A 129,822-nucleotide genomic window follows, 5' to 3' on the forward strand; every position below is an offset into this window, starting at 1 on the left:
AGCACTACCTTCCACTAAAGTCTTTTTAAAACCATCCTATTTTGGTTTTGTGCTAAACACTAAGTTCATGCATTAAATAATTGAGTGGCATTCTTTTAGGTCATACTCAAGAGTAGATCCACTGAAATCCATGGACATATCAATGGGTGTGTGGTTTAGGGTTATTCTAGAGGCAATGAGATTAAGCTTAAACCCTTAAAACCCATTTGGTTGCATATAGATGGCAGATTCCCAACCCTGCAACGCAAGCTGTTTGGATTGAGCAACTTGTGCCAAACTTTCTCATGACAGTCCACTTACAAATTAAGGTCTTTTCAGCTATATATAGTTACTGCCTTTTTTACTTATTTCACACACCCCCCACCCAAGAAGGAATGGTTCCCCACCACTGACTTTTTATTTTCACAACAACCCTGTGAGGTAGATTATACTGAATGGCTCAAGGTCACTCTGACAGCCTCATGGCAAAGTGGGGATTTGAATCTGGGTCGCCCCAATCATAACACTTCACTTAAAACTACACCACCACTGTTGCTTTCTTTCTTTCCTTCCCTTACTCTCATTTTTGGCATTGTGTGATTTCTTGCATATAGGGCAAATAATTTTCCTATTTATGTATTTTCTTAAATGTATACCTCACTTTTCTTCCATTATGGAGTGCAAAGTATCACACTATGAAAATAGACACAGTCCTTATTGTGGAAAAAGTGGGTTGATAGTGGGATATATTAATGAGGATCAGATGGAGATTTTTTGTCATTTTTCATTTTGTGGTCCAGATACCACTTACCAGCTAGTGCTGAATGCCAGTCAACTGCAGTATCTTTAGCATCTTTTTTGGACCATCAGCCTTGTGTGCCTCAACATAGCCTACATTGCTTGAGGAAACAATTAAATCTTTGCAGAAAGCTAAAGTCATATTAGTTGTTTATAAATGTTTATTGGAATGTTGTAAATTGGATGCTCAGGAACTTAATGAATGCTTCATTCAGCTCAGTCCATGGGAAGTTGCTTTACCATCTTTAGATTTAAAATCAAGATTAAGTCAACAAAAAATGATGCTCTGGGTATTTTGGACTCCACAGTGCCTTTATAGGAGGGAACTGGCTATGTAGATGCTGGCAGTGTAATGCTAAAACACCTCTTTGAGGCACATGATGTGGGCATGTCCTGTGGTGTCGGCTTTCTAGTCAGAAATTGTTCATGTGAGCTATGTTTTTGAGAAATCATTTAAATTTTTGCAGTTGTTCACACATTCTTGAATTATCTTCCTGTGATGTGGGGACTAACAGATGGACAATAAATGTAAATCTTGTAAGGAAGGGCAAGAACTCACCATCTACTACTCAGTAGTCTGAAGATCTCACACTGCCCTTTCCTAAGTGTTAATCTTTGTTGCAATATCTATTGGGACATACCTACTGCACATATTATTCTATATGCTGATGTTAGGATTGATGGAGTACGCTTATTGTTAATGTCAGTTAGTGATGTTTTTACATCTTTCTTCCAGCTATATCTGCAAAATAAAAAGATGTGTGTGTGCTTAGCTTCAGCAAGGTGGTGGCCATATATGTGTGCCTTCAAAGGAAACTCTGGGCCGGGGTTAATTTTTAATTAAAAACCTGAAAAAGCGGGGCTCAGGTGAGAACTAGTCACACAAGCAGCTGTTGGGTTGATCTGAAACCATGTGGCAATTGTTTCATTCAATTTCATGACATCACAAACCCCTCCTTCCCTCAAAGGGGTTGCAGTCGTGGTATGGTGTGTGCATAGTGCAAGACATTACAAAGTGCTCAGTACCCAACCCTAGTGCAAGCATCCCAAAACACTGCCGTTTCTGCAGATGTCTGTCTTCAAAATAAGTTGATGGGGCTGGCTTGCTTGCTTGGGATTTCGCTGGAAATCTTGCTGGCATTCTCCCAGACTTTAGCTGTGCCTGGCACGCATTTCGCCTTCTTCAAGAGTATCTAATTGGGGATCTCCCCTCACCCCTTTATTTCTCCCACTGCTTTTTTTCCCCAAGTGCAGCTTTCCACAAGGGATGACACTGTAGCTTTAACAATGGCACCGAGGTCTAAAGGCTTCCTTCCAAACTTGGCGTTTGGACTTTTGCAGAAGTGACGGGACCGGTGGTTGTAATTTGAGAGGGAGGGGGGGGGGGGAGAGAGAGAGATCCTACGGCCAAAAGCCAAGATCCCGCGTTACCACCATCAATCCAGATGTAGCAGCAAAAGGGTAGCAAACCAAGCGGCTTCAGGCAGGTCTAGCTACAATCTCTCTCTCTGCTTTTGCTCGCACGTTTCTTTACTTGGAAGGCAGAGTGGAGGGAGGAGGAAAAACGTGCTGGAGGTGCATGGGGAACTTGGAGGGAAAGAAATAAGAAACAACTCCTCCCTAGGGCTCGCTCTCTCCCCGCGCACACAACTTCCCACCTCCAGGACTAGAGACGATCTCGTGGGTGACTCGAGAGATCTTTTTCAGGAGAAGCCAAACTGCAAGCCCCAATGAAGCCCCGCGCGGAGGGCGAGAGGACTTGATTTTCCGCGCTCCGCCGCCGTCTGCCTTCGCCCGCCGTCGGAGAGCCGCTGCTCTGTCTCTCCCCGTGCCGGGATGGGGCTACCCCTGGGGCTTCGCCTGGTGGGGCTGCTGGGCTGCTTGGGCAGCGTATGCCGCGGCTACTTCGATGGGCCGCTGTACCCGGAGATGTCCAACGGGACGCTGCACCACTACTTCGTGCCCGACGGCGACTACGAGGAGAACGATGACCCGGAGAAGTGCCAGCTGCTCTTCAGGGTGAGCGAGCGGCGGCGCTGCTGGGCGGCCGAGGAGGAGCAGCGGGCGGCGGCGGCCCCCGGCCTGACTCTGCGCGAGGAGTTCACCGTCCTGGGCCGGCAGGTGGAGGACGCGGCGCGGGTGCTCGAGGGCATCCGCAAGAGCATCTCGTACGACCTGGACGGCGAGGAGAGCTACGGCAAGTACCTGCGCCGCGAGGCCACGCAGATCGGCGACGCCTACGCCAACTCGGACAAGTCCCTGGGCGAGCTGGAAAACAAGTTCCGGCAGGGCCAGGAGCACGAGAGTCGCGAGGGGAGCCGCCTCAGCGAGGACTTCGCCGGCATGCTCGTGCACGCGCGCGCCCTCCTCAAGGACACGCTGGCCGTCTCGGCGGGCCTCCGGGACAAGTACGAGCTGCTCGCGCTCACCGTGCGCAGCCATGGCACGCGCCTCAGCCGCCTGCAGACCGAGTACCTCAAAGGCTGAGGAGCACGAGGGCGCCGACGACGCCTCCACTTGGGACCTTTCGCCTCCCCACAACAGCTCGCCAAGGCACGGAAACCCTCCGCGCGCGCAATTTGCGCCCCTTCCCTCCTACTATTCGAAACAGCGGCTGTGATTTGTCAGTCATATAATCCTTCCCGCGTAGCACTTTGAAGCAAATGAACCCGGGAGGCGGTGGTTCTCCTCAGGGGACAGGTTGTTGTGGGGATATATTAAAGGACAGCAAGCTGGAAATTAATTGGGCTGTCTTATTTTATTTTCCACCACGAAGGGTGCCATTTCCGCCTTAGGCACCCAAATGGCCTGGAACACTTGTTTTGCTTTTTTATTAATAATAATAATAATGCTTACAGGCTCCTGTGCCTTTCCCAACTTTCTGACTTGCAGAAACTCAAGAGGTGACTGTTAATTCTCTGTGTTAAAAGACCTGCACCTGTTGGGTTTCTGCCTGTCATGTAGCTGTTGAATGCACATAGATCCTGCGGGTGGGCGAGAGGTGGCTTACAAGCTGGTTGTGTTGTGTTCATCCTCTGCTTTGAGGGTTATGTGTAAAAGGGAGGTGCAAGTAACAGGGCAGTCTATACCTGCCTGCTTCGAAATAAGATCTGTTGAGTTCAACCAGCCATGCTCCCCTGAAGGCGTATATCAGACTGCAAACCTTGCTGACTAAAAAAAAACCTATTGGTGGATTACTTATGCATGCATTTTACAGATGTGGATATGGAGGCTGGAGTGTGACTTGTCAGCAGCTTTTGAAGCGTGCACTACTGCACAACCAAGAGTAGCTCAGTTGTGGATAACTGGGTTGTACAGCTGTCCCAAGAGTCTTACTAGTATTTATATTATTAGATAGTCCTGGTCATGTGGAAAAACTTTGCAATCAGTCCCAATTCAGCAGAGTTAGACACTCTGAAACCAATTGTGGTCAGTAACCCAGGGAAATAAGTCACTGAGGCCAAACATAATGACTTGCTAACAGCTTTTGGACCTTGCTCCCAGCTTCCTCCCAACTGCAGCCAGTTTTTCATGGGTTGTGTTTTCACACCAAACCTGTGAGGTAGACCACTGGTTGCCCCTTTTATATTGGAAGAGATGAAGCTGAGTAACTTGTCCAATATTATTGCAAGGATCACCCCAGGTCATAAGTCTTAATTGTCTGTCAACTTATAGTTGTTAAATAATGTTGCAATCCTCATATTCTCTGGCAGACTGGGGAATTTGTTGCTCCTTACCCCCTTTTGTAAGGGACACGGGTGGCACTGTGGGTTAAACCACAGAGCCTAGGGCTTGCCGATCGGAAGGTTGGTGGTTTGAATCCCTGAAACGTGGTGAGCTCCCGTTGCTCGGTCCCTGCTCCTGCCAACCTAGCAGTTCGAAAGCACAACAGCGTTTCTGTGTGATGCTCTGGTTCACCAGAAGCAGCTTAGTCATGCTAGCCACATGACCCAGAAGCTGTACGCCGGCTCCCTCGGCCAGTAAAGTGAGTTGAACGCCGCAACCCCAGAGTCGTCCACAACTGGACCTAACAGTCAGGGGTCCCTTTACCTTTACCCCCTTTTGTAAGCCTGTCAGACTTAATTTAGGATAGCTAAAGAGAAGTTTCATTCAACTCTTTCACAGCTGATAGCTGACATGGAGGTGTTTTTTTTTTAAATCTTGATTAGTGATTCTGAGAATGAAATCAAGTTGTTGTTTTAGGTTACATAATCAGGAGCAGAAGGGTGTGATCTTTTGTAAATATTTCCAGAGAGGTAGCTGCAAACTTTTGTATGAAGCCTCAAGAGAAGTAAGAGAATAAGTTTCCCATCCTTTCAATGTGTGTTGGGGAAAACAGGAATTCAAATACTCATTAGAGGTTGTATGGAGCCAGAATGTGGAAACTGTTTATTTGGCAAAGTACAAGGGTGTGGTGTTCATCCATATCACACAAGACTGCAATAATATAGCCTTCTCTCTCTTAAAAAAATTATGGGGATATCTTCTCCAGATGAAGGAAAAATTCCCACCTCTTTATCATATTTAACACTTATCCCAGTCATGGAGTATGGAGAATACCTTCATCATCTCATCTCTCCCATGCCATCATCATTTCTCCTATTCCACCTTTACTCAGTGCAGAATACACAACTGTGTGCTTAGTGTACTTCTGATTACATTCCTCTAAACTTGCAAAATAAGGTGAGCTGGAGCTGTGAACATTCTGATATCAAGGGTTTTGTTCTGTCATATGTGGATTTGTGTCTTAGGCACTTTTAAAAACGAGTGACAGTCTTTAAGATGTGAAACCTTAGGGCCTGCCTGAAAAACACTGCCAAACTTGAAGCAGTGACTCCCATCCTTTTCCTCCTCTTTCCTTTTGTGCAAGAATTGTTTTAAATTCTGTAAAAGGATTTAGCATAGTTGGAAGCTACTGTTGAGTCTAGCTTGGCTCCCTCCAGGATGTAAATTTCCTGCCCACTGGGAGACAGCCCAGCTGGAATGCCAGCAACAGTGAGAGATTGGAATCTGAGCCATCATTCCCTTCAATTGAGAGTTTGAACTTGCCAGATCTAAATATAAAAAGTAATTGCTATGGTGTCCACAGAGTGGTGTTCTAGTGGAGCTGTAACATTTCAAAAAAGCATTTGTTCTCTTATGATGGCAGTGTTCCATACGAAGGGGCAGTCCTTAAAACCAAAATAGGGCTTTCTGGCAATATTACTCCAAGCTCAGAACAGGTAATTTTGTACCCTTTGAAAAAGACAGGGGAACGCTTCCAAGTAACCTTTAAGAATAAAATGGAGTGGAGGTAGTCAGATTTCCACTCTAAAAGAAGGTGACAAATCCTGTTGACTCTTCTTTTGCACTAGGAATTTTAGGTACTGTACAGGTAAACAATGAGAATCTAATTCCTAAGGCTTTCAGTGGATCAGAGTAAGGCTCCTGGAGCCAGCAGGGCAGAATAAGACTTTCTTTCTATTTCAAGCCACCTGGGATATATGAATTCCCAGCAGTAATTTGACTCCAAGTAGCAATAGTCTTTTCCATTGCTGCAAAACCTTTCCCCTTGCTGCTACATCATCACTGTCACCACACTTCTTTCCTCTAGCTGTTCTGTTTCCTAATTGCTCACACTGTAGGGATTTCACTTGCCATGTTAAACAGTAAGAGGTGCTCTGCAATTGCAGTGCCTGTGACACAGTTCTGCAGAGCTGAGGTATTTGGAAATAACTGCATGTATTGTGTACAAGGGGGCTGTTTTGTCTGGAATAAAAGAAATTCCTAAGACATCAGTTCAGATACTAAAATGCTACTCTCCATCTTCTGTACTTTCATAGTACTGAATATAACGCGTGCTTGATGGAAATTATTGCTGAATTTGCAGACACTCTTACCCTTCCAAAAATATTCCAGTCTTCCAGCCATTTCATTACCTACATCTCTCTACAAGAAAACTAAGGCTGTGGGTTCTGTGCATACTTACTTGGAAGTAAGCCCCATTGGACTCAGTGGGCCTTGCTTCTGAATAAATATGCGTAGGCTTGGTGCTGTAAAAACCACAGGGTTCTTTACCAAACACATCTCAGTGCGCTCTCTCAGTGCATGGTTCATTCCTTCACCTATTCCTTTTCCTAGTACCTTGCATAATACTAGCCTTTTCCTGATTCTGCTCTTTTAAGATCGCTACATTAAATATCAAGTATTGGAAGTACCTTTTCAAGTTTGCCATTAACTCTCTATATATTTATTTACATGTCAGCTTAGAAGTAAAGGGCTTTTCCCTAGGAGAGTTGAGTTTAGGATTGCACTGCTACCCACTTAACCTGGAAGTTAAGTCCCATTGAACTCAATGGGGCTGGCTTCTGAACAGAAAAATATAGGGTTGCACTGTAAGATGACCCTTATATCAGAAGCTAGCTGGCTTTCCTTCTGTCATTGTCAAGTCAACTAATTAACCTGTGCAGTGCTTGGTCATCTAGTTCTGAAACATGTTGTGATTTCACTAGTGACTCTTGAAGGATTGCTTGTGAATTTGCTGGCACGAGTGGTTCAGCAATGGCTTGCCCCACACCATGTTCATTACGTGAACCATATAGTCACATTGTGCTCCCGCTTGATTGAACAACAATCTATAAGGGCCAACCCCAGGCATTTGTCTATTCTTACCTATGCTTGCATTAGTGAGAAACTGGCTATGTGTCAAACCAGCAAGTGAGAAAAATACTATAATACTGGGTTATCCAGAAGCAGGCCTACTTTAGCTTCATTTCCACTGATACCCTAAGGAGGTATGAGACACCCTCTAATAAGAGTTTGCTTTTCAGGGTGGTATTTATTAAATTACTATTTCTTGAAAGTATACATTGTAAGTGGTATGCAACAAATATACATGAAATCTTGACATATTAAGTTAAGCATTCTAATATTTAACAACTATTTTGTATTCCATTGTGTATCTTTAATAATGTATTCTTATTTGGACTTTCTATTGCTGTTTTTAACCAGAAACTTCCCCCCTAAAAACACACACCCCTAAATACAAACTCAACAGCCATATGTGGATAAAACAAGGAGTCTTAAATCCACAGTGTTGTGTCTGTGGCCACACATTTTGCACTGGTTTACCTTTTGTTTTCTCATACACTCGGATATGGGCATGGCCCACAGCTCACTTCAACCAGCATGTGAAATTGGCATGGGCTGCAGTCCTGTTGCACACTTACGCAAGACATAAGATCCATGGTGTGGGTGCTTATAATTTATACATCTTGCCATATCATGAAGTAGGCTGCAGTTAAATTGGACTGTGTTCTTCCATATAGTTGGCCTCTTGGGCTTAATCAGCTTAAGCGTGCAAATTTGCAACTTTAGTTGTATGCCTGGAACACAAACAGCATTTTGCTGAGATTATTCCCGAACAAGCAGTTTGTAGCTCAAATTAGAAGCTGTGCTTTTTCTTTCTTTTGTAATAATAAAAAGGACATTTTGTATGGTCACCCGCAAACCAGGTGGCCCTCAAGGACTTTCTATGGAACTCTCCCCAGACCCCACCCCTTTCTGACCCCCAGTGTTTTCCCTTGGCTGGGGGGCGGGTTGCCCTTGAGCTCCAATAATGCCTCTTGCTTGTCTGGGTGGAGAAGGGCATATGTAGGCACCATCCACTTCCATTTTTGCCGCCACCCACCACTGGCACATGGTCCTTGGAAGGTTGCCCAGAAGGCAGTGTGTCCCCCTGACTGAAAAAAAATTCCCCACCCTGCTGTAAACCATCAGTACCAACAAAGGCTGTGTGAAACGCATGCAGAAGCTGGAGCCAGTAATTATCTATGAGTGTGACCACCTAAATAAGGATTATTTCTCCCATTCTGTTCACAGTGTAAGGACACATTTCTTTTTATTCCATAATCTTATTTCTTCTTTTATAACATCAGCTCCTGAATATATTTCTCCTCCTCCTTCTAAACATATTTCCTTGTGAGACTGCCATGTAAGCATGCTTAGTATTGCAGCCTAAACCTGGTTAAGTTGTTTTTGTTCTAATAGACCAGTACCTTTCATGTTGCCATACTTTTGCTAGCTTTTTCTCTCTCAAAAGAATCATTTGTGCCCCTAGACAATAGCAAAAGAGCATGGTAGGGAATTGGTTTTGATTTAATTTTAATTTCAACTATTCTATTTAATTCAGAATCAAAGTTAATATGAGATACATTTAAGAAGGAATACTGTCTTTGTATGGTTCTAATAAATATTTAAAGAAACATGTTGAAGTCCTGTTTTGGAGGGCATTTTAATCATGTCATTCTAGAAGTTTCCTTTACGCCTTTGACAGCACTGCAAAAATCTGAGCAGCAAGAAACCAAGGGGTTTCTTTCATTTAACATAAGATTTAATTTAATTTCAATGTAAAAGTTTCCAAGCCAATAAATTTTTTTTTAATAAAGTAGTGCTTTAAAAATACAGGCCACTTCCAGGCTCAGCATTTTGCAGCTTGGATTCAACTATGTACCAGCAAATTCAGATTGCAAAATTAAAGTGGATTTGGTGCTCTAATGCAACAAACCCACTGTTCCCAACCCATCATTTGTGGTAATGAAAATGATGGTAAAATGAATTGGAAAGTGTACACTAGCTCCCGTTGCTCTATCCCAGCTTCTGCCAACCTAGCAGTTCGAAAGCATACCAACACAAGTAGATAAATAGGTACCGCTGCTGTGGGAAGGTAAACTTCCTCAGCTGGAAAATTGAGAGACCCTATGTTAATTATCATGTTGAAGTATTGTAATATATTTACAGTATAAATTTATAAATGTATATATGAAATTTACACACACATATATAGGAAATAGAGTTTCAAGGTCGAAGTGTACCAACCTCTCAAACTTAGATTTGTCACAACCGTTTCTTTGTTTCAGTGGGACATGATGGTATTGCCATCATGTCCCACTGTCCCACCTACATTTGTGTCCACTGATGAGCACCTTGTCTCAAAAGTCAACATTTTGTTTTGGAAGATGAGTTATCAAGGATCTAGCAGACCAGGACAAAGTGCACTTGAAAGTTTTCTGCTGACACTTATAGAGTACAGCATTCCATTTACACTTTGCCTCCTTTGGCTAATCCTTCTGCAATGATAGTATACTGTAATAAAATGGTATAAGAATAATATACGGCCTCGGTCCTGTATACCTGAAGGAGCATCTCCACCCCCACCATTCAGCCCGGACACTGAGATTCAGCACTGAGGGCCTTCTGGCAGTTCCCTCATTGCGGGAAGTGAGGTTACAGGGAACCAGACAGAGGGCCTTTTCGGTAGTGGCACCCGCCCTGTGGAACGCCCTCCCAGCAGATGTCAAGGCAATAAGTAACTATTTTACTTTTAGAAGAAAACTGAAGGCGGCCCTGTTTAGGGAAGTTTTTAATGTTTGATGCTGTACTGTTTTTAATATTTGGTTGGAAGCCGCCCAGAGTGGTTGGGGAAACCCAGCCAGATGGGCGGGGTATTAATTATTAATTATTAATTATTAATATTCACCAGGATTGATTTCAAACATTTACAGTTCTGTTACAATGATAATGAATTTCACCATTCCTTTGGTTATAAAATACCAGACTTCTTTTTTTAAAGTTCAGAGCTCAGAGCATGAACTTTTTTCTTTCAGCTTCCTGAAAAACAATGGTAAAATGTGAGTGTCAATTTACTTTAGTGTCAGGAATCTGGCCAAAACATAACTTGTAAATTCTATTTAAAGAAAATAATGTTGAACTCTTGGCTTGAATCCATCCAATAGTTTCTTAAAAAAAACAAAGTTTACTCAAATCCTACAGATCCCCCTGATATGATTCAGACAAAGTCAAGCACACTTCAAACCTATGTATGTTTTGGAGAATTTTAAGTGCATGTTTAACCCTTCAATTCCAATAGTGACCACCATTTTTGGTTTAACTATGCTGGAAGCTGGGCTAACTTTGATACAGCAAGAATATGGTCCTCTATGTGGATCTTCTCTAGCAAATTGCTGCTTGATAGGAGTTAAACCCAATATTGTGTAGCCTACTTAACCCTTTCCTCCTATGCCAAAGGCACACATTCAGCATCTCCCATATTAAATGGCACTCCAAGATGCTTCCAGGCAAACCTGATCATAGTGCCATTCCATTGTTAGGTCATATTGATATCAGGACCATGATCTATAATTTTTCAAGTTTATACAGAACAGAAAAGGGAGATGTAGAGATATCATACTTATGGACAAATTTAGGCTTCCTCAATGAAAGTGGATGAAAGTGCTCATGTACTCTTGTGCAAGGAACACACTTTAAAAATATGGAAATTTTTGCAGTAAGGAAATTGATGGGAACATGCACTAGAAAGCTTAAGATAGTCAATCGCCAGGAAGTTGTATAACCTCTGTACAAACAAATCATAATGCATGCTCAGTAAACAGACATCATTTATCCTCCATGCAAGCTTTGTGCAAACAAATCAGAATGAATGTTCAACAAAATCAGAATGAATGTTCAACAGGAAGCTCATACTGTAAAAGAACAGGTGCATGAAATGAAAAATAAATTAGCTCTTTGCCCTCTTAAATAAGCATCATGAAAAAGTCACAAACATCAACATTTGATAAAACTCAAAGTGGATTTGTTTCTCAACAAAGGTTGTGAACTCACCAGAAAAAAAAAAGGCCCTAGCAACTTGATCTATGGAAAGTAAAGCAGAGAGACCTTCTCAGCAGCCAATGTCTGCAGATCAAGCTTCAATGGATGGTTGAAAGTTGCCAACCTTTAATTCCCAATGCCTTTCCTCAAGAACATTTCTCTCTAATGCCTTCTTCATTTTATGTTACATACACAACAAGGAAGTGGGCAAAAACCCCAAGTTCATATTTTAGAAGTTTTTACAACAACTGATGTCCATTTAAAACCATGTCAGTGCCAGCATAAGACCTAGGCACTTGCTCTGGGGTAATCTCATTCTTTCCAGTGGAACATACTCTGGAACAAATGCCGTGAGCACTGCAGCTGTGTTTATTTTCACTGTTCAGGAGTGAACAGGCACTTTCCAGCCTTTCAAAGGAGCAAAGCACTTTGAAGATTCTAAACAAAGAGCTGGGGATCTTTACAGCGCTTGACTTCATGCTATCAAGCAGACACGTATGGGACATATGTCTTTAAAGGACAAATCGGTTGGACGTTTTTAAATTTCACATATGAAAATGTCCATTGGCAAACAGAATAAAGTTGCCTTTTAACATTTGGGCATCAAGGATGGCAACACCTTTAATATTGGTGCTATTTTAAATAAATAAAAACATTTAAAAGCAGATGGGTTCAAATGCTAGTCGAGAAAAGGGGGGTGGAGAAACATCACCTTTAACATCTTTTGACAGTAAGTGTAACGTCCTGTTTAAAGATTGTGATATAGTGAAAACTAGTTTTCATCATTTCATACTATAGTTGAGTCCTCGTCTGTCTGCTTGATTTAAATGTGAGCCCCGATCCATCTACCACTCTTTACATTTTGCTATGCTCAAGGTGGCAGCCAAGGCAGGCTTGGGGACTTCCCTTTGCCATCAGTGGGGACACGGTGAATCCTTTGTTTGTTGAGAAATCTAGGTGTTTCATTTTTCTCCCTGCTGATTACCCTATGTAATGGGATGACCAAGTCAGCCACAGCTCTACAGATGGTAGGTTGTGGGGCGGGGCAGAGTGTCCTCAGAAGCTTAGCAATCATATCTATCAAGGCACAGTCAGGACAGAGGTGGAAGTTTCAAATGATTCAGTGCTCCGCATTATTGTCACTTAAATCCATATATCACACAAAACACGTTGGATTCCTCCAGTTTTCCTCCACATAAGGGTGCATTTCCACATTACTCTATCTGCATATTTAAAAGCAAAACATGCATTGGATTGTCACTGAAGTCATTCTGGGATCTGAAAAGACTCTTCTCCAGTAAATAGTTCAACTTCAACTTTTTCGTGGCTTAGCCATTTTTATATTAAAAGGCATGTGAAGAGAATGCTCAAAAGCAAGCAGGAATGTTTTATTAGCTGCTGCAAGAAATCATACTGAAGACCGACTCAACCATATAATGTTCTAATGAATTAAAGACCCATCAAAATTGTTAAAGGTAAAGGTAGGTACCTCTGACTGTTAGGTCCAGTCGCAGACGACTCTGGGGTTGCGCGCTCATCTCGCTCTATAGGCCTCAAATTAGTTATTTAAAATGCAAAAAAATCTTGTCGCTGTCGCTTAAAAAAAAGCTTGGGTGTCTGGAAATGACTCCTATTCCTGGAACGGTTGTCTGGAAAGGAATATGTGGCTAGTCATACCTCGGTTTAAGTACGCTTCGGTTTGAGTACTTTCAGTTTAAGCACTCTGCAGACCCGTCTGGAACATATTAATTCACACTTTCCATTACTTTCAATGGGAAAGTTTGCTTCAGGTTAAATACGCTTCAGGTTAAGTATGGACTTCCAGAACCAATTACACTCATACTTCAGGTTAAGTACATTTCAGGTTGAGTACTCCGCGGACCTGTCTGGAATGGATTAATCCACTTTCCATTACTTTCAATGGGAAAGTTCACTTCAGGTTAAGTACGCTTCAGTTTAAGTACTCCGTGGACCTTCTGGAACGGATTAATCCACTTTCCATTACTTTCAATGGGAAAGTTCGCTTCAGGTTAAGTACACTTCAGGTTAAGTACAGACTTCCGGAACCAATTGTGTACTGAAACCAAGGTACCACTGTACTTAGAAAGCTAAACTGCAAATATATGTGTGTGTATCTATACATATACATATGTATATGTGTCTATCTATCTACCTTCCCCCTCCCTCTCCCCACATAGATATAGTAAAATATGTTGTAAACCACTGGTCTTTAACTGGTAGATCAGTGGGCTGTGGCCCGATCCAAGTAGGGTCACAAGTGGAGCACTACTACCATGCAAGTATATGATACAAAATTAAGAAATGGATCCCAAAATGCATGTCTGGGTTAAAAGTGGCTCATGGGTCTGAAAAAGTTGTAGATACTTGTTCTAAACCATGTGCTACAGATTATATATCCTTTACTGGGCAGTAAAAAGAGGACTAAAATTCTGAATCTTATTAACTCTGTAAAGTATTTTCATGCTGGGTTTTATGTTGGGACCTTATCTTTATTTTAACATCCCCTAAATGTCACTCCTGATTTTTTTTAAATAACTCTTCCCATGACATCTAATTTTGAACTTTCTTTTAAAACAAACATACTAAATACATACATACATACATACATACATACATACATACATACATACATTTTAATGTGGCGCTGAAGGATTATTAGTCTGTACAAATAGAAGCTATGATCATGAAGTAAGAGTGCTGTTCTTAAAGTCTGACAGAAATGTCTGGTGTTTTTCAAATGGGAAAAATGTGCCTGGGCCTGAAGACAGTTCAAGAAAACTATTTCTTCAGTCTCTTTCCCTACTTTGATCTTTATTCAACCAAAGAAGAAAACTGGGGCTGAATTTATTTCTTGAAACATGGAGATACCTCGTTTCCAAGAACTGTGGACCAGACAGTGTTTTTCAAGACTGCTTCATATAAGGAAACCATTAATTCTGGGCAAGTTAAGCACCGTTGTTCCATTGATTTCAGGTAGAGAGAAATCAGTGGAGCTGATTGATATGTGCTTAACTTTGCTAGATTGTGGATACTGTAAACCTTCCCTGCAAATCTTGTCTTATTCATCGGATTCTTATGCCACAGAAGTGTCTGAATAACTAATCTCCTATTATTCTATTCCATGTTACTGTGGCAACATATGAATGTAGAAACTGCTTGGAAAAGGGAAGATCACAAAGCAGGAACCACACCAGCACCCTAGCATTGCTGAGGGGAATGCCTTTGGCATGATTCCTCCCATATGAGTCCTACATAAGCCAGGGAAAGTGTGGAATAGCGCTATACAGAAACAGCACCTACGTATATCTCATAATTTAGCAAGTTCTTTATCTCTATTAGCCAAGTTACAGGTAGGTAGCCGTGTTGGTCTGAGTCGAAGCAAAATAAAAAAATTCCTTCAGTAGCACCTTAAAGACCAACTAAGTTTATATTTTGGTATGAGCTTTTGTGTGCATGCACACTTCTTCAGATACATATTTCATATTTCAGATACATTGTGTATCTGAAGAAGTGTGCATGCACACAAAAGCTCATACCAAAATATAAACTCTATTAGCCAAATCACTGCACAATTCAGAGATCACATAAACTTATGATGGTACTTTCCTAATACTTAACCAATTGTTGTTTGTTTTTATAAACCTGTCCTATTTGCAAAGTTTCAAGATCCATCATGCACAGAATAGTTCTAAAATGTCAACTGTAAGAATAATCATGCTCCAAAATGAATCCTTTGCTCATCCATAGCAACTCACTGCTTTACCAAAGCTGTTGCGTCACTAGTGGACGATACTCAGGTGTGATTACAAAGCCAAGTTATCATAAGATGGTTTTTCCATGCAAGTCTTCATATGAAACATTTTTCTTCTAAATGTGTCCCAGCAGGGTGGCACTTGTCCCTTTAGAAGCAGAACTTTCTTTCTACCACAGTAAATTCCATCCAGTTGTGACCATGCAGGAGCGCATTCTTAATAAATATCCTGTGTAGCAGATGATAACATTAATTGCCTACTTATTTCTCCCATGGGACAGGTCACATGGTCTAAGGCTCCTCTGTGACACATAACTCCAGATACAGCTGCAGCTTCTAGGTGGCAATTTTCATAATTTCCAGAGCTTGAAAATGTGTGAGAGGGAAACTGAGGCAAGTAATGCCAGGTAAGTTGTAATGACAGCCAGTGTGATGTGGAGCAGGCATCCCCAAACTGCGGCCCTCCAGATGTTTTGGCCTACAATTCCCATGATCCCTAGCTAACAGGACCAGTGGTCAGGGATGATGGGAATTGTAGTCCAAAACATCTGGAGGGCCGAAGTTTGGGGATGCCTAATGTAGAGTGTCTGATATGGACCAGAGCAGTACTCGCCAACCTAGTGCCCTCCAGATGCCTTGGACTACATCTCCCATCAGTCCCACTCAACATATGCTGGCTGGGGCTAATGGTAGTTGCAGTCCAAAACATCTGGAGGACACAAGGTTGGGGAATGCTGGACTAGGGGGAACTGTTTTCAGATCCCTGTTCAGTCATGGCAGGGCCATGTCCCTGCTTAATCTACTACTACGTGGCATGCAACGGGTGGTGCTGGGGAGAAGCCATGAGACCCCTGAAGAAACAGCAGTATAAAAACATAATAAATAATTTCTGCACGCAACTGTAACAGGCACATGGGACAAAACCTTATGTTGAAGCACTCCCGCTTAATTGGGTTGTTATGATGGTCGACGTGGGGCTGGATGGAATAAGTAAATTAACCTTTCTGTAAAATGATATTGTGACAGTAACAAAAACACGTAGTGCACTGTAAAGGAAACGAGTTCCAGATTTTCATTACACATTACTTTGGATATTTCTATTTTAAAGTTCCATTTTACAAGCATTCAGAAAATAGAAGGATAATGGTAATGAGTCATAGTTTTGCTGAGTTATTATGTAATCTAGAAAGGAGTGTGCTTTATTTCAGTTGGATAAGATTCTTTTCCACTTGGATCACATGCAACACCCATTATACATTCCATAGGATGGATCAATCAAGCAAACACTGTTGACTTAAATTAGTTTCAGAATTGCAGCTGCAAAAATGTTTAACTCCTAGATTTCTATCCTCACTCCATTCGTTTTGAAATATTTTCTTTCATATTTTTTTCAGAATTAATTACTACAATTTGAGAGTGTATTTCATGAGAATTTAAAATGAAATGCTGGCAATACTTCATTAGACCAGAATGGGTTAAAGTCCCTCCTTGCTGTTTCATTATCACTGTCTCCACCCCTACAAGTAGACAATTTGTGTAGTCTACGTGCTATAGGAAGCATGGTATATAGAAAGGCTGGGCACTTCCATATGACCTGATTACTGAGCACTCATTCCAGTTTATTTGCTAGATTAGATGACACCGGCTATTTAGTGAGCATTCATTCAGATTTGGTTGTGGGGAGGTTAGATGATGTTGCAGCAAAGCAAGCGTTATCCCACATTTTCCAATGCATTTCCCCATCTATATATTTGATTTTGAGGGATATGGGTGGTGCTGTTGTCTAAACCACTGAGCCTCTTGGGCTTGCCAATCAAAAGATCAGTTTGAATTCACGTGATGGGGTGAGCTCCCATTGCTCTATCCCAGCTTCTACCAACCTAGCAGTTCGAAAGCATACCAATGCAAATAGAAAAATAGGTACCACTGTGGCAGGTCATGTGCTCTAGCTTCTGCCATGTTCCATTGCACCAGAAACAGTTTAGTCATGCTGGCCACGTGACCCAGAAAGCTGTCTGTGGACAAACGCCGGCTTCCTCAGCCTGAAGTGAGATGAGTGTCATACCCCACAGTCGCCTTTGACAGTACTTAACCATCCAGGGGTCTTTTACCTTTTATACCTATATGTGACTTAGGTAAAGTCAACTTTTTTATAAAGTTACCTTTTTTATATGTGATTTACAGAACAGAATTAAGACATATTATGAATGGATTACAGCACTGAGTCTTATAGAATAGAGCTACCAACCCAAATATTTAATTTCCTATACGTAACAAAACTGAGTATGAATTAATTTTCCAGTCTTGTTGCCAAAATGGCTGTTAAAATCTAATTCACAAAACAGTCTTTTAAGTTCTCTACTACATCTGCTCCTGTTTCCATCTATCAGGCTACCCATTCTTAAATCCATGAAAATGTTGCAGTCTTTGATAAAGGCATTGGCTTGACAGTATTAAAACATTGGACATATTCCATACGTTATTTCTGGTGTAACACTGATTAATAGGCTTTGCACTTGGTGGTGTTGATACTTGAAGCTTGATTTCACTACTTGAAACTCCACAGTGTGCTGTTCCTTAATTCTGCACTTATGCAAAGCCATAATAGTTTGTCTTATTGGCTGTGAAATCACCTAGTGTACATCTGAGGAGCAATGAATTATGAATTTGCAAGAGCTGAACATTGAATTGCAAAGTCGTGCAATTACCAGTTTCTTTATCTTGGCTGTATTGTGTTAAAAAGAGAAGAGTTTTTGCACTTTCCAATTTTGTGACACCTACTGGAGATTTACTCTGCACATCTATAGCTCTGCTAATTGAATTTAGGCTAGATTATGGCTGAATGCTAGGAGAAACTTCTTTATGGAAAACAACTGCACAATAGAACCCAGGGATCTTATGGGTTATCGTCATTACATATCTTCAAGCTGAATAGATGGTCATCTGTGGGGGTTGTTCTAGTTCTGGATTACCTTCCTCTAGCAGGGGGCTAGAGTGAGTAGCCTAGAAGGCTCTGCAATTCTACATAGAAATTACATTGGAAATTTAGATCCTATCTAGTTAAACACATGGTGCAATCTGAATACAGGCATAAAGACATAACAAGAAAAAGTTGTAGAGGACGCCTCTACTACTGGGAAGTATGGCAGTGGGGGGATACAGTATAAGCCTTCTATGTTGGGCTGCTGAAAGTGAGAGCACAGGCAAGCTTCAGGAGAGCAGGAAGCGGGGTAGCTGGTGCCACAATATGAACACCAGCAACAAGGTTAGGCAGCTACGCCTTCCCCAAGCAACTAATTTTGCCCACTTCCACACTTGCAGCCTACTTCTGGGGATCCCCACGACAGCCTCCTCTTGCTTACTTGTGAACTGCACTTTCCCTCTGAGCACTACAGCAGACCCAATTCTTCCTTCCCAGAAGAGAGGGCAGCTGTTCCCTGCAATCATTTTATGCTCCCCACGTTCACAGGCCTGTTCTGTGCCACCCAAAGTGAGATGAGGCGCTGTTGCGGTACAAGGGGGGGACACCTTCCCAAGGCCAAAATGCAGCCCCCAGGCCTCTCTATCTGGATCTCCACACACCGCACACCCCTCTCCCTGTGTGCTTGAAGGGGGAGGATTCTTGCTTGTCCAGAAACAGAGGGGTGTGGGTGTAAAACCAGTCTATTGTACAGAGATAAAAATGCCCCTTTGACTTTATTTATTTATTAAATTTACGTGCTACCTCTTTCTCCAATGAGCTCAAGGTGGTGCTCATGGTTTCCCCCTCCCCCATTTTATCCTCGCAAACCAACCCTGCGACGCAGCTTAAGCAGAGAGGCAGCGACTGGCCCAAGGTCATCCCACGGCCTAGTGGGGATCCCAGATACTAGTCCGATGCTCTAACCACTACACCAACCTGCCTCTCCTTTTTGCCTCTGGCGCCACCCACCACTGGTATATGGCCCGAGGAAGGTTGCTTAGAAGGCAATGCGGCCCCGGGGCTGAAAATCCCTCTCCCTTCCTGTTCCTCCAGCCGGTCGCCCGCGGGCTTTCCTGGCTCGCGGGAGTCTCTGAAACTGCGACCTCGAAGGATGTCTATCTTTAACTCTATCGTTGCTGACGGCACCTCCTTCCAAGCAACAGGTTTGGGGGCAGCACTTAAAAAATATCCCGGCATGCTCTGCGCTTTGAGCTTCTCTCCCCGACGCGCATACCTTCCCAAAGGAGAAGGGGTGCGCGCGCGCGCGCGCGCGCAACTGAATAACCGCCTACCGCCTTTGCAGCTGCTCTTTGAGGGCGAGCCGGCGAACTGACCTTCGCCTCCTCTGCCGCGGCTTGCTTGTTTGGCCGCCTGCGCGCCGTTCCTTCCTAACCTGCCTCAGCCGAAGCCGGCGGCGGTGGGAGGACCCAGTTGGCCGGCTTTGCCCAGCTGTAGCGCCCGGCAGGTAAGGAGCCCTCCCACCCGCCACGCCGTTTGGAAAGCTCAGTCTGTGGCTCGGGAGGCCGAAGGTGGCTGCGTCGCCACTGGCAGGCGCTTTCGGTCAGAGTTCATGGGTGGCTCCTCCTTTTTGGCCTCGTCGACGGTGGGGGGAGGAAGGGGGGGAGGAGGAGGGTCCTATTCCTCCTACTGCTTGCCAGCTTGGTCCTCTCCGAGAAAGTTAAATCGGCAGCAAGTCCTGCAGAATTCAACGGGGACCTGTTGCCAAAGTGCAGCTTGGCTTTCAGTCTTAACTCCTGAGAAAGGGGTGGGGAAACCAGTGGAACCCCCCCCCCACTATTGGGTTCTTTCGGGGGCATTGGGATCTGGATGTAGAGGAAAACCTTGTACAACAGACCTTGTACAAGGTCTTCTGAGGAGATGGGAACCTCCCATGGGTGAGCCTGGGCTGAGGCAGCCATGGGCATTTCCCTGGTACAAATCCACTCCATATACAGAGGGAGCCATAGAAGAGGCATGGGGTGCCGCAAAATGTTGCAAATGGAGTGTGCATGCTCAGGGGCCTGGCCAGCCTACCAACCTTGCCTTCTCCTATGACACACCATTGTGCCCCCCCCCTTTTCCATTCCCCCTGTCCTAGTCAGCCAGCCCATACAAAACTTTTTCAGTACTATGTGTTCTGCTTTTGGGTGTCCCCCCTTCCACACTTAGGTACCTCACCACCACCTTTTTTGCACTTCTGCAAACTTTTGGGCTGTCCCAGACTTGATGCTACTTGTGTGCAGGTGCATAAGGAACCACACTATGTGAACATATTTGCATTCAGTAAGCAAGATGATAGGAAGCAAGTGAGTCATTTTCAGAATAAAGCAACGAGTCCCATATTCAGGCTTATGCTTGATGTATGTGTCTCTCCATTTTGCACAATGATGCAGGTAGCCAAATGACCCTTGAGCTATATTCACAGCTACATTCAAATGATAGCTGTGGGAAATGGCGGGGCCTTGTTTTCGTGTGTGTTTGTTTTGAATCATTGTCAACATGCAATGCAGTTATAAATAACAGTGCAATCCAAACCCAAGACCTGTCAGGCTGAGCAAGTTTGGAAAAGGTGCATCTTCAGCTGTCCTGGCTCAGCTATGCCAGCATAAGTCACCCATCCCATCTCAGCTAGGGATACATCTGTGTATCTCCCTCAGTCTGGCTGACCTGGGGCTCAGCCAGCGGAACTTAAGCCACCAGAGCACATGCCAGTGTAAGTTCCCCAATACGAGTGTTTCAGAGTTGTGGTCAGGACAAGGAGAGACATGCAAAACCTTTCCACTAGTGCACATTTCACCTGGTTTACCAGGTCATGTAACTGATCTGTGAAAGGTTTTTGAGAAATGTGTAGATCAAAATTATTTCACAGCAGGTTATAATAGGGATGTTGACTTAACTTGAACTGGTGTCTGTCCCACCAGCTTCCTATACTTAAGATTGCATCTTAAAAAGCAGAGGCATCACCTTGCTGACAAAGGTCCGTATAGTTCAAGCTATGGTTTTCCCAGTAGTGATGTATGGAAGTGAGAGCTGGACCATAAAGAAGGCTGATCGCCGAATAATTGATGCTTTTGAATTATGGTGCTGGAGGAGACTCTTGAGAGTCCCATGGACTGCAAGAAGATCAAACCTATGCATTCTGAAGGAAATCAGCCCTGAGTGCTCCCTGGAAGGACAGATCCTGAAGCTGAGGCTCCAATACTTTGGCCACCTCATGAGAAGAGAAGAATCCTTGGAAAAGACCCTGATGTTGGGAAAGATTGAGGGCACAAGGAGAAGGGGATGAGAGAGGACGAGATGGTTGGACAGTGTTCTTGAAGCTACCAACATGAGTTTGACCAAACAGTGGGAGGCAGTGGAAGACAGGAGTGCTTGGCGTGCTCTGGTCCATGGGGTCTCGAAGAGTCTGACACAACTAAATGACTAAACAACATAAATGAACATCTTCAAGTAGCTTTTCTTCACCTCTCAGTAATCTCATCATTTCAGTTACTGAGAATGAGAGATCAAGGTTTCCAGGTCAGAAGGTGTGACTTCTAATCAAATTTGAGCAAGCCCTCTGCACCTCTCAAATTATAAATTAAATTTAGGATTCTGAAATGCTTCTTTGAGGACGGTTGAAGGGGCATCACTACCGCTAGCCCACCACAACATCTCAACACTGGATGTTTGTGGCAGTTCAGAATTTCCTCCTGTGCCTGAAACAGCATTAGCATCTTACAGAGCTGTTCCTTAGCACTTAATTGGGTAGATATATGGCAGGGCAGGGCAGGACTGGGAACAAGCTGTCTGTGTCAGGTCTTAAAAACTTTCCAGCCACCATGAATTCATCTATTCCTTGGTAAACATGGTTATCAGAATAAAATGCATAGAATGTGTTTACTGCCGGTTATGTTTTAATGTGAAGGGATTTCTTGTAGACTCTGGGTATGGTGTCTTCTTAGGACAAGAGGTTGCTTAAGGTGAGCTCTTTACAAAGTGAGGTTGTGATGCACAACCCTTTTACTCAACAGGAAAACTGCCAATGTCTATGTTAGTGTTCCAGAATAAGTGAGCTGGAGCTTGCATTATAGCCATACAGGATATTACTAGGACCACAGGGTATTTAGCACATTTCCCCCCAATGTACATTACCTAATTTGTTTCCATATCCTTGCAACAAGACACAGGATACATATGGATTGTGGCTATAATGTTATATTTACTTAGCTTCAAACACCAGGGGGGGGGTGGTAGCACACTTGATCCGAATTAAATGGTAATATGTACATAGCCTAAATTTCTGTTCCAAAAACTTTTAATGAAAGAGAATTGTAACACGCTTTGTAATACGGAGATTTTTTCTTTTTCCTGACCTCATCAGCAATTGGCTAATCCCCTAGAATGCAATAATTCGGTTTATTTGTATTTGACTACAGAGTTACTGGTAATAAAATTACCCATCCTTTTAACAAAACTGACCCTTCTCTGATCTCTTATATAAAAGAATATTTGACAGGGTTGCTTCTACATATCCCAGGCATAGGTGGTCTTCCAGGTCAGTATGGTTCTAATCTAGTAAAATATGAAATACTGTAATAGCGCAAGTGTGCCAAATATTGCCTTGTAAAGAAGGAATAGTTAAAGCATATTTCAGCTAGACATTTTAAATCTCACCTCATATATTTTGAACTCCCACTTCCTTTAATGCTCAGATCTTGGCATCCTTGCTTTCTCTCCCCCCCCCCCCGGTCCTCTTTCTTCTAATTTTACTTTGGGATGAATTTAATGTAGTGCTATGGCAGTTGTTCCATCAGCACAAGCTTTTCAGCTTGCCAGGCAGAACACACACACACACACCCCAAATGCTGTGCTGGGGGTTCTCCCACCTTGTTGCATTAATGCACGCCCTTGTGTGGGCTTCCACTAGTAGGACTAGTTAGGTGAAGCCTACTCTTTGTGTTTAAGGCACATTTTGCTATGCCTGGTTTTAGGACTGAAATAGCCTTGATTACTTTGGTGGGTGGAACTAGAGTCGGGAACTAGGGAAGGGGAGTGTGACCCTGTTGGTTCTGCTGTCTTTCAATACAATCAACTGAATGCTTACATGAGAGTGTTTCAGTGAATAAAAATGCAAAACATCTTTACTGCTTGGATGCATTGCTAAGGCCACGGTCATTCTTTTCTGTAAGCTCGCAAAGTTTATCTTTTCAGCCTTTATTTCAAAAGAGGTATTAAAAATACCTTGTGTGATCATTCATAAGGGATTGAAATAATACTGTTGGAAGTTGAATGGTGTGGTGATTTGGGTGTTTATATGTGCAATCCAATCTCATAGGTATTGCTAAAATATGTATCCTCTCCCCATCGCCCTGGCAACCTCTGTTTCAAAATTCTTCATAAGGCACTTTCCCCTGTGGTGACATCTCACCCCTTCTAATCCAAGCAGCCTGATGCTGAATCTCTCACCTTTTGTTCAGGTAATGACCCTGTTATTACCTATCTTTGTTCTTACCTCTCTAAACCCAGCTCCTGAGGAAGCTGGTTTGACTTACTTTTTTAGGCCTTGCTAAATCCATTGATCAAACCCCACATTTACTAATTTCAGAAATTATGGGGAGAACCTGGCACCCAGGAATTTGAGGGGATCCGTGCCCCTTACAAACCTATAACAGTACAGTTGTACCTTGGAGTTTGAACGGAATCAGTTCCGGAAGTCTGTTTGACTTCCAAAATGTTTGGAAACCAAAGCATGGCTTAAGATTGGTTGCAGGAAGCTCCTGCAGCCAATCAGAAGCCACAGAAGCCCCATCAGACATTTGGGTTCCAAAGAACGTTCACAAACCAAAACACTCACTTCCAGGTTTCTGACATTTGGGAGCCAAAACATCTGAGTAACAAGGCATTCAGGATCCAAGGTACGACTGTATTTTTAGTAATTGAAACAAACAGTTTAGAACTGCCAAGCTTGACTAAGATCTTGACAACCCAATTCATTTGCAATTGACACCCATTTTTTGCTACTAATGAATTTAAGAAATGGAAAAAAATGTGTTGGTTTATTTGAAACTGCCATTAGTTGAAGCTAGTTCTTGTGTCTGGTGTAGATTAATTTTGTTCTGAGCATTTGCTTTCCGTCAAATAGACAAGAAAGGTGGGTGGAGCATTATTTGCTTGTCCCACTTAAAAGGATTTAAACTTTTGTGCAACGATTTAAAGCAGGATTATGGTAAAGTATGAAAATATGTACTTGTGGTCTGCTTCAAATGTACCTATCTAAGCATCAATGAATATTTTAAGAATTTATAGCCTAGTAAACATATAATATAAAATTCGGTCACAAATTATCTTCTTGCTGTGTGATGAGCCATTCTGCAGCTGGAATAAATCAAGGGTTTTCCTTTGATGTTCACTCCGCCCAGTTTCAGTGGAAGACACAATAGAAATGTGGTCCAGAGAGCTGGATTTTATTCCTTTTCACAGCTGCAAAAATGTCAATATTTTTTGGACTAGTTACATGTACATGCCTTGGTATTTCTGCCACAAATAAAAAACTGAAACGTGGTATACTCCTAGGTCCAAGTCTACTGCAAAGGTCTGGAAACAAAGCATTTTAAAGACGTTTGCTTGGAAACGTGGCCCTTCAAGCCTTGCTACCATGCCCTTGGGACTCATCCCCCGGCTTCATCTCTTCAGCCACACCCCTTCTTCCCATGCCACACCCTTCATTGTCTTTGCTTTGCGCTATTCTTGAGTGGTTTTGTTTTTTGTATGGCTGGTGTGTGTCCTAGAATTCTGATAATGCCTCATGCTTCCCTGGATGGAGGCTAGAAAGTGGCATGTAGGTGCATGGAAACTAGGCTCCTGTACAAAGATAACATTTACATCCATTGCTTTAGTCTCTGGCCCCACCCAGCTTTGGCATGTGTCTACCCAGAAGGGAATAAATAATAATAATAATAATAATAATAATAATAATAATAATAATACATTTTTATTTATACCCCGCCCTCCCCATCCAAGATCGGACTCAGGATGGCTAACATTGAATATAAATACAGTAAAAACATTTTTAAAAAAAACAGTTGATTAAAATATAAGTTAGAATACAGTTTAAAATGCAGCTTAAAATGCAGCCTCGTTTTAGTGGTAGCCTATAGATCAAAGCCATAAGGGGAGAAAACGTCAAATATTCACCGGGGCCAACTATCCATGCTGGTCCTACATGGGCCAGCAAAAAGAGCCAAGGGAAAATTTATATACAAATCCCATATAAGGGGTTCCATTTAAAAAAAAAGAGAGGGGGGGAGTTAGACTGAGTCCAGCCCAAAGGCCAGGTGGAACAGCTCCGTCTTGCAGGCCCTGCGGAAAGATGTCAAATCCGCAGGGCCCTGATCTCCTGCGATAGGGCATTCCACCAGGCCGGGGCCGGAGCTGAAAAGGCCCTGGCCCTGGTTGAGGCCAATCTAACCACCTTGGGGCTTGGGACTTCCAAAGTGTTGTTATTTATGGACCTTAAGGTCCTCCGCGGTGCATACCAGGAGAGATGGTCCCGTAGGTACAAATGTGACATTCGAGCTGAAAAAGATTCCCCATCCCTGCAGTAGAAGTTGGGATTCTTCGGTCACCACACACTGAAGCACAGAGATGGGAAACATGAAAGTAGAGAAGGCCTGGGAGGTGGGAGAAGCAGCATATAGGGAACCCAAGAGGCTAAAAGGAGGAAGGGGAAATTACTGTCAGTTACTGTCAGGCTTCAAGAATGCGGCTTCCTCCCTTTGCTTGTGGATAAGCAGAACAAAGCAGAATAGACCCTTGCCATTTAAAGAGATTGTAATGACCACAGCGAAAGAACAAAGAGTCCATTCTTGAAGTAAAGGTGCTCCCAATTAATGTCCACACACCCTCGTCAGTTCCTCAGCTTGCAATCTGATCTCGCAACCACTTTGCTTTATGTGCCGCCACCTTATCTGCTCTACGTGACCTTGGACTGATGGGCTGGACACTTTCCAGCGAGAGAGAGTCTGCTAGCTCTCTCTCTTCCAGTTCTTCCTCATTTTGCTGTTAACCCCCCAGTTCTTCCCAACTTTTGTCTTCAGAACTATGCCCCTCTGCAAACCACTATTCCAAATCAATACTGCTCCACTGCTCCTGGGAAGCTTCAGGATCCTGGGCAGGGGGAGGCTCCCACCATTCCTCATCAGAGCAGTACTCCTCAGCCTGGTCTCTGACAGTTACATTGAACAGTAGACCTTGCACCTAGAGACAGCGTGGTTGAAGAAAGGGAAAGGAAGCAGTATGCTGGGAAACACAGGGTGAGCAGGGAATGCAAAGGCCTGGAGAAAAGGGGCATAGATAGAACAGAGAATTGGTTTGGCAAGGCTGAGTGAAAAGGTGGATGTTGGGACCTAAGGACATGCAAGGCACTATGCTGCTGTGAAAAAGTAGCTGAGGATCTTAGACAATGGCCCTGATCCATTGTGGGACATACAAAATAGCCCCTATGTACCACAAGGGGCATACAAAATAGCCCCTATATACCACAAGAGGATTGGTTTTTCGGGTATTGCAAAAAGGTATTTTCTCCGTTAGGAACATAGGAAGCTGCCATGTTCTATCTTGCTCAGGCCACAAAGAGTTGAAGATGACTGGACTGAGCTGGCTAGCAGCTTAGGGTTTCAGATGGGAACAACAGCAAAAAGAATCAACCAGGTGCAAGGCTTCATCTCAGGGTGAGCACAGATATTAGCACATACTTTCCCCGTTATGGAACGATGCGGGTAAACAACATGCCACTTACATGCAGTCAGCAGTTTTCTTTTGCGGCTTGCAGTGATAAGCATGAAAAATTAAAGTTATTGGCTCCGACAGGCTGCATAACCATGAGGCCAATAGGAATTTACATTTATTATGTTTTCAGATCTCATCATTCTTAAGCTTTTCTCTCTCCCCAACCCCATCCTTTAGCTTTGGCAGCTCCTGGTCACCCCAGCTAACTGGGGTAAGGGGATACTGGAAAGTTCAACCTTGTGATTTTTCCAGGAAAAAATGGTTCTTCCTTTGAACCTTAGACAGACTAGCATTATAAATGTGTGTTCCCCCATCTGTTATTAATTGAGAAACCAGCAGCAGGAGAGAGTTGCCAGCCATCTGGAAAACTATGGGCCTGACTGGTTTTGAGGCTTTTGCTGCTGCCACTGCCCACCCCACTCCCCTCGGTTGTAGGGTGAGAGAAGTGAAAGTTGGTTTCCTTGCCCTGTTTTCCATTCATTTCCCCCCCTCAATATAGGATTCAGGGAGTTTCAGAAGCAGCAGTGATGTGCGTAGCTCCATGCTGCTGCATGCCATGTCTGTTTGTTGTCTCCTAGCCTGGGCTACCCTATTGAAAAAAGCAAGGAGGCGCCCAGGTGGTCACATCCTTCCCTTGCTTCAACCTACTGACTGCCAGCCACAGGTGGCTGAAGTAGGCAGCAGCTGCTGCAGCTGTCAGGTTGGGGATGAGAGCATCCTTTGTGCTTGTGTGCATCTGCATGATCCTTGTCTATGTGCGTATGAAAGGGAGGGAAAGAGTGTCTATGTGTGCATGTTTTGACTACCTGTTCGCCTGTATGGAAGGACATGTGTACAAGGAGAATGTTCTCTGGATGCTTAATATATTGACTATAATAATAGTAGTATAATTGTAATATACTATAATAGTATAGTAAGTGATTATGTTGTGATGTTGCAAGGAAAAATATAAGTGGACCTTCTTATCCCAGTCTGCATATGAATTGGAATTGTTTTTATGTGTGTGTTTTATTGTTGATGTTTTTGTTGCTAATCACTTTGGGACGTTTCATGGGAAGTGATTCATAAATGAAATGAATATATAAAGTCGTGACCACTTCTTGAGAGAATCTGTGCTTTTAAACCATTTCATAAGGCAGTCTGCGCCAACCTGGTTCCCCTCCAGCTGTTGTAGATTCCAGCTGTGCTGGCTGGAGCTGCTGGGAGTTGTAGCCTTCTGCAGATGGAGGGCAGCAGGTCAGCAGAGGCTGTCATAAGGGGTGGCTGAAATGGCATGTTCACCGTGACCCTGGCCACAAACACTTGGATGATGCTTCATGAGATTGGATAGCTTTCACATCTCAAAAATGAATCTGTCTGTGTATCTGTAAGCTCACAGAAGCACCATTAATCGTGGCTTTGCAAGTGGGTGAATGTAACTTGCCTAATGGTGTTAGGAGTGAGAGCACCAAGAGACAAATGTGTTGCTGGTTAAGAAGTCCTCTGAGCAGCAATAGGAGGAATTCATTGTTGTGCTAAGCCAGGCACCCCCAAACTGCGGCCCTCCAGATGTTTTGGCCTACAACTCCCATGATCCCTAGCTAACAGGACCAGTGGTCAGGGATTATGGGAATTGAAGTCCAAAACATCTGGAGGGCCGAGGTTTGGGGATGCCTGTATACTAAGCCTATATTGTTCCATCAGAGCAAACATTTCAGATTATCTCCCTTCTCTTACCCCTGTGTGTTGCTCCCTAAGACAATTTCAGGGACACAGGAGGAAGAGAGGAAAGAAAGCCCATTGTGCAAGTGGAAGTCCTTGAATAGGGCTTTGGCTGGCAGTACTCATTAGTTGAATCTCACCCACTGTAAACAAAGCCTCATTTTCTAAGGTTCAAATGCAATATCTGTAAATCTGTGAGAGGTAAGTGGTTGAACAGATCGCTGAGGAATCCACACTTGTCAAATGTGTCAACTGATCCAATATTATGTGCATGGAGAGGAATCCATGGATGCAAGTTATTTCTTTTGGAACAGCCAATAATATTTCCATTAAATTGTCTGATATTGCAACATCTGCTGCTCTCCAAAACCATGGTTCTGTCAGATTTCTTGTATTGGGGTCCAAATTTTGAGGCATCCAATACAAAGCTAAAACTTTTTTCTTTTTCTTTCAAAACACTTGATCAGAACTTCAAGGGGGTTGAGGGAAATGGAGACTTTATGTGCCAGAATGAGAGGATGACAGGGACCAGAAGTAACATTATTTTGAACAGAATCCCTTTTTCTTCTTCTTGCCTTTCATCAATATGCTTTATTCTTACAGCACTGACCCAGAGAGAGATTTCACAGGGTGAAAAGGCCTTTCTGTACTGAAGATCAAACAAGGAAAAGGAAAGATGTGGACTTCAATCGCTAAATACTTGTTAAGAACCAAAGTCCACCAAGACTGTTCTCGAACCCTGCTGCAAGCACAAAACAGCAAGCGCAGCCATCAAAAACATTTCTCCCTGAGCAGGAGGCCCTGGCAGCATTCAATGCCGGGGACAACACAGATGGCTCAGGCCTTCAACATGAGTGCAGCCATCCATAAAGTGGAAACTCTGGAGGCAAATCAGTTTATCTGTGTCCACTGGGAAGATGGGAGCAAGAGCCTTTACCCTTCTGTGTGGCTGCGAGACAATTGCCAGTGCCCAGAGTGTTTCCTGCACTCTGCTAAAGCATGCAAACTACTTCTTGAAAATCTGGATGTCAATGTTGGGGCCAAGGATGTCACTTTGGCACAGAGGGAGAAAAAGGTAAGTGTGTGTGTGTGTTAAAAAGCTGTTGTTTTCATATAATATATTAACCTCCATGTGTAGAACTATTTTGTTACAGTGATTTAATGCTGCTTACCTGGGAATAAGCCTCACTGAACACAGTGGGACTTAGTTTTGAGTAAGCTTGTATAGCATTGCACTACAAACTCTTCAGAGTGAAAGAGGTTACAGTATTAGGCCACAATCCTAAGCACACTTACTAGGGAGAAGGGCCTACTAAATTAATGGAACTGCCTTCCAATTAAACATGTGTAGGATTGCACACACATAACAAGACCACATGCCAGTTGCTTTCATTATGTGGAAAAAGCCAAATCCAACAAAACAAAGAAGAAAAAACAGCAAAGCAAATAAAATGCTTGTTGGATTATTCCAGTCTGCTTTCAATGTATGTCTCTTTCTGTTTTGTGGACTAAGGTATGCATTGTATGGCCAGATGACCACACCAGTGAATTTGAGGCTGAATGGTTGAAGAAGAGATGTTTTTCTGAACAAGCAAGAGCAAAAATGCAGGAAGAATTATTTCTATCAGGTAGTGATTCGTACCATTTCTGTAGTAAATGCATTAAGGGAACCCCATTCTCAATTGATCTGGAATCCATTTTTAATAACAACAGGATTTTATATATCAGTGATAAAGGGCTTCACATATTTTATCTAACTTGATCATTCCTCCTATCTTTTTGATCTAGTATTTAACCAAGGGGCTGCATTGTGCACTTTATTATACACTGAGACTTGGCTAGGATATCATCATTATACGAATGTAACAGGATTTGTATATCACTTAATCAACAAAAACCTCTTCGCAGATTACATAAAATAGTGTTAGTACCGGTACTGGAAATAAGCAAATTTCTCAGAAAAGTGCAAGGCTGCTGCTCTGGGCAGCATGCACGCACTTTACGCAGAATTATGCTCCAATTAGTAAACAGATCCCATGCTGTTTTTTTGGAGGGAGTTCTGCATTCTTGTTTTGCTCAATCCTCAAAAGATGGGGGTGGGTGGGGAGGACTCAGAGAAAATATACAACACAGGAGCTATTTTGTTCCCCAGGCAGAGCTGTTCACAATTCAGAAATCTGGATTTCTCCTGAGAGAGATGAAGAAAACTGTTCATAAATGTTTTAATTGAATAATATAAACTGCCTCTGTTAACCTGTGATTAGCATAATGTTCTTGAAATGAGTGCCAGGAAAGGAAATTGTTGCTGAAAGGGATCAGCTTTTTGGAATTTTGCTCTGATTTTATACACAGATGGAAGCTTGAATTATGTAGTTCAAGAGAGTTGTTTTTTTAAAAAAAATATGGAGAGAACCAAACACTTCTTGTCTCTTGGGAGCCGTGGGGCCCTTCCTCTCCAGCCTTACAACACTGAATTTGTCCGCTTACATAAACATAGAAAGAAAGTTACAGTATCTTGTGTCTATACCATTTGCATTGCATACATTTGATACTCAGGCAATGTAAAGGCATCTAAAAAGATAATAGAGTCGGAGAATCAAATCCCTGAATGCACTATTCATATGAAAAAACTCCCAATACATTCTCTCTCTTTTTATATAGTTAATCTACTGGGGAAAAGGGTCTTTCTGTCTAACATGCTAGTCTTTGCATGTCTTCTTCAATCAATATCAAGCTGATAGTGTCCAGAGGGGAAAACCTTGATATTATCAGTCCATCTAATGAATGACACATTCTTGAGAAATATGAAAAGCAGTTATAGCTCATTGATAAGTCCATGGTCCATGCAGTCTCCTGGAAAGTGTGTGTTCCTTTTCTTCATAGCATGTAGAATCTGTTTTTCATCAGCAATGATAAAAAAAAAATCATCATTTTGAAGGCATGAATGAGCACTATTGGACTTCTTTCTGAAATCTAAGCTATTAAAGTTTCCTGCAAATAGTATGAAAAATAAACAGGTTTTTTCCCACTGCAACAATTTGAGGGCTGCCTTGGAAGCGAGAAGTAAGCTTGTCAGAGCATTCATGGCCTGTCTTTATAGCATTTCTGAGCAACTCCATTGCCACAATTTGTAACCTTCAACCCTGTGCCGCAGTAGCAAAGTGGAAATTCTACTGATTGTGGTTAAGTAGTGGAAACAATATATGTAGCATGATGAAATGGTAGAATAATGAATAATGTGAATGGGGTGGTTTACCAGCAGGGAACGCTGGCATGGAACACAATCCCTGTTTAGAGCTGCTGCTTAATAGATTTTCAAGCTGCAGCTAATCTTGATTTTTTTTTAATGGAATAATGTGCTCCCTTCATTGAAGGAAGGAAAATTGTTGAGATCAAATTCCACAGGCTGATGGATAGACAGGTCTGTTTCAGTATGGTAGAGAGGGTAATAATCAGGATTAGAATAGCAATCTTTTGAAAAAAAAATTAAAAAGCAAAGTGTAAGCTGAGTTGATGCAGCCCAGTCATTACATGCTTCATAAGTTAACAGCAACAAAAATTATCGGAACAATAATAAGTGGTGACTGCATATTTATGTGGCACTATTTTCCACTTGTTATGCAAATCTGCAGAACAAAGCTAACATAATTGTGTGTTTCTTTGCAAATGCAGAGCATATTCCAGAAATCTTTCTTGGTGACAGATGATAGAATGCCCTTTTAATTTGGCATCTGTTTAAATACTCTGCTTCACCATCTATTGACTCATGGCTGATTAAAGTATGAGATATGCTTTTTATGGTGAAACTGGATAAGAGAAGGAAGACAAAAAGTTTATTGAAAAATGAAGCTTATTTATTCAATATTGAAACAGTACAACACAAGATTCATTAAAGCCATAGACTTTCTTGAGGATATATCGTAATGTGCATATAATGATATGTTTATCTGTTAGTTTACATTTAGTGTGAAGTTATATATTTATTTATTACCTTTCAAATGTATTTATTAACTATGCGTATACATACATACATACATACATACGGACTTCATTTTTTTGTAAATTCTTTCATTTCTGTTTATAATTATCTGAATTGCAGATAAGAAACTTTTTAAACATTAATAATTTGGCAACAGTTTCAAGGGTAAAGTAAATCCAGTCTGTCATTTAGAAAAGCCCTATGGCAGAATGGTGCATAGCTAGGCAAAATGCTGTTTTTACAGCATTTAAGCATTTTAGAAAGCATTTTATTGTTACATCTCATATAGTGTTCTGTGTGACAAAGCTATTGTTTTGGAAAGCCAGTTATTTCAACATTTTAGGCAAAGGCATGTTGCATGTACTGCTTTGACCTGGTATTTGCTGAGTTATTTTCAATTAAAGTGTTTGTAAATCTGAAAGATAATCATCTTTATCTCCGTCCATGCTGGATGGTGACTTTCCATTCTCTAGAACAGGCATCCCCAAACTTCGGCCCTCCAGATGCTTTGGACTACAATTCCCATCTTCCCTGACCACTGGTCCTGTTAGCTAGGGATCCTGGGAGTTGTAGGCCAAAACATCTGGAGGGCCGCAGTTTGGGGGTGCCTGCTCTAGAAGAATATCTGCAGAATTCTTATGTTCCTATGAACCCTGTCAGTCACTCAGGTGCTATCATGACTTTCTGTTGCATTCAGCCTGTGTCTGTGGAATTGGTTAACATTTGTCATTTGCCAGATTTTGAAGCGCTTGGCCCATTGAGACATGCTGTTGAGACATTTTGTTTAGGCTAGCTATAATTGATGTTTATGTGAGCTGCATTTTTTATTCTTCTTTGCTGCTGGAAAATCCCTGCAGATTCAATTGTTATGATTTTTATTGTTGTTGATGTTTGTTCAAGATGTGCACCCATTTAGCAGCCTCCAGTCATCACTGTTCTGCTTTAATCTAAGTCAGTCTATTTCCTGACTTCTAACACTTTGCAGCCAAATGGACAGTCTCCTTTCTCTGGCCCCAACTGTTGTGGCTTTTTTCTGCAGGGGATGATTTTCATTGGGTAGTTGTATACAGTACCCTTCTTTCAGTGTGCTCTCTGTGATGGTTATGCCTGCACTGCCATTGGGGTAGGGCAGAAAAAATGAAGCAGATACAAAAATAATGCTATTTGGAAAAGGAATGATTAAAGGTTCCTCAAGAGGGAAAACAGTTAACTGAGAAGAAAACGGCTAGAGGAATCAATGCAGGCTAGAATGACAGTGCAAAAGGCCATCAACAGTTGGGATCATAGAGTTAAAAAATAAAGTTGGATTTTCTGAAGTCTGGAAAAATGGAGAAGAAACACATGCAGATTCCCTATTAAAAATGAGTGAAGAAAGCATGGTATATCATAGTCAGTGCTCAGTGTGGAAGCCTTTCAGTCACCAGTCAAGAAAACTATGCCCCTTTTTATAGAAACATTTTAAGCAATAATACACGAGTGTTAGAAATGTCACAGTATGGACATAATGATGTAACCATTTCTTCCCTCATTTCCAGGTAGTAATTCCTCATTTTATAGAGCACTTGCAAACAAAGAATGGCCAAGAAAATGAGTGCAACTTTACCCAAGACAGGTGGTGGTAATAGTAGTAAGGTGAGGTGTTGAAGGACAGAGCTGTTTGTGCCATATAGCCAGGCCTGCCATCTCTAAACTAGCCTACTACTCTCAGCTGCAGAGAATGGAAGCTAACCTGTCATCAGTGTTAAAGAAAGATTCAGCTACCAGTTGTCAACTTCTGTACATGGATTAAAAGAAGATGCCATCTTGTCCTTCACCTCAGGCCACAAAATGTCTTGGGCTGGGCCCTTTTCAGAGAGGACTATAGACCTAAGCCTAACCAACTCTCCTTGTTACAATGGCTTTGTGGAGGAGACTTTGATCCACCTAAGGCTCATTCTCATGGAATAATAATAATAATAATATAACTACTACAACAACAATTTATTATTTATACCCCGCCGATCTGGCTGGGTTTCTCCAGCCACTCTGGGTGGCTTCCAACAAAATATTAAAATACAATACTCTATTAAACATTAAAAGCTTCCCTAAATGGAAGGAGAAAGGAGGTGATTTTCACTCATTCCTCTTTTCCTTGTAGCCACACACGCTCTTCTGGAGGGTCCTCAAGTGCTCTGGAGTAGGTCTTCAAGCAACTGCAGGGATAAGGTGGAATCTATGAAAATTCCTTTCCCACCAGCAGAAGCATCCCATTGAATGGGGTTCTGCTCCTGGGACCTCAGGAGCCAAATCAAATAAATAAGGGAAGACAAGAAAAACTAGAAAATAAAGCATACAGTGGAACCCATCAATTTTCACAGGACTTATGCACCAGGCAAACACATTTATCTTTTATTGGATTTGCTTTGTAATTTAATTATTACTGTCAGAGTGGCTTAATCTGTGAAGCAACTTTCCGATCCCCTCATGAAGAGTCATCCTTTGTTTATAACGAAGCAACCACGGTTTATTGAGTCCAGCACTAAGTAAAATGTGTGTTGGAGCAGATTTGCTAAGGAATTTAATAAGGTGTGATTACATTTCTCCTCAAGGACTACACTGTGTTTTCTTCATTTTAGGAATATTTTGGGGGGAAATCAGCAACTTGTCAGTCATGCCGCAGCTTCTTAGAAACACACAGTCAGATAAAAAGATGGTTTGTGAGGATGGTTTACATTAGGATGTGTGCGTTGTGTTTCTTGGACTCTCCCTCTAACAGGCTTATGCCAGAGGAATCAGACATGCTAGCTGTGGTTGGAAAGTGCAAACCTTGCAAATGGAGAAAATTGTTCTTACTACTCGCAGTCGTCGGCTCGGGGCAGCTTTTGCTGACTACACTGAGATGCGTACCTGCCACAAGAAACGGCATGTGAAATAAATAACAAAGTTAACTTTAAAATCTTGGGTACCTACCACTTTAAAGTTTATGGTGGGCTCTAACAACGCCTGCAGAGTTATTGCTGCTGGTCTGTTTTCCCAAACGCAACTTGAATTTAATAGCTATGCTTAATAATTGAACTGGAGACCATTTTCTTCTGCCACAGCATTTGTAGATTTAGGAATGTTCTGTAGAAAAGGTCTAGCCACGTACCAGTAGTTCAGCTATGGATTTTCCATTTGTCTGTAGGTTGTCTTCTGAACATGCAAGCAGGGCAGAGAACTGGATTGAGGTTCCAAGGAGGTAGTTTGAGTGCATTGAGGGCTGTTGGGTCTGAATTTGGGGAAGATCCCAGGGCAGGCAAAGGGCTGAGAAAAGGTCCCTTGCCCCCAGAGCTTAGGGGCCAATGTCCCTTCGCCCCCCCCCCCAATAAAATATTTGAACCCTCCTACCCAAGTTGATGGGTATTTTCATTCAAATGGTATATGTGCACCACATCCTATGATAGATTATGCAGGGCAGGCCTTACCTGCCCCTCCCCATATTTTATTCAAGTTAGCGCCCCTGCCCTAGAGCAAGGGGTAGGAGCTGGAATAGGGAGTGGGAGGAGCCATTCACAGTAGGTTACAAACCCACCAGCTCTGAGTCCTCACAAACGATAACTTCTCAGTAGCAGTTTGAATGTTAAATGATGTCTTTCCTTGTTGTTTAGTTGAATGAACTCACAGAATATCCTTAATTATTTACACTTATTTGGCTTGGCAAGAGGATAGTGATGATAACAAGCAGATAATCTTCCACAAAGTGTTCATGTGTGCAGCACAAACTCTGCTTTTTACCAGGGGATAATTATTAATTTTGTGATTAGAAAGGTTCTACTTTTAAGCAATTTTAAGCAGATGGTTCTTAGAGCTTTCCTTTAGCTGTTCCACATGGTGGCTTGGAATAGCTATTTCAAAAGTGACAGCCATTGTTTTTTCAGGGTTTTTTCTTTTCTTTTTTAATAATCCAGGGTAGTTTCCTACATCCTTGAAACACATTTTTTTTTCATTGTGGATCGTCTTTTCACTGACCGTCTCCAAGATGATCCTTTGGGACATTTCCATGAATAATGGGATCGTTTTAATTAATTTCCTTTTCCTTAGTCTTTCATCTGCTTCAACTAGTTTAACTCAATGAAATTTTTTGACTTTTACAAGAAGCAGAAGACACCATTTTCATACCTATTATTTTGCACGACATGACAGGGCAAATGTTCATAAGCCTGGTTATGTGCCACACTCCCTACCTGATGCATATTCAGTAATTGCAAAAGAGAGGTCTACAGTATATGCATTCTGATGTATGCTCATAGACATAGAGCTTTTCCATGTGAGTGGGGATCCCGGGCCAATCAGCATTTCCCCTGGGGAAGCCATAATAGTTAAATTAAATGGTCTTGAAAGACCTACAATTCAAAGTGTTGGTGCTGACCTTTAAAGCGCTAAATGGCCTCGGCCCAGTATACCTGAAGGAGTGTCTCCACCGGCATCGTTCAACCCGGCCACTGAGGTCCAGTGCCGAGGGCCTTCAGGCGGTTCCCTCACTGCAAGAAGTGAAGTTACAGGGAACCAGGCAGAGGGCCTTCTCGGTAGTGGCGCCCACCCTGTGAAATGCCCTCCCATTGTTTAGAAGACATCTGAAGGCAGCCCTGTTTAGGGAAGCTTTTAATGACTGATGTTTTAATGTATTTTTAATCTTTTGTTGGAAGTAGCCCAGAGTGGCTGGGGAAACCCAGCCAGATGGGTGGAGTATAAATAAATACATAAATAAATTACTATATTATTATTATTATTATTATTATTATTATTATTATTATTATTATTGCCTTATCTATTCACGTATAAAGGAGGAGGTGGGAGTGCAAGTCAGGGGAGCAAATTGCTCACCCCATACCTCCCCTCCAGTCTGTCATGTGAGGCATTTTCCTCCCAATCAAGATCAGTTCTGGTATCAGAGTCAGGTTGAGAGAAAAGGTGTTTGGGCTTGACAAACCATGAGGAGACAGCACAACAGGAGTTTGGAGAGTCCACCCCTTATCAACCATGTGCTTTGATTTCGCTGTAAATCATACCCTTCACCAATGCATGACCAAAGCAACTATAACTGTCCTGCCATGTCTTAATTTGTCCTTTGTTTCTCCTGAAGACCAGTAGGAAATATGTTTCCCCTGTCATAATCCAACTGCTTAGCAATCAAGTAATTGGCAAAGGATGCTTAGCAAGTTTCAACCAAGCTGCCTGAATTTATTATAGATCAATTCCTCAAATGGAAAAGAGAAAAATTTCCAATGAAGTCAAGTCACATGTGGGGTCTGTATGTACTTATGTGCTGGCACACCCACACACAGTGTGCTCATAATTAGCTTGTTTGCTTCTGTTGGGTCTGTGTCTCTTTGCTTGCATTATGCTACTGCTGTATAGATAGTTGCAGTAAAGGCTCTTTTCTTTCATTCATGATCTGGCAGCAATTAAACCATCCGATGGTAAACCAAGAATTCCAGGGGAAATCTTGGATCATCGTGTGCATCGCTGAAAGTAAAGTAGACAATAATAATAACCCTGGGAAAGTGCATGAGTTTTGCTTCATGGGAGCATAGAAAGAGCATTGCCTGATCAGGTGAAAGGTCCATTTTTAATCCAGCATCCTGTCTGCAACAGGTACTCCAGATGCTTTGGGGTACATATAGGCAGAGCAATAAAACAGCAGTACCCCCACACCCGCTCTTTGAGCCCCTACATTCCCCCTGCTCTAGTAACAGCTGGAGCATCTTGCCTCTTAACTTAGTGCTTGAAAACCCTCAACATCTGAGACAAGGCAGATTTGGAGTGCTGCACACACAAAGAAAAATACCTTCAGTTAGACTGGATAGGTTTTAGTTGGGTGGGTTCATAACTCAAGAGGCAAATGGCTTGTTAGAATTGCTTTTAAAGCTTGTGTCTGTTTTTCAATAGGCAGCATTCTGTACACACTGTAAAAGAGCAAAGTTCTTTCCTGGGAAATGTCCCAGGGGTTACTTTTTGAACTTAGTACCCCCTATACATTAACAATGAGGAACGTTTCCCCCTTTGGCAGATGCAGATGCCCTTCAGAAGCTGTACAAAAAAGATTGGCTGCATTGTTTTCATGCAAGGCTAACAAAATGTTACAATGGCACTGTGAGGGGTTGAAAGAGTCCTCTTTTAAATGGAGTTGTTCAGCTTTGTATGTCCTGATGATGTCTTCCAGTTTGTAACACTGAAATAAGTAGATCTTATTAATCCTTCTCATTAATAAGAACTTATTATTAGTACTTCTTGTTAACAATCTAATAATCATTAATACTTCTTTATGTGTTCCCTTTTCTTAATGTGGCTTTTACAGAACGTCAATACTGGGGTTCTGATCTTCAGCTGCCAACTATGGCCTTTGAAGAGGTCTTACAGAGTGATGAAAGTGCATACAAGTGGCTGGCCACCCTTAAAAGGACAGGGATCGTGCTCTTAACGGGAGCTGCCAGCAGACAGGGAGAGCTGCTTAAGCTTGGGCAACGTATTGGATTCCTTCGCCTCACATTTTATGGGTAAGTTAAAGCTTTTACATATGCTTGCTCTTGTCAAATTTATGACCCATATTGCTGCTTGACATCACTCCAGGGGTGGGAGTAGAGAGATATTAATTAATTTTTTTACTATCAATTCAGCATTTTCTTTGCATTAGTGATAGTTATGTAGCCAAAGAAAATTTATGTCGTGTAAAAGCTCTCCAGCTAGTTATTCAAGTATTGCATTCAAGTATACACTTGATTTTTCTCCATAGTGATTTTTCTCCATAGTGATTTTTCTCCATAGTGATAGAGTCAGTGGTACAAGATTCTAGTAAGATACTTTACAGAGATGACAGAAATGCAAGGTTTTGCATCTTAGTTTCCGTTGTGTACTGTTTCCCCCCATTCTATCATCTAATCAACCCAGTTAGAATGATAAAATTATACAAATTTATAGCAGTTCCAGAAATTCAGGGAAATTTATGCAGCAAACCAGTGAAATGCTTATTTAAGAGAAGCCAGCTTAGGGTAAGGTTACCAGATTTTTTTTTCAATGAATCTGGGGACACTTTTCAACTGTCCCCGTAGGGATGATAGGATTTTGTCAGGGGACCGATTTGTAAATCCGGGGACTGTCCCCGGGAAACGGGGACATCTGGTAACCTTAGTTTAGGGGCCGATTTAAAGGCCTGCAAAGGTAAGACATTACAAATTTCAGCTGAAATATAGTCTCACAGTCCTGGGGACACCACTGAAAAGGTCCTGTCACTTTTGCCTACCAACCTGATTGCACTTACCCAAGTGGGGACATACAAGTAGGGCCTTGAAGGTTGAACTTAAGAGTGCAGGTAAATGTGTCCTTCAGATAACCTGGTCCCAAACTGTTTAGAGCTTTAAAGTTCAGCACAGTGCTTTAAATGGGGCCTGGTCCTGAACTTAACCAGCAACTAGTGCAATTAGTTGGCAGGAAGATTCATGAACAATCAAAGAAACATTTAAACATTTCAGTGTGGTATAGTGTAGTAGTAATTTTTTTGGATATACAACCAGAAAGTATCCATGCCTCTCTTCAATAGCATTGGCTATTCTTCTGTAGTTCTCCATGTTGTATTGTTATGAACAGGGATTTTCAATTTTGACAAATATGAAAGATCAGAAAAGAGAAAGGCTTCTTTTTGTTGGTGAGGAGATGAGAGTTTGTCTCAAATTAGACCTAATATAAATGAGATTACCTGGCAAAAGCAAGCTCACACCTCTCATTGAGTTTGTATACATACTTAAGGTACACATGTAAGAGACACATGTATAATTACCGGTATATTCTGCAGATAATTCATGTACTGTAGCTGAATTTATACTTTTGGGATGTCCCATGATCATATTCTAGCCTAGCTGTGTTCTATGATATAAATCATGCACTGCTAGAAGTTATTTATTTTTGTTTTCCAATGTATTTCTTATTCTGAAAATAGAGAAGAGTTTGAGAAACACTGTCCTAAGATGAAAGCTCTCTGCCACACTAGAAAATGATTGGAATGAAAATGTTATCGTTTAGACCAGGCATAGACAACCTCGGCTCTCCAGTTGTTTTGGAACTACAACTCCCATGATCCCTAGCTAACAGGGCTCAGGGATCATGGGAGTTGTAGTTCCAAAACACCTGGAGAGCCAAGGTTGCCTATGCCTGGTTTAGACATTCATAATTCAGTCTAGTGGATCTCTAACAGTCTCAACTATTTGGCCTTCTGACCCTAGGCCAGGAACAGGGAACATTTGGCCCTCCAAATGTTGCTGAAGTACAATTCCCATCAGCCACAGTTACCATGGCCAATGGCCCAGGAGGATGGGAGTTGTAGTTCAGTAATATCTGGAAGGCCATAGGTTCTCCGCAGCCGCCCCTAGCCTTTTCAGTTGCCATGGTCTACTTTTTGCCAATCAACAGGCCCTTGTAAGATAGGTAAGAAAGGCATCAGACCAGCCTCCCTGAGGAAAGCATTCTACAAACGGGGAGCCACTGCCGCAAAGCTCCATTCTCATGTTGCCACCCTCCAGCCCTTTTGTGGAGTAGGCACACGAAAAAGGACCTCAAATGATGATTGCAGAAAAATAAAAAAAATTCCTTCAGTAGCACCTTAAAGACCAACTAAGTTTTTATTTTGGTATGAGCTTTCGTGTGCATGCACACTTCTTCAGATACAGTGAAATGGAAGTTTCCAGGCACTTATGTAGAGAAGGGGTGGGGAGGGGTGGGGAGGGGGAGGGGGGATCACTCAGAAGGGTGGTGGAAATGGGTGATTGACTGACTGATAGCTGTTGATGACCGCAAACGACTGCAAATGGTTTTGCATGAAAAAGCAAGGGTTGAGATGGCTGAAGATCGCTTATCATGTATAATGAGATAAAAATCTGATATCTCTGTTCAAACCAGGTCCCTCCATGGTTTTGAGCTTGGTGATAAGTTGCAATTCAGCAACTTCTCTTTCCAGTCTATTTCTGAAATTCTTTTGTAGTAAGACAGCTACTTTGAGATCTTGTATAGAATGTCCTGGGAGATTGAAGTGTTCTCCTACTGGTTTTTCTGTCTTCTGGTTCCTGATGTCAGATTTATGTCCATTTATCCTTTGGCGTAGGGTTTGGCCTGTTTGTCCAATATAGAGAGCTATCAGTCAGTCAATCACCCATTTCCACCACCCGAGTGATCCCCCCTCCCCCTCCCCACCCCTCCCCACCCCTTCTCTACATAAGTGCCTGGAAACTTCCATTTCACTGTATCTGAAGAAGTGTGCATGCACACGAAAGCTCATACCAAAATAAAAACTTAGTTGGTCTTTAAGGTGCTACTGAAGGAATTTTTTTTATTTTACTTCGATCCAGACCAACACGGCTACCTACCTGTAACCAGATGATTGCAGAGTTACACTTGCATTAAAAGTTGCACAAATCCTAAAACCACTCTCTCCTGTTGCAACACAAACGTTTGTACAACCATCATTAAAATCTACAGTTTTTGACGATTGATTCTCTCCGATGACTTGTAAATGGGGCAGGGGGAAGCAGAGGAGAAAAGGCATGCCACATTTGACTGTTACCATATGCATTTTTGCCATTTCTGTTAGTTAAATATTTTACTATTTTAGCCACAAAATCCAGAACATCGGGGAGGGGGAGCCAAAGAATACCTTTAATGTTTTCCGCCTCTCGGATAATAACAATTCCAGCTAAACATCTCTTTTATTTTTAGCATCTCCTTTTTAGAGTTAGCAGTGTGATAAACAACAAATGCCTCTCCCTTCTGTGGATGAAGCTATTTAAAATAAACAGAAGAAAGAAAAAATACTCCTAAGGCTTGGCTAGAAGAGTCACATTCCTTCCAGAAGCAGCAATGATTTACTTCCCCCTGATAATGTTTTTGTACAAGGACACATGAATATTGTATTGGTGTATGCAGGGTTGGCTAAGCATAGTGTGGGGTGGATGGAGGAAATAGGGCCATCCAACCCTGATGCTGAGAATAGTGGAGGAGATCCTTCTCTCTCATTAGTTGGTCGCTTGCTAATGAAGAGAGAGGAAGTAAATGTTTCAGCCAAGTACTAAGAGAATGACTGAAGGAAAACAACAAAACCTTCGCCTTGCTAGGCTGAAATTATCTAGTCATTGACAACAACAAATAAAATCTGGGATGTTGCCACTTCCAGAATGTATGAAAAAAGAACAGATAAATTGCATTATTGAGTAGGCTGGCAAATTTGTAGAAAGGGAAACTTTAGCACGGCCAAATTTTAACGTGGATCAAATGAACTTTTTTTAAAAAATAAAAAAGTCAAAGGGGGAAAATTAAAAAATTATTTTAAAACATACCCTCCCTATCTGTAGAATTGTAGTTAAATTTTACAAGCACTTTAGATACAAGTAATTGTTAGGCCAGAGAACTTGAGTCCCAGACACATGATGAAATCAGGGGCCTGTGTGGATAATAAAAGCTGGTTCTTGGAGATGATTTGCCCCTCTGCGCCAAAGAAAAGGGACAGAGATAGACGCCAAACTGTGAAATGTTGCTTTTATAGCCTAGCAGACCTGTGGACTTTTGCATGGTGGCAGTGGTCCTGTTGCAACTCACCTTTTTTCAGGCCAGCACCAGTTGAAGACCTGTGTTTGATAGCATGCTTAAGCAAAACCCAAGATTTGGGTTCCTAGATTTCAAAAATCAAAACAAGTCGCTATACATTAAATCATACTTGCCAGGAAGATCTGGCTGATCATCTTTAGACAAGAAAAAACAGACTCACAGATACAAAAATAAACTATGATGTACCCCGGAAGCATATATAAAAGGTAGTAAACAATGATACAAATAAACAAAACATATTTGTGGGTCTTTCTGCTGTTTGTATTTTTATTTTTTTTACATATGGACACATTATATAGTGCACTTTATCATTGGTCATCTTGAGTCCCTGTTCATTCTATGCAGAAGAGGGTCAAAGTACAATAAGTGATGCATTCATGTACCTTCTTGTTGGAGCTACTCCTGTGAGATAGAAAAATAATAATCATCATCTGTTGCTCACAAAGAGAGAGAGAGAGGGAGAGGGAGAGAGAACCATGAACCAGCATTATTCAACCCTCTGATATGGAGTTTTCCTTTCTCCTTGAGTCCTCCAACCTTCTCCTTCAACTCCTGTATCCTCCATTACTCCATTCCTCTTTTCTCCAAGCATCTTTCCTTTGGGTTCCTTGCCTCTTAGTTACAGCTTCCTCTGTTAGTCTTCAAGTTTGTACTGGGCTGCATTTGATTTTGTATCCCCCAGCATGGGTGCAATGTTCCAGTACATTAATCGCATGGGCTGCAAGCAGATTAAACAAAACAAAAGAAAGTTATCCTCTTTAAATAGCTTTCCTCAGAAGCAACCGAGTCACAGGGGTTAAATTTCTTGGAAACCAGTAAATTGCTTTGGAGCCTTTTAAATTAAAGAGGCCAAACGTACCATGAAGCCCAGATGACATAATACAAATTGAGCAGGGTGGAAATGTGGTTGAGGTTGTCATATTTCAGAATTGAGCTCACACACTCTTGAGTACATAATAATGTACCAAAAATCATATGACATTCCCCATGACATTTAAATAGTCTTGTGACTACCATTCACATCTTTCTAGAATTTCTGCTTGCAGATCTTAGGCCTGACTCAAATCCTTGAACACATAACAACAGATATATAATAACAGATAAATATTTAGTTGAGGTGTGATATAAAATAAACATTCTCTTTCAGTTTTCAGTGGGCAATGTCTTGAATATTTGTTCTACACTAAATATATGTTAAATATTTCCTTTTAAATTATTTTCATGAGCTACGACATGGGTTTCATATATTGACAGGCACTTCCTAAACAATGTCTGATCTATGTATTATGCTTTTGATATTGATGGGATTCCATCGCCCAATGTTTATTTGAACCAGAGAATGTGGTTTTCAGTCTTGGCCTCTGCTTCATATTTTGGCTGCATTGCAATGTCTTCTACGTTCCCTTGTATTTCAACCATTTCACCCTATATAATCTGTCCCTGTTGTCAGCAAAGGCGCTCTTTCTTATTCGTGTTAGTTCATTAAACCTGGGAAATGCAGAAGGAAATAGGGAGCATAAATTGTGCAGCCTGCTCTTAACTTGGAAGGGGAACGAATGAGGTGTGTATAGCTCAATATTTTTGATTGGCACATTTGTTTTATCCTGAAAGACAAGTTTTGTAAAGAAGCCCTTTGATGTCCCAAACAATATCAAAACTTAAATTTCACTGAAAGATGCAGGGCATCTAGACACTCCAAGTGAGCGCTTATAATGCTTAGAGCTTTGCTGTTTAGACAATCAGTTAATTAGATTGATCAAACAGTTTTAACCGCTTAATGAAAATGAACTGATAAGTACTTCCAGAAACAGCATATTGACAAGTGTGATGTTAAAAAGTATTCCCTTCTATGCAGAAGAGACAGAGGAATGTCTCTTCTAACCATGCCATTAAATGCATAAATGGAAATGGGAGCTGCTGGGGAACTGGTAATTATCAAGATTATAGCTAGCAGGGAAGAGAACTTTAACCCTTTCCCCTCTTGTCCCTGTGGTTCTAAAATAGTCATCTCATAAAAATGATGACTCACATTTTATGACCCGCCAATTTTTTAAGTAGACAGATTTACAGGTAGATTATTACACTTTTCTCCAACCACTCTGTTTTTTTCTTTCTTGCTCATTATAAAGGCCCACGTGGCAAGTTCAAGACAAAGTGGACGCGAACAATGTGGCTTACACAACTGAAAAGCTGAGTTTGCATACTGATTACCCTGTTCTTCAGTTTCCACCTGGGGTAAGAGGAAGCAATGTTTCTACATGAAGTGTTGCTGTCTAGTGAGGCAAGGAGAGAACTAGGAACTAATCCAAAACCATCTTATCTGAAACCTGTGTTTGTCCATGTTTTTCAATTACTTTTCTACCTATCATTATCCTGTAAGCTCAGGCAGAGTTTAGTTGTTGAAAAGATCACTTAGCTATTGATCAAGCTGCTGCTGCCTTATTCTCAGTGACCAAAGTTTATTTCCAGATGCTATTCCATCACACCAGTTTGTCATACAACCTGTCACCCATTATGTTATTCTTTCTGGATTCAGCTTCAGTTGGGTCTCGACAATCTACAAGAGGGGTAGACAACATGAGGCCCCCAGATGTTGAGGGACTCTTATCATTCCTGAGCATTGGCCATTTTTGCTGGGCTGATGAAAACTGTAGTCCACCATCATCTGGAGTAGTCCACCATCATCTATGTTGGCTACCCATGAGAACCCCAGAAAACAGAAGTTTAGATTCTTAAAAAAAATATGATTCAGCTTTGTATTATTGGTGTTCTGATGCCATAGTGGGTGATAGATCTTACAAACTGTGAGAGATGGGGAATCATAGAATCATCGAGTTGGAAGAGACCACAAGGGCCATCCAGTCCAACCCCTCTGTAAATAAAATGAGGACAGTATTAATTGCAAAATAGCAACAGCTACAAGAGCTTTTCAACAGCTGAATCTTCATAAGGTCTAAGCCAGTAGTCCTGTATCTATGTTGGAACAGGAGTGAGGAGGAGAAGACAGAGCTCTGTGACAGTTTGCAGGGACGTTTTCATAGGAAGAAGCACCTACATCACTGAACACAGCTTTCCCACTAGGAAAAAGTGAGAGATCTTTAAAGTGGTCTCACGTGACCTTAACCAGGTCCCACAGCCACATGCCAACTGCATACAATCAACAGTCAACAGAGTCTTATAATCCCCTGTTGATTACCAATATGTCTGCAGAAGTGCAAATTGAACAGTGTGAATACACCTTCTGGTGGAGCTTATACTGATTCCAACAAGTTCTCTGTGTAGAGACCAGTGTTCCCAACACTTGGGGCTCCAGCTGTTTTGGGACTACAGTTCCCATCATCCCTGACCACTGGTCCTGCTGGCTAGGGAGCTGATGATGGGAGTTGTAGTTCAAAAACAGCTGGAGACCCAAGTTTGGGAAACACTGGTGTAGACCAATCTTTCACAACCTGGTGTCCCCCAGGGCATCTGATGAGAGTTATACTCCAAAAGATCTGGACGGCACCAGGTTCTGGAAGGCTGATGTAGACACTTCAAAGCAACTCTCCTAAATCAAAGGCAACTCAGCATTCACCTGCAGCTTTGAGAAATGTGCAGTGGGGGCAAGACAGCCTTCTAATTCTCTTGCCCACAAGAAAGCATCCATTTGTTGAGGAGCAAAGGCGTTTCAATGGAGAACATGGAAAAAACTTGTCTGTCCAGCGCTTGAATAACCTACTGAACTTATGACATGGTGACAAAAGCTCTGCCTTTCTGTCTACATTAGCACAGGCGGGAGATTAATGTGCAGACCACAGATGCTGTCGGAAACTTTTGCTCAAGGCCCTCAGACGATTTGTAGCAATCATGTTATTAATGAATGGAGCAGGCCAGCATCATGTGCTTCTAAAGAGGTGCCAGATCTTTCACTGTGCTACCTTGAAAATTCATTTCAATGCTGTACAAGCGGGTATGGCATGGAAACAGAGGGGTATCCCTCATGAGAGAAGCTTAGCTCACTGTCTCATGTGCCAAGAATCACACACTGCCATATGCTGTTAGCCACAATCTTTTTTTTCAATTCAGAAATACTTTTAGGAAATAGAAATGGTGTTTTGTTTTGTCTTTTTTCCCCATTTTTGGAAGCAATCTGCCATCTACACACTCTCTCAGTCTGCCTAATTTTACGATGCTTTCTGAAATGTTGCCAAAATGTTTTGCAAAGAGTAGCAAAAAGTGACTCCAAAAATATTGTTTCTCCTGCCCCACCTTCATTCACAACAGTCTTTTTCGGACGGTGGGCTGCTGCATGGTGGGCCTCAGTGCCACATCCTGCCCAGTGCCTCCTCACTTGCTTGCCCTGCCCTGCTGTACTTTGGCTTTTTGGCTGAGCCAATGGACCAGGAACTCCTTGCATGTTGAGTGAAGCCGGTAGGGAGGAAGGGAGGTCTCCCTCCTCTGAGGAGAAAGAAAGGGCCTGAGAAAGTGCTGAAGGAAATTAGAAAGTGACGTAATGTAATAGATATTAACCATTCATTGTTATTAGTAAAATAATAATGTTATAAATCCATAAACTTGGGGTCGAAAGGAAAGATTTAAGAAAGGAAAGCAGTTATAGGGGAAATAAGTGAATGTAAAAGGAACAGGGAGAAGGGATGAAAGAAACTGGCAGCTGGAGCAGGAATAAGGTACAAGCTGAGTGTGAAAAGAGAACTGGAGAAGAATTTACAGAAGGTGATTACAGTAGGGTGGGGGTGGGGTAGACTCAGAAGGGGGAAATATATATTTTTTAAAGCCTTCTCGACTTAAGAGTCTCTGGATCAGCAAGTTCTGCCCAAAGGCTGAGTCGCAATATCAAGAGCAAAAAGGTCTGTTCTTAGCTTGAGGAAAGCACACATCTGGAACTCCTTGCCACAAGGAAAGCAATAGTGAGCATGGCAACTAGGAACAATGGAAAACATAGCTCTACTTTTCCCACATCGCTGGATGCTGCTGTGCATTCTCACAGTAGCACCTAAAGATATGGGGGGGGGTGAAACTACATTTCCCACGGCTTAACCAAACAGAGACTCTGTTACCTCTGGACTCCTTCCTCCCATACTATGCCCCACTTTAGTTAAGTAATGGGGACTCCGGGAGAGCCCCAAATTTGGACAGGTCTGGGTTCTATCCCTGCTGGTTTGAAAGGATTGAAGCCACACACAGTCATTAGTCCTACTCCTTACTGCTCCTGCCACAGTCATGGGCAGACAGCACTGATTTCCTTCCACAGTCTTGCAGATAAAGGTGATTAGTAGTCTTACCTGTAGGAACATCAAGTGAGCAGAAATAAGTGCTTAGGCAGTTTTATATTCCCTTAACCCAATGTTTTACAGTATGATTAGACTTAAGAGTATTTTATAAAGCTCCCCATAATTTTTGCACCATAAGCATACCCAGTGTCTCAGTTTTAATTAGACTAATTGCAACTTGTTGTTGTTTAGTCGTTTAGTCATGTCCGACTCATCATGACCCCATGGACCAGAGCACACCAGGCACTTGTGTCTTCCACTGCCTCCCACAGTTTGGTCAGACTCATGTTGGTAGCTTTGAGAACACTGTCCAACCATCTCATCCTCTATCGTCCCCTTCTCCTTGTGCCCTCAATCTTTCTCAACATCAGGGTCTTTTCCAGGGAGTCTTCTCTTCTCATGAGGTGGCCAAAGTATTGGAGCCCCAACTTCAGGACCTGTCCTTCCAGTGAGCACTCAGGGCTGATTTCCTTCAGAATGGATAGGTTTGATCTTCTTGCAGTCCATGGGACTCTCAAGAGTCTCCTCCAGCACCATAATTCAAAAGCATCAATTCTTCGGCGAACAGCCTTCTTTATGGTCCAGCTCTCACTTCCATACATCACTACTGGGAAAACCATAGCTTTAACTATACGGACCTTTGTCGGCAACTACCTGAATATAACTGCCCCCACATTTTTCAGGAGCAATTGCAAAAATCGAATCAAGCAGCTGTATAATGGCTATTGGTCAGCAGACCCATTCATAACCCTTATTAGCCAGTTTTACGTATTATAACCATTTGCCACTGGAACAATACTGGTAGAAAATAGGTGTAAAGCTGTACTGAGTCAGAACCTTTTTCTATTTTTAAAAGTCTAGTCCAGCCCATCTTAGGGTGTGTTTGCAATAGGTAAAAGCAAAGAGATTATTATTTATTTGTTTGTTTAAAAAAAGCTAATTCAGAATTGATTTTTTTTAAAAAAAAAAGAAAAAAGAAAAATGTAGTCCACAACAATAAACTGATGGCTATGAAAGGGGACATTTCTAGATCGGCGCCTGTTATAATGTGGCATTAATTTGTTTCAGATTCAGTTACTCCATTGTATAAAACAGACGTCTACTGGGGGAGAGAGTGAAGCTGTGGATGGATTTCATGTAGCAAACAAGCTTAAGGAACAAAACCCTCAAGCCTTCCGTATCCTAACCTCCACCTATGTGGACTTCACAGATATTGGGGTTGATTACTGTGATTTCTCCATGCAGTCCAAACAAAGAATTATAGAGTAAGTAACAAAGAAGCATCTGATTATACCATACCAATATCATCCTGTATTGATGGCACTGCCTAGCTGTTTAATCTTGAATTACAGGCAACAGCTATCATTTTGCACCATTTCTGTAACAAAAAGTGAGCTTGCCATCTTGTGGACAAGAAAAAAACAACAGCTCTTTTTTTAAAAAAGTCTGTACTATTAGATGTATTAAGTTGTACAGTGGGTGCTCAGGTTGCGAACGTGATCCATGCGGGAGGCACGTTCACAACCCACAGCACTGCATCTACACATGCGCGGGTCGTGATTCGGCGCGTCTGTGCATGCGCAAAGCGCGATTTAGCACTTCTGTGCATGGACAAGCGCCGAAACCCGGAAGTAACCCCTTCCGGGTTCAGTGGGGTGTGCAACCCGAAAATGCGCAACCCGAAGCGTCTGTATCCCGAGGTATGACTGTAATATACTTTGGTGGGGAGAGTTGTGGGGTGGGGAGGGGAGAAGAAATTTATATCTTTAATTCTACTTTTTGTTAGCATAACCCTTAGCAAAGCACTGCGTGTTAGTGAAGAACTGCTCTTAGGGGAGCCTTATAAGATTAAACAATTTCAAATAATTATGAATTGTGTTTTCTTACACCAAACCTGTTGAAATAGTTTCTGGGCAGCACATTTTTCTCCCTATCTCAACAGTGTGGATGAGAAAGGTGAAGTGGTTCGTATCAACTTCAACAATGCAACCAGAGACACAGTATTTGATATACCTGCTGAGAAAGTAAAGCCATTTTATGCTGCTCTCAAGGACTATGTTGATTTATTAAACAGCAAGGATAATAAATGCATCTACAAAATGAAACCAGGTAAGTAAAGTAACTGCATAATAAGCTAAAATGCTTTCAGTAGCAAGACTAGCAATTTTCTTATGCAGGAGTAATGAATCTGCCAGTTGTGATTTCTCTCAGTTTCCCTTTTTTTTTTAGTCTTAAATACAGTTCATTGCATTTCCTCAATAGGTTGCAATTTTTTAAAAAGTCATCTCCAGAATTCACCAGCATTTTAGTGCACATTTCTCCTAATATACACATTTGCATGCAATTTTGACATATATTTTTTGCAAGAAATTTCTCCTAATATGGTGCATTTTTATGTCATTTTCACCAATATATATACAGTTTTGCGCACATTCTCTTGATGAGAGAATTGAATCCCAAAAATAGGTTAGTCGTGAATTTTGAAAGAGATTTTTTTTTCAATTTGCATTTTTTTCAGGAAATGGGAAAATTCACCTTAAAAATGTGAACTGCACTGAATTTCTCCAACATTCCTACTCTTGGGTCTGCTTAAAACTTTATTGTCATTCCTCTCTAGCTATGTAGTGACTGCTGTGTGTGTGTGCCCCCCTTTTCTTTTCCTTCTTTGGATGTTGCCGTGGCCTTTGGCTAGTGCAATAAAATCCAATAAATTTGTATTATTTATATATGCATTGCCACATCAATTTTTTAAAAAATGTCTTGATGGGGCTTCACTAACACAAAACATTGTCAGCTATGAGAAGGATTGGCCCACACATGAGGCAAGGTAAGGTAACCACTTCAGGTGGCAGAATCCACAGATCCCAATGTAGATATCTATTCCCTCCCCCACCCCACCCCGGTTCCTGATGTAGATCTTCCCTCACCCTTGTTTCCCTGGTAGGGAGGGAGGCACCATTTTGTGGTTCATCTCAGGTGCCAAAATGTCTTAGGCCGGCCTTCTCCTGGTCTATCACATTTTTGAAAACTCTATACAGTACATGCATACTACTAATTGTATTCCAAAATGCACCCTTCGTCATATTTATAGGTGAAATAGTAGTGTTTGACAACTGGCGTTTGCTTCACGGTCGGCAGAGTTACGAAGCAGGAACGGAGATATCCCGTCACCTTGAAGGCGCTTATGCAGACTGGGATGTGGTGATGTCAAGGCTCCGAATTTTGCGAAAGAACATTCTGAGCAGAAAGTAACCCTTGAAAGTTTGACTACTGGGGACTTGCAGCCTGAGCAGGTGTGGAGTAGCCTTCAACGGATCCACTAGGTTTCCAGTGTTCTCAGGGAATTCCTGGCTGTCTTCGCTCCCCTGTTAAAACAATGTTGACTTGAGTGGTTAGCATAACAGCATGTAAATGGCCTTTCCTGCTGACAACAGCCTGGCCACACTTCCTGTTTTTTCCAGAGATTTACAGGCAAGGAAGCAACTAGGATAACAGGGCAAGAAGAGGTGGAGAATTTGCAACAAGTATTGGAGCCCATCTGAAAGCTTATGCTTTGTCAATGATATTGCCAAAGAAACCAGAATGGGCAGGGGGCTTTCTGGTAATGGTGTCTACTTTGTGGAATACCCTCCCCATTTAAGTCCACATGGCTATATCACTGCTGGTTTTGTTCAGCAGGCTTTTGAAGGGTACTGTTCATTGTTTTCATTTGGCTGTGTCTTTTATACTTTTTAAAATGTTTTATTGATTTGGGTGGGTTTTTAAAAAAATAAACATTGATTTTTCTTGTGTAAGCTATCATGAGTTTACTGTTTATTATTATTCTAAAGACAGGCTAAAAATGGTGTTGATGACAACAGTATCAACCACCACCACCAGTTATCAGGTTTTTACAATATAATATGTGGGTCTCCCATTTGCCTGCTGCATGGAGAGCAACACATTTTTATCTTCTAATCAAGTCTCAAAAGATTATCTGAAAGGCAAACTGATACTACTTTTCTTTTAAAATAGTAATAATAAACAAGCACAGGGTGACTGCAAACCAAACAGAAAGTATGACAGTGAAAAATGTATGTTTTGCACCATAATGGAATTCCTGTGATGTACAGAACTGGCAACTGTTTTCTTCCATGTTTCCCACTTCAACTAGTTCACTATTGCATCAGTGATGCTGGCATTCTTTTAAGCTCATTTCATATTAATGCTTCTTTGCTGGATGAAACCGAGAACTTGTGCCTTGCCCTTTTACTGAAGTGGACTTAGAAGAATTAGGGTGCATTGTATACCTGAAGGAGCGTCTCCACCCCCATCGTCTCCACCCCCATTGTTCTGCCCGGACACTGAGGTCCAGCTCCGAGGGCCTTCTGGCGGTTCCCTCACTACGAGAAGCCAAGTTACAGGGAACCAGGCAGAGGGCCTTCTCGGTAGTGGCACCCACCCTGTGGAATACCCTCCCACTAGAGGTCAAAGAGAACAATTACCAGACCTTTAGAAGGCATCTCAAGGCAGCCCTGTTTAGGGAAGCTTTTAATGTTTGATGGATTTCTGTATTTTAGAATTTCTGTTTTGTTGGAAGCCACCCAGAGTGGCTGGGGGAACCCGGCCAGATGGGCGGGGTATAAATAATAAATTATTATTAATTATTATTATTTATTATTATTATTATTTTGTTGTACTGACTCTGGTTGTTTTCATTCTAGCCCTGTTGCCCTACATTGGTCCAGAATTGCAATCCCTTGTTCACTCTGTTTTTTTAAAAAACAGAGCCATCCAGATGATGTCATTGCTAGTCCACTACTTGCCAGTGTTTTCTGAGTGGTCCTCCTGGTTTGGTTTTAAGGCCTGATTTGCACTGGTTTCCCCGCAACATGTAACAGAATTGAAGAGCTAGCCTTTTATGGACGGACTAGCAAATAACAACGGATACTCCTGGCAGGAGGTGGGTCTATGACTTTACTATGGTAATGTTCTTGGAGATTTCTTGTTGGACTGCCAACTGGTGCTCCTTCTCCATTACTTCTAAAAAGGCATTCACAGTTGCAGGCAACTACCAGTACCTCCATCTCCGTCACCTCAGTGGCTCTGCACTTCTTCATGCAGCATAATGGAGGCATCCCACAACCAGAGGTTCTGTCATAAAAAAGAGCCCTATCTAGTTCCCCTTCTAGGTTCTGCCTTTTGTAAATTGGCCACACACACATCCTCTTGTTGACACTCTGTCAGCCACCAAGAGAAACACTGCCACTTCTAGGAAGGCCTTAGTTTCCATCCCTGAAAAATCACTGAAGTTAAAGCAGTGGATGCATTTTGGCTCACCTTCACTTAAAAAAAGAGAGATTAAAACCCATTGTGATCCACTGATTACCGCTGCTGTTTATTTCATTTATTGTTTTAAAGCATTTTGCCCTGCTCTTTAGCCATAAAATCAATCTAAAAGGCATGACACCAAAGTCAAAATGGCTTTAGGATGATATAGGAAGAGGAAAACAAGCAAACAACGGCACCGATTCTTAAAGTTACAGGGAGAGGAGGAGCTGAAAGGAGCTGGTCTCTCAGCAGAGCCAGTAGAATGGCATTGCTCTCCATCTCCCATTCTTTTTCAGCCTGTTGGAATAGCAGCAGTGCATGGTGGGGGGATGGGAGGATGGGGACAGAGTGTGAGCAGAAGTAGCAGTGCCTTCTCAGCAGAGAAGATGCTGCTTTTACCAGGATGGAACGAGACAACAGCGAAGTTGGAGGACCTCTGTGTTGGTGGCAGAAAGCTAAAGGGACCCCTGACCATTAGGTCCAGTTGTGACCGACTCTGGGGTGTGGCGCTCATCTCGCGTTATTGGCCGAGGGAGCCAGCGTACAGCTTCCAGGTCATGTGGCCAGCATGACAAAGCCACTTCTGGGGAACCAGAGCAGCACACGGAAACGCCGTTTACCTTCCTGCTGTAGTGGTACCTATTTATCTACTTGCACTTTGACATGCTTTCAAACTGCTAGGTTGGCAGGAGCTGGGACCGAACATGAGGAGCTCACCCCATCGCGGGGATTCAAACCGCCGACCTTCTGATTGGCAATCCCTAGGCTCTATGGTTTAACCCACAGTGCCACCCGTGCCCCGTTGGTGGCATAGTGACATCCTAAAAGTATATGTGAATGTGCAGGAAAATGAGGATACCAACCCAAATCTCTCCTGACCTCACTGCCTCCTTATCTTTCTTACCCCCCCCCCAAGCCTGATAATTGCAGTGCCTCCACCAAGAAGGCACCACTGCCACCCTGCTCTCCTTGACACACCACCGCTGTGATGGGTCATTGAGCAAACTTGCCTGAATTCACCTGGCAGTACAGCTGTGGCTGATTACAACCAACAGCAGTGTAAGGCATCTATCCAGCCCAAAAAGACTTTTCCTAAATGTGAGCACTTCAAGACTCAGTTTAATAAATGCTATTATTTCCCCTCCTTTTCGTAGTAGAATGAGCTAAAGTCACAGTTAAGATTTACATTGGAATCTGGATTTGAGAATGCAAGCTGAGCCCCAAGCAATACAAAAGAATGGCTTTTCCTTCCTGCTCTGAATTTTGGCATCACTTTAGAGTTTGATATAATACAGCACGAGCTGATGTGACATAACATAAACATTGGCTTCTAATTGCTACTCGATCCCCTTAATTCCTCTCTTATTTTCCATCCAAACAGTTTTATGTTTTCTAATCTGTGTGTATTAAAACAATTTTCCAGTGGTCTTGCTCATTTAACTGCAAGTCAACTTTTCTGTGTTTACTGTGTGCTTTCCTACAGCAAAACCAAAAATTCTTAAGTTTGATTCAGCCTTTCAACCCCAAAGCTTCCTGAAAACCACTTGGTTGTGTGTTTATGCATTAATAAACTCTAGTTTTGGAACCAGTTATCCGATTGGATTTTTGCCTACTTGCAAAAACACATTCCCAGCTATAATCATGCCTTGCACAGATGCTAAAATAAAGATAACTCTGGAGGAAGACTACTTTAGAGGTAATCATGGAAAGCCTTTTTGCTAAACTTGTAGATATGCACGGCTGTGATAAGATTTTGATTTGTTCTAAACAGAAAGCTGCTCGGCTACATGAAGGGAAATTGTGGCTCAGCCAAATCTATGAGGATTGCTTTTGGTGGGATATCCACTGTTGCAAGAATGGTGTTCCTTCAGAGTGGGTTTTACTAATGTTAGTGTAGTAGGACTGTTTTTTTCAAATACTTCATGGCATAGATAAGAAATTTACCCCGTGGCATTTGCCTTGTGGACATCCTCTCCTGCCCCCATTTGTCAATCTAAGTGATTTGAGGTAAATGGATTTGTGATTTCCAGTTAGTCAACAATGACAGCAGCAACAACATGGTGTGAATTTTGTAGGCTGGTTGGGTTTTGGGTTCAGAAACTCTGAATTAGGTAGATTCACCTCTGAATGAAGTGAACTGAAATGAATCTCTTCCCCCCATTCCCAGACTCTTCTTATTTGGTAGTTGTTTCAGGAGCAGAGTAAATAGCAATGTCTGGATCAGGAGGACACAGTTTCTTTTGACACACAGTTCTTCCCACAAGCAGCTGTCTTGATATTTTATATCCCAGGGAAGGGCAGACGTCAGGCTTGAGGCATTTCCTTTGTTTTTTAACTAGAATCTTAATATCCACCAGCAGGAGCCAGGTGCAGAATAGATACACTTAGAAAAAAAAAATTATGAGCCCAGGAATTTGTTTTGATACCAGAACTGAGCAGAGCTCACAGTTGTTCCACACAAAAGCCCAGACCTGGTTACCTCCACATCCAGTCACAGGTTATGCCCCTTAGCATCCCTCCTTTCAAGTGAAATCACAGTAACAGAATATACATAGAACTAGCTTGCTACACCCTGATGACTAGATAAGCCTGGCAACGGAAGCCTTTTGCTATCTTAGTTTAAACTGGGGACACAAAGCAATGACCCCATACCCAACATGGTCATGGGGTTGGGATTGCACCATGGATAAACAGCTCCCATGCCATTTTGTGTATGCACAAATGGGAACTCAAGGTGGCAATTGTTCTGTTATTTCCATCATGCCATTGAGCTGCAAATCCTACCTAAAGCTTAGTCTGAATCTCCACGGAGCATTCTGAGGAGTGCAACTCATGCTTGTCAGCATAAACATGCTTCCGAAATATTGACGATAAAAAACATTTTGAATATCCTACACATGCCTGGATCTTAACCTCAGGTACTTTGTCTGTACTATACAGCGCTAGCCTTTTGCTGTCCTTCGGGTTTGTAAATGGCAAGGAAGGGTTTCCATCTAGTGGCTTCATAAGGTAATTGTACACAATTTATAGGATACCTGTGAAGAAACTGGAGGGGCTTTAGAGAAAGCTGAACGCTCCTTTTACTGTGTCAAAGGAAGTGGAGAGTTATATAACTACCCCCTTCCTCTGTCTCTGCAGAGGAACAAAGCAGTTTAAGAGCAAAGTTATTTCTCCTTCTCACCTCTTTTCTAGGGAGGAGCAGAGACGTGCATTGACTTCTCCTCTTTTTGTTCCAGTAAGTTCGTCTGCAATCAAAGCTCAGCTTGTCCCTCTGCTCACCCCTCCCAGCTCAGCTGGCTTTCCAGCCGTGCAGACCTCCACCTGCTGACCGATGGTCTACTGGTGGCATCCCTCCCAGTCTGGAGGAAAGCCCCCAAACAGGGCATTCTGGGGGTGGGTTGAGGATGCACCTGAGCCAGGCTAGGAGTCAACTGGTCCCCAAGTTGCTTGCACAACTGACACTAGTCAACATCAGGCCCAAGCTTCCATCCATACACACGCAGTAGCAGATGCCTATGGGAATCCTGCATGCAGGACCTGACTGCAACAACACACTCCCAACTTCTCCCAGTAACTGGTTTTCCGATGCATCCTGCCTATGACATCTTCCATGAATGTGTCTAAGCTTTTAAAGTCATCTAATGGGAGCACATTCCGCAGTCTGACTATGCTCTGTGTGAACAAGTGCTTTGCCTCCCATTACAACAGTCGGCTCCATTGATTGCTCCTGGGATCTAGTGTTACGAGAGGTAAGCAGAGATAGACTCCCCCTTGTCCATTTTCTGAACATCATGCATAACCTTATACATCTCTAGCATGTCCACCCTTACTCGCTTTTCTTTATGAACTAAAAAGCCATAAATACTGCAACCTCTCTCTCACACGAGACTTGTTCCGGCCCCTTAGCCATTCTGGTTGCCTGTTTCTGAACCTACTGGCTACTTGCAGTTGTAAAGGGGATTTCTTTATACCGCATGAATGAAGGAAGCCTCTTGATAAAGGCAAGCCACAGCAGTTGTGAGTTCTACAGGGTGTAGGGTGCTGCTGAATTTTTCTATCTTCCTTGTATTACATAGAGCCCTCAAGTCTTAAAATGGCATCAGTAAATGTTCTCACACACCCCTAATATTAGTAACTAGAGAAGAAGCAGCTCATTACACCTCTTGCTGTTCGGAACATGGCAACAACATTACAGATTTCTTTGAGGATGTCAACATGTAAACCAAATGAAAATTCACACAAAGGCGAAAGAAATGGAGTATCCTAGGTATTTATAGTCATGGTCTCATTGAGACATTTGAAATGAGCCAGATTTTCCATTAGTATGGAAATTAGTATGGAAATCTCCACTGGCCTTCAAAAGACAGTGTTATTTAGGACTATGGGATATTTAGTACTACCATTTTCACTTTGTTTTCTATTAATGTCAAAGAATTAATGTTAAAGAAAGAAATATAGAAACCTGTGCAATAAAGGAAATGCATTTTCTCATTAATCTACAGAACCATAAAAGTAGATTACTCCCTACAAATCACTGCACAACTATTAGCAATGATAATTATTTCCCCATTTGCAGTTTTAAGGACCTAGCCTAGGGCATATACAGAGCAGTGGAGAAACAGGAAATCAATCAATAGGGTGACTGCACCTTTGTGCATAGTTTCCATGGCAATCCAGTGCATTTTTGCTACTTCTCAAGGTGGTTCTCGACCTCTAAACGCTCAAACGTCACAGCACCAGGTCACCATTGAAACAGACAAGTTACTGTAAATGCAATCACACATTTAACCTCACATTGATGCCTTTGAAAACAGATCTTCTATAGCATGTTCCACCACTGGTGGCTTTCTTTTTTCTTTGTTTCTACAGCTTTACCTTTGGATTTTTAAAGTTCAAAAAGTTTTCTTTTCTTTTCTATATTGTTTGTTAACACCATCGTTGTTTGGCCTCACACCAATATTTTCTTCAACTTGGCACCTCTGACCTGAGGCAAACCACAAAACGCCCCCCGCTGCCAGAGAAGAAACCATGAGTGAAAATCTATGGCAGGAGCAAGGTAGGAATAAAGCAGTGTTTCTCAACCTTTTTTGGGCCAAGGCACACTTGTTCCATGAAAAAAATCACGAGGCACACCACCATTAAAAAAGTTAAAAAAATTAACTCTGTGCCGCCCTATATTGACTATATAATTATGATTGTAAGAAACACTTGCCAATTGCTGTGTTGGTTGCAATCTCCTGTAATAAGGCTTCACAAGCCGCTGATTTCTCTGCCAGCACAATCCTTTGCTCAGCAAGTTTCAGGTTGAGCTCATCCAGCCAGCTTCTTTAAGTTTGTCTAAAACCACCCTCCCGTGGTGGTGGCTGTTGAGAGCTGCGCTCACCCCGCGTCGTGACCTGGCCGGCCGGGTCAGCATAGATTATTGGCGGCCGCCAGGCACGTGACAATGCAAATCGCCCTTCTCGTCGCCGCACGTCGCGGCACAGCAGCCAGCGTCTCGCGGCACACTAGTGTGCCGCGGAACAGCGGTTGAAAAACACTGGAATAAAGATGTACATGAGGAACAGGGAGGGGGGACCAGCAGGACCTCCTATTTGCCAAGAGGTTGCTGTAGAGACAGGGGGGGGCAAGGAGGTGGCAGAGCCAGCCTCCAAGGAGCCCGCCACAGCCGTCACCGCCACCATGGCAGTGGCAGCAGGTGATGCATTCTTTGAACGGCTGTCTCCATGGGTGCTACTGCCCGAGGCAGTCGCCTCACCTTCCCTCATGAGTGGGGTGGCCCTGATTGTACTAAAGAGACCAAACCACCCAGTTCTGCCTCTGTTCACCCTGTCACTTAGAAACAGAATATACTTAGCTGTTCCTGCTTCCTTAGCAAACACTGATAGCCCAGCCGTTAGAAACAGGTTGGCTCCTAAGCAAAGGGCTGAAGAAAAATGAATGAACTATCCGAACACAAAGAGGACTGGAAACATGAAACCTTTTATCTGCTTAAACCTGCTTTACATTTTAGAAAGCTGACCTAAATGTTGAACTTTGCCTCATCTTCCATCTCTTTACTCAGTCACTGTGGACTTGTTTAGATGGCATTTACAGGAACCTTTGGAGTGTTCTTTTATTAAAACACACTTCTAGTTGTCCAACTTTTTTTTTATAAAAAAGTTGCCCTCTTTAATGTCATTTTTCTTGTCAAATGTTATCTCGGCAGGTCGGAACTTTTCCTGCGACTGAAACTATGTCAACACCAGCCTCCATTCTCCTCTCTCAGGCTCAAGCTAACACTATGTCAACAAACTCAGATATTTGCACACACAAAGAAGTGTTGACCACTGCACTTAAAAAAAAATGGGTGTTCAGTTGAAAGGTCAACAGAAATTACCCTTTCAGCTTACCTGACAATATTTGAGCTTTGTGGGAAGAACAAGATGTTAAACTGAAGCCTGAAAAAGTCAATATTTAACACTGTGCTGCAACCTGTAAATGTGAAATGTCACAGAGAAGTCAGATTGGTATCATGCGCCTTGGCCGTAGCCAAGGCAATGTTTTGGGTCATCAGTGGGGCCACCAGCTCCCTTGAAAGAATTGGCTTTTATACCTGGATATCTGGGGATATATATATATATATATATATATATATATATATATATATATATATATATATAACCTTGTTAATATTACCTTTTGAGTCCAAAACTCTCTTTAACAAAATTGCAGTAGTTCTGCTAACCTTCTGTAACACCACTCAATATACAGTAGTGCCAAGCAGGATTCCAGTTAAATGACACAATGATGAGGCTCGGAGAACCTGGGTGAGATCAGGTGTACAATTATTACAATGCTTGGTCTGGAACATATGGGTTTGCCCCACCCCAGTCATCAGATCAGTTGTTTGATGTGCAGGGAGGAGGCAACACAAACATCCCAGGTGATCTGAATTGATCAGCTGGGAGAGGTGTCCAATATGCATGCCTAGTGTGTGTGCACAGGGTGGCCACGTCCACTTTTGGTAAGGTAAAGGTAAAAGTAAAGGACCCCTGGACGGTTAAGTCCAGTCAAAGGTGACTATGGTGTTGTGGCGTTTATCTTTCAGGCCGAGGGAGTCGGTGTTTGTCCAGAGACAGCTTTCTGGGTCAGATGGCCAGCTGTCTCTGGTGCAACTGGACACCGTGACGGAAACCAGAGTTCACAGAAACGCTGTTTACCTTCCCGCCTCAGTAGTACCTGTTTATCTACTTGCACTGGCATGCTTTCAAACTGCTAGGTTGGCAGGAGCTGGAAAAGAGCAACGGGAGCTCAGTCCGTTGCGGGGATTCGAACTGCCACAGCGCCACCCACATCCCTCCACTTTTGGTAACACCATCTCGTCCACAAAGGATGAATGTGCTCAGGAAAGGCTATCAATCCCTGCCCTGTATAGTCCTATGAGCTATAAATATAACCTATTCCCCCTATGCAGCACTACTCGTTGAGAGCTGGAGTATAATTTTACACTATACACATTCTTCATCTTAGGTTAAATAAAGACCTTTGGGTCCCTGAATTCCCGGTTCCCCATTTCTTGTTTTCCCATTTGGCTCTGCAGAAAAATAATTTGCGCCTGGAACGTATTATTTTGCACAGGAGAACTTCCAGCAATATAAATATGTCACTTAGTGGAAGTTTCTGACACCTCCGGTTAGACGGCGGAGAGGCAATTCAGCATGTTAAAGCACCACCAATTTGTTCTTTTGTGAGCCAGGGCTGTCACCATCATGGGAAGGAGTCCAGGGTCTGCTAAATGCCTGCTTACACCACTCAGCAGCCCTCATCCTTGAGGCTTCACAGGCAGCTTTGCCCTCCAGCAGGTCATCCATTCAGGGACTGGTTATACTTGTGATGAGTTTAACTCTAGTACGGCTTCTGTACTGCGATATTCTCCCTGGTGCGAGTTGTGTGACATGGGCTAACACTCAGGGATATTCAATAGAAATCCACAGTTGGTCTTTTGCAGCATCTGGCTGCATCTTCACTGCAATACATGAGCATTTCCTCTCTCCTTCGTTCAAGAGCATATTTTCCTGGCCAGGCTGGATGTGAGGTTTTGCCCAGCATCCACCTTTGTGGCCTAAGTAAGAAATCCAACCCAGAAAAATTATATGTGCACGAAAATCTGTTTCCTTCCACACTGCCAGATTGAAGCAAATGTGTTTAGTTTCAGGGTGTACACCAACTGGGAAGATATTTTAAGTGTTCCAGCAGATTTTCCACTGCCAGGGAGATCAACTGTGACAAGATGGCCTAATTAAGCCATCATTTAAGCTAGGCATTTGCTAGAAGGGATTGCCAGGTAAGCAGCAAGAGGTACTTTAAATGGGGGAAGAAATGATCAAACACAGGTGACAGTTCTTAGGTAGCTGACTAGCAAAAAAATCTGCCATTGCACTTTGTGTGTGGGGGCTCATGCGCATAATGTTGCAGGTGTTAAATTTAGGACTCATCTTGGGAGCAAAAATAGATTGGGAAGGAGCCATCCTTGGTGCTGCTTTTCAGGAAGTGAGACTATATTGACCTTGGCTCACACTTGAGATGATATGCTGTCAAGTCAAATTAAGGCAGCATGAAAACAACGAGAGCAGTCTATTTGCCTGCAAGTTTGTTCAGTCACTGATTGCATTCATACCCAGAAAAGAGCAGCTGTGTTTACATCCACAGAGTCCACCCTCCCCATTCTAATTAATTCATGGCCCATTGATCACCCTGTGAATACACTTACAGTGCCATGTGCGCTTTGAGAAATGAATGAGTCCATGCAATTATAATTCCGCTCTGATGTTCAGGCCACAAGGCTCAGCATAGGAGGCAAGCAAAAGGCCATTTTGTGACACAGCAGGCTGAAATCTGTTCCCATCGGGGGCATGACTCTACATTTTGAAACAGGAGCTGCACTTACGTGGCCTGACTCTTCCGCTGAAGTCAAGGCAAATTCACAAGTTCCAATGGGGAGCTGGGCCTTATTATTAGTTTACCGTAGTTGCAAGAACAACATAGAATAGGTTGAAACCTGCATATTTATTGGAACATAAGCTTTTCCCCCCAAGGAACTTAGTTTGTCAGTTACAAGAAGTGTTCTCGCTAACTAGATAAGAGATACACACGCACACAGAGGGGAATCATGGGAAGAACCAGGGGATACAACCATCTAGCAGGTAAGAGTGCGGCTGTCAGTGTTACTGAAACTGATCATATCACCGCCTCCACATTCTAAGAGTGTTTGAAAATAATGTTGGATCATGAATAGCCCATTTAGTTCAGCATCCTGTTCTCACAGGGATCAAGGCTACAAAACTTGTGTCAACAAGATGCTTAGAAAACTGCTATCTATCCCCTCACTACAGTCCCCAGGCAAGTCTGCAAGAATCTACAGGTGACAAAACATTTTGATCCAATTTGGAATTCATGGCGGAGAGGGTGGAGGTACCAGTAATCATTCATAGAGGAAACACATAATTAGTAACCTAAATATGATTTGAGTGAAGAGGGGTTTCTGCATCACTATTTTTAAGGTATCCTAATTGAATGATTGCAGTGGGAAAGTCTCCCTCTGGATAATATATGGAGTATACAGTATATGGATTACATTTGCTGAAAGCTTCTGGTTCAGATAAACAGTGTTTGAATTTGATGGGGGGTTAAATATGGTATCTTTGAGGTAAGCAGCAGAGCATCTTGGAAGACTGAAACATTGCCTCACTGGCTTCTAAATGTTTCGCTTTTGATGTCATATGTCAGTGTCCTGCATACAGACTGATCTGTTTGTCCTACGAAGACAGTGGAAGGGCATTTTGGGTAGGTGATCACATGTATTAGGTTGGAAAATGTGCAGGTGAATAAGCTGTTGATTGTGTAAGTACAGTTATTAAATCCTCTAATGATGTTCCTTGAATTCTGAATGGGGACATAAAAGGCAGCAGTTCTGTGGATATGAATTTGTCTCATTCCCTTTTAAAGCTGTCCAGGTTGTTAGTCCTCACTACTTTTTGTGGTAGCAAATCCCGAAGAAGAAGAAGAAGAAGAAGAAGAAGAAGAAGAAGAAGAAGAAGAAGAAGAAGAAGAAGAAGAAGAAGAAGCGGAGGAGGAGGAGGAGGAGGAGTTTGGATTTGATATCCCGCTTTATCACTACCCTAAGGAGTCTCAAAGCGGCTAACGTTCTCCTTTCCCTTCCTCCCCCACAACAAACACTCTGTGAGGTTAGAGGGGCTGAGAGACTTCAGAGAAGTGTGACTAGCCCAAGGTCACCCAGCAGCTGCATGTGGAGGAGCAGAGACATGAACCCGGTTCCCCATATTACGAGTCAACCGCTCTTAACCACTACACCACACTGGCTCATAGATTAACTATGCACTGTGTGAAGAACTACTTCCTCTTGTCTGTCCTGAAGACAGGGGAGATTAAGCCTGAATCTCCCAGGATTCAGCTTCATTGGATGATCCCAGGCTCTAGCAAAGGAGAGAAAAATGCCTCCTTATGCATTTTCTACGTCAACTGTATTTTTATATATAGACCTCTATCATGTCCTTCCTTCCTTCCTTCCTTCCTTCCCTTTACTCACCTTCTAAACTGAAAAGCCCCATGCATATGAAGTTGTGACCTCAAAACAAAACTTCCCTCTAGAACGAGTTTTATCTACTGAAACACACATGCACAAGGCACACAAACAAAAAAGCACAGCACAATCCTCGCCACAGGTCAACAACTAAGCACATCTGCATGCCCTTCCAGTATTAGTATTTCCCAGTCGAGGGGCTGCACAGGATGTGTGAGACATAAACAAAGAAGGAAAGCATAAAGCAGGCATAGGCAAACTCCGGCCCTGTAGAAGTTTGGGACTACAATTCCCATTATCCCTGACCGCTGGTCCTGTTAGCTAGGGATGATGGGAACTGTATTCCCAAACATCTGGAGGGCCGGAGTTTGCTTATGCCTGGCATAATGCATGGTGATTGGAAAGCAGACATTTTGGTACCACTGTGTGGAAACAGCCATTTGGTGGTGGTGGTGGTGGTGGGGTTACAGGGTCTTCTACAAGGCAATGGATTCTCAACCTCCTATCAGATCCCCAGTGGGTTGTCTGCTCCTACAAGGAGACTTCAGCTCACAGTCTTCTCTTTGCCTCTGTTCTAAACTGCAGTTTCTTACATGCAAAGCTAATAAGGGATGGAGGAGGAGGTCACCTTCCCCAACTGAGTTCAACTCCTGGCACCTCCAGGTAGGCTTGTAAAAGGGGTCTGAAACATTGGGGAGCTGCTACCAGTAAGTGTTAATATTGAGCTGGAAGAACAAATGCCTAGTCAGTGAGCTAAATTGACCTACCTGGGTATAATATAGCTTTGTATGTTCTTATATATTCAATGGCTATTGCCTTGTTTTCAGTTCTTAGCTGCTTCCTAACCATTGTGGGCACTCAGTGAGTATTCTGCCCAAATGAGAGCCATAATAATAATAATAATAATAATAATAATTTATTATTTATACCCAACCCATCTGGTTGGGTTTCCCCAGCCACTCTGGGCAGCTTCCAACAAAATATTAAAATACAATAGTCCTTCAGATATTAAAAGCTTCCCTAAACAGGGCTGCCTAAACAGGGCATTTATCCTGTAAATAGGGGGGGGGGACCTAGGGTACTACACAGTTGTTATTAATTTACCTCCCTTAAAAAAAAGAAAAAAATCTCTTCCTTTGCTTCTAACAAGCTTTCCTTATGCCAAGGAAAATTTCCCTCAGTCTACGAATACTTCTGCTGCAAAAAAACACAAGTCAAAACCCCTGCCTTTGGACAGTGGCCAATCACAGCAGTCAAAATTAGAAAGACTTCTTTCAGCATCTACAAATCAAACAGCTGGTCTTTCTAACCCTAGCAAATAGGAGGAGGAAGGGAGAGAAGTCATTACTTGTCTATTTTCTTCACCACTGGGGGGCATCCACGCACTTACTTAATGCTGTTGCTTAAGATTGTGAATGATGCTCAGGTCAGGGTAAGCTCCATTATGACCCCAGGAAAAATTATTTTTTTGCCTAAAATATTGCTGCAAATTCAGTGTATAACTATTATATAATCAATGCCTCAATCCAGAGTCGTATTTTGTTAAATGCCTGAATGTGTTTCACCTCTTTCATACATAAATACATAAGAATGCTGCAATTGCAAAGCTAGAAAAACGAGATGCTAAACTTTGCAATGCAAGTTTATCAATTAATTCCTCACTCTTTCTCACTTCCATCAAAACATGTGTTGGCAAGCATGTGAATGAAAGTTGAATATCAACTCCCTGTGTGTATATGTGTACCGTATTTGTGTTTTGGATGTTTGGAATAAAATCTATGGACGCATACGCAGTTGAGCTGTATGAGAAATGTATAATTAACATAAAATTAGGCAAGCGTTACAGGAAAAAAATATATCCATTTCCCTCAATACCCAGACAGCCAGGTTGAAAGATATGCATGAACAATCACATCACATTGCTCTGATCCTGGTGGTACACACAATGAGCATGGAAATTAGGAGGGAGCAGTGAGGTGCCTACGTCTGCTGATGATACCATTCATTAAAACAAAAAGACACTGAGAAAAGCTCCAAAAGGACCTCTTGAAGCTGTGAATGGGAGGTCAAATGGCAAATACAATTTAATGTAAATAAGTCAGTGTAAGGTGATGCATGTTCGGGCAAAAAATACAAAAACTGCTCCCTTTCCCTTATGGGGTATCCAAGAGCCCGTGTAGAGTCATTATGTAGGTTCTCTATTGGTAGGAGTAAATAACAGAGTCCGACCAGAGAATATTGAGAAGCAAAGTGGCTAGTAAGCCTGATCTTTATTAAACTGTTGCAACAGGGTGCTCACACACCCCATGTATGCAAGCTCTTATATAGACTTTTGAAATTGCCCACCCTGTAGCCCAAGACCACCTCCCTGAAACATCATACATACATCACAGAAGGAGGCAGTCAACAGCAGAGAAAGTGGTCTACCGCAGAAATCCTGCTTGCCAGGGTACCTAATAATGGTTCACTGAGTGCATTACCTGGGCAACCTGGGCATTTTTTTTGTGATGGTAAATACTCAGTTCCTGAATCCAGGTCATAGGCTCACCCTATTCATACACAGATACATCCTTAAGACAGGATTTGTGAGCAAAGAAACAATGGGGAGGTTTTCCCATTCCGTTCCTCCTTGCAGAGAAACATTTGAGGTCAATTTGGGAGATTCAAAATGGTTTCAGGACTATTTTCCTGCACTGTTTCAGACCATAGCTTTCCCTAGTTTTCCCTTCTCTCGCGAGGAAGCCTATTCAGCATAAGGGAATTTCCCTTAAAAAAGGGAGAACTTGGCAGCTATGTTTCAGACATGTGGTTTATATATTTGTGTATGTGTTTGCCTGGTACATTTATGAACATTTATTTTATACCTTAGACCTTATAATTCTCATAACAACATATAAACTCGTGGGGTCTGGACTGCCATATTTTACAGCATAGTCCCAATGAGTAGGAATCTGTAATATTTATTTGCCTGCTCTGCAAGACCCATAAAATTACAACATTAATCTAAAAATAAATCAGAAGTCTATGATGCCATTTTCAGTATGGAGGTGCAGCCCCTGTACTTTTAACAGCAGAATGAAACCGGCATGTGCAGCTCTCCCATCACCAAAGCAACAGTCACTTGGCAAAAGTTTCTTATCCCAAATTGTGCAATCATTCACAGAGCTCTGAGAAGTTCACCAGAGTCAAGTGCTGGGTGCAAGATAAACACATTATTCACACCAGTGACTGGATGAGATGAACGCGCCAATCTAATTATTAATATACTTACCACGAATGGCACAAAAATGTGGCTTCTTATTCATTTATACTAACCAGAGAGCACAATGAAATGGGGCTGAATTTACACTGCTTAGTAACAGGGTCAGGGGAAGCAGCCTTATATAGCATCCATTGGCCCATCTAACTAGTGCAATATTGATTATATTGACTTGTAGGAACTCTTTGGGGTTTCAGACAAGAAGGTGATTGAGTTTCACATGCAAAGAAAGTGCTATTTTATTTTATTTTTTATTTTATTTATTAGACTTATATAGTGGCCTTCATCATAAGATCGCATGGTGGTTCAACCACTAGGCTATGGCCCTTCACCTTATATAGCATTGCACACAGAGGGCAAATTACACAATAACTGGGATTTCTTGAGGCATTAAACTGAAAATTATTCTGATTCCTCAGACCACCTGGGAAAGTTTTGGAAAGTTTTAAAGTCTCACGTTGTTGAAAGTGTTAGCCCAAGGGTGGGTGGGGGGAGGCTCAGGCAAGGAGTAATATGAAACTGGAATGTTTTTCAAGTAAAACACCAACATTTGGATGAAACGTTAAATAAGAGTTAAGTATGAGTCAGATATTGCATCTCAATGTGGAGTTTTGGGACCACAATGCAAAAATCTCACAGTCATCAAATGACAGCACTTACTTGACAGAATTCAATCTCTCACTTTTAAAAAGATTTTTCAGCACGACAAGCAGCGAAATATGAACTTGCTTAACTAGTCTGGTTTAAGCAGCTCAAACACAATAAAATTACTCAAGCTCAATCTTATAAGAAAGGAAAATAGCTAGATTCAAAAAGGAACTCTTTCCCTTTCCAATGGAGCATAATGTGGACACATTTAAGAGACTACAGACATACAGTATAACTTCCATTTGAAGCCCTCAAGTAAATGGCAATAGGCAGGCAATAGCCCTGAAAGTAGCCTCACTGTGGGCCTTCATATTTTGTCTTCTGGCAAAATATGTACTCCAATATTTCCATTTGGTGATTTAAGAATTGGTACGTATTACAAATATGTTCTCATTTGTACATATTTTATGCACAAAAGCATAGTTATGAGGTATACAGAACAATGTGGGTATTTCAGCGGCAGGGGATCAAATTGAATCATCATGGTGATGGCCAAACTGGAATCTGATTTAGCATGTTTCAATGATACATATTTGGGACTTTCATTCAACCCTCTGGTTAACTCCTTTATACAAATAAATGGGTGGCATATGTGAGTGACAGAGCAAGACTGATGTAAGAACATAAGAAAAGCCTGCTAGATCAGGCCGATGGCCCATCAGGACCAGCATCCTGTTCTCATAGTGGCCAACCAAACTTTCTTCGGGGAGCAAACTCCAGAGTTTATGTGTTGTGTAAAGAAGAATTATCATGACATCTAGTGTGTAGCCAATTGCCATTACAGCATATTTTAAATATGAAACTGTCCAATTTTGACTACAGTTATATCCATTCATTAAGTAACTAATTACCGCAATTCTCCCCATGTATAAAATGACCCCTATTTTCTTGAATCTAAAATTAAGAAAAACAAAACCCTAAATTAGAAGTGAAAATCCGGACAGTCGGTGGTAGGGGCAGAAAGTTGTTGAGCTATTTGGGGGCAAGATCGCCCTCAAAGTTTCCAGCACACAGTGGTGTGGAAGCTGCTCCTGTTCGGCAGCAGCCCTGCTTGTAAACAAAGGGCAGGAGGCTCCCAAGCAGGACACTGAGGCAGAGCATGGCGAAGGCAGCACCCGCTCTGCGCCAGACCATGCCGTCAAGTAAACTGAGCCAAGGAAGGCAGAGAGTGGGCCAGGTTGGGGGAAGAAAATGAGGGGACAGTGGTAGGAGGGACCGCCTCAGCCCGCCCAAGCCAAAACCACAGACATTTGTTTGAATATGAAAATAATCTCTCCCCCGTATGCCCATGTTCTGTGGATAAGATGACCCCCAATTTTTTACTAAAAAAAATTAAGCAAAAAACCTCACCTTATACATGAAAAAAGTTTGTCATTGATATGAGCTTTCGTGCATGCACATTTCTTCAGATACCAAGTGTGCATGCACACGAAAGCTCATACCAATGACAAACTTTGTTGGTCTCTAAGGTGCTACTGGAAGGAATTTTTATATTTTGTTTCGACTACGTCAAACCAACACGGCTACCTACCTGTAATGAAAAAATACAGTCATTTTATGAAACAGGGTCATTTCTGCCCATTAACAGGGCAATGGAAAATGTTCTGCTCCACATAACTTAGCATAGCTGAACTCAAGCATAAAGTCGTGGTATGTGTCATCATTCTAGGTTCAATATTGTTACATATATTATTACACTGAATTTTCTGTCATTATCTCTGTCAACTGAAAATGCACTGGATCCTAATTAAGTTCAATTATGAACTACTGAAACTTATTACAATGCTTCAATACTGGTTACTCCAGATCTCATTAAATAAGCAGAAGTAATAACGTTACATTAAAATTTCTTTTTATTTTTTCCCCTCTTTCCACAGCCTAGTTGGTGCCTACAGGAGGAAATACCACAACACTAGCCTGTTTAAAGTCAACCAGCCACATTATATTATCCTGGATTTTTAAAACAGCTGAATCCCAAGAGTTTCTGGATTAATTTCTCTGTTTTGTAGTATGTATGCTTTCTGTAGGAAGGGTCCCGCAGGCTCCACAAAGTTTCTTTTCATATTCCATGTTGAGTTATTTGGAAAACCTCTTTAATGGTATAAGGATAGTGCTACTGGGCAAAATTTCAATGTACAAATGTAATGTTTATGTTCTACATATTATATTTTTCAAGTTTATCCTTAGATATGTTTCACAGAGTTGCAGGCTGCCCTGATGTTGGGGAAAACAAATAACCCCTTGGTTGAGAGAAACTAGATCACTGCGCAGTCCAACTGTCAGCCAACCTAGACTGATCTCACCCTGAACCACAAATGAGTGTCAAGGAGACTGCCTGAGGCAAGCATGGCATATAAGGAAGTTCACAGTACTCTTCCAGCTGCCAATGCAGGGAGGGCAGACAGGAAGACTGGAGATGCATGCACCAAGCCCAGCCTTCTCATCTCAGTTGCCTGGCAACCCACTCAGGGGATACATGTGTGGAGTTAGGCCCCACCAATTCTAAAACCACTGTAGCCCGAGATACCCCTGTAACAGACCCTCCAAGCATCCCTATTTTCCAGGGATAATCCCGGATTTACAGAAGCCATCCTGGTTTCTTATTTGATCCCGGAATGTTCCCTTAGGATGCCCCTATTTTCATCAGAGAAATGTTGGAGGGTATGGAATTATGAGGACCCCCCCACCACCAAGCCAAGAAGATAAGTAACTATACAACTTTTAGAAGACATCTGAAGGCAGCACTGTATAGGGAAGTTTTTTTTAATATTCAATTATCTATTATGTTTTTGTATCCGTTGGAAGCTGCCCAGAGTGCCTGGGGCAACCCAGTCAGATGAGCAGGGTATAAATAGTAAAATAAAGTAATAGCAATAAGGCATCCCTATTTTCATCAGAGAAATGTTGGAGGGTATGCTGTAAACCAGGCATCCCCAAACTTCGGCCCTCCAGATGTTTTAGACTACAATTCCCATCTTCCCCAGCCACTGGTCCTGTTAGCTAGGGATCATGGGAGTTGTAGGCCAAAACATCTGGAGGGCCGCAGTTTGGGGATGCCTGCTGTAAACCTTTTGACTTACTTTCCCACTAGCTGAAGATCCCATTGCAGTTTTGGTTAAAGGCAAGGTCTTGTTATCAGCATCCCTTTCTGCCTTCCACACACATAGCAAACACAACCTCAAACAGAACCTTCACTGTGTTATGCCTGGTTTCCAAAGGGCATGTTGAAACAAGGGTTACCCAATGGGAGAACTTTGAAGCATTCGGTTAAGCAACATCCCAATGGAAAATGCCACAGGACAGCATTATAAACAGGTATTTAAGCTAGAAGAGCTTATTGGTGGTGATTCAACATACATGTCTAGAATCTCTGTGCATGTGACTTTATCACATACAGTCATCATCCAATGTCATTATTCTGGTTAAGAGCGGACAGATCCCAAGGCAGAAAAAGAGAGAAACAGAATTGCTTACCCTACGACACTTAATGTGTCTGCTTTGCAAAATAATAATAAAAAACAGCAAAACAAACCCAGAAAACACTCTGGCACATTTCCAGGTAGAGGGGGGAAGAGAAAGCCCTGCTGTACAAATGGATTTCCATTCTGCAAGTGGGTGGACAAGCAAGTCCTACTCAGAGCAAAACCATTGAAAATAAGCTACAACTTACGTACATCCATTGATTTCAATGAGCTTTCTCTGAGTATGACTAACACTGGAAATCACCCAATATCTGAAAGTTATTGAATCAAATCTGTATATAATTTTCCCCTCTTCCGCTTAGATCAGGAGTTAGCACAGGGAGATTTACAGTTGAATGTTGGGTTCTAAAAACAAAACAACCACAGTTTAAATTCCCTCAGACCACAATATTTTTCTTTGCTGTACCAAATCTTTAAAATAAATGAAAGGCCATTCATGAGCCAGGCTAGCAGAGAGGTGTCAGTTGACAGAATAAATACAAGGGAGGGGGAATAATCCACAAGATAAGATAAGTAAGCTACTTTGACCGTGACAGTCCTGTAGGTGGAGGAAAACAAATGACTTGCAGAGGATGGCATAGCAATCATTCCATAGACATGGGCACTGTTAACACTGATGTGCTCTCCCAAAGGAGAAGTAATGAATGGAGCACATTTGCCTCAGTTATTCCACCAGAGCTAACCCCTGCACAGAAAGCATTCTCCAAACATGGATTAAGCTTGCCCCGCTTTTCAGGCGCATAGGAAGAGGGGGGCGATGGGAGCGCGCCGCCCCGGGCAGCGCGATCCCGGTAGGGTGCCATTACGGCTGTCCCTGCCCCCAGACACGCACCACGACCCTGCAGGTGATGCGCCACGCCCCAGAACATGCGCCACACCCCTGCAAGCAGTGCACAACACACCCAGAATGAGGGCGGCGTGCTCCGCCCCCGGGATACGCGCCAGCCCCACCCCTGCCTGCTCTCCACCCCCGGTGCCGGAGCATGAAGCTCCGTCACTGCCACTTCTAAGTGCATATTGTGAGTGTTTAGAATCTTTGGGTGCTTCCCAACGAAGCTGTACTCAGAGTAGCCCCATTGAAATCAAAGGGCCTGTCCATCAATTTCAGTGGGTCTATTTTGAAGTAAACCCTTTTATTCACAATATGTTTGAATCACATTGAATATATATTGTAAAACCATTTCATAGCATGAATCAAATTCAAAGCTCAAGAAAAACCAGCAACCACCACAGAGTATAACAAATATTAAATGACACACTAACTATTCAGCAGGGGTGGAAAACTCCTTTTCTTTCAAGGGCCTCCTCCCCTCTGGTGTAATCGGTTGGGGGCTTCATGTCAATTCTGGGGCAAAGACAGCAATAGATAGGGCCAGAGCAAGCAGACTCTTTATTTCACTTTCTCTTCCTCCCTACACCCAGTGGGCTACTGGGAGGGGAAGAGATTAGTCCTGCCAGATTTGATGGTTGCAGAGGGGGCTTTTGAATTTAGGCAGGAGATCACACGGAACCGAGCCCACCCTGCAGGGGTCAGCCAATGTTTTCAGCAGGGGGCTGGTCCACTGTCTCTCAGACCTTGTGGGGGGCCGGAGATGCATTTTAAATAAAAGCACACATTCTACTCATGTAAAAACACCAGGCAGGCCCCACAAATAACCCAGAGATGCACTTTAAATAAAAGGGCACATTCTACTCATGTAAAAACACGCTGATTCGCGGACCGTCTGTGGGCCGGATTTAGAAGGCGATTGGGACGGATCCAGCCCCCGGGCCTTAGTTTGCCTACCCGTGCTATATAGCATCAACAAGTGGAGCACCATTAGCATCCCACAGCGTAGGCTCAGCTAATGAAAAGACCCTGCTACGCTATGAAGTTTCACAGAGTGTACTATAGTGAAAGGAAAAACACAGAATAAAAAAATTCCTTCAGTAGCACCTTAAAGACCAACTAAGTTTATATTTTGGTATGAGCTTTCGTGTGCATGCACACTTCTTCAGATACAGACCAACACGGCTACCTACCTGTAACGAAAAACACAGAGTAAGCTCTCACCTGTTGGCCTGGAGGCATGGGGAATGCATGCAGCAGCAGGGCAGGGATTAAGCTTGGTACTCTTGCAGCATCTGCAGGCTGCATAGCAGGTGATCTACTCTGTCAAAGCACAAGGGACAGGGTTTGTTCGTTTTTTTTAAAAAAATGCAGCCTTATTTGCAACATGGCATGGATCACCATGAGAGCTTCTTCCTTCACCATGTGACAGTGCAGCTGCTCATGACCCAGGGAACATTGTGTAGGCTGGTCAGTGGGAGATCAGCAGATAGGTGGTCCTGCCAAGTTAAGGCAGAAAGTTGCAACAGATGGACTTTTTTTGTTGCCGTTGTCCCTTCCGGCAACAAAATGATTCCACGATTTGTCCTACTGTCTTTGTAATAAAATGTACACAGTGCAGGATCGCATCACATTTTCAGCATAAAATTTTATTGTATTTCAAAACATCGTCCATATATTACTTGTAACTTAAGCCTTGAACTATTTCTTCTCTGTTTCATGTTATAGTACTTGGCGCTATAAGATTGGAGTATGTGCAACTGATATATACTGGTCATGAAACCACAAAAGAGAGAAATAAACTCTGGGTGGCACAATTTTGAAATGACCAAATATATTTTTATTGTTTATTGCTGAAATTGCCACCCCACACACCAGTAAGAAAATTCCTCTCCGTCTCTAAAGAGCCATGGTGCACAGATGATTACTCCTCTAAAGAAGATTAATCTTTACTCTCCTAGATTTGGGGGAATTGAGATACTGCTGCCCTTGGACAGCCTACTTCACAGAATTTATATTTAAGAAAAACTTACTGGAAAGAGAAATCTACTTATCTGAATGCTAAATACAGACTGATGAAAAGCATTACCATTTCTCAAGGTGTCCTCTGGCATTTTCTTGAAGTGAAAGACCAATATTTTACAGTCATGGAATCACAGAACTGTACAGTTGGAAGGGACTGTGAGACTCACCTAGTCCAGTGCCCCAGTCCAATATGGGGCTCAAACCCACGACCCTGAGATTAAGAGTCTTATGCTCTACTGAGTGAGCTATTCCAGATCTCAAAAAAAGCTTGAATGTCTCAATAAATCTGAAGGATGCTTCCCGGTGGGGGCTTAATACATGGGACATTCGGGTATTTTAAGCAGGTAATTGGCAATGGGTTGTGATTTTTAAACCAAATTCTTCCAATAAAAGGAATGTCTGTACACACACAGAGAGAGAGAGGGGGGGGGCTTATATACACATTGTCTTTCTCGTCCCATTTAAATGATGAAATAGTGCTATGAGAAGAGGGTCCCTCCTTAAACATTGCCCCTGGCCCTTTCAGAGTCTTAAATGGGGCCTGGCCAAAGACTGTGGAGAAGATACATCGCTTGGACCCGCCTGTGTGTTCAGGAGTCCAGTCGTTACTCCTTCATGGAGTTGTGCTGCAGTAGCTACCATGCCATGATGAACATAACGCAAGAAGGATACCTCTGCAAACTGCAAGTCTAAGTCCAGGTTGGCCATGAATACTTACGTCTTGGATTCCCAATGGGTAGCCCTGTTTGTCTGTAGCACCTTAAAGACTGGCCATTTTGGTAGGACATTAGCTTTATTCCCTTTGATCAAAAGGGGAAGGAAGCTACTATAACAGCGGCTTTAGTTGGATCCAACTTCTTTGTGTAACTAAACTCCAGTGACACAGAAACAATGTGGCAACTATGTGTCCTATAACTGAGAGGCAGTGTGACTTGGAAGAGGAAGAGGAAGAGGAAGACCAGTTGCTGTGAGAAGAGGATGGGACTTTTGCCTGATTCAGCAGGGCTCTTCTTATGGGTTTTTTTCTTCTTATCTCCCTAGACTGGTTCTTTGTTTATAGGGCCAAAGCAGTGTAAATCAACTCTCTTTTCCCACATTCCACAAAAGTAGAAATCAACATATATAAAAGATTTCCAATGATAAGCTTTAAAGTTCTACCTATTTCAGAGCACTGTGAGATGCCCCTGCACAAAGCAGCGCTGAGGTTTTTGTGGATATAACTTTCCAACTCATCAACCTAGTTTATACGTACCCAACGGCATGACAATTCACTGTGTTAATTGAGAGTTTCAGCTGTTCAAATAATATTTCAGGTTGGATTATTCCTTCAATTTCTGAGAGATTAATAAATAGTTATGCTTCACCTCCACTCACCTTTCTCGTCCTTTCTGTTTAAACACTCACAAGCACACACCCAGAAAACACAATTCACGACATGTTGTTTAATTAAAGCCACTTTTTTATCAACTGTATTTAATGAAGAATTCAGTTCATTGTAAAGCCTTAAAGCAAGCAGTTTTGGACTAGGGAAACTGGCCCCTCAACATATCAAAATGCCCCAAAATCATCATCCTCCTCCAGCCTTACTCCCAAAGCAGGCCAGGGAAACAAATACACAAACAATAAAATAATTAAATCATCAAAAAGCAATTCTAATACAAAGATGCAGGCTACTTAAAAGGCTTGTTGGAAGGGGAAGGTTTTAGTAAGCACCTAAAAGGAAACAGAGAAGATGTAATATTTAATGGGAGAGCATTTCAAAAGGTTAGTGCCATATTACTAAAGGCCTTGCTCATAGAGAGACCAGATATTCCATTTTACATTGTTAGTTAGCCACGTGGCACAGGAGGTTACTCAATAAGGAGGCTTAAGTAAAGGATTTTAAAGTTATTTTATCATTACACGTTCTCCGTAGTGTTGGAGGTGAAATGTAGACTACAGTTATCCACTCAATGGAATGGCTTTTTTACTTCACCTCTGTGTCCAAAACAAGATTATTACATCCTGAACTTACAGAGCACACCAAAGTGGCTTTAAATTGTCCCATCAGTTATTTTAAAATCCTTCATCACAGAAGATTTGCCTTGCTTTAGGTTACTCAGCAATCAAGTTTTCCTTGGGAGATTCTCGATGGCCTTTCTTGTCAACACCTGATCCACACTCTTCAAAACACACCTGAGGCAAATGAAGTGATGACAAGCCCAGGTTATGGTGTTAGCTTTCCTCACACCTTCTTTTGTTATCAACAGCACGAGTATGACTCACAGACTGAAACCAAGGCCTTAAAAAGTCAGGGAGTTAATGGTTTTAAACAGGAATCAGATAAGTGCAGTCTCCAAGTAGTGTGCCACAAGCTCTTACAAAGGAGGAGGTATGGGTTCAAATCATATAGGAAGAGTATCATCAAATCCCCAGGGAAGAAATCATTTGGGGTGAAGATAACCATACACTCTAAAATCTGGTGCAAATTTTTGTTTCCTAGCTAGCAAAATCTTCATGCAGTGTTTCAGTTTCACATGAAATTTGCCTATTTTTTCTCACATACTTCTTTCCAGCAACATCCATTTTTGTTTTTGTTCATGATGCCATTTGCAAAAGAAATGTTTCGTTAATTCATGGTTTAGTTTATGCTTATGCCATTGTTTTCTTCCATTATCGTTTTTGTCAGTAATTACTTGAAAACTTCAAAAAAAATACAAAATACAAAATAATTGGCAGGAGGGAACCCCGAAACAGCTCAAACAGGACTGAGCATGCTCGCTGAACATAGAATGTTGACAAACTTTTGTGGGGAAGACAAAAAAAAAACCAGGAAGATGTGGAATGGTGTATCCTTGGGAAAAGGTGTTGCGGCTTTGCCGGCAGCCTCCCCTTTCCCTGCACGCTTGCCGGCTGTGCCCTGTCAACCATATGGCTGGCTGGCGTGCAGCTTGTCTTCCAAGCTTCTGCGGGAGGAGAGTGATCCCCACAGAGGCTTGGGAAAAGGTCGACAAGTTGACAACTCTGGAAAATGGGGGGGGGGGGACACCGGTGCCGGAGGGATCTTTGCACCACAACGCCAGATATGCTTAAGATGGCCCTGCAGATGATGCCCTCTTTAACATATAAGGGTTCCATGGCAGAACTCAAGGCTCCATTAACAGGCAAGGAAAGGGTAATATAAGACTGAAAGTATGAAAACTCATTGGTACAAGGCATCCCCTTATAAGAGCTAATGGGCTCAGCACCCAGAAGTATGCCCTCTCAAAGACCACCCAAGTGTCAGAACATCCCATGTATAGTGCTAAATTCCACATGCCCCCAATTTAAAGCTGGATACATGAAAAGCAATTTGTGGAATTTAGGGCTGCATACATGCAAAGCAGAATCAACAACCACTCTTAGCCTTTACTTTCCTCCCTCCCTGTGCCTTCAATAAGAACCTTTTTTTTTGATGAGTAAGACAGTAAAGTTCGCCCGGCTGAAGAATGAATAAATGCAGCACACTTTTAAATGTAAACACACCTCCGCTTGTGGTTAGAAAAGTGATTGCTCAGTGCATCTTTCATGTTTGAATAAGACAGGAAAATGCGGTACAGAACTTCACGCAAGACAAGCAGTCTAGGGCCACTGAGATTGATACTCCTGTTAAGCCTTCCAAGTACAACCACATGATAAGGTTAGCATGTGCTCATCCTAAAAGCATTTGTGGTGCGGGGGGGGACTCAAGGAAGATAATAAAACTTAATAAAAGTTAACATTTGGCTGCAGGGCTCCAAGATGGTGTTGTATCTGCATTCAAGTTACTTTAACAAAGGAGGGGAAAAGAACTACATATATCTTAAAGCGCCATCTCTAAATGAGGCATGTGTAGTTTCATTGTTACATTCCATGGCAGCTGCGACGTCTGGAACTGATAACGCAGAGACAAAGGAATTATAAAATAGGTTGCGGTTTGGGGCAAAAATAATAGGTGTGATACATGGGTGAGGTATCCAGAAATGAACCCTGATCCTTTCCTCCTTGTGTGTCGTTGGCTTCATGCAAATGTGGGCACATGCAAAATGGATCCCTTTTTACTTCATTGGACTTGATCAAACTAAACACACTCAAGGATGTATGCATGCAACAGCTACTTCCATCTGGAAGGATGAGGGAAGTCCACATGCACAAGATTTCTGTGTGCCCTTTGCAGTGCCTAGAGAACTCTGAAATTAGCCATAGCTGTTAGGCCATTGCATGGGTAAACATGCATATTCAGCTACAAATTTCCCATTCATTTCAATAAATCTTTTGCAGGACATGTTTTCAGTGGGCTGCACCCTAGATCTTCTCTCCAAGTGGTGAAAACATCAGGAGGGTCAGTAAATACACATTTGTCAGCGTTAGCATTTTTGTTCTCAAATAATATCTCTGTTCTGTGTTGCCAGTGACTGCTGGGCTTAAGAATTGCTGTGAGTCTAAAATGGGGAGAGGGAGAACCATGTATGGCACTTTGAGCTCCTTAGAGGAAAGGTGGCATATGAATGTAACAAATAAATGCGCCAAGATGGCCCTGACCCAGATAATACTCACCCCTGTATGTCACAACTAGAACAAGGATGCTTCACTACAGGGAAAGCATGTTTGATGGTACTGTATCTCCATGACAACTGCAAAGTGTATTCTAGCTTTGGACTACATCTCTGGGGTGTTCCATTGGCATTTGAGCTGGTTTTAAAGCACATATAGTGACTGAAGTGGTTGTGAACCACACATAAAACTCCTTAAGTACAATTGATCTGAATGGAAGCAAACAAAGGAAACAGAGACCTTGGTACCAAACATCTCCAGACAAGGCATCTGTGGAAGTTGTCCACACCTTTAAACTCTCCATCACAATTTGTAACCATACTTATATAATCCTCCGCAAAGCTAAGACATCTCATCTAGCAATGAAAAACACTTAAATGTATCAGCTTGCCAAGAGAACCGATGCATCCATTTCCAAGGATGTCTCAGCTGTTTACCCGATACTAAAGTCACACATAAACCCAGACGAACCAACAGCAAAGTTTAGCACTTCAATTTCACCATCTCCTTTCAACTTTTGTGCACAGATCAAAATTCACCTGAATACAAGCTCTTATAATTGATTATGCTAGAACATGCCTAGATGAAACAAAATTGATGCCTTCTTTGATGATTAAAGTTCCTTTAAGAATGTATCCCCTCCTCCACACATACACCAAATTTGTGCATGGAACTGTATCAAAGGAATGCAACCAAACCAGGTAAATTTCTTCACATGGGAAATGGCTCCTTTTTAAAGCACATGTGCTAACAAGTATGGAATACTCAAGATAATGCAAAAATGCATTTTTTTTTCTTCAGGACTGTGTATATTATTGAGTAGTAATGGATGTTCTGATCCCAGAGGGGGGTTATTAAATTATTCTCCTAATTAAAATATGCAGGAAAGTTAATTTCAAAAATGAACAGCTGCTTTTCATTTTCACACAATTGCTCCATGTGATTGCATGGAGACATATCGATGAGAACCGAGACTTACTTCTGAGTAGACTTTAATAAGAGTGCATTGTAAGACGCACTTCCTGAGATATTTACTAAGCAGCCTTAAGAAAATGAACCACAAAGCAAAGGGGAAATGATGTAATAGATTCAGTGAAATGGGGGATATTGAACTAGTAGTAAATCCTAGATAAAACAGAGAGAGTCTTAAAATTGGGGGTGCAGGAGCAGATGCATGCCTTCCTCGTTAGATTCCCATAGGCATCTGATTGGCCACTGTGAGAATAGGATGCTGAACAGGCCTTTGATCTGATCCATCAAAGATTATTAAGTTGTTAAGAAAGCAAGGCTAAATTAAGGTAAGACAACAACTCAACTTTGGTGTGTCTGTGTAAGTCACCATAATTCAGTGGCTGCTCAGAGATTTTGGAATTCCCTCCCTAGAGAAGTTAGACTGGCTCCCTCCTTGTTGTCTTTCTGGTGCCAGATAAAGACTTTCTTATTCCAACTGACTTTGGGAAACAACTGACTGCTTTTAATGAAAGGGTTGGTGCCATGCTGTTTTTACTCTGGGTGTGTATTCTATTAATGTTTACTTTTTAAATTATTGATTTTTTTCCTATATTTTTTTAGCTGCCTTGCGTCCCTGTCAAGGAAAAGGGCAAGGTATATATAAACATATAATCTTAATAACAATGGCTGGCTGATTCCTAAAACTCAAAGACACCATGCAAGAAGGCATGAATTTTATGAGGTAATTATGAGGAACTTTAGCTTAGCCGACTTAAGAAACCACGGTAAGTTTTTATATTATTTAACAGTGTGCATCCCTAAGAAACCATTACAGAACAATAGGTTGGCGCTAACCACAGAATGGCCACAAGAGTGATATTGCTCCCCAAGGTCTTCTTGCACAGCACTGGGCAATTAACAGCCTTTGCACTATTTCCACAAAAAGCAAGAAATCTTACCTAAGGTCAGTTCTGATTCTCCATTTTCCAGTATGAGTGCTATGTTGGGGCCTTCTTCAGTACTGCAAGTATAAGCATGATAAATACAGTAGTTAACAAACAGGCTCACCTCACAAACTAAGCAGTGAAATCCAGAAGTGATTTTTGGTGAAGAGATGCTCAGATTTCAGGTATTACAGGTGTTCCAGAGCAAATTAAATCAGCACTGAGGGGCTGTTGTTAACAATTCACTATTAAACTGATTACCAGCCTCTAGTATTCATTTCTCAGTGGGTAAACAGAGAATCAGTGAGAAGTTACAAGCAGCTGATATTGCTTAGCATTCAGAAACAACCATTTGCTTTCTAGCACCTTGCCAGTGACTTCCCTTGCATTACTCATGTGGTAGCAGAGACATGCATATAACAAACCATTTCTTGATTCTCTCTTATAATCAGTACAAAGGAAGCTATGGAATTTATATACGGAGAGAATCCAATAAAATATTTCATAATACATACACCATAGCATTTCATACCAGCAATTCTCTGGATGATTTATGTCCTTTGCATATCATTGGAGGAGGGTAATATAGCTTTTGTCACCTTTGTGCAAGGTTTGTATGAAGTGGGATTACTCTGATGTTTCATAAAATACATATTTATGTATTTCCCTCTGGTCTTTCAAAAAAGAATACTCCTTTAAGTTTGATGAGTTATCTATAGCAGAGATCTTTTGAAAAGATGACACTCCTTTATTACCTGTGTTACCAAGAAGGTAAAATTTAATTGCAAATGGTAATTGCTCCTCATTTCCACATCACGTTTTATGTGCAAGGTGTGCTACAATCTTTTGTTTAAAAAAAATCCACTTATCTGCACTACACTGCCATAATGTTCCTGGTTGACAGACTGAGCTAGGAGCTGAACCCTGTTCTCTCATGCCCAAATGGATTTACTACTCAAGCCTGAGGTACATTTTATAATTGAAGAGAAGTAGGCACTATTCAGAAAGTTCCCCTGGGTGTCAAGAGTTTAGACACACCAGGCCCATCTTTAGAGCAGCCATCAGCATCATTGTTAAATTATGGCATTTCCTCCCACGAGAGGTAGAAATGGCCACCCACTTGGAGGGCTTAAAAATAATATTAGAGTAATTAATGGAAGATAAGGCTATGTTCTGTTGGAGGTGAAATGCCTTTGAATCACAAGTGGAGAAAGGACTTTTGCACTTAAGTTCTGCGTCCTATAGACATCAGATTGGCTGCTATGAGAATAGAATGGTGGACTATTATTATTTCAATTAGTTGCCTTTCACCATAGGTTCCCAGGGTAGATTACAACAACATAAGATACAATGTTTAAAACTGTTTAAAACAAATTATAGTCACAAAAATAGGGTGGGTTCTAAAAATACAGTCATACCTCGGTTTAAGTACACTTCGGTTTGAGCACTTTCAGTTTAAGTACTCCGCAGACCCATCTGGAATGGATTAATCCACTTTACATTACTTTCAATGGGAAGGTTTGCTTCAGGTTAAGTACGCTTCAGGTTAAGTACAGACTTCCGGAACCAATTGTGTACTGTGTTTCTCATATTTTAAGGCATCCCTAAAAAATAAGGCATGGCAGGATTTTCCAGACCTGGCGAAATATAAGGCATACCCCGAAAATAAGACATGCTGGTACGGTATGGCAGGGCACGCCGCGCCAAGTCCCGACCCAGCGGGACCCAGCAAGGGCAGCAGTGCGCGCTTTGCCGAGCCCCGACTGAGCGGGAGCTGGCAAAGGCAGCAGCCCGCCGCCGGCTTGGAGCTCGAGCCGGCAAAGGCAGCAGCGGCGCTTTGCCGAGCTCCACCGAATCGGGTGAGAATTGCGTTCGTACCCCTGCCTTGCAGCCTCCGACCCTTCACCCAGGGCGTTCACACGTGCATCCCCACCCCGACCCGCGTCCTCGTCTACCGGTACCTGAAAGCTGCGCACGCGGCATTCCAGCACAAAGCCGCCAGCCAGCGTCGGAAGAGGAGAAGGAGGTGCCGCCGAGAAACCCAGGAAGGGGAGGCGCAGCGGGAAGGAGGAGGAGACCGGCGGGGAGGGATCCGGAAAGTTGTGAGCGACTTCCTGCTCCCCCCCCCAACGGAGCGAAAACCAGCAAAGGCAGCAGCCCGCCGCCGGCTTGGAGCTCGGCAAAGCGCCGCTGCTGCCTTCTCCTCTTCCGACGCTGGCTGGCGGCTTTGTGCTGGAATGCCGCGTGCGCAGCTTTCAGGTACCGGTAGACGAGGACGCGGGTCGGGGGTGGGGATGCACGTGTGAACGCCCTGGGTGAAGGGTCGGAGGCTGCAAGGCAGGGGTACGAACGCAATTCTCACCCGATTCGGTGGAGCTCGGCAAAGCGCCGCTGCTGCCTTTGCCGGCTCGAGCTCTTAGCCGGCGGCGGGCTGCTGCCTTTGCCAGCTCCCGCTCAGTCGGGGCTCGGCAAAAAAATAAGACACCCCCGAAAATAAGCCATAGGCTTATTTTCTTGAGTAAAAAAAATATAAGACATGACTTATAATATGAGAAACACGGTACTTAAACCGAGGTACCACTGTACCGTTATAAGTTCCTGGGGCACCTGGACTCCCTCTTCTAATTCCTTGGTGCCAGATGCTGAGGTTAGCATGTTTAAAATACAAGCCAGGAGCCAGCCTGGCGATGGCCCACTACAGATGGGTCATTAGCTGGGACAAAGGGAGTGGCACTGTGCCAGAGGGCAAATGGGAGGGGCCCCTCTCCCAACTCAGAGTTAGTTAGAAAGACAAACCTTTGGAAGTAGAGCTGGAGGCAGAGTTGGAAGGAGGACAGTTGTTTTCGAGATTGCAGTTGGGGTGGTGTAAGATGCAGGAAAAGTTAGTGCACAAAACTGGAGAAAGCAGGGTCAGAGCAAATCAAAGGCAGCTGCCATGGAAGAATCAGGAGCTTCTGGAATGCTGGAAGCCCCTCTATCGTAGGCTCATGTTGTATGTATGTGTAAATAAGCCATATATCATAAAGATACCACATAACACCGGTCCTGAAAGACCTACATTGGCTCCCAGTACGTTTCCGAGCACAATTCAAAGTGTTGGTGTTGACCTTTAAAGCCCTAAACGGCCTCGGTCCGGTATACCTGAAGGAGCGTCTCCACCTCCATCGTTCTGCCCGGACACTGAGGTCCAGCTCCGAGGGCCTTCTGGCGGTTCCCTCACTACGAGAAGCCAAGTTACAGGGAACCAGGCAGAGGGCCTTCTCGGTAGTGGCACCCACCCTGTGGAATGCCCTCCCACTAGAGGTCAAAGAGAACAACAATTACCAGACCTTTAGAAGGCATCTCAAGGCAGCCCTGTTTAGGGAAGCTTTTAATGTTTAATGGATTTCTGTATTTTAATGTTTGATGGATTTCTGTATTTTAGAATTTCTGTTTTGTTGGAAGCCGCCCAGAGTGGCTGGGGGAACCCGGCCAGATGGGCGGGGTATAAATAATAAATTATTATTATTATTATTATTACAGTCTCCACTGTGCCTCGTTTCCAAAGGGAACACGAATCCTGGGTAAGCGCCTGGAACTTCTGGAATCTCACACTGCTTGGAGGTTGGAGTGGCGAGCCACTCAATACATATCTCAAAGACATGTCTCAAAGTAAAGAGGTATGTCTTCAGAATGCAATAGAAACTGTGTAATCAAGATGTCAAATACACCTCTGTGGAGATGGAATTCCACAACTAGCTGAGTAGGGGTCTTCTTATGTTCTGATTACCTGAACTGAATACTGACTACATGGTATCGTAATGGAATTGGGCAGGGTTCAAAAAACAGTTCTAGTCTCCATTAAAAGCCACATTAGGGTTTTTTTAAAAAAACACAAAACCCTGTCTGGCTCCAAATGTAGAACTATGATACTGATGGAACAGCTTTAAACAATGATACAGTTTTAGCCTGATGGATATTTGTCAGTGCGTGAGGAAGAGGGTGGGGTGGAAATGTGTCACCACAGTTCTCTGATTTCATGAAGCAACACCTGAAGAGCACAATGTTAAGCTGCCTTAAAAGTGCTTTTTCATTATTAAGAAAATGTGGTGCACATGTTCGTTGCAGGATGTTGCTATTCCCCAGCATGTAAACTGGGAAAGCACAAAGCAAGCAGGCAGGAAGATCAACTCCAGCCTCCTCAGGAGGCAACAGGGCTGATAATATCAAGCATTTAGTCCACTTAATATATTAGGAATTGGGGGATATCTGTTTTCTTAATTAAAAAAAAATGCAACCAGACCCAGTGATTCCTTGCAGGTGAGAAAAAATAGGCCCACAAAACTGCTCTCCTCACATGAGATCACAAATCAATGTTTTTATTAGATTTCTTGCCCACTCTCTACTGTGAGGTCCCAGGGACAATATCAAAACCACTTAAAACAAATTACAGTCAAAAGAATAGGGTAGGTCCTTAAAAATACATCTCAGGTGTCAAAAACCAGGGCAAAGAGGTGCATATGACAGGTGAATGTGCCAAATTCAACTCTGAGGGGCAGAAATTCCATAGCTTAGGGGCTGCCGCACTGAATGCCCTCTCCTAGACTGCTACCCTAACACTTCTGAGAGCAGTGGAACTACCAAGAGGGCCCTCTCTGCTGATCTTAAAGCTAGAAAGGGTCTGTAGGGAAGCATATTTGGGGCCTAAGTCAATTAGGGCTGTGGCATGGATAGGTCCTCAGTATCAGATGGTGGATACTGGAAAAAGGGGTGGCAGCAGCAGGTCGCTACTTTTCTCACCTAGCCCCCAAGCTACTCTGCAACCCTCAGGCATGGTGGAGGTCACCATCCTGTTGCCAGCACTGTAGAAAGATTCATCTGCTGGGTTGTAAAATGGCGATGCCATCTCATTCTTACCTCAGGCAGGAAAATATATTGGGTTGGCCCTGGCTGGGTGTGAAGAGCTACTTCCACTAGTGAAGAGAATGGAGCAGCTCCTTTCACAAAGGAGTATGTGTGAAGCTCAGGACTGATGGCTGCTTTGAACCCTTGCATACACAATAGGTACACATGGGCCTGCAACTAAGTTTGCAATCAGGCTCAGATCACATAAAAACACTGTTTGTGTGAACTTCTTGTGGGTGGTTCATATATGGCTGCCCCAATTCCTACAACAGCAGTTTGGCTAAGGACTCTGACCCAACTGTGTCCCTGGTGACTGCAAGCACTAGTCTACAGGAGAATACGAGTGGGATCCAGTGGATTCCCCTCCTTTTGGTGAGCCCCTCCAATGGGTTGCAGCAGTTGTCCTCTTTTTTGGACAAGCAAATCATCTCTCTCCCTTCACCCAGTGGAGAAGGGAAGCAGTGGAAAAATACATCTGAGCCTGTAAATCGGGGATGGGAAATGTGTAGCCCTCCGTGATAATATGCAGTTATTGTAAACAGTACCATATGCAGTACTGAGTAAGAGTGCAATAAATTCAGACGCCTGGAATTGGATGATGAAGACGTGTCTTGTTGAATCACGGTGAGAAGATCTTTCGGATGAAAATGGAACAATGCAAAGATGGAACAATACTAAGGGGAGGGGAGCCAATTTTATCATTCCAGTGTTTACTTTAAAATTGAAGGATGTAAATTAGCTAAACTAATTTAAAAATGAACACAGTGTTTTGTTAAGAGGAGGGCCTGGGCTAAATGTTAGGAGCCCAGGATTACTCCAAAGTAAATCTATGTCACAGACTTTTTAAATGATTGCTGTTTATTTTCAGAAACTGACACAAAATTGCGGTTGAACTTTCCATTGATTGCATAAACAAAACAAACAAAGCTCAAATGTATAACTAGACTAGAACAATACAATGCACAGCTAACACCAGTATGGGACAGGATTGGATCACAGTGGTGGGGAGAAGATTGAGCCCTTTGCTGTTCCTGTAGTCTGGATCCAGAACGGGGCTCCCCTAAACATCCAACTTCTATTTGCATAATTCTCATTATTTTTACTATGGATCATCACAGCTGCTACTACAGGAGTAGGGAGCCTCAGGTGGAGAGCTGAATATGCCCCTGCAGGTTTCTCTATCCAGCCCTAGAGACTCTACCCAGGCCACGCACCCCAGGCCTGTACCCTTCTCTAGCCATTTTACCTGTTCTAATATCTGTAGCTTGCCTGGCCACACCCACTACTGCTATGAGGCCCTGGAAGGTTTCCCATGAGGAAATGTGGCGCTTGACATGAAACAGGGTCCCCAGTCCCTATGCTAAGGTCTTGGGTGTAGAGTCATTCACTCCCTCTTCCCCAGTTATCATTACTACTACTGCTACTTTTATGAAGGTGTATGCTGCCATTGAAAGGCTAAAGGACCCTGTGTGAGAGGCAAGGAAGTTAAGATCTCCCAGGGTAAGAGGCTGGAAGAAGAAAGGGAAGCTCCCAAGTGAGAGCTGGGTATGTTCATCACTCTCTATGTGGGATAAGAGCTAAGATTTACCTAGGATAGACGACTTTGCATTTTTTCCGTATCCTTTTTATGTTAGGTGGGTTTTTTTTTTGTAATGTTTAAGGAAAGTCTCAATCAAGCTTTCCAAACAAATAAAGAAAACATACTATTTTTCCATAGTGCCTTACAACAGGTAACAACAATTAAAAACCATATAAAAGGTGAAACAACATATCAATTAATTATAGTAAGCACTTCAATTTGGTTGGGGTGGTGATGGCTCTACCCCTTTTGGTAAAACCCCAATATATTTATCTTCATTTTTTAAAAAAAATCAGCCGCATACTGCTTTAAATGCAGAGTACAGATGGCACCCCAGCCCCTTGCCCCACAGGCTGAAGTAAGGATGGACAAGTCTGTCAGTTTTGGCTTTACTTTCTCATTTTTCCAGTCTTAACTTCATTCTTCTCCATATTTGCCACACCAGTTTGCAAGTACAGTGGTACCTTGGTTTAGGAACAGCCCTGCTTACCAACTATTCAGTTTACGAACTCCGCTAAACCAGAAGTATTGTCCCGGTTAGCGAACTTTACCTCAGTCTATGAACGAAAGCCGAACGGTGGAGACGTGTGGAGAAAAAGAGGGGCGAAAGACGAAGTGAGCGGGTTTGCCATTTCCTGGCGTGTTGGCGGGGCAGACGCAGAGCTCAGCAGAGATACGAACTGAGTGACTCTGATGAATGATCATTATGTGCTAACAACCGCTTGTAAATACTGTAAATAAAGACTATAAAAACGTCAGGAGCCTCTCATGGTGATTGTGTGAAGAGAGGAAGCCCTTCACCCCTGACAGTGTGCACCTCAGTTTAAGAACGGACTTCCGGGGGTAGCTGGGACAAAGGGTGTGGCACTGTGCCAGAGGTACTACTGTATATCTATTTTTAAGTCTTTGCAAAAATTCAACAGTTTCAATGCAAATGGATTAAACTAAATACATTTTTTGTACATAGATTTGCCTGATATTAGCAATTTCCCCTAAAAATCACTGTGTCATGTAGCTTAGCCTCATCCCCTGCCACCATACCCACTGACCACAGCCCTCTGCCCCCACACTTAAAGGGATGCCGCAGGCATACTGACATATGTGCATAGAGCTTGTTCGTGCAAGGGGATATTCTGGGCCAATCTGTATCTGTTCCATGAAAGAGTTTCATGGTCATATGTTATGATGCATGTTAGGGCCCCTTCTCATGTCACATGTAGTGGCATAGGTAGAGGGCATTTCAGCAGTGAGGCTCCAAACAGTGCATGTTTTGGGCACATAAGGTCTCTCCCCCACCTCAGTCACCCTAATCTCTCCAGCATCTTTATTGCTCAGTCTTCACGGGTGATTTAATGTTGTGAACAACTCAAGGAAGGAGGCATCATTTGATTCGAAAGGTTAAGGAGAAATCTCTTGGAACAGAGTATTTCAGACCTTGAATTGGTAGGAGGATGCACTGGGCGCTAAGCCTATGATGAGAGCAAGATGGAACATTGGCATATAGCTCTGGTTATTTTTGTTAGATAAACTCTTTATGGCATTGTGGCCTAAGATTTATTAGGGCTCCTTTCGTGAAAGAACTGATCTCAATGATTGCCAAACAAAAAAGAATATAAGGTCAGGGCAAGTCCTCCAAATTCTGTCATCTCATCTGCCTCGTAAACTTTGCCTACGTCACCTAAGAAGATTGATGGATATTTTATGTAGACTGTCAACAATTAATCACACAAGAGGCAAAAGGTTAAAAAGCAAGAACAAAGGCGTAAGCAGAAATTCACATATCCACAAACATTTCCAGGATCGTTCCCATGAGGCATAACATTAATTCAGGATGTATCCTCTATATATATGGTAAAAAAATTAATTTCTTGTTTAAAAAAAATGAAATTGGCAATGGCAACCCCAGTTTTAGGAATTTGTTTTCCTCTTCCCACACCATTGCTTTTTCCTTTTGTATCACGTCTTTTCGATTGAGAGATTGTGTTGTTTTTTAAAATTTCTGTACAAGCAGTATTTTAGGTGCATTGTCTTACTATATATTATTTTTATAAGAAAAGAGTTATGCTGCAGCTTCACAAACTTCAGTGTGACAACAGCAGGTGGAGTGGGTGAGTGAAACAGGCAGACTGGTGGTGCGAGTAAGCTGACTGGCAGAGTGAGCGAGCAAGCAGCCCAGATGGGCCTTCCCATGTTCCTCCAGCTGCTGCTGCTGCTGCTGCCACCACCCGCCTGCATGAATGCACAACAGGGTGAGGGAAGACTGGGGTCCAACTGAGCAGGCAGCCCAGCTGAGCAGATGACTGGGTGGGAATTCCGGCAGAGCAAGGGAGCTGGCCACTCCCTCATAGCAGTGGTACAGATTTGACTTGCAGCAGGAAACCTACCCAAATCCTATGCTACTTGTGTCCACAAAAAACCTGGCTGCGGGGAACTCTTTTTCAGACTAGAGATGTAAAATGTGCACTTGGTGAACTAACCACTAACATAAAAGCGATTCATCATGTCTTTTGGACCACCGTTTTTATGCCTCCAGCTCCAAAAACACTCCTATGATTAGCTTATTTGGATTATGGAATTCCACACAAGTACAGAATGTGACAAGCACCAAATTCGCTTTCCTAATAATCTGTTTTTGTTTTTTTTTAACTGTGTTTGGCTCCTGCTTGCAGTTGGCCACTGTGACAGAGTGCTAGACTAGATGGGCCACTGGCTTCATCCAGCAGGGATATTTTTATTTTCCCGCTTGGACTACTGTGATGCACTCTGCGTGGGGCTACCTTTGAAGGTGACCTGGAAACTACAACTAATCCAGAATGCGGCAGCTAGACTGGTGACTGGGAATGGCTGCCAAGATCATATAGCACCGGTCCTGAAAGACCTACATGGCTCCCAGTACATTTCTGAGCACAGTTCAAAGTGTTGGTGCTGACCTTTAGAACTATAAATGGCCTCGGCCCAGTATACCTGAAGGAGCGTCTCCACCCCCATCATTCTGCCAAGACACTGAGGTCAAGCGCCGAGGGCCTTCTGGTGGTTCCCTCACTGTGAGAAGTGAGATAAAAAATTCCTTCAGTAGCACCTTAAAGACCAACTAAGTTTATATTTTGGTATGAGCTTTCGTGTGCATGCACACTTCTTCAGATACACTAGAAACAGAAGTGTCAGACCCTATATATATACAGAGGGTGGTGGGGGTGGGTGGGAATGGGAGATGGGCTGATGGGAGTGGTAAGCCTGTAGATGGATGTTAATGGCTGCTGATGGCTGCAATTAGTCCTGGGCTGAGGTGCTAAAGAAAGCTTGAGAAGTGAGAAGCTTGTGAGAAGTGAGGTTACAGGGAACCAGGAAGAGGGCTTTCTTGGTAGTGGTGCCCGCCCTGTGGAACGCCCTCCCATTAGATGTCAAGGAAATAAACAACTATCTGGCCTTTAGAAGGCATCTGAATGCAACCCTGTATAGGGAGGTTTTTAATGTTTGATGTTTTATCATGTTTTTAATATTCTGTTGGGAGCTGCCAGATGGGCAGGGTATAAATAAATTATTATTATTATTATTAGCTAGTGCTGTCAAAATTAATCATCTCTTTGGCAGCATACATATGGGTGTGGGGTTTTGTTCAGATTCTCTTTCATATGTTGGACACAACTGGAAAGGTATCTGTGCATGGAAGCCTGCTTCTGCACACAGATTGCTGGATCCGACTGCTAACATCTGTGATGAACTGCACACAAACCCTGCTTAGTACAAGTTCCTTTCAAGGCCAGATGGAAAACAAGCAGTTTCCACACAAACTCACCACAGGCACAAGGGTTGTGTGCTGTTGTGCTTCAGCATTTGCTGAGGTCACACTGGAACCATGTATATCTTCTCCTTTGCCGATAACCTCACATTCCTCTTACCACTTTGTGGGGTTTAGTGAACATCAAGGCCTACTATTCTTTACACACACACATACACACACACCCCAGACTGTTTGGCTCCTCATCGTATGAGAAAATTCTTTCTCCATCAGGTAGTTTACAAGGAGTACTAAGTCATTCTCTGGGACAAGTCTCTGTGTGCCTCAAACAGTGCCAAGGAGCACTGAGGGGAGGAAATATCAGTTAAGCACAAATTTGGAACTTGAAATTGCCAACATACAAATAGTAACCAGAGAACAGAACCTTGATTTGAAACATGTTTTCTTCCAGGAACAGGGTTCTTATTCCTTTAATTGCTACGCATCTCCCTATCCACTCCAGGAATGGCTGTGGGAAGTGTTCAAGGCATTCTTTACCAGCTCTCCCTGGTGAACCATTTGCCTGGCATGCAAGGTCTGATCAGAGTTGCCAGATCAATATTTAATTTTAAAATATGGAGCCAGAGGGACACTGTCATATTCTTTAGCAAAGGTTCTCAAAGCTGTGGACCAGGAGTGCCTAACCTGTTGCTGTCTCTACATGTTGTCAGACTTCAAATCCATTCAGCCCCTGAGTGTGTGGCCCATGGTCAGCCAGCGCCGTCTTAAGCACCCCTGTCGCCATGATGCGCCGCATCTCTCCGGCGCCCTTCCGCCCCGTTTCCCGGCGCGGTGGGCGGGTGGGCGCGGCGCTGCTGCGCGGTGGGCGGGCAGGCAGGCACAGAGTGATCTCTCCGGCGCCCTCCCGACCCGTTTCCCAGCGCGGTGGGCAGGTGGGCGTCGCGCGCAGCAGGCCGGTGGACCGGCCGGCCAGCGGGCGGGCGCAGCTCGCGGCGCCCTCCTGGCGGGCCGGCGCCATGGTGCCCTGCGCCAGCGGGGGTCTACGACGAGCCGGCCCTGTGGTCAGCTGTGATAAAAGCTGTAGATGAAGAGTATCTGGAAGGCCACTCCTGCTTTAGAGTGATAATCTAACAGAGGCACAGACTCTTTTTTAGAGGAGGGACACATTCACACTATACATGTAATGCACTATCATACAGTCATGGCTTACCCCAAAGAATTATGGGAGCTGTAGTTTAAGTGTGCTGAGAGTTGTCAGGAGCCCCCTATTCCCCCCACAGAGCCACAGTTTCTGTAATTCCTTCTGAAGAGAGATTATCAAAACACTCTGGGAACTGTACCTTTGTGAGGGGCAAAAGGGACTCCTAACAATTCTCAGCATGCTTTAAAAGTACAGTTCCCAGAATTCTGTGGGGGGAGGCCATGGCTGTTTAAAGAGGTATCATAGTGCTTTAAATGTATGGTATGAATATGACAGAGGTTTTGGACATCTCTTTGACCTGTTTTTAATTTGTTGGAAGCCACCCAGAATGGCTGGGGGAATATAGATAATAAAACCATCATCATCATCATCATCATCATCTGTTGTTGTTGTTGTACCTTGGTTCTAAATCCCAACCTTGCATGTGGTTTTAGACTGGGTCACATATGATATCCATTACTTGATTTGCACTACTTGTTTACATAACTGTAAACTGGGTGGCTTGAAGCTAAGTGCGTGAATTGGCTCCAGGGGAAAAGCACTACTGTATGTCTGAACTGATCTGATGTTGAAGTTCTGTCTTCTTCTTTTTTTTTTTTTTGAGTTTTAAAAACAAGTTTATTAATCAATTTAAAACTTTACATAAAACAAAAGCAAATATAGTAATGGTACAACTCAAATATTTCCAATTTTGCAAGTCATACTCATTTCCTATATCTATATAAATAAGAACCCCCTCCCCCCTCCCATCCTCCCTGTTCCCCCCCTTCCCCTTTCCTTTCCTACTATTTTCCCTACCGTCTCCTCTCCCTCCCTCCCGTCACCATCATTCCTTTTTTCCTATTGTACATTATATATATCTATTATATATACCAACTCTGGAGCTTGAGGAGAGCATTCAGTAGAAATCATTAAAACTAAAAATATTATAGGAAAAACAAAGGGTTTATATGTGTTTTCCCTTTTTCTTTCGTGTTCTCCTTCCTGCCAATCACTAATATATTTTTTAAACATATGCGAACGTGCTACACCCAGTATATTTCTCTATTATACACATCTAATACGTCCCTTTGTCTTCAATTGAGTTGTTCTGCCCCACCACCATTCTATGACTGGCTCCATCCTATGCACCCCATTTTTATGACTGCCTCAGCTGCTCGTTTATCACTGACTCCACCCTCTGTAATATTTTTATCACTGGCTCTGCCCCATGTTTCCCATGCTGGGATCTGCACTTGCAAAGTCATTGTGTGACTGGCTCTGCACTGAGCCACACTTTTAAATAATGTAACTCAATAATTTCCTGCCCTATCAAATGAGCCCTGAGAACAGAAAGTTTGAGAACTCCTCATACACGGTATTTGTTTTGGGATTTCTCTTTCAGATGTGTGAAGTTACCCCTTGATACTCGAGTCATCAAATAATAGAGTAACCATCTTACTTTTTCCATGTGTTCAATATGACAGTACTCTGTGATCCCCTGCTTTAAAATGGAGTCTCAGAAGAATTCAGCCCTATAACCCAAAGTTGGAAGAGTTGGTTTAGCCTTGGATAAACAGTGTGATCTCACCTTGTGTATTTTCCTGTGTATTTTCCTGCCTCCACAAGGCAAATGAGGACACTATTAATAAATAGCAGATACACCTCGTAGATAGGTTTTTACATTTCAAATGCTGGAGTTTTTCTTCAAGATAAAACTTACAACAAGAACAAGAAAAAACAAAAAAGTAAACAATGAAAAGATTTCTTTAGACATAGGGCCAAACTACACATTACGTGAGAGACCCATGACTAGACTGCCCTTTTTTTTTTCTTTAAATGAAATGCAGCTATGGGTGGAGAAGGCAATTTGCTTTGTTTCATTTTACTCTTTCCCACAGTGCTATTTTCCAGATTAAAACCACCAGTCCCCCAAGATGTTTGTCCCAGAGGGAATTTCTCTTCATGGATTATAAGCTACTCTGTCTCCGTTTTACCACCGCCCATCCGCCAGGGCACTATGTGGAAAACAATGGTTTACACTTCTTGAACTAGAAGACAAACTATTAACACTGTTGTGTTCACCCTAATACCTGGGTAGTGAGAGACTACAGGGGTCCCAGCACTTACCCAGGGTTCCATTTCTTTGCAATGAAGGTCAATGGAGACCGTGGTCTCTTTAGAACACATGGTTTTCACATATATACAACCCGAGCACTGGGTTGAACAGCTCACAGCATTAACACTCCCAACATATCTTGCATCCCCATTAGTTTCCAGGGAGGTTATCAAAGGTCATAGCTTTGAATTCAACCCACAGAGAAAAGCAAGTCTCTTTCTCCCCAGCTTTTAGCCCAGCCAAACTTACACACAGACTCCGGCCAACTCTGCTATTGTTCTCCTACCTACAGGAAGATGTCTCTCCAGCCCCCCTTCCTCAGCCCCAATCCAGATCTGCTTTGGCATCAGAAGATGAGACCACTTATTGATTGATTGATTGCATTTATATCCTACCTTTCCTAAGGAGCTCAAGGCAGTAGAGATTCTTTCCTTCACATTTTCTCCCCATAGCTATCCTGTCTAATTGTGGCTGAGTGAGAATTTGAATGTGGGTCTTGTTTGTCTCTCAGACAAACAGAAAGAAAACAGAATAAAACTCTACCTGCTCTGAGAGAAGCCTCTCTCATTCAGAAATTGGGTCCACACAAGGTGTTTTGTCTGAAATTGCCCACCATCTGTTTTCCCATAGAGAATCAATGATACTGTTGCCAACCCATTCCATTCCAAGGTTTTCTATGGGAATCCCCCCCCCAACCTGATTTGTGTTGCACATGCACACACATCTGCTTAAAATGCAATTGCAGCACTGTTATGTATACTATGGACTGGCAAAGCACAGTCTATTTGGGGCTACTGCGCCTTGACTAGAAGCTTCCTCCTTTCAGCTTCTCTCTCTAACTGCTTCCTGTGGTCCAGCATGGTTGATAAATTGCCTTGTACTTAGTCATTTACTGCAATGTGGGTTTTTGGGGGGTTTTTTAAAGACAAGTTTCCTCTTATTATCCTCCTGCCACTTTCTTTTATAATAGAACAAGCACATCATTTTAAAGACAGCTCCTTGAAGAAGAAAGGCAAAAGAAAAAAGTGAGCCTAGCCCAGGTAGAATAGACCAAAAATAGGCACCACAGCATGACGGGGCTCTCTGCTAGAAAAGCAAACTGAGGGACAATCCCATGTGTTTTTACTAAAGCTGTTAATTCACTCCTCACATCTCTCATTCAAGTCATCAATCACAACATAACCAAAATAGAGCTCAGCGCGCAGCTGCTAGCATGCCACTGTAAATGAACCTTCTGCCAATGGAGCCCTGCCCCGCCAAGTTGGCGTCATAGGAGAGGGGGAAACTCAACAGGAAAAATAAACTAATCAGGTACCACAGACCCTTTCCTTAAGGGGAAAAGGGCTACTCACTTTTAACTCTTTGTAACATATTCACCAATAAGCCATTGGCTGGAAAGTAACCTGTTTGGGGATGTGGCCCTGTGGAAGCTCAGTAGCAAAGACCTTTTGAAGAGAACCTCTCACCACATCACCATAATTCTCCATCTAGTATGAACAATAACATTGTATTTTGTTCTTTTAAAGCATAACACATATGAGAAGGAATCATAACAACCATGTAATAATTAAAAAGCATGAAGTTAAAAGAAGCTTGTATACCTGTGGGGGGATGTGATCGTCATTATGTAGGCTGTCCCGTTCAAGAAGGTCATGGATTTCTTCTTCTGGAAGCAAAACACATACCATTTGTTACAAAGGGAAACATTTGAACATCATGTATAAACTGGATATAGATGTGGCTTTGACAATCCTCATCTTCTAAATCTGTAGCCAATTGTTTATTTGCTTTTTCCGCAAAAGGTTTTTATATGCATTCACATTGCTATTGAAATAATTATGTATTCTAGGTTCATTTTTGGTTCAAATTTACATATTTTTAAACAACATGAAAGTATATCATACAAAGTGTTGTTTTGTCCTTGTAATAATGTTGCAATCTCATCAAATTTCCAGACATTCCTAACTAGGGATTATGGACAAATTTGATTCAGTTTGGATTCAAAGGCAAACCTACCTAAAATCACAAAACACAGCCTCTCTTCAAAACCTGCACATATCCAAATTTTGTGACACAGATCTCCCAACCAAACAATGTTTGCATATGTTGAGGGAAAGCATGCATAAAACTTAATATATTCATGAAAATAGCATATAAAAAGCAGTTTATTAAAGCAAAAGTGCTTGCAAAAAATGTATACCTTAGTTAAAACTGCACACAAACATATGTTTATTAGGAGTTCACAATAAAATGCTGGTGAATTTCTGTGGTGATTGCACTAAAATACTGATTGGGAAAATGAGAAATTGGGAGAATTGGAATTTACAGGTTTATCCAACCCTATCCCTAACCAGGATTTAATAAATACATGTTGGCAGGCCAAATTAAAAAAATGTCTCCTTCGTACTTGCTGAACAAGGCTCACTACTTCTCTTTTTGCTTCTTTTGGTGCTGCCCTCCTCACTTAGGTTTTGTGATTCACAGGATGATCAGAAACAAAGGAGAAAATAAGTACCGGTAACATGCCTTTAATAGTTGTGCCAATGAGAGAATCTGGGCAGGTGGACCTGGCTGTGATGATAACTCTAAGGCTAAGCAGTGCTGCACAGCTGAATCACGCCATCCTTTAATTTTCCTCAGAGAGATACTAGATTAGGGGCATTATGGGAAATTAGATATAACTACTTGGCATTACTCAGAGTGTTGGGTCTCTTTAAAAAGGTGAGGGCAGCAGTGCTGTGGCTACTGTCAAATGATAGATGCTAATTTTGACCCTACAAGAATGAGAAAGCTATACTTGTTGAAATTCCTGAAAGGTATAGGGTCACAATTTTTTTCATGTTAATTCACCCAAATGACCATCGCTATCAGCACCATCATTACCATAATTACATTTCTTACCCACCCTTCACCAACAGGTCCCAGGGCAAGTTACAACAATTTAAAATTCAAGATTAAAAACAGATAAAACAGATTACATACAGGTGGACAATGAACACTCATATTTCAGGTGTCAAAGGCCAGGCTAAAGAGGTGTGTCTTCTGCATTTGCCAGATGCTGTATGGTGAAGAAACAAGTCACGCCTCTGTGGGGAGGCGGTTCCACAACTCAAGGGCTGCCATAGAGAATATCCCCTCCCACCAACTGAAGTTTCCAAGTCATATTTAAGGGCAGCCCCACATAGAGTGCACTGCAAAAATCCAGTCTGGAAGTTGCTAGATCATGGAATACCGTGACCAAGTCATTTCTGTACAAAAGGGGCTATGGCTATAGCTGGAAATAGGGACTCCTAGCCACCAAGGGCCTCAAGTAACAATGTTGGTCCAGAAGTGTCCCCAGACTATGAACCTGCTGCTTGCAGGGGAAGAAAGCAAATAATGTGGTACTCATAACACATTTCTTCCAAATGGGAGGAAAATGGCACATTTACTGGGCACCAAGCTACACAGGGGAGGGTCAGTCAAACATCTCCCTCTACATGCTCAGACTCATTGTGAGCTTGATCAGGCTGATCTAATGAATCTAAGTTTAATCAGTACAAACCTTCCTGAAATAAATGGTGTTTCATGAGGCCAGAACTGATGAATAGAATAAAACAATCACAATCAATCAATCCTGTCATGCAAACTGAAGTGGGTTTGTTTGTTTTTAACCCAAAAGGCAGTTTCCAAGACATCATTAACTTGAAGAAACTTTCACTGGGAACAAATTTGTCCCACTGCTGGTGGTTTTTTTTCCACCTACAATTGATTCCAAAATTTGTAATTGCTTACAGTGATGTTTAAGTTTACCCGAGGGTGGGCTGCAGTGAAGAAATAACATTGTATTTAATTATGTTTATTTTCCATAGAACTTTCACCGTGCCATCAAGTATTACATAAAATGAAACCTCTAAGCTTAGTCAAAACAATGAAAATGTGGGGGCAGAAACCCACAGAGGGAGAGAAATTACCCTAGACCAGTGTTGCCCAAGTACCATATCACTGATTCCTATCAAGCCATCACATGAGAATGGTCATAATATAGATACATTATAGTTCTTCAACCATAAATTGTATGTTATGGATGGGTGATACACATACATGCATATATACACACACACACAGAGAGAGAGAGAGAGAGAGAGAGAGAGAGAGAGAGAGAGAGAGAGAGAGAGAGAGACTCCGAATATCAGCACCGCAATGATTACCACTAATAGACCATCATTCACATCAAGCATCTCACTTTGGATCATACCCAACATGCCATGCATGGTGCCACAGTGCAGACACTAGTGAAATAAAGTGCTACAGGAGCAAACTTTTGCACATACAATTGGACTTTGTCTTCTCCTCCCCACTGAAGCTCCCATGCACAGGCACCCATTTGGTCAGTGTGCTGATGACACCCAGTTCTATGGGTGGAATTCAGGATCTTGCTGTCTCAGCTTGCCCGATAGCATGCTCCCCCTCTCTTCCTCGCCCCATTCTGTTCTAGCGGTTCTCCTGATCCTCTACCGTGAGCCAATTGTGGGGGCACTGAGAGAGGCAGGGAAGCTCTGCTTAATGTTTACATAAATTTAATGTTTACAAAATTTGACTGTTACGTCCATTACTCATTGAGCTGTAGAATGTGATTTCCAGGATCCATTCCAGTTTGGCTTCAGGGCTGATCATGGCACTGAAACTGCCCTGATGGCCTTGTTGGTGTCATTTATTGGGATTGAGATGGGGGAGCGTGACCCTCCTTGTTCTCCTTGATCTCTTGGTGGCTTTCAGTACTGTTGACAATTCCTCAGATGGCCTTGGTGGCTAGGAGTGCCTTTTTTCCAACTCTGGCCGATTTGCCAGCTACAGCCCCTTTTGAACAGAGATAACTTCGCCACCATAATCCATGCTCTGGTAACTTTGAGATTGGATTATTGTAATGCACTCTACATGGGGATGCCCTTGAAGGAGCGTCTCCTCCCCCATCATTCTGCCCGGACATTGAGGTCCACCGCCGAGAGCCTTCTGGTGGTTCCCTCGCTACGAGAAGCCAAGTCGCAGGGAACCAGGCGGGGGGCCTTCCCGGTGGTGGCGCCCGCCCTGTGGAATGCCCTCCCACCAGAGGTCAAAGAGAATAACAATTACCAGACCTTTAGAAGGCATCTCAAGGCAGCCCTGTTTAGGGAAGCTTTTAATGTTTGATGGATTTCTGTATTTTAATATTTTGTTGGAAGCCGCCCAGAGTGGCGTATAAATAAATATAAATATTTCAATATAAATATTTCAATATAAATATTTCAATATAAATATTTCAATATAAATATAAATACTGGGGTATAAATAAATTATTATTATTAAGATGATTCCGTCCAAAATGGCGCAGCTAGATTGCTGACTGGGGTTCCATTTAGATCTCACATAACCCTTGTTTTAAAATGTCTATACTTATTGCCTGTTCATTTCTGGGCCCAATTCAAGGTGCTCCCGTTGGTGTCCAAAGCTCTCAGTGACTCAGGCCCCAAATACTCGAAAGCCCACCTCGTTCTGTACAGGTCAATCAAGGTCAATCTATGGAATTTTAACTGAATTAATTAGAGAAGAACCAAGGTGAATAACTGACAAAGTTAAATATGGCTACCTGCTAAAACATACATAATTTCAAGGGAGGATTGCCAGTTGATATTTTAAATTTGTTTTGCAATCTGGTTTACAAAATACTGCCACTATTCTGGAGCTCTGATTTCTTCCAAATTCAGAAATTAAGCACATATGATGAAACAGGGTGTCATTATTTCCATACTTGACTGAGCATAAACTAAACCCATTCTCTCTATTTGCCTCTCACAACCCGACAAACTTTCCACTGTTCCTTCCTGCCTAACTTTTGCCTATTACATCTTAGAGCCATATTTATATTCCACTAATTGCAATATTTAATTGCTAGTTTTAAACATACAGGAATCTCCATACTGGACATATAGAGTCTCATGTTCCTCCTGTTACTCTGTTTATACTGGTGAGAAAATGCAGCTTCATTTGAACTGAAGTGTGCATTATTAAGAGAGCTGAGACAGGTCCAACTTGTTCAAGTGCTTTATTACAACTAACTTAACTCCATATACAAAGCTGTCCCTACCGGATGACATCACCTATCTTGACAGAACTTAACTTTTTCTACTACATCTCCCTTTCCCTGAAAACATTTCAAAAGTATAATGGAAACTGTATTCAATTTTTTTTTCTTTCTTTCGTTCATTTATTCAAAAGGAGGTTTTAGCATCTGGATGTTCTACAAATCTAATATTTTTTTGTGTGAAATTGAAGCATGCCCTTAGTATGAAGAGTTCATTGTCTCTGCTACATAAGGAACGAGGAGTCCCTGCAATAGTCTAGGCAATTCTTTGAGCTCCCATATCTGGAATACAAGCCTCCTCCTGTGCAAAAACTGTGCCTTTGGCGATATTTTATCAGATTATCTTTCTGATGAAATCGTTTTATCCGTTTAACCTTCCGGTGAAATTATTGTAGATTCGCAGCTTTTGAGTCAAGTCAGCTGTAGTGGTTGGCAGGGTTGTACAGTGATCGGCTCATGAGCAACTTCGCTGGACTCCACCAAAAAATCATAGCAATTTTCTGGTGCAGCTGTAACTGCTGTTCCTTATCTATTTTGAAGGTAACTCAGATGATTGATATGTATCTCTCTCATCCAGACATCTACCGGTATGAAAGATGAGGGTTTGTTGCATTCTTCTAGGAATGAAATGTCTTCAGAATAGTTTTGTTCTGTAACTTTGTGGGATCCAACAAGGAACCAACATGCTACCAAAGTGACCTTTGTGCATTTTTGCCAAATTGCTTCCCTGGCCAGATGAATGCAGTGGAAGCCACTCATGCTTGCTTATATGGCTGTCCATGTTTAGTTTTTCGTAACCTTATAAGTGCAGTATGGGCAGTGTCTATGTCTGGCATCTGTTGACTGGGCTTGAGAGCCTTTTCAATTTATCTTTGTTGCTCATTGACCAACCTAGATTAATGAGCTTGTGTAATGGCCTTTTGAAGAGTCAAACCAGAATCCAGTTATTATTGTTGTGACCATTTATCTTCCTGGAGGCCTACTGCAGCAGCCTTTCTCTATCTGATGTCCTCCAGATGTTTGGACTACAACTCCCATTAGCCTTCCAAGCACATCAAGTTGAGGAAGGCCGTACAACAGGATGGTCTCTAATTAGATTTTTTAAAAAGAACACTACAACCATAGGATTCAGCGAGTGTCAGAAAAGATGTGATAAAGCTAATTCCAGGTTCCCAGGGTCTTTGACTGCAGCGATTACATTGAGTCTCCTTATAAATCCTCTTTTTCTTCCCCATGAAATGACTTCTACCACTTTAGTATACTGAGTTTTGTTTTCTCCATAGTAGTGACATCAGGATTTCATCAGCCTGATAGAATAGATTAAAGTACTAGCTTTTGTATGTAAACCAGAGACTTCTCCAAATTGGTTGAAGGGCCTAATCCACTTAGACTACATTCCAAAGGACTGGAAATTTAATTGTTCTGGTGAGGCAGTCTTTAATGGTTCCATTCTGACTGAGCCTGGAGTGTGTTGTGATACGGTGTCAGGGCCTGAAACAGCTTGTTCTGTCATTCTAGTTTCATTCCTTTTGAATGCCTCTTCCTTTTTCTTGCCTCCCCACTCCCATTTCCTGGGCCTCAGTATATACTCCCTGCTTCTATGCTCGTCCTGGCATTTCCTGAGCACCTGAGCATTTAAGAGGTACTCTGCTTGCTTCAAGCTTGCAGAATCTGGTTCTGTAGAGAAGTTAATGACAGGATCTAGCCATTTCTGGTACCATTAAGAGAGCTGAGAAAAGGCTGACTCATTCAAGTGGTTTGTTACAACTAGACCTCTAACAAAGCTGACCTTATCTAGCTGGCCAAAGGGAAACACTGTTCACCGTTTCTGAACTTCATACCAACACTTTCGTAAAGCAACCTCACTACACTTCACAACTATACAGTGGTACCTCGGGTTAAGAACTTAATTCGTTCCGGAGGTCCGTTCTTAACCTGAAACTGTTCTTAACCTGAAGCACCACTTTAGCTAATGGGGCCTCCTGCTGCTGCTGCGCCGCCACCGCAAATTTCTGTTCTCATCCTGAAGCAAAGTTCTTAACCTGAGGTACTATTTCCGGGTTAGCGGAGTCCGTAACCTGAAGCGCCTGTAACCCGAGGTACCACTGTAGTTCACTTCCGAAATCATTTATGTCATTCGGGGACTTCTCAGCCTTGTCTATCCACACTTGTGTCTTTATCTAAACCTATTTCTGTGCATCAGTTTTATGATAATTGTTGCTTTTCTCTGAATTTTCCCTACAGTTTTAAGCACTCTTGAAGTGAATTCAATGTTGAATTCACAGTGTCTGCCACTGAGGAATTAGAAGGGAGGACCTGGCACCCCACAATTTTACAACAATGCAATTCCTATAATCTCCAACTGCTGCCCAACATCGCTGGCACTGGTGGGAGTTGGAGTCCAATAATTACATTATAACAAACATTTACAAAAAGTTTGTCCCAGCCTATGTCTGTAATGGATTTAAAATTGCTGCTTCGTATGTTTTGTTTTTCATACACACACACACTCAATTAAATAGCAGTATATGAAATTGTTTAATATGTATTTCTATGGTTAAATCACTCTGAGGTGTTTCACACAGAGCCGTTCTTAAATGGAATGAAATAAATAAATAAACCATGGAAAACTAGGTTTACCTAAACTGAATTATTCTGGTTAATCGGGTTCTCTGAAAGAAGGGAAGACAGAAAACCTTCAATAACTATAGAGATTGCTGGTGGTAGGTGCTGCCAAATGGCAAACAATTCTGTTTTTCCTTGTTACTTATTCGTAGAGAATAGATTACCTTCCCTATCTCAGTGTTGCCATCCATCACAAATTCTGGAGAACAACACTAGCAAAGGAAATGCTCTTTGCTTCAGGGTCTCATCATCATTGTTCGGACCTTCCCTTTGTGTAAGGCAAACAAAGAAGTCACATGAGTGTGTTTCCAGGGGTCAGCAAACTTTTTCAGCAGGTGGCCGGTCCACTGTCCCTCAGACCTTGTGGGGGGTTGGACTATTTGGGGGGGGAGGGAGAATGAACAATTTCCTATGCCCCAAAAATAACCCAGAGATGCATTTTAAATAAAAGCACACATTCTACTCATGTAAAAACATGCTGATTCCCGGACCGTCCGCGGGCCGGATTGAGAAGGCGATTGGGCCACACCCAGCCCCCGGGCCTTAGTCTGCCTGCCCATGGTTTAGACACCACTGAGAAAATACTGAAAGTAGAGACGCTACCACAATGTCATTCAAAAAACAGCAACAACATAAACACAGGGGATTAAAACCTGATGATGCATTTGACGTATTTTGTAATCTTTTTTTGAAAGGCTAGTGACAGTAAGTGTGCTTTTGAGGAAACGAATAGCACCCTACTTTGGAGCTCCTCTTTTTATCCCATTCCTACCTCCCTATCTATCCGAAACTAACCGTGCTAATCTCAGCAGGACAAGAGTCACATCTCCCAATAGCTCTGTTCAAGTCAATGGTGCCGTTTCAAGTTTAAACCAGCCTTAGCTTTAGAAAAAACGTTATTGCGGCAGGCTTATAGTTATTGTATGGAGTGAACCCAATCAGACAATCCTTCACCAGCACAGTATGCCCAGAGCTCTCCCTCTCCCCAGTTTGGTTCCCATTTCCTCAGTCACCCACAAGGATGCTTACCTGAAGGGAAAGCCCACACATGGCATGCACACATCCCAGTGCAGCACAAGGCTATGGATAAGGTTTATACTTATTTCATATTGCAAAATTAGTATTTGGAATGGAAGAACTAAAATAACTCAGATCAAAGGATGCTACTTTCTCTCCACACACCCCACACCTCCCCAAACACATTTTGGATGTTTCTCACGGCTGCTAATTTGTTCAGACTTCTGCCTAAACCAAAACGCACTAACATTTCCAAACATCTTGTGACTGGTTTGGGCTTGTTCCCATTACTTCACATTCATTTCTGCACATATAATATATCAACTTGGTTAAACAAAGATGACAACCAAGGCTAAGAGTCCTGCTTGCAAGTTATTAAAAAGTCATCAATCATTCATTTCCTCTCCCCGCCTCCTTCAAAGATCTGTCTATAAATAGCCATTCTGCTGATTTAAAATCTAGGCAATAGACAGATACAGATATTGACATAAAATTCATTAAGAATCAGAATGGAATGGAATAATCAACCAGATGGTAAATATGTGACCCAAGGCTAGGTGATACAATCTGTTTACAAATGCCCAGCTGTGTATTAGCATCCAGCAGAATAAATTATTTCCAACTCCTAGTGAGAATTTCTCCCCAACTGAATTTCACCAAAGAACATTTGCCAACAGGGGGAAAGAACTCTTCTGGATGAGGCCAAAGGCCTGTCTCGTCCACTGTTCTATTCTCATGATGTCCAACCAGTGTTCTGTACATTAGTCTCTAAAATAGATATGCAGAAAAGACAGAATAAATATACTCGGGACAATGAGAAGTGCTTGACCACTTAACAGTGTTGTAAAAATTTTGCAGAGCTACACGGCCCTAGAATTAAGTGGATCCTTGACCCAGGAAGAGTCCAGGTATCCTGGCAAGCAGACAAAGTTTAAGCGTCTCCTGCCCACCAAATAACAGAGACCAAACCAGGACGTGCGAAGCAAGGCACTTTTATTTTTGCTGTTGCAACAGGGTCCTTCCTCTCACACAGGAGAACAAGGAAGGAACCCCAAACAAAGATGTCTTGCCCTTAAAAAGAGATTTGAAATTGGTTTCAGCCCACCCCCCAGAAGCATCATCCATATGTCACAGAAGGGGTGTAGCCCAAGACCCCCCCTCCCTAGATTCATCATAGGTACATCATGAAAGGGGAGGTCTGGTGGCAGTAATCTGAGCACCCTGGACCCTGCCCCCTGCCCCCAGAACCTAATCAACAAAATTGAGAGATATTTACATTTCCCTGTTTCCCAGCCAAGTTAATCACACCCTTTTGTCTGGCAGTCAGGTATCAGGATGCCAGGGATTATCACTTTAATTCCTGAGACAATGAGAAGGTTCCCCCCACCCCCCTTCTTCCTTGCAGAGGAACACCTGGTCAGAGAGAGTCAAAATGGTGTCAGTCAGGCCTGTTTTCCTGTGCTGCTTCAGACATGTTTCTGTACATTCATGTACATGTTTTATGAACAATTATTATATATATATATATGACCTCAAAATTCTTATAACAATATCCCCCATTTGGGGCTATAATTTTTCTTAAAAATTGTTGCCCCACAAAAGAATAACCAGATGTGTTGTTTTAGTACTTTGGGAGAAGCATTTCTCAAAAATGGTCTACGTATTTCATTTAACAGGATGGTCCACCAATATTGACTGGAAAGTGCAGTTTGTTTGTTTACCCTTTTGTGTGTTCTTCAGGTGTCAAAAGCTAGCTCTCCTCTGGTTGCACACCTCCATCGTGGCACAACAGCAACAATCCCTGGTGAATCCCCTTAGGGCTTTCATATTGACCATGTCGCCTGGCACCCCCCATAGCTGCCACAGGTTTGGACATGTCATGAGAGAGATGCCTTTGCCTTGGGCTTCCTATGGGCCTTTATTATAGGCTCTGGCCTTGCACTGTAGGGAGTTGCCCAGTTGCTCTTAAAGGAAGAAAGCTACTTGCACCTTGGATACACTTGCCCAATTAGAACTGACCCAATTAGAATTTATACAGCCCCATAAAACATGTCCAAATTAGTCAAATTTAACTCTAAAAGGGATCATTCCTGTTAAATCAAGACATAAATACCTTCATTTATCTGGTGTTTCATGGATCTTGGGGCTTATTCTTGGTAAAATGATTTAAAACAATCTAAAATTGTGTAAGAAGGCTGGCACACTGCAGAGTGCCAGGTGGGACAAGAAAACGTGGTCATAAGTTGATCTAATCTAAATACTGGACTATGCAATATCCTGATCCTTTAAAAGGCATACAATAATACAAAAAAAATCATTGGGACACTATACATTAAACATAAAAAAACAATTAAACACAAAATTGGTTCACCCCCCCCCTCCTTGTGGAAATAACATACTGTCAGACATAGTTCAATGTTTCTGTCGAATATCACACAACATAAAACATAATCATATATCAGTTGTATGTCTTGAGGCCATCATGATCTTGAGACAATTCCGGCTGCTTTTAAATCCTAGGGCACAGAGTCTTGAGGTCAAGGAGAGAGAATGTCCTTGCAATTCACTTTCCCCCTTTGTCCCAAAGTCATTTGACACATTTCAGTGTTCCTATATAACACATAATGCACAAAACCTTCAAATTATTAATTATACGCCACTTGTATATCTTGAGGCAATCAGGTGAACTTGAGATAATTCTTGCTGCTTTTGCATGTATCTCCAACAAGGGGGTTTTCTTGTCTGCCTTCGAGTCACTGGGAGGAAGTTAACAGTACTTCTATGCCAGCACTTCTAAACCTTGCTGAAACGTTATAGCTTTCTAGGTCCTCCTTCTTAGGTTGTGATCAAAGAGATAAAATGTCAATTTGGTTTCCTGTAAAACATCCTTTTGAAAATAGGCCTGCAGGGGGTTGGGGTCTGAAGATATAATTAGTTAAAAAATAATAATAATAAATAGTATAATAATGATAAAGTCAAGAAAGGGGAGAATATTCTAGAAATTTCTTCTTGGGAAGCTGCAAAGAATATAAGATCATAGTTAAGCATTTTATTCATCTAAATATTATTATTATCATTCATATTTAATTACTGCTGTTATTGTCTGCTCAGTCAGTTTAATTTACTTCACCTAGTTTGGCTGTGGAGGAAACAAAGGACAAAAATTTTGTTAATTAGGACACAATTGATAAGTTATTAACATTTTCCTTATGTGGTTCTGAATTCTCTTTGAGGTTCACGTATCTTGTTTGAAAGGGATTAATATTATTATTATTATTTACAGGAAAGAATGAGTTAGATGCTACATTTGTATGTACAGAAAGAAAAAGTAGAAATACCAAAAAAAAGATACAAAAATAAAACAATAAAATTTAGATTACCACTCACACAACAATTTTTCAAATGAAATTGGACTTGACACAAAGATATCAGATTTTTTTAAAAAAAGAATTATCATTAAATAATACAAAGACATTATAAATTGGAGAGGAACCTTAAAGATCTGAAGGTGAAATATCCAATTAAGATGGAAAAATGGTAAAATAACGGAAAAAGCTTTGAAATTCATCATAATAAGAAATACTCAGGCAAGACTACCTGACAAAATACAGTCACAAAACAATACCTGGTTATTGTTAGAATAATTTCATAGACATAATGGAAAAACTGATTTAATAAATGGAAGCAGATTATTTATAAGCTAAAGAGAAGCGCCAAAGAGAAATGAAATTACTGTTTGTATCTCCTCACTCCTCACTTTTTCTTTTTTTTTTTTTTTTGTGCTGTGGAAGAAAAAAATTGGCAAAACACTCAATCATTGCTACATTAGAAAAGGGAGGGTTATATTAACATAGGGTAATGCTTCGGGGTGAAATGCAAATGAGAGATAAGTATCCATCCTGAGTACCTGCTAGGAAAGAAATGGAGCCTTTTGTTTGCATAGTCTGTCAACTGGTAGACAGCAATTTTCTATGAATTTCCAAGTGTGGAGGGGGCTTGTTTAGGTGGCGTCCCCCCCCCCCATTGGGAGATAATTTTGCATTAAGGTTCTGAAAGAATTTCTCTGCACACTGAATCTCAGTATCCTGCTGGAAAGGGAAAATTATTTCATGTGAAAATCAGTCAGGAAATGTTCCTAAAATGTACAGAGTTTTGCATGTTGAACTGGAATTGGCAGCTTCTAAACAGTTGATGGTTCTCAATGGTTCTTTATCTATTTATTTATTTTTACATAAAGAAATTTAAATTTAAGTTTCATGTGCAAAGCATAACCTTGAACCTCTTAATTAATTTATAAACTACTCAAGAGACAGACTTATAGTAGTACTCTGCTATTTATACCTGTGGAAAGAATCTGGCATGTTAAGATTTTGAAACTTGGCAACCATTTAACTTTGATGGACCAGTAACATACATGAGGTTGTTTTCCCTCAGTGGTTCAAAGCTTTACATTAAGAAATTTGAATAATATTTCATGAGCAGATTATAACCTTTTCGCCCCTTAGTTTAAACCTCCTTTTTCTCCTCTATTTTCCTCTTCAAGCTGACATAGCCTCTGTGCATGTACAGAGTTCATGATTCGGCAGTCTATTATACCCTTTTTTTTTTTTTAAAGTGCTGTACCTCTTGACAACATTACCATCTGAATAAAGGAAGGGAAGGGGAAAGAGTAGATTTTAAAATAGGGTTAGATTTTACACAGAAACCCAGCAATTTACACTTCCACCAAACCAGCAACAAAAGTGGTGAAATTAAATTCTTTGGTCAGTTTAAATCCATTTCTTTAGCTTTTGTGTCCTGAGATATTTCTGACACCTCTTATTTCCTGTTCCTTGCTGCTTAGGAAGCAGGCTTATAAATCTTAAACTTTAAATATATAAAACTTCAATATCCAGGCAACCCAATATTTTTACCAGAAAGCTGCAAGAAAAGTTTGGTCAAATTAAACTCCTTAATGAAGTCATGGCACTAATTAGCCATGTTTACTGTACTATATAAACATCTCATACCCCAGGCAAAATAAATCTTGATTTGCCCCCTTTATCTACAGGGTTCGGGGTGAATTCGTAATTGCAAATGTTTTCGTTTGTTTGTTTGTTTTTAATTAATTTATTACAGCCATGGCAGACTAAATTCTCTGCCCCCTTATCTATGGGTAATATGGTCATAGAGCCAGAATTCATAAAATCCTTTGCATTCTCATTGATTTTCAGCCTTACCAATTCCAGACAAAATTTTCTGGCCCTTTATTTACTTGAACTGTTGGCTGGAGTTTTGCAGTTAAAAAAAATAGCTGACAATATGGTGGAAAAAATAACACCAGACATTCATTTTCAATGCATGATATACCATCTCTACCTCTTTCTGAATGGCACCTCAAACTCTTCATGCCAAACTTTAAAAATCTATCTTTCCATCCTTCTCCACCAAAGAGTAATGCTTGACTGAATTCAGGCCATTTCACTATACCACCAGGGTTTAAACTCACTTTTCAGTGCTTACAAACACATTTTCTCTCCCTCCTTTTTCTAAGTTTGGAAAGGGTTGGAAGGGATCTTGAGTAATCTAGTCCCCCCCTTCTGAAATATGGGGATCTCAACACTATCACTGCCCTTAGGATACACATACATTTGAGTACAGACGCCTGACTGGGAAGGAAACACAGGCTATGCCCTATCACGGAAGCACATGTGTGTACTAAGGGAAAAATAAGGAAGGGGAAGATTAAAAGTACCAACGTTATATAGAAGCCTTTAGCAAACCTTAAGATTGGATAAAGATTGGGAAATGTTCAAGACTTTCATATGTGCTTAAACTTTAAACCTTAATAGACAACGTGATAAAAACTTATATAATCACTCCATAAAAAAAAACAATTACACTCTTGTTCCAACTCTGAAAACCAATAATCTTTCCTTGCCAGAAAGCAGAGCTGGGCTGAATTTCAACCCATCACCACATCAGACACATTGCCTTTCACATAGCTCTAAAATGGGGGTTAGAAGGGACCCTGAGGTCATTTAGTCTAACCCTCTAAGATACAGGATTCACAAGATTTGAATGAAAATACCAACTTTATACAGAACCCTTGAGCAGATGAGTTGTTTTTTTCTTAAGAGACTGATATTAGGAGCCCAACAATAACCCTTCTGTCCAACACAATTGAAGTTAAAACTAGACTCAGATAGACAATTCCTGGCTATGGAAGCTCTACCTTTGACAAACAAATCACCTTTATTGGAATAGCTGTTCAATTTTCCTTTAGTCAATATTCATCTAGTCACTTGGAGAAAGACTCCCCTTTGGAGCCTCTCTCAATAACAAACATTTGCACACCTCATTCTCATATTTATAATGTTTAAGATTGATCGGTTCAACATTGTTTCTATACTAGAAATTTAAACAAGTTGGCAGTTTTAACTATGCACACTTAAGAAGGCAGTCTATGGATGTTGTAGCCAATTTAAACACACCCCATAACATTCTAAACCTTGAGTACATCTCTTATCCACTTATAGCTGGAGTTTATGAACATTTTCAAGTTTAAAATATTTTCAAAGCATTGAGCAAGCATTTTTAAACTTACAGCTCGTTATTTTCCTTCATCCTGCCCCCTCTTTTTACTTTTGGAGAGGAAACAATGGCCTTCTACAGCCTCTTTAAAACAAACCTTTACACACTACCTCCACTCTTTTAAATATTTGCCATGTTTTTGGGTTGATCAAGCCCTTACATAAGATTATTTAAGCAAGCTTGCCTTAATTTTTATATTATTTTAAACTATGCATGCTTTAAAAAAGGCAGTCTGTGGGTGTCATGGCCAAATTTTAAACACAAACCCCTAATTTCCTAAACCTGGATTATATCTCTCATTTACTTTAAAGGAAACAACTATCTATAGCAGACACAAGGAACAGACGCACATACACGTAACAGACAACACAGACAACATGTAACATGCAAACATATATAATTTTATACCATAACATACTTTGCAGGATTCCTCACAAAACTTTTCCCATTCAGAGTTCACCAGGGTTAATTTTAAAGCGGAGATTCACTGTATGTTAAAGGAACCTCCTGGTAGCCATTTCCCCTCATCTGGGTGGTCCATAGTAAATCGGACCCTATGTTTTTTTCTTACAAAGTTTTTGCAATTGGTTCCCTTCAAGCTTGTCCGCCCCGGGGATTTCATGCCAATTTAAGAGAACGAATTGGAGTGGACTTTCATCCTCAAAGTCCTTACCGGAGCAAAGCCTCAGTTGTGCTTTGCCTCGGTTGGGAGTCTGGGAAAGGAATTCCTTAGAGTGGGTTGCACCCATTTTACTTCTGTCTTTTTATACTGCAGTTCTGGGTCCCCGACCCTGTTCCTGGACACTCTTAACTTCCCGAGTCTATGACTCACCCCCACGTCCTAGTGGTGTTCCTGCCTGCCGTTCGCGTGCACTAACTACTAGGCGGCCTGGTGCAGCTAAAACCCTATTGGAACCCTCCCACTGGTCATCAATTGCCTGAGGGTTCCACAGCAACTTCCCTGCCTCTTACACACTGGACTCAGGTCCTACTGAACGCTTGCCTACGCAATGTCAGGTCGGAACTGAGGAATACAGAGTAGAAAGGAACAGGCGCACTTGCATTCCCTGGTCACGGGTCCTACCCAACAAGGGTCGCCGTGGCAGGGGGGCGTCTTCACCCGAAGATTAAGAGCAGAGGAATAGGAAACAGAGCTGGGATAGCCAGATTCCCAGATTGGTAGAAAAGCGACAGTTTGCTCAGACTTCTGCTCAGTTTGGCAGAAGGGAGCTGGGACAGTCTTTCTAAGCTCTGCGTTTAACGTAAAGACTGTTGCCCGGGACCTCAGTTCTACTCTGTAACTGTGCCTGGCAGCCTTGCTGCAACTAAGGTCCAAAGAGGAGAGTAGAAAAGGATAGTCCAAGTGGAGAAATAGATTTTTAGTTGCTGTGGTTCTTAGCTCACCCAAGGTGTCCCCTTTTAATACTCACGACCGATCCTTTCAGTCGAATCCCGTTGTCTCCAGCTTCCAACTGGTTCCTAAAAAAAAACAGCCTTGTCCCTTTAAACGTTGCTTCGTCCTGGGGGTCCCGCTTGGACTCTCAATTACTACCAAGTGCCTCGGGTCCTGAGGTTGGTTTACCCCCCTGCAAAAGAGGCAAGGGCGCGCTGGGCTCCCCTTCCTCAGTGAACCCGGAGCTCAAGGCAAAACTGGGTCCCCGAAGTGGTCGCCAAACTGTTGTAAAAATTTTGCAGAGCTACACGGCCCTAGAATTAAGTGGATCCTTGACCCAGGAAGAGTCCAGGTATCCTGGCAAGCAGACAAAGTTTAAGCGTCTCCTGCCCACCAAATAACAGAGACCAAACCAGGACGTGCGAAGCAAGGCACTTTTATTTTTGCTGTTGCAACAGGGTCCTTCCTCTCACACAGGAGAACAAGGAAGGAACCCCAAACAAAGATGTCTTGCCCTTAAAAAGAGATTTGAAATTGGTTTCAGCCCACCCCCCAGAAGCATCATCCATATGTCACAGAAGGGGTGTAGCCCAAGACCCCCCCTCCCTAGATTCATCATAGGTACATCATGAACGGGGAGGTCTGGTGGCAGTAATCTGAGCACCCTGGACCCTGCCCCCTGCCCCCAGAACCTAATCAACAAAATTGAGAGATATTTACATTTCCCTGTTTCCCAGCCAAGTTAATCACACCCTTTTGTCTGGCAGTCAGGTATCAGGATGCCAGGGATTATCACTTTAATTCCTGAGACAATGAGAAGGTTCCCCCCACCCCCCTTCTTCCTTGCAGAGGAACACCTGGTCAGAGAGAGTCAAAATGGTGTCAGTCAGGCCTGTTTTCCTGTGCTGCTTCAGACATGTTTCTGTACATTCATGTACATGTTTTATGAACAATTATTATATATATATATATGACCTCAAAATTCTTATAACAACAGAAATACTGCAAACCTCCCTTAATTGAGGCTTCCACATGAAAACTTCCCAGCAGACTCTGGCCCATGTTGATTGGTAGGAAGGACACCATTTTGATTTAATGCTTTGGGAATCAAAACGTTTCAACCAGACCTTGACTATGGGTCTTGTGCAAACTTTGTTGATGACTAAGATCTCTCTTTCTCTCACTTCAGTGGACTTGCCCCATAGTGGCTCAACTGGAGTCGCTTTTGGTTGCTCAATGTACACATTGATTTGAACATCCATGGGGGATGGTAGGCACTAATCCCTAACCTTGATTCTTCACCTGAATGCATGAACAGAGCCACCGCACATGCAACTGTATATTTGGGCTTGGTTGAGGCCTTCAATGAATGTTCATGAGGTGAGGAGGGATAAGAAGAGCATAAGCAATAAGAATAGCATAAGGGAGAGAGCATAGCCATGGTAACTGCTCTGCCTCTACAGGCAGAGGCAGAAATGCTTCTGAGTTTCTGGAAGCCACAGAAAGGGAGATGGCTCTTGTGCTTGGTGCTGCTTGCTGGTTTCCCACAGGCATCTGGCTGGCCACTGTGGGAACAGGATGCTGGACTAGATGGGCAACTGGCCTGATCCAGCAAGCTCTTAGGCTAGGAGCTAAGCCTGAATCTGAAATCCTCCCCCCCCCTGCCCACATGCACATATATACATATTCACTGAACCCACTTCTTGAATGCTTGAGCCAGGCATCCCCAAACTTCGGCCCTCCACATGTTTTGGACTACAATTCCCATCTTCCCCAGTCACTGGTCCTGTTAGCTAGGGATCATGGGAGTTGTAGGCCAAAACATCTGGAGGGCTGCAGTTTGGGGATACCTGGCCTTGAGCAAGTCTTGCGATTCAGATGAATGGAAATTTGGCATTCACTTTTTTCTTTTTTAAAGAATAAATCCCACAGTATTTGCATGATTCATGAGAAAACATTATAATCAACTAGCAACTGTTAATGAGTAAGTAAGTTATGCACGTTGAGAAATTGCTTTGGAAGGTTAATTATGGTTCCAGGATGCATAGGCTTACGAAAATAAAACAGAAGCATGTGGAAGGCATCAAGCTTGCAATTTTTAACATGAGCAGCACTAATAGACCTTCTCTATTGCCAGGCACAACCCCTGTAATTCTACAAATTAGGCCAAGCCCCTGGGAACGGTGTGCCTGCAGCTGCTGAGCAGATGTGGGGAGGAAAAATGAGGCAGATTAATCCAAATAAAACTGGATGGTTTCGCAGTTAATAAAATTACCACTAATCTGGTGCTAACTGACTAGAGTTCCATATAAAGAAGAAGAAGAAGACCAAAAGAAAACACATACAGGGGTTGAAAGGTAAAACAGCAGCATGCAAGGAGCTAATTTCCATTTAAGACTAATTTCTGTTTACTAATTAATGACGCAGTGCTGAGCTTCCCTTGACTGCGAAAAGGCAGGAAATCCATTGCAGCAGTATAGGATATTGGAGGGGAGCTAACATGTTAGCACTTTCCCCACAATTAATTGTCCACAGAAGGCCCCAGTCAAATAAATTAGCACTGTGTAAATAGGAAAATACAATGGAGAATCTGCTGAGGCTGCTTACTTGCATTATCTGATACCTTGTCAGAAGCTGGCTGAAGTCTGGGAGGGCTGGATCCAGTCCTGTCAAGTTCCTGAGTTCCTTAGTACTGTACAGTGGTACCTCGACTTACGAACGACTCGACAACTGAATTTTTCGACTTACGAATGGGGCAAATGGCTGCACACTTACTAATTTTTCGACATCCAAATAGAAACCGTGGCGGTTTTAGATAGGGTTTTTTCGACTTACAAATTTTTCTGTTTCCAGTGCATTCCTATGGGAAATCGTGTTTCCAATGGCACTTTTCGGCTTACAAATTTTTCGACCTACGAAGGTGCCTTCAGAACGGATTAAATTCATAAGTCGAGACACCACTGTACTGTAGTCAATGTATCAACTGTGCCCTCCCCCTCTTGAACACATGAAGCTGCCTTTTTTTAAAAAAAACAACAACCACCTTGTATGCCACATATATGATTTTTTCATTTCCTTTCATTAATTTATGGGACAATAAAGAAATAAATAGATTTATATCAAGCCAGACATGTGGTCCATCAGTACTGTACTGCCTATTCCGATTCTGTCAGCAGCTCTGCAGGGTTTCAGACAGGAATTGCAGCCGGGATACATCTCATGAACCCCTTCAGCAGAAAGAAGCCCTGCTTCGATTTTTGGAAAACATATTTTAGCATAAAATACCTTTAGGAATGCACAAATGGATAAAATAGCATTTAAATGTGTGTTTTGTGTTAAAACATGCATTTAAGAATATATTTAAATGCACATTTTCATAGAGGTGGGTTTTTTAATCCACCAATTAAAGCAGGCAGAATGGGATGAAAACAGTTATGAATAAATGCAAATTAAATTGGCACAGATTGGAAGTTGGCTGACCCATCGCTATTGTGGTGTTTCCTCAGGTATTGTCTTCAAAAGGGCTTCTGAAAGCTTCAGCATTCAAGGGGGCAGCTTCTGGGTTCTGCATCCTGTCCACGCCTACCAAATTTTTACTGAATAAAGTAAATAGCAGATATCAGATCAATAAAAAAAAGGTGTGCAAATAGGTAGCATTTTGAATACCAGGAAAATGATAAGTAGATGTGTGGCAGGAACTGAAGGCGACTGAACTGCTGTTTCCAAAGCCAGGGTTGGCCAAGAATGAATGGATGCAGCCCACAAGGTAAAAAAAAAAAATTCCTCTCACCTCCTTATACACCAGGATTTAGCACTCTGTGCTATTTCACACATTCTGCACAGGCCAAGTTGGATTTACTATAAAATGACAACAGGGCACTGGAGCCACTCGCTGCTCCGTAATGATGTATAATGTATGTATATTTGCATTTCACCTTTTTAGGGGTACATATGAAGTTTACATATTAAAAAGAAAAAAAAGAGCAATATGCAAAGTGACTCTAAGCCAGCAATTGCAAGTGTGGCAATACCTGTAAGTGCATTTTATCCAGGAGAGCACAGTACATAGAATGAGCTCACTTCGGGATAGTACTATTCACCCACATGATTCCCAGAGATTACAAATGTTACTGGCTCAAGCTATACATTTTTCAGAGCACTGAAGAAGAGCTGCCTTATGTTGAAGAGTGATTGTTATTACATAAGAGAGTTTAGGAAATGCAGAGTCTTAACCCAACTGTATCTCTGATCCTGAACATCATAGCTTTGGCACTTTGAAACAAAATTGGGCCTTTTTTAAAGGAGTAACATGTGACGCAAGAAAAAGAGTTACGGTAAGAAAAGAAGATTGTTTGTTAATTTGAGGACAAGGCGGCAGGAAAACGGGGAGTTAGGATGAGCTAGTGTGTCAAAAGACAGAAGTTTTGGGAAATGAGTAATCTTGGGAAGTGATAATAAATTCCATTTGGTTCAACCTTATTGCATAAATATTTGTTTTCCTCTCCATGAATGTATTATCCGATAGATCAACAGCCTGTTGAAACCCACAGAGAGGGATCACAATGTTCAGTTTTGGATTCTTTAACAGCCTTTGCTGGAGATTAGGAGACAGTGAACTCTTTCAACTGTATCATATCTTATATTGCCATCTGGTTCGAAAGCCATCTGTGGTCCTATGAAGAGAAGCTGGTGGTCAGCAGTATTCAACAAATCAATTAAGATGGAGTGCAACACCAAGATTTATGGTAGTTAAACTCACCCAGTTAGTAGATCAAAATTCCAGTGAGAGCACAAGCTTCCAGGGAGAGCACAAGATCAACTCGGGAAGCCTTGGGCAACCTGGTGGCCTCCAGGTGTTTTCAATTATAGATTCCATCAACCCCAGCCAGAATGTGCTATCCAAACCACCTTGAAGGCACCAGGTTGATGATGCCTGAGCTAGAGCGATAGTAGACTGTGTGGATGGTCAAGTTCAAGTATGCTCACCATGCTGTTTTCTTCTAGACCAGTAGATTAGCCCAAGCATCACACCAAGCAGCAGGCAGATGGGAAAGAGGAAGGGTCCCATCCTGCATGGGAATGTACAAACTAAGCACATCTCACATATATATGGCCTTCAGAGAGTAGACCATCAATATGCCCTCTGAAACTAAGATCACATACTGAGATCCTTAACTTGGGGAGAAGTTTTTTTCACAAATGCAGGCAATTTCTTTCAGCTGTTTTGACCCGCTTCCAGTTAACTCTAATCAAATCTTTCCAGTCTGTTTTCTTCCCTTATTCGAAGTGATGTGTATCTCCACTTCCTGTTGGAAGCTGGTGTGATGCTGTGCTCAAACAGCTGCTGTTGTCCCTTTGCCGGGGGGGGGGGTACATTCCACCAATGGCTGGACAGAGGCATTATACAATGTGTTGCTTGGAAATCTCCCTTGAACAAATGCAGGACAGTTTCATTAGTTATTAGCTTATGAATTATGACACCCTGCTTATGGGAAATACATGCACAGCTGGAGCCTGTGGCAGAGTCCAGGATTACATTACAAGACGTGATCTGATGGTTAACTCAGACCTTGGAGACCACCCCAGGCACAGCGTGTGGCTCCTGTTGTACGCAGAAGATTAGGTTGGAAGGAACATTTTTCTTACATCTGCTATCATATATTTTAGGGCAGAGAGAGTGTCTTTTGGCTTGAACCTGTCGCCACACCCAATTTCTATTTCCTCCCCACAGGAACCACAATAACTAGGCTGGCCCAGGCCTGACTATGACTCCATAACATATGGTGCAGCTGTTTCAGTCATTTCATAGTTGACCACGGCACAGAGAGATGTGCTGAAGGTCACCATCTGAAATATATGGCACAGTTAGAATTTCAGCACGCACTGTTGTGACTGTGGCATCAGTATCACAACTCTTTCCTCTCAGGACGCTTCTGAATTCTAGTTGCTGGGAATCACAGGAGGAGAGAATGCAGTTGTGCTCATATCCTGCTTGTGGACTTCCTATAAGCATCTGGTAGGAAACTGTAAGGACAGGATGCTGGACTAGATGGGCCTTTGACCTGATTCAGCAGGACTCTTAATTCTTAACTCCATATTCAAGATTCTGACTGAAATTTTAAAGCCATGGGAATGGAAGCAGTGATAAAAAGTGGATAGGTTGGGGGTTGGTGAAGAGGTGAAGCGAAGTACACCCCTCCTGCTGTGGTCATGATTCAGAGCCAGAAAGATCATCTGCTTCCTTCTCAACAGAAGTATACCTTCTATCAGTCCTTTCCTCTTGAAGGAAATAATCTGGAAAACTATACTCCGACAACCATTGCTAATAACATATGAGTGCGAGAGCCAGGAGAGGTGGTAGTGGTTTAATTCCAAGAGTTTCTTCTTTTCCAATTACCTCAGCAAAAGAAGAAGAAAAGAAAGAAGAAAAGACTAATTATGGTCTATAAATGCAGACATGTGGTGTTCCAGAGTCTGGCTTTATTGGCTTGTTGGGAGAGTACTAGAGGTTTGCCCAGCAATTTTGTATGTTGCCTAAATTTATCCAGGACACTGAATTAGCGAAAAGCTTGTCCTGGTATTAAAAAAAATGGCAGGGATGTTGCTGCAGGTGGCCAGCAGATTGGGAAAACAGGATACACACCAAGGCATTTCAGGTCACTGAAGAGGGTAAACGAGTGAATTCTCTAAGAAACACCTTGGGCTGGATTCAACAAAGTCCTGTTCAGAGTAGACCCACTGAAATTAATGAACCCAAGTTAGTAATAGCCATTAACTTCAGTGGATCTACTCTGAGTAGGACTAGTGTTGAATACTACCCCCTTCCTTTTCTCCTCTACTCATACAAATAGTGCATTGTTAAATATTTCCTAGAGCTTATGGATGGAATCCTTCTTTCCTACCACTCTCTACCCAACCATAACGTAATTTAGAGAAATTTAAGAAATACCATACCCAGAAATATCCAGACATATTAGTGACATGTGTGGCCTCCGTTCATTCTTTGAATCCCATTTGATTAACTATTTTCCTTCGGAGGGACAGAAAAGTTTAGCTTAATTAACTAGCCAATTAGTATCAATATCTACTCTGTAACTGGCCAAAGGAAAACACTGAGGATCCCTTCATCATTTAAATCTTCTAAAGTTCTAATGACATAAACTTGTGTGTGTGTGTGTGTGTGTGTGTGTGTGTGTGTGTGAGGGCTTACTCCCCCCCCTTCACAACAGCCATGAAATTTGGGTTGATCCCAGCCCACTAAATGCAGCAATGCTATTTGCATCAAATCTTTGTGAATGTTAGTGGTCATGAAAATGAGAGGCTATCACCGGTGACAGAATCCAGACACACACAACAGGCAGGGATTTATTTACAGAGTTCTATTGTAATCAGCATCATTGCTATTCTTTTGCATTCAAGTCGCTCTGAAACAGAAGTGTAAGTAAGCCCTTTTAATGAGTCCTGCCATGTCAATATACAGATTTCTATGGCAGCAACTTTCAGCAGGGTTTCAACATTCCTAACAAGATTGAACTGTGGGGACCAATGGTCAGGAAATTGCCTCCCTCCCCTCTCCTGCATTTGAGTCTGTTGCAGGCCATTAAAGGCAGAGAGGTTTTCCACTGGAAAAAAAGTTGGGAGAAGTTCTGCCCATTTTCCAAGGACTCTTTCAGTTCTGAAGCAGACTCCTGCTAAGGAAAGGCATGAAGATAGTACACTGGAAATGCACACAGCTTTACAAAACATTGAATGACAAATTATATTTCTTGAGGCAATTTCACATTTGAGGGGTTTTGATAAAACACTGGGGAAGGAGAGAAATCATTGGACAAATGTGTGTATTTGGCATTCTGTCTGGTGCAGAAACCAGCTGCACTCATCCTAACATTTGGCAAAGGAAAACAAAGTCAATACGAGTGATCGGCTCCTGTATCTTGACCATAAAGGGTGTGCGTGTGTTATCGGGTTGTTGTTTTTATTTTGATTATATATATTGGGGTATATATGAGACCTCCGGGTATAGGGCGGTATATAAATTCAATCAATCAGTCAATCAATCAATATAATGCACATGGAACCATCTCTAGGTGGATAAGGAACTGTGGCATATTGCCTCTGTCATAGCTTTATCCTCCATGATTTTTTGTCTAATCAACTTTCTAAGTCATCCTAGCTAGCAAAACCCATACTTTAATTATGCTACATGTCAGAAAGTGCTTCCCTTTGTCTCTCCTGTGTCTTCCCACATTGAGCTTCATTGGATGCTCTTTGTGTACATCCCTCCTGGGTGTTCCTTCATATAGCAGCCATCTACATATCTGTGCACATCAGCTGCTGGAAAGGACTATTTTAGTAGCAGTCCCCTAGAAAAGAGGTTCAGAGCTTTTCTTAGATTGTCTTAATCCTTGTTCTTGGACTCAATCCTGGCTGGAGGCAATTTAGGAGTAAAGATAACTACTTTCATAAAAAAATTTTTTTTCAAAATAGCTACTTTCATACTGCACACTGAAGGACAAGATAGAAACCAGTGTGGGACAGTGGTGAGGGTGGTGGATGGAACAAGGACACTAAAGTTGAAATCCCTACAAATGATCATTTTGTTGCCATCTCCTAACCTAACCATCTCAGAGTTACTTGGAGAATACAAAGGGAGCATGTACTTCCTTAACACATTGGACGAAAGGCAGGATAGTGTGTGTGTGTGTGTGTGTGTGTGTGTGTGTGTGTGTTTAAAAAATGTTCAGGTCTTTCTTGGTTAAACTGCTCAAACTATGGCATAAAATGAGCTACCTCTGCATCTCAATTCCCCCGGGAGCCTTGAATATTCTTTGCAGCCCTGCCTGAGTGAGACAATAAAGAACAGATTTGTTCCGATTTGCTTCGAAGTCTCCCCCATATCAGTGGTTGTATCCAAGAAGTCCAGCCCTCCGTGTACAATAGCTCATTTACTCCTGAGCCCCTGCTAGCAGCGCATAACAAAATATTTCCTCTCCACTCTTCCTGGACTTTTTAAACTCCAGGTGACCCACAGTGAAATCTGTTTTAATGGGGCCTTAGTTAAACAAGTCAACTGAGCCTTTGTTTAACTGGGCAACAGAATGCAGAGCTCTTCCCCCCACCCCCACCCCCCACCCCAAAGAACACATTCTTGTTTTCTCTTTAGAGTTTGGAGTCACATTTTATCATCCTTAGGCTATTGCAGAGAGGAAGTGTTGTTGTTTTTTAATCATGCCTAATCCTCATTGAAGAAGTTAACTGGCTAAATATTCCTCCACTGGAATGGCCTGCATCCAATAAATAACCTGGGGCTGGGGCACAAACTTAAACACTTTTAAAGACCACTGAGCAGTGTGTTCCTACCCGTGTTTCTCCGAAAATAAGACTTATATTTATTTTTCCTCAAAATAACACACTATGGCTTATTTTCAGAGGATGTGTTATTTTTTTCCCTCCTCCTCCTCCTGCCGCGGCTGGCATTGCTGCTGCGCCTATCACTATGTCTTATTTTCGGGGTATGGCTTATATTCCTTGAATGCTTAAAAATCCTGCTATGGCTTATTTTATGACTATGTCTTAAAATAGGGGAAACAGGGTATGTGTGTCTGCTCAGAAATACTGTAAGTCCTATTGCAGGGGCCCCAAACTACGGCCCCCTGGCCGGATGCGGCCCAATCGGCCTCCCAATCCGGCCCGCGACGACCCCCGCCGCCCGCTGCCGCTGCCCGCTCTTATGGCGCGCGGCGTGGCGACGGTCTTAAAAATCGGCAAAAAATAACCGAAAATCCTTTGTGCGCATGTGTATGGGCCTCTCCCGACCCAGAAGAGGTCATTTCCGATGCACTTCCGGGTTGGGGGAGGCCCATACGCATGCGCACAAGCAATTTTCGGCGATTTTTTCCCGACCGTGTGCGTGTGCGCATGCACACGGGCGCGCACTCCCCCGCCCTCCAGCCCGCTGCGCGCGCACTCCCCTACCCTCCGGCCCGCCGTGCGGTCGGCGCGGCGGGCACCGGCCCGCCGCGCGGTAAGTCTGGGGACCCCTGTCCTATTGAGTTCAATAGGATTGGCTCTCAGGTAAGTTCATTTAGAATTGCAGCCATATCAAACTTAATGCATCTGATATCAGCAGGATTTAGGCTGGTTTCAGACTTCAGCACTCACTCATTCAGGTAGATGCCAGCTGATGTCCACAGTACAATAAAGTGCATCTCAGAACCACCCACCTCCAAGATAGCAGGTACATCGTGATGTAGCAATGGCACAGTGCTCTTGCACAACAAATCCACTTTCATTTTTGTTTTACTTTTTGCAGCATTATGAAGAAAAGCACGACAGAGGGTGTGGAAACTATCACTCAACCATAACATCTGTACAAATTGTAAGCAAGCAAATCAGGACAAATGTCTAATAAACTGGTTGTCTGGAGGTGACCGTAGTGCTTCATTTCGGCTGGGTCATGGTTAAAATGTATTTTTGAATATTGTGTGGTGTCAATTCTATAGCTGGCCAGATTATTGTCTAATAAAATTGCTGAAATGGTGGAATGCTTCCTCACTCACATTCAGCCAATCTGTAACCCATTCATATGACTAAACAAAGCGACAGAACTCAACAAGCTGAATGGGGAAGCAGGCATAGTTTGAGGAGTATGTGAATGGAATCACCACCATATCTTACATTAATCAGAAAGGAAATCGAGATTCCTGCCTGGGTTGAATTTCTGAAGGAAGTCAAGAATTTTTGGAAGATCTCAGACTCTGCAAGCTGTTAGGAGAGTGTTGCTGCCACTTCCCACTCAAATTTGATATGAGAAAATGTATATGAAGCTGAAATAATTTAAGAGAAAGGAATAAAGCTGATTGGAGTAGGGTGATAGTGGTGGTGGTGGTAGACACAACTCAGAGACTGTAGTCACCAGATGATAAGAGTTCAACGACTTACATCCAGGTCTTAACCAGCCACCACCAACATAAGTCTAAGGGCTATTCTCCCAAGATTTAAAGACTTTTAAGCCACTGTGAGGGGTTTTAATGGCTATTTCAGCTTTATCTAAGGTCTAGAAGTATTTCACATAAGTATGACGAATTGTTGTCCTTCGTTTGCCTTCTCAACAATAAGTAACACAGTGAATTTATTTATAATGCCCATTTATAACTTGTTAATCCCAAAGTGGGGTATAAGAAGACATAATTTTAAACAAGCCTTATTAGTAATACAATGAATAAAAATAAAGTTTACTGGTACATGCTCTCTAACCTTGTGGTCTTGACTCTTCTCATTCACATCCTTGAGAGACTGCTGTTAAAGGTTTGCCATCAAAGAACGAAAGGACACACGTGCCTATTGATGCTTAGTAGGCTGCATCAACTAAAGTATAGTTTCTAGGTCAAGGGAGTAATATTTCCACTCTGTTCTGTCAGACCACACCTGGAATACTGTGTTCAGTTCTGGGCACCACAATTTAAGAAGGATATTGACAAGCAGGAATGTGTGCAGAGAAGGGCAACCAAGATACTAAAGGGTTTGGAAACCAAGCCTTATGAGGAATGAGGAAGGAGATTGTGGACTCTCCTTCCTTGGAGTTCTTTAAAGAGATGTTAGATGGCCATCTGCATTGCAGGGGGCTGGACTAGATGAGTCTCTCCCAGCTCCAGTTTTCTATAATTCTAAGAGCTTTTCTAACTGGAACAATTTCAACTTATGTGCAACAGTTGAGATTCAAAGGGACACTATTTTAAACAAAAGAGACCAACTCCTTTCCAATCCATCTCCTGCCTTTAGATTTAGCCAACGATTTGTAGACTGTATTTCAACAAAGAGGCACTGCATTCTTGCTTAGTAATGAATTCCATCCATTATAAAACAGACTGTTTTGAGAAACAATTGGCTGCACTTATCAAATTATGAGGCTCCTAGAAGATTAAAATAATTGCATTGTTAAGGCCAGTTATGTTTTGGTTTCCCTCCCTATAATAATTTGGAATCATAATTTTTACAATAAATTGCCACCATACTTTCAAAAAAGTGATGGGGAGAGAAGCCTGGCTATTCTTCAGTGTTTCCAGCCTGAAACCAATCTCACTCCTGAATTGCCACAAAGTTTACAACTTGCTGGATTTTGCTTGAAATGTGCTTTTCTATTCTTAAAAGCCAAACCCTTCAAAAAAAAATAACTGAAACCAAATGCCATGTCACCGAGGCCAACCATAACACATGGAAGTCCTAAAATAACAGGAGAGCGATTGTGGTAATGCCTGACCTTCTGAACCACACATATGGTTGGGATGCAACAAAACAGCCTGCATTCATTCCTAACCAGTGCACATAAGGCTCGTTTTCACAAGTGACTCTGAGAGCCACTGAGCTGATACATGCAGTAGAATCGAGCAATAAAGCTTTCCCAGGTTCATAGCATTTGGGGCTCACATTTCTGGATGCTTGCTAATGAAAGAAAGCAATCCCTGCCATATAAAACAACAGTATGGCAGCAACTTATCCATGGTTGCATGCTCCCCAATCTCCGAGCAGCAAGAGACCCCAGGCGTCCCAGCGCTTACCCAGGGTTCAGCTTCCTTAGAATTCTGGTCAGTGGAGACTGTGGTATCTTTAGGATGTATGATTCTATTTGCACATACATGTATACAACATGAGCATAGGATGGAAGGGTTTGGAGATCCTGCTTATCCTTTAATAATAATAATAATAATAATAATAATAATAATAATAATAATAATAATAATTTATTTATACCCCGCCCATCTGGCCGGGTTTCCCCAGCCACTCTGGGCGGCTTCCAACAAAACATTAAAATACAGGAATCCATCAAACATTAAAAGCTTCCCTTGAAATGCCTTCTAAAGGTCTGGTAATTGTTGTTCTCTTTGACCTCTGGTAGGAGGGCATTCCACAGGGTGGGTGCCACTACCAAGAAGGCCCTTTACATTTCCTGGGGCCAGGGGCTTATCCAAAGCCATAGTTTTGCATTCCACTCAAGAGAAAATCAAGCCTCTCCGTCCAGCTTGCAGCTCAAAACTCACACGCCAAAAACCAGACCACCTGGCCTGTTGTTCTCCCTAGGATGGCATGGCATCCGGTCAGGAAAAGTGGGGGCAAGCTGCATCATCCTGAAGAGCACCATCACTTAGTTGTTACTATGGCAACATGGTCTCTTTACTATATGGAAGAGAGCACTTAACTCGCCACCTTACGAACAGACTGGATTGTCCAGTTCAACAGGTTCTCTCTTACTAGAGTCTAACTTTACAAATGCAGAATCATAGGTTTAGAAGATACCCCTATATATCTTCCAGACCACCCCCCAAAATCCTACAACACTATATGTTCAAGGAGAATTTTTTCCTGTGTTTTTCTTCTTCTTCAGGGGTGCATTCAATAATGTGATTCTCCCATCTAAGAACATAAGAATAAATCCACTGGATAAAGTCCCTCTAGTCCTGTCCCCTCACAGTAGCCAAATCAATGCCTATGAGAAGTTCACAGGCAGAATCTGAAGCATGAAACTGTGAGTCCACACGTAAAATTCAATCACTTGATTCTGCTGAGCATATAAACCAGAGCTAAAGACAGAGACTGCAAGAAACTTTGGAAGAGTGATATCTTCACCGATTACACTACAGTATCTTGTAATTATTGTATTCCAGTTGGAGGCCATTGGTACATGCATACAATGATTAAAGTTTCACTTGTGAAAACAGCAGAAAGGTTTATGCAGAATGAAAACAGAGTTTATAGAACAGCCTCCCGCAACCTGGTGCCTGCCTTCTGGATATTTCATACTACAGTTCCCATTAGTCTCAAGTAGCACAGCTGGACTGGCTGAAGCTTGTGGGAATTGCAGTCTAAAACAACTGGAGGACACCAGATTGGGAACGGCTTTGTTACAGAGCTTGTTGTAAAACTGCAGGAACCTGCTTTAGATGCCAGAAATGACATCACCATTTGGAATAAATTTAAATGGGGTCACAGTCAGACACCATTTACTTATATGGGCAAAAGCAGCCCTTTTCTGCAGTATCGCAGTTTTTTTAAAAAAAGTTCCAAACATTCCTCCATATTTCTTCCCCTGCCACCAAATGTGCCAAGGCTGGTGTGTTTTTCTACATGTAACATTCATGGAATGTGTGCGAGAGTGAGCAAAACACTATTTGGGTTACCCCCTTTTGTTGGTAACAATATTTTTATTAGGTTTACAGAGGATTAGCGTGACCTCAGCAGTTCTAAGGCTATCATTTTAAACCACAGGGCTAATCTACGTCTAGAAAGACATTTTTCCAGTAGATATGTCATTATGTACAGCGGCGGCAGCAGCATAGACCAAAGCCTGAAGTTCTTAAGCAATTATCCTAAGTGTGTTTACTTTCATGGAAAACAATGGGACTTGCTTCTAAGTAGAGATGACTTTAGGGTCAGTGTAGCAAGGCCACTCGGAAATTTATAGACATTGACATTTACTGTTTTGCAGAAGCAGACAAAGGCCATTGTCATGATCTGATGTAGCCGGGGATTGGGACACACTGGGGCAAGCTGGGGATGGGGAAGGGAAGGTTGGTGTAGGACAGGCATCCCCAAACTGCGGCCCTCCAGATGTTTTGGCCTACAACTCCCATGATCCCTGGTCTAGATTGTCTCCACCTGAGATGTTAGCCATGGAGGAGAAAAAATACAGACACCCATATGAAACCTGGAGCAGCCATTTCAACAGGCTGCCACAGATAGAAAAGGACTATTGTCACTTTTGGTGGCTCCTTGATTCCGTCCCATCCTCCCCAATCTCGACTGGCTGTTAGAATAACTAGTTACTAAGAATCTGAATCAGAGTTTATTTCATCTTCTCCTGATTAGTTTTCCTTTTGTGTCACATCTCTTTGTAAGCTTGTGTGTGAGAGAAAGAGAGATGCAAGCCGCTCAGGCTTTTTTGGCTGGATAGAAGAATGAAAAAACACTTAAATAAAAGTAAAATAATACCAGTTGGGGGGATTTGCAGTGGAGGGAGTTAAAGCCACCACCACTTATATCATAGCTCATTCTCCCACCAAAGCTTGTGGCTGCCTTGTCAGGATAGCCAATCACAGCTGTAACATCTATGGGGTTTTCTGTAGATTATTCTGATTCGGCAGTAAACGGCTTTCCTGGTGAAAGCAGCCAGCCAAAAGAAAACCTTCCAGACCTGTGTTTAGAAATCATGGGACAAACAGAAGTGTGAATGAGCCCCTAGTTGGACCTTCAAAAGGGGGAAGAGGAAAGGGCAGCAAGGGGCCCACTGGTGGGAACTTGAGAGCTAGACTTGATGTCTGTTCTAAACCCCTGGCTTACCTGGCAGCAAGTCAGTATGTCAAGTCCAACGTCAATCCACATGTCCAAAGTCCAAACCAAAGCACAGTCCCACAGAGATCCAGGAGCACTCAAGCTGAGCCCCATCAACATGGACAGTTGAACAGACACAGCACCCCAGCTCTGCTGCCCTTTTATACTCTGCATGCTGATTGCAGCATCTGGGCTTGATGAGCCATGTGACCCTCACCTGTTCCAAGCCTACTCCAGCTGAGGAATCACACACCAAGCCCCACCTGGCCAGCTAGGGAGCTGGGCTCTGGGCCCTTGCCTGCCTCAGCCTCCTAAAGTATCCCATCTGCCGCTCCCTCTGCCTCAGAGCCTGTTGTGTTTGTGAAGACAGGGCCCCCTCTGGATCTGGTAATGGGTCCTGCTGCTCTGATTCCTGTACACTGACCCTCATCCCCTTGTCATCCTCAACCACCCCGTGAGTACTTCCTACACCAGGCATCCCCAAACTTTGGCCCTCCAGATGTTTTGGACTACAATTCCCATCTTCCCCAACCACTGGTCCTGTTAGCTAGGGATCATGGGAGTTGTAGGCCAAAACATCTGGAGGGCCACAGTTCGGGGATGTCTGATCTAGACCAAAGTCTCCATGTAGTAGGAAAGGGTCAGGACCTTCTCCTTGTACCATGGCACCCAACCAGCTTGTTAAATCAAATTTAGGACTTTAGGTGAGCTTTTTTTTGTTGGAATCAATCTGTCTTGAAAGACAATGGAGCCTGCCTCTGGGGGCGAGGTCAAACCACTGTGTTAGCAGAACTGAAGTGACATTCTAGTGTGCAAGCTTGGGCAGTGTGTGAGGAGGTCCTGGGCTGTCCAGGTGACAAGACCTCCATTCTCAGCCTCGCTGATGTGGTCCAAAGGACGGCAGAGCAATACAATTGGCACCAGTTGTGCTGTCGGATATGCTTTAAAACAAGGAAAGATGGTGGATTTGTTCTTGTTTAACAATTGTCAGATGCCACCTCTGTTCAAAATGCATGTGTTCCACTTAAATATTGTCTGGATTTGTGTTTAGTACTATGAACCATGGTGTTATATGAAAAACCTATCTTTATTATTTAAATTGCTTTAATAATTTGGAATTAATAAAAAAGAAATATAAGATGAGTAACAACTGTTACTTAGAATTATTTTATGAATCACATCTGGATTCTACCCCACTCTAAGGAGTTCAGACTGGGTTTATCCCAGGATATTCTCACAACCACCCTGTGAGGCAGGTGAAACTGAGAAATAGTGACTGGTCTACAATCACTTAGTAAACTTCATGGCTGAATGGAAATAAAATCTCCCTGGTTAAAATCTGACACCATCCACAACACTACGGTAGCTGTAAAGACATACAATACTGCCAAAATTTAATCTTTCTTCATTCAGGCTATTAAATTGGAAAATTGCTAAGTAGGTTTTGCTGACCCTAGGATCATCTTGAAGTATATGGCAATTCTAATTGAAGTTTCAACAGCAGTTAGAATTGACCAGAGGTCCGCACATCTGCATGAAGGCACACATGACTTCAGTGTGCCTTACCCAAGCAGCTGCAGGTAAATTCAGTATGTGTAAAAAGATACATACAAAAATGCGAAGGAACAGATAAACTCTTGCTCAAGGTCAAATCAGACATGCTTAATGTGTGGTTACAGTTAACTTGTCCAGTTTTACTTCATTAAAAAAAAGTTGCAGTGGCAATTGCAGTAAGGATCATGGCAAGTGGGAAGGTGAATTAATCTCCCCCCCCCCATTCTTGGTCACAAAGAAAAGTATACCCCTGTAAAAGATGGGGGAGGTGCTTCCAGCTACCTCACCCACTGCCATTGGAAACCCTGTAAGAACCTGCTGCAAGAGACTGAGCAGCATCATGGGCGAGTTGTTTCTAGGACCAAGGTGAAACTGTAAATCTCCCTTGTTATTTTTGCTATTTGATAATGTTGTTTTTTGTATGTTACTATAATTGATGATGTGTTGTTTTGCTATGTTATTATGGAATTGTTTTTGCAATTTGGTTTTGAAACACGTTCCTATTTTCTTCGCTGTAAGCTGCTTTGAGTGTGATTTTTCTCTTTGTGTGGAAAAGCAGCATACAAATAAAAAGACTGAATGCCCTTAAACTGCTATTAGGCCCAGTAGGGAAACTTCTATTGCTGCAAATGAACGGGAGCATAACTTAATGGTACAAGCATCTGCTTTGCA

At 42.3% G+C, this 129,822-nt stretch overlaps 2 protein-coding genes and 1 long non-coding RNA gene across 3 annotated transcripts; 2 read left to right on the top strand and 1 right to left on the bottom strand.

Moving 5' to 3' along the window:
• The first annotated feature begins 2,186 nt into the window (after positions 1-2,186).
• On the top strand, positions 2,187-11,356 carry FIBIN (fin bud initiation factor homolog). Its single transcript, XM_035117662.2, has one exon. The coding sequence runs from the start codon at positions 2,614-2,616 to the stop codon at positions 3,262-3,264; it is 651 nt and encodes a 216-aa protein (XP_034973553.1). The 5' UTR covers positions 2,187-2,613; the 3' UTR covers positions 3,265-11,356.
• Positions 11,357-19,333: 7,977 nt separating this feature from the next.
• Positions 19,334-58,897, top strand: BBOX1 (gamma-butyrobetaine hydroxylase 1). Its single transcript, XM_035117640.2, has 8 exons — positions 19,334-19,623; positions 29,232-29,703; positions 30,142-30,256; positions 38,924-39,122; positions 45,342-45,447; positions 49,551-49,747; positions 50,425-50,591; positions 51,574-58,897. Exons 2-8 carry the CDS (start codon positions 29,305-29,307, stop codon positions 51,732-51,734), a joined length of 1,344 nt encoding a protein of 447 aa, XP_034973531.2. The 5' UTR covers positions 19,334-19,623; positions 29,232-29,304; the 3' UTR covers positions 51,735-58,897.
• Positions 43,394-92,068, bottom strand: LOC118086259 (uncharacterized). The gene is made up of 3 exons (XR_004692728.2): positions 91,950-92,068; positions 81,079-81,140; positions 43,394-43,930 (listed from the first exon to the last, which is right to left on the bottom strand). It is a non-coding gene; the product is annotated as an uncharacterized LOC118086259 (long non-coding RNA).
• Between the last annotated feature and the right edge of the window lie 37,754 nt (positions 92,069-129,822).

The sequence above is a fragment of the Zootoca vivipara genome, chromosome 1 (genome assembly GCF_963506605.1).
Source record: "Zootoca vivipara chromosome 1, rZooViv1.1, whole genome shotgun sequence".
NCBI classification, from domain to species: domain Eukaryota; kingdom Metazoa; phylum Chordata; class Lepidosauria; order Squamata; family Lacertidae; genus Zootoca; species Zootoca vivipara.

Bases quoted from the DNA above. Each gene is read 5' to 3' on its own strand.
- FIBIN (XM_035117662.2), top strand. From the start codon at position 2,614: ATGGGGCTACCCCTGGGGCTTCGCCTGGTGGGGCTGCTGGGCTGCTTG.
- BBOX1 (XM_035117640.2), top strand. From the start codon at position 29,305: ATGTGGACTTCAATCGCTAAATACTTGTTAAGAACCAAAGTCCACCAA. The intron at 49,748-50,424 runs GTAAGTAACAAA...CTATCTCAACAG, and splicing joins TCCAAACAAAGAATTATAGA to TGTGGATGAGAAAGGTGAAG. The intron at 50,592-51,573 runs GTAAGTAAAGTA...TCATATTTATAG, and splicing joins CATCTACAAAATGAAACCAG to GTGAAATAGTAGTGTTTGAC.